The sequence below is a fragment of the Microcebus murinus genome, chromosome 12 (assembly GCF_040939455.1).
Source record: "Microcebus murinus isolate Inina chromosome 12, M.murinus_Inina_mat1.0, whole genome shotgun sequence".
Classification (NCBI taxonomy): domain Eukaryota; kingdom Metazoa; phylum Chordata; class Mammalia; order Primates; family Cheirogaleidae; genus Microcebus; species Microcebus murinus.
The window spans coordinates 26651937-26796115 of record NC_134115.1 but is presented as its reverse complement, the minus strand read 5'-3'; the positions used below and the strand labels follow the sequence as shown (position 1 = coordinate 26796115).

Genomic DNA, 144179 nt, shown 5'->3' with positions numbered 1-144179 from the left:
GATGGGAGCCCTAAACTTTATTTGCTCCATGTAAGCAGAACTCAACTCATCCCCGGAAGCAAACCGCCCACCCTTTTCTCGGAAATACCTCCAGGGGACATCAGACCACCGGTGCATCCTGCTATCTCTTGGCACAATTTGCTTCCTTGAGGCTCAAATACCATTGTCTTCATTTCCTCTACTGCTCAAGTAGGAGCTTAGCTTTTCCATTGCTTTCATTTCCTCTGCTGCCCAAGCGAGAGCTTAGTTTTTTCCCCATTGTCTCCAGAGTCATGATAGGCTTTTAGACTGTAGATATTCTGCTGTTTTGTGCCCGTATATCTTTCCACATACAATTCGGTATGCCTGGAAGTCCTCTCCTTACCTATATGATTCACTCTTTCCCACGTTAAGAACTTCTATTTAACCTCCAACACCCAGGTCCTTGGTAAAGAGCCTCCTCATGCCTACATTCTGCCAAGATTCAATCTAGGATATTAATTACTAGCTCCTGCATGCTACTAACAGCTCTCCTAAAACAGTGTTATTCCAACTGTGGTCCTTAGACCAGCTGCATTAGCAGTGCTTGGGAGATTATTAAAAATGAGCGTTCATAGGCCGTATTCCGGACCTACTGAATCATCACATCCAAAGGTGGAGTCTGAGAATATGGGTTTTAACAAGTTTACCAGTATTTGAGAGACCCTATTCCACAAATTGTTTAATCTCAGATAACCTTTGGCAATTGTGGACTTAACACTCTTGATGGATCAGAAGGATCATGACAAGTAGTTGTCATTCTACTAAACCAATTGGAATAAAACCCTGTAAAGGCCATTTAGTGCAAAAGAAGCTACATAAGAGCCCAGACTCTACATTTCGCTGAGATTGTTGCTCTTCGTTGTTTATTACGGACACATTTTGGAAGGAAATCATATGGCAAATTTGGAAATCCACAGATATCTCCCTTGAGAATGGCAAGAGTCAATGCTTTTGCCTTCTGCATGTTATTTTAGAACTATTCATTTGCATGTTTGCCTCCTATTAGCCACAAAGACTAGGCCCATCTCTCTTTCATCTCAGAATCTAAGGACTTAGCACATGCCTTGATACATAGTAATCACTTAATATGTTAACTGAAAAAAATGTCATGAATGAATGTCCACAACAGAGCATGTCTTTCTGAAAACTCACTGCCTATTTTAGACAATACAGCCATCAAACTTAGTTTGGGTTTGGTCTCCACAAAGAGTTTTGGCACCTGCTAACATTTCTTAAAGTGTGGACCCTGGACCACTGGACCAACAAACAGCATCAGCATTCACAGTGTATATCCTGTGCAGACCCTATGCTATTGAATCTAAATCTTTAGTTTTTGGCATCCAGGAATCCCAAGAGATTCTTACATAAACAAACTTAGAGAACCACTGAATTATGTGGTTACCCCAATTTGAGGCACTCTAAAATTGTTTACTAACCACAGAATAAGAAAAAAAAATCCTAACCAGAAGGCTTACTATCTAAATTCAGTAGGGGAGGAGTCCTAATGAGATAGGAAGAAAGCAAGGATCCCATGGAGAAATTTGATTATGCAAAGATGCCAGACAGTCCCGTGAGTTTTATTGTATGTTTAGATTGAGATCTGTACCTTTGTCAATAGTTGCTTTGGGAAGTGAAAAGTTTAAGAAGTTTCTTTTGCTAAGCTATTCCTTATATAAGAAACCAGTGAAATATACTCCCAGGAATTCAAATAGAGAGAAAGAAAGCAAATAGAGGAAGTAGGGGAGTTGTTGAAGGGGGAGGAGGAAAAAGAGCTAATATTCTTCCCAAGCACCTTCTCTCAAAAGACCCTGATGTACAGGCCCAGTAAACCCAAATTTACCCTGGTATAACTTCAAAGAGTTGAAAACGCAGTACCTGTTCCCTGAGGGTTCTTTAACTGGAGATGCTTTCTCCTGTCCTGCAATTTAAGATAACATCTACACTATAAATACCCTGCTAAGAAAAATACATTGATTTATTTTCAAAATATAATGTGGGAAGATGTTAGTAGAGGTGTGCAGTTTTTTAATCTCCCTAAATCACCACATAGAAACAGCCAGAGCCAAACCAAAAAACCATGGACAATATCTATAACACAATCAGGTAATAAATTGTCCTCATGAACCCCAGAATAGAAGTGGGTGGGGACAAATCCCCAAGCCTCATGTAGTCTCACCATATATAGTGGGAAGCCAAGGAAAGCAAGGGGTCATCTAACAGCCCTAAGAACAAGATAACTCCAAAACATATCAATTGGACAGCAAGGTCAGCCAATTTGAAGACAGCCAAATTGGAAGGGCTTTTGGGGATGGCAGTAAGGTTTAAGAGGCTGATTCAACCTTGGACTTAGGAACTATGGAAACAAATTTGCCCAAGTGCTTGTCCAGAAGAAAGCTCTGTGCCAAGGAACAACTGCTGGGAATTGGATCCCAATTGGCCAACAGGGGAAAAAAAGCAAGAAAAGGTCCAGAAAAAGTAGGGATGAGAAACAAAACCAGAAGATCTCCAAAAGTATGAGGCCATATTTTTTGAACAAAAGCAACCAATTAACCAAAAGTCAGAATTCTACAGCAATAAAGCTAGAGATGCTACCCTGACCCAGCCCTTTCTCCTGAAAGTTGAGAAAACTAATGTCATATAAAAATGAGCAACAGAATAGGATCATGGTTGAATTCTGGACAATGATTTTATAAGAAAGTAGAAAATGAGACACAGGAAAACATCCCTATGGATGCTGAAAGCAACCTAGAGTAATATCTACAGAACAGTTGAAAACTATAATCTAAAATCTTTTAAATGAACTAATAAAAAATGTTAGATGATAAACCATATGAAAGAACAACATACATTAGAATTAGAAAAACTCAGAAACGAGGTGGCAGAACTAAGGACAAAGTTAGAAATTTTTCTAAAGTCATTTGAAAATGTAACATGAATCACTTCACAAAAGAAGATGCCCAAATAGTTAATAAGAATGTGAAAAGGTACTCAATGTCACTGCTCTTCCGAAAGGCAATTTTAAACCACAGTGAGTTATCACTACTAGCTCAGTAGAATGGCTAAAATTGGAAAGACTGACAATACCAAGTGCAAGCAAGGAGGTGGAGCAACGAGAACTCTTACACACTGCTGGTGGGGAGGTAAAATGGTACAGCTACTGGAGAAAACTGCTTGGCAGTTTCTAATACAGGTAAAAATGCATCTACCCTGTGGTCCAACAATTTGGCTTCTAGATATTTTCCTAGAGAAATGAGCACATGTCCTCACAAAGATTTATGTAAGAATGTTCATCACCGCTATCATTCATAGTAGCCAAAACCCGGAAACAGCACAAATATCCATCAAGAGAAGAAAGAATAAATTGTGGCATATTTATGAGCCTCTGACATGCACTATAATGTGGGTGAATCTCAAAAAATATTATATCAAGTGAAAGAAGTCAGACACAAGAGTATATACTGTTATGACTCTATTGATTTGAAGTTCAAGAACAGATAAAACCAACCTATGGCAATGGAAGTCAGAATAATGGCTACCTCTTTTTTGAGGTAAGGGTATTTACTGAAAAGAAGCATAAAGGAACTTTCTAGAGTAATGGAAATATTCTACATCTTGATCTACATGGTGGTTACAAAAGTATATACTTACATGTGTTGACAGTCCACAAGACCACACCCCAGGTACAATGACTTGCCAGAAGGATACACAGGACTCAGCATATAGTAATAGTTGTTCTCATGGCTATGATTTATTACAGATAAAAAAAAAAAAAAAGATGAGTAGCAAAAGCAACAAAGACAAAAGGTGCACAGGGCCAAGTTTGGAGTATATCACGTGCAAGCTTTCAAGAGTCTTCTGCCAGCGAAGTCACCAGGTTTGTTGTTAATTCTTGCAGCAATGAATTCTAGCAACTCATGTAAAGTGTTGTCTCCCAGGGAAACTCATTAGAGACTCAGCGCCAGGTTTTTTTACTGGGAGCTAGTCACGTAAGCAGCCTCCGCCTAAAATGTACCAAAATTTCAGACTCCCAGAAGGAAAGCTAGTATTCACCATAAACTATATTTTTCACATAAACACACAATGAGTCATTCTTATCAGGGAATGGTGGGAACCTATAATTCAAGTTTCCAGATACCATCCAAGGGCCAACCTTCTAAGCAAGACTTTCTAAGGATACCAGTAAGACCTGCTATGTTATCTCTTTTCTCTACAATATATGAAACTTCATCAAACTGTACACTTAACATTTTGGTGTTCTACTGCATGTAGATTATATATCAATTTTAAAAATTTAAAAATATATTTCCTATGAACGATAGGTCCACAGATTCTCTTTGGTGAACAAATTGCCATAGGTAGTTAAACAAGAAGACCATAATGACATTGGAAGCCTACAAACACAGCAAAGCAAAGGGGCTCTACTTTCTTAACTTGCTGAGGGCTCAACCTTTGCAGGGCATAGTGGTTCCTGTGCTTAGGCAGCAAAATGTAATAGAGAGAGAACATGGACTTTGGCATCAGGCCAAACTAATTTTAAAATATGGCTCCATCATTTGCTAGCTGGACGGTAATAGTCAAGCTTTTTCACTTATCTGAGCTCCAGCAAGATGAGAATGGTAATACCTATCGCTGAAATGTAAGGATTAAATGAAATAACATATGCAGCATGCACTCAAAAAATGTCAAGTTCCTTACTAACAGAGCAAAAACTCCAGAAGAAAAGGCAAGATACACATATGAAAAATTATAAGATAAGAGAGAACTTGAAAAGTGCCATGGGGCTGGTCCGATGGTAGTGGGTTGTCAGAACTTAACATTAGTGTCACTAAAGTTGGTATTCAATTCCCCCACTGCTAAATTGACTGGCTTAAAAATAATAATAATAATAATGATAAAGTGCCATGGGAGTTGTTCAAAGGTCAAACATTTACAGGAGGCCAGAAAAAGAAGTTACTGGTGGCCTATAATTTAGCTTTATGAAAGAGGTGGCGTTTGAGCTGGTGATGGAAAGATTGTTAGGATTTTGAGATTCAGAGATAAAGAGCAGGGCATTTTAGGACCAGGGAAGGAAATGTGCAAGTTAGCAAGCTGGATTTGTCTCAGGCTTTTGCCAGCCCAAATTTTGCTGAGAGAAGTAGCATTTATGTAGCTACATGGCTTGACATGACCAGGCCATTTGGGGCATCAAACATCATGCCATGCTGAATGGGGTAACGCAGTGGGCTCTCCCACTCTGGAACTAAGGCAGATGCCATTTTTGCCTCTTGATTTGTAGCAGTACACAGCATGGGTGTGACCTCAATCAGGAACACGATGGGGCTGGGCGCGGTGGCTCATGCCTGTAATCCTAGCACTGTGGAAGGCCGAAGTGGGCGTATTGTTTGAGCTCAGGAGTTCGACACCAGCCTGAACAAGAGCCAGACCCTGTCTCTACTAAAAATAGAAAAAAGTTAATTGGCCAACTAAAAATATACATAGAAAAAATTAGCCGGGCATGGTGGCACATGCCTGTAGTCCCAGCTACTTGGGAGGCTGAGACAGAAGGATCGCTTGAGCCGAGGAGTTTGAGGTTGCTGTGAGCGAGGCTGACGCCACAGCACTCTAGCCCAGGCAACAGAGTGACACTCTGTCTCAAAAAACAAAAAAAAAAAAGGAACACAATGGAATCCAGGAGGCAAAATGATGGCTTCTAAGGAAATAGAGCATGCGCAATCATTACTTTGTTTGTTACAGTCAGATCAGAGGCTACCTTTTTTTTTCATTCATTTCAACAGACATTTGTTGAATAGTTATATAGCTAGAATCATACAGTATGCAGCCTTTTCAGACTGGCTTCTTTCACTTAATAATATGCATTTAAGTGTCCTCCATGTCTTGTTATGGCTGAATTTCTTTTTATGCCCATAAAATGTGGGAGTGGGAAGAGTAAAAACACATGACAGCTCATCAAGAGTTGGGCTCCAGTGTAGTGGTCCTTCTATGATAAGACTCCCGGCTAACACACCTTGGATCGTGATAGCCCACCAATCAACCTGGAAAGTTTCTACGTGCTAATTATCCTAAACTTGTTTTGCCATTGTTTTTCCACAGTGTGTAGTCTGGGCCAGGCACTGTGCTACACTCTAAGGATAAAATATAGGAGTCCCAGCCCCAAAGAGTTCACAGACTGGTCAGAAAGGCAAGTTAAATGCATGAATTACAGTAGAGAACTGAGCAGTTTTAAGGGAAAAATCAACAAAGGGCTTCAGGATTCCCCCAGGATAGGACTGAGCCCTAGTCTGGTACATCTGGTTTCCACTTTGTATGCTCACTGCTGAATATTGAACTGAAAGATGGATATGATAAACCAGCTACTTTCCAAAACTGGTCAAATGAAAAAACACTGGACTCTAGGTAAGGTCGGAGTGCCCTCTACTGAAACAGGAAGCTGGAGTTAGAACACAAACTAGTCTGAGTAGGAAAACATAAAGACATTCTTTGTACCCTTTTGTTTGTAGAAATGAATAAATATCCACCTCCCATAACAATAACCCATCTTAAGCCTCAATGGATTCTTGTGCTTATTGAGATGGAAAGCAAAGGAGGGCAGGAAAACATCAAACAGATGTGAACATCACAATGGCAAAACAGGTTTAGAATAACTAGCACGTAGAAACCTTCCAGGTTGATTGGTGGGCCATAAAAATCCAAGGTGTGTCAGCCCAGGTCATTATCATAGAAGGATCACAACACTGGAGCCCCAACGCTTGGTGAGCTGTCATGTGTTTTTACTCTTCCCACTCTCACATTTTATGGGTATAAAAAGAAATTCAGCCATAAAAAGACATGGAGGACACTTAAATGCATATTACTAAGTGAAAGAAGCCAGTCTGAAAAGGCTGCATACTGCATGAATCTAACCAAATATAATGAAAAAGGCAAAACTATGGGGACAGGAGAAAGAATGCTAGTTGCCAGGGATGAGAGAGGAGGGATGATTAGGCAGAGCACAGAGGATTTTTAGGGCAGTGAAACTATTCTATATGATACTACAATAATGAATACATGTCATTATAGATTTGTCCAAACCTCCAGAATGTACAATGCCAGGAGTGAACTCTAATGTAAACTATGGACTTTAGGCGATGGTTTGTCAATGTAGGTTTATTGATTGTAACAAACGTCCCCTTCTGGGATGGGATGTTGGCAGCAGGGGAGGCTGTGCATGTATCGGGGCAGGGAGCACATGGGAACTCCCTGAACTTATGCTCAGTTTTGTTGTGAACCTAAAACAGCACTGAAATAATAAAGTCCATTTTTTAAAAAAATTTTTTAAAGAAATTCAGGCTAAGTCCATCACAAGGGCAGGCCTCAGAAGGCAAAAGGAGACTATAAAAATGCAATTTGTCTTGCCATCCAAATTGACCCTAGATAGGAAGAGAGGATGTGTGTGTGATGGACTGCTGGTCGCATGAACTTCAGGGAAGGCCACTTTATTTCCTTCCTCTTGCCCAACCTCCCTATGAAGCAGCACGCTGCAGAGACAGTAACTGTTGTTCCATGTGCCAGAAAGTAATTAAATGCCGACTGATTTAGTGGAAATTAAAGCATCCACCCAAAAGTAGCAATAACTCTAATATTAACTAATCTCTTACTCAACATCGATCTTCAACTGTAGAACTCAAACTTTTCAGACCGAAGTATGACACCAAAGAGAGAAGTGACTTTCGATTTTTTTTTTTTTTTTTTTTTTTTGAGACAGAGTCTCGCTTTGTTGTCCAGGCTAGAGTGAGTGCCGTGGCGTCAGGCTAGCTCACAGCAACCTCAAACTCCTGGGCTCGAGCGATCCTTCTGCCTCAGCCTCCCGAGTAGCTGGGACTACAGGCATGCGCCACCATGCCTGGCTTATTTTTTTTATATACATATCAGTTGGCCAATTAATTTCTTTCTATTTATAGTAGAGACGGGGTCTCGCTCTTGCTCAGGCTGGTTTTGAACTCCTGACCTTGAGCAATCCGCCCGCCTCGGCCTCCCAAGAGCTAGGATTACAGGTGTGAGCCACCACGCCCGGCCCGATTTTTTTTTTCTTTCAGCTTTGCAGGGCAGACCAGAAAAGTGACTTTCTTTTTTTTTTTTTTTTTTTTTTTTTTGAGACAGAGTCTCACTTTGTTGCCCAGGCTAGAGTGAGTGCCGTGGCGTCAGCCTAGCTCACAGCAACCTCAAACTCCTGGGCTCAAGCAATCCTCCTGCCTCGGCCTCCCGAGTAGCTGGGACTACAGGCATGTGCCACCATGCCCAGCTAATTTTTTCTATATATATTAGTTGGCCAATTAATTTCTTTCCATTTATAGTAGAGACGGGGTCTCGCTCTTGCTCAGGCTGGTTTCGAACTCCTAACCTCGAGCAATCCGCCCGCCTCGGCCTCCCAGAGTGCTAGGATTACAGGCGTGAGCCACCTCGCCCGGCCAAAAGTGACTTTCTTAAAAACTCACCTCCAAAAGCCTGGGAGTGCCCTGCCCCACTGATAGGCAACGTGCTACGAATGCAGTGTTCATCGATTATATTTAACAGGAAAGACAGAGGCTTCTAAAAGTGGAGATTCTACATTAAGTGGCTCTTTAGCAAATGAGTTACTTTATAGCAGTAATTGGGACCGCTTTTTTTTTTTTTCAAATAAGGACACTATGCTAAATATCAATAATTGTCCTTTGGGTTGGATTATTTAATCTGAAATCCTTTTTTCACTTTGAATTTACTTCCAAAAATGGATCCCATATTTTGAAACAGTGTGGTTAATAAATCTTCAAAAATATCCCAAGAAGAGCACTATAGTCATTTATTTAACTGGCATTTAGAGTATAGTAATTAACGGTTTTAGAAATTTTCCTAGCCTCTTTAATTATCCAGCGAGGCCTAAATGTTTCATCACTCCTGCATGATTAACATGCTAGCACAGATGAAAAGGAAGGGGCAGGCCTCCGTAGAACAGGTGCTGAATGCCTTCCTTGCAATAAACATCCCCAGCCACCACAAGTTTGGACATCTGGTAGAGATTTTGTAGTGATGAACATCTGGAATTTAATTTGCTACATGTAGTAGAAACTCCCTCCATTAAAAAAAAAAAAATCTCTACTTTATTCAAAGCAATTTGCAGTCTTATAATCCACTCACACCCCCCACCTAGCCCTCTGGGGGTGAGGGGAAATGCCACAATGCCTATTGTGATAACCCTTGGAATTTCTGGGCTTTGCAAAACAGTAACTTAATGCATTTCAAGCAAGGTTATTCCATTCCCTTCTTCTGTGTTTCCATCCATTGATGAGCTCTGGCTTTATAATTGAAGTGACCTCGTATGATACTTCTTCGGCTTAATTAGTCAATGCTGTCATCTATTTCATGGCCTGTGGGTTCAATAGCATGTATGAAGGCACAGTAAGAGATGGGCGAAGAGAGCGAGCAGGGAGTTCATTTGTGTTTATTGAGTTCATTTGTGTTTATTGCGCACAGTGTCCTTTTCCTGTGCAAATGGGCTTTGGTGGCTGCTCTTTGCATAGTTCAGTAGATTGCTTGCCCCACTGCAAATGGCTGCTATCAATAAACACCCTTACTTTCATTCGTGAGACCCAGCTACCATTTCCTGGAGATAAAGACGGCTTAGGTTTCAGCACAATGAAAAAGACATTCCAGAACATTTCTTGGATGGAAAGTCAGGATATTTAAAGAAAACCCGATAGACAGGCCTTAGATAAGGTGGCTCTATTTCGTGTGTGTGTGTGTGTGTGTGTGTGTGTGTGTGTGTGTATATATATATATATATATATATATATTTTTTTTTTTTTTTTGCCATCCTTGGGTACAGGGTCAACCAGCCTCCAGAAAGCAAGAGGGGACCACTGGATAGTATCAATTTCTTCCTACTTTGGTCTCAGGGGTGGCAGAACTCCCTCTCCAAGAAAGCAGGTTTGGGGTTGAAAGTCATATACTAAAAAAAAAAAAAGAAAGAAAGAAAAAGAAAAAAAGCAGGTTGCCCACAGGGTGAAAGGCTAGAAGCTGACGTTCAGACTCTGGTTGTGCCTTTCGCAGCCCTTTCTAAACTTGGCCCATGGGCAGTTTCACCGGCAGCAACAAGCCAGTAAGTACTTCTCGGAATGATTTCCTCCTCCTTTGAAAGAGATCCTGAAAGGAAACGTTGACTCCGGCTCTTCCCTGAGTTACTCATATTCAGCATTTCCTACCATCACTAAGGCACATCCCATAAATGAAAACTGTCCTCAAACAGTTATGACTGCTACGAAAATTTTTTGTTCCTTCCTTTCATCTATTTCTCTTTATAACAAATTTTCCCGTTGGATCTAACATACTAGATTCAGCCTGCTAAAGCACTTACTATTTTACTGATAATTGAAACATGAATTTATTGCCTGTGAAAAACATGTTCAGCCCAGAAAAACACATCCTCGTAGATGGGACCTTTTGAAATGTAAAAGTTACATATGGGAAACATACAATATGGGAACAGTTTAAGTGGGTTTCTCTAAGTGATTACCAGATGACCTTCTAAGGCTCTAGCCTTAAGACAAATGAAACCTAACGTTGCCTGAGTAAAAGAGGATTTGTGGTGGTCAGCTTTGAATATATTAGATTGGGAACATATGTTTTTTAAGCAAAGGAAGCTTGATGCAGCAAAACCTTGTGACATGACAAAGGAAGGAAATTAATCTGAGTGGCTGTCCTTAACATGCCTTTTGCCACGATCAGAGTGTCCCTCATCCAACCCTGATCTCTGGTGTCCCTGTTTGTACCGGAGCCATTTCCTGCATGATAGTACGTTCCTGTTTGACACGCCATGCTTGGGAAAAGGCAGTATCACTTACCCCCACCCAGGCAGGCACAAGCTGTAAGACGTCATCAGAACCCTCTCTGTTTCCGTTGCTGGGCGTTGGTCATTCTGCAGGGTTTGCATCTTTCTCTATTTACTTCCTGCCCAGTTAAGGGAAATCTATAGAAGTGTACAAAAATTTGGTTTCAAGATGAATTGACAAAGCTCAGAGGAGGAGAAAATACATTTCAAGGGCTAAGGTTTATAATCAAAATTTTGAAGCCTATAGAATTTATCTGTTTCTCTCAAAGTATGGTCCATGGACCAACAGCATTGGAATCACATGGGAGCTTGTTACAAATGCAAAACCCCCGACCCCACCCAAGACCTAATAAATAAAAATCTGCATTTTAACAAGATACTCAAGCAACTTGTGTATACACTAAAGCTTAAGAAACATTAATCTAGTACAAGCCTTTTATTCACAGATAAAGAAACTGAGTCCCAAGTAAAAGGCTTATGCCAAAACACAAAGCTATACACATCAGAGGAGCTAGGACTGGAATGTTCCAGCTAGTTTTCTTTTTCTGTACATGGATGGAAGACATACAGCTCAAATGCCCTGGGGACAATATTCCCTCAAACTTGTCATCATCTTCAACCCACAGGTTGCATGGTTTCTCCTTATTCTTTGGAACCTCTTTACTTCTTTCTTCATCCATTTCAGATTCCATTACAATCCTCCTCCTGCAAATTCCCCAAATCCCCTTTGGCCCCTTTCTCTTTATGTCATACACTTTGGGCAAAGTGCCCACCATGAGTGAACTCAACCACCCACTTTCTCCTTATCTGCACCCAAACAGCTGAGCAATCTTCAGAAAAATCACTCAAGCTCACAGAGTGCTATCAATTTACATTTATAAACAGCAACTTCAACTGAGCCCTCACCAGTGCCCACTAGTCTGACTATATTTCTCTAGTAATAGCTTTTGTACACTTTTATACCTTCTCCAATTGCCTCAAAATTTCCATCACCCATTATCAAGTATGATTTGTCTCCAACTTCACTGAGATAATAAAATTTATTGGCTATTAAACCCCTCAACTTCCCACCATGGGTTCTAAATCTGCATACCCTCTTGCATCTGCCTGTTGCATCTTATTTTCCCCCTCTTCTTATAATAGATAAATCCAGCACCTCCTAACAAGCTAGTTTGCAATGGGTCCTGTGAAATCACCAACTATCCCCTTCTCAGGAAGGGTTCTTGCTCCATAGACTATCTCCTTTCCTTCCTGGATATGCCAAATGTATACATCCTCGCTTCTCAATCCATTTCATCAGCATTCAGTTACATTCTAGTGCTTCTCTTCTTAAACAAGAAGCAAGCAAGCAAAGCTTTGGAGAGGACCTCTTTAGTTTGAGTCTCTCTCAGTTCTCTCCTTCACAGTAGCTTCTTGGAAGATTTTGTTCTCTATACATGTAGTCTTTATTTTTTCTTCTTTCATTCATGGTTTTTTTTTTTTTACTTTATTGATTTTATAAAAGTAGTGCATGCTTCTTTTTTAAAAAATTTAAGCAGTAGAAAATGGATTAAAGAACTGTGGGGAAAAAGTTACCAGAACTCCCACAAGCCAGAAAGAGTCATCTCTTTTCTCTTTATAACATGTCTTTTCTATGATATATACCAACAAAAAAATGGATAGGTGGGGGGGGAATGTAAAATGGAATATTATTCTACATTATGTTTTAAGACATAAAATTTAATTGTACTTGAATTTAACAGAAGTTTAGAAAGTGAAATTAAAAGACTCTTTACTTTGAACAATAAGAAAATTAGTCTTTTACAATTGCTTTCACATTCTTAGTTTCATAGGTTATAATGCTATTTTAACTGTGTCAAAATTTTTAATACTTATAATCTGTCCTGTAATTATCATCCTTCAAGAATTCAATCCTAGTTCTCTATTTAAATATACCTAATCCTTGATGCTGATCATTTTTACCATAGGTTTTCCATTCCTGAGTATATTCAACAAATATATTTGGAGCATCTAAACACTGGAGGGAGATGAGAGTGGAAAAATGGGTAAGATCTCTGCTTTTGTGGAACTTAACGTTCAAGAGAGGGAAAGAGAAATTAAATAGGACAAACGAAATACCAATACAATTTTCAGATTGCGTATGGTAAGTACTTTGTACTGTATAAAATGACACAGGGTGAATAGGTAGGGAATAGGTTATTTTAGTCAAGAAAGACTTCTCTTAGGATGTGATATTTGAGCTGAGTCCTGAATGACTCAAAAGAGCCAGTCAAGAAAAGGTTTTGGGGCCGGGCGCTGTGGCTCACGCCTGTAATCCTAGCTCTTGGGAGGCCGAGGCGGGCGGATTGCTCAAGGTCAGGAGTTCAAAACCAGCCTGAGCAAGAGCGAGACCCCGTCTCTACTATAAATAGAAAGAAATTAATTGGCCAACTGATATATATATATATATAAAAAAATTAGCCGGGCATGGTGGCGCATGCCTGTAGTCCCAGCTACTCGGGAGGCTGAGGCAGAAGGATCACTCAAGCCCAGGAGTTTGAGGTTGCTGTGAGCTAGGCTGACGCCACGGCACTCACTCTAGCCTGGACAACAAAAGTGAGACTCTGTCTCAAAAAAAAAAAAAAAAAAAAAAAAGGTTTTGGAGGGGGAGGAGGGACATTCTACATAGAAGGAACAGAAAATGCTTACAGCAGAAATAAGCTTGGTATATTTGAGTAACAGAAAGAAGGCCCATGTGGCTAAAGCTTGGTGGGAGAGCAGGAGAGAAGAATGTACAGTTGGAGAGGGTAGACAGGAGTTATTTTGCACAGGGAATTTTAGACCAAGACATGAAGTTGCAACTTTTTTCAAAATGCAATGCAATGCAAAGCCTTTAGAAGGTATAAGCAAGAGGGGGAGAGAGGAATATGAAGTAAATTATGTTTTTAGAAGACCAGTGTGACTCCTGAATAGACAATAAATTGAAAAAGTAGACGGGGTGAAAAAGTAGAAGCAGGAAGTCCATTGGGGTTTATTGTAGTAATCCAGGCAAGAGATGATAATAGCTGGAACTAGTGGGAGAACAGCAAGGATATAGAAGAATAGCAAATTTAGGATATACATTATGAGTAGAGAGGATGGGACTTGCTAATAGATCGGAGGCGGAAGAATGAGAAAAATGGAACTAAGGACAAATTCTAGCATTTGTTTGGTTAGTTTTAGGGTTAGTTTCGGGTTAGGGTTAGGGGTTAGGGTTAGTGTTAGGATTGCTTTAGTTTTACTTGATCAACTGGGTTAAAATTGGTGCCACTTACAGAGTGGAGAAGGCTGGAGAAATTATAGGTTGGAATGGGAAAGATGTCCAGTAATGTCACATGGAAAATATCTATTAGAAATCCAGCAGAAGGAGTATCACTTATCGGATGTCGGCAGGGTGCGAGGGGGGAGGAAGAGATGGGTGTATACAACCACGAGTAAGATGTGCAACATTTGGGGGATGGACATGCTGGAAGCTCTTACTCAAGTGGGGAGGGCGGCATGGGCAATATAAGTAACCTTAACACTTGTACCCCCATAAAACGCTAAAATAAAAAAATAAAAAAGTAAAAATGAAATCCAGCAGAACAGAGGTGTCTATGTCTAGTCAAGAGTTCAGTGGAGGGAGAAATGTAGGAATGGTGAACATACACATGGAACTAACACCAAGGGAAATATTGAAATCACCCAGGGTGGATAAGTGACCTTCAGTCCTCACTGTGCAATGAAACTCCCTAGAAGCGTTAAGAAATACTTGTGCCCAGTTCCCAGCCCCCAAATAAATCAGCATGTGTGAGGATGGGATGTGGCATCAGTGTAGACAGAGAAGTAGACCAAGGACTGAGCCTTTGGGTACACCAACATTTAGAGGTTGGAAAGAAGAGAGTGTGGTAAAGGAGACCAAGGAGTAGCCAGGGAGAAAGAAGGAATATTGGGAGAGTGTGCTGTCCTAGAAGCCAAGAAAAGGAAATACTTCATGAAGGATGGAGAAGCCACTCTTCTGCTGAGACATTGAGAGAGATGAGGACCAGGTAAGGGCAGCACAGAGGAGGACATTAAACAAGTTACCATCTGCTTTTGTTTTATCAGTCATGTAAAGGGAAATCATCAGCCCAGACAGGGTAGCAACAGAGGGATGCTAAAGGCTGCAAAAGGGAAAGGAAATTGTGTAAATGTTATTTTGGAGAATCTGAGAATAAGGAGAACATTCTTAGAAGAGACTAGTCAGTCCATTTGTATTATAGTATGAATAGTTACCCCAACCCTATTCAGGTGCTCAAAGTAATCAGACAGCTGAGTTTAATCACAGTAGGATTTTTCTTTGGGGTTTTGTTTTCTTTTTTGTTTGTTAGTTTTGCCAAGTGAATATAATAAAGGGAGAAAGGGAGGCAAAGGAGTTAATTCAAACTCCTAATTTCCCAGGAGTTGATTACAGTGATGCATCACAAAATCAAAGCCTTCAACATGGGGGAATCCCTTGCTCTAAACCAAGCACCAGCCATACCAGAAAGGCCATTATTGTTTGGGGGGAATTTGCCAAAAACAAAGTTAAATTAAATTAAATTAAAGATATTATTCAGATTTTCAAGGAGTGTGTTTTCAAGTAAATGTAAGCTGGATAAGGAGAGAGTGCGGCTCCGAAGCTTGATGAATAATGAAAAATGATAGAGCCAGTAGACTGAGGATCCCAATAAAGAAGAAGGATTGGTCAGGTGTGGACCTAAAACTAAGCCCAGAGGGTCAGTAGTGGTGAAACTCTTCATTCCAATTACTTTCAACTCTTGCCTTTTCTCTCTGTGTTCGCTATGCATTTCTTTGGTGTTTCCTCCATATGAAAAATTTTATTTTCAGCTGTGTGTACTCTGTTCCCTGCCCTTTCTAATATACATATGTTTTGTGATAGCCTTGTTTTGTTTCTTAAGTTGTTCCCTTAGCTCTGAAATGTCTTTTTTCATTTTGTTGTGTAATTTGCCATTCTCTCCTTAAATTCATATTTTACAGATTGTTGTTCTTAATAAGGAATTCTCTCCATAATTCTTTCATGACCCAAGGGACCCATGGAAATAGAGAGTGAACTCTTCATTTGTTTTGTACTCTGTATTCCCTCTCTTCCCCTCCTTTGTTCCCTCCTTCCCATTCCTCTCTTCCTTCCTTCCCTTCCTCTGTTCCTTCTAGTCTGCCTCCTGTCCCTCCTTCTCCTGTCCCTTGCTTATTCCCTCCCTCCATCCCTTCCTCTTTCCCCTGACTTCCCTCTACCCTCTCCTTCCTCCCAGCCTCCTCTCCATCCTTTCTTCTTCCCTCTCTCCACCCCTCCTTTCTTTTCTTTCTTCCTTCTTTCCTTCCTTTTCTTTCTTCCTTCTTTCCTTCCTTATTCTCAATATATCTAGCACTATGGTTTTTTTCTTTTTTCCCACAAGCTTGAGGAAGACAGCTCTAACCAGAACTTTTCTTTCCTCTGATAGAATGTGAGTCAGGTTCCATTGACACCCTTTCAGCTCATCTGAGATGGTGTTGGTTTCTTCTCTGGGCTGCAAATTAAAGAGTAAATGTGTTAAATTCATCTTCCCAGGGTCTGTGGTGCAAGGAGACAGTAGAACATTCTGCTGGAGCTATCGGTAGCCTCAACTTGAAAACATGAGCCCTTTTATTTCTTCAGAGATTCTCTTAACCTTATGAGAGCACATCACCTAGTTGTGGGTGTTAGCCCCTCAAAATTATTCCCATGGAGCAAGGGTGCCCAGAGTCTTAAGATTAATGCCCAATGTCCTGGAAAGCCCCGGAAGGTGTGAAGCTCTGGAAGCCCTTCTTTTCTCTGCTTGAGACCCTGTGATGCTAATTAAGGTTTTCTTTTACTCTTTCCCTAGACTGCTTACTCACTTCTTCAGTCTGTTTCTCCACAAACTTGGGAATATTGATAAGAATTTTCAGGATTCTGTAGACCCCCATTTCTCCTTGCATCGTCTCTGGAAGGTGGGAGTGGGCTAGAAGCCATGCTAACCCCAGCCACCAAAGAGTCTTGTAATTCTTTCTTCAGCTACCAGGTTTTCACAGTTAGCGAAACTGTAGCCATTCCCTCATTGGATTGTGACTGGTGAGCTATGGCTGGCTGTTACTATATTTGTTGTTGAGGGGCAGAGATCAAGTGATCCTCTTTCATACTACTGTCTAGGTGATGAGCACCAAACATGGAGTCTGTGCCCACATGGCACTCATCATCTTGTGGAAGGAGACAGACCAGAAATATACAAATAAACAGAAAACTTTCAAAGAATTGCAACAGAAATAAAATGCAGGGAAAGTAACACTTCAGTTTTGATTTACTAATTGTATTTTTGTTACCCTATGGAACTATCATTTATAGGGATCTAGCCCTATAAAAGAGCACATGACGAGCAGTTCCTTTGGTCGGCTGCATTCAAGCTTTAAATGAGGCTGCTCTTAAGTGGGTTGTGATGTATCATTTGATAGAAATTGTGTTTTATGGCATAATCACGGAAGCAATAGCAAGTTAGACACACTAAACCAATCTTGCAAACTGGCCCTCAGAGGAGCCCTGATTTGTGGCATTTACAAATTTCTATGGTATACATACTTACACCATGCTGATTTCAAGCTACTAATGATTTGATAACCACCTCGAAAACTCCTGAATATTTAACAGTGGGCTCTTGTGAGTCAATACATGTCAGCAAAAGCCATCTTGCAGCCTGTAACCATTAGGAGTGCTGCTCCAGAACCCAAGCTCCAGTCCTCACTTTCAAAGTGGCCTTGAACTAGTTATTTAACCTCTCTTAGTCTCCATATTTTCATCTTTATAAAAGGATCAATAATATCTAATGATAGAAATTTGTGACGGTTTGATCAGGTCATGTTTAGTTCATAAAATCCCCCAAATTCATCAAGAACATATATGCTGTGGGAGTCTATTGTGAGCTCAGCTCTGAACTTGAGATTTTAAGGAGCCTCAAAATAAATGAAGAGGCCGGGTGCGGTGGCTCACGCCTGTAATCCTAGCACTCTGGGAGGCCAAGGCAGGTGGATTGCTCGAGGTCAGGAGTTCAAAACCAGCCTGAGCAAGAGCGAGACCCTGTCTCTTCTATAAATAGAAAGAAATTAATTGGCCAACTAATATATATAGAAAAAATTAGCCGGGCATGGTGGTGCATGCCTGTGGGCCCAGCTACTCAGGAGGCTGAGGCAGGAGGATCGCTTAAGCCCAGGAGTTTGAGGTTGCTGTGAGTTAGGCTGATGCCACGGCACTCACTCTAGCCTGGGCAATAAAGCAAGACTCTGTCTCAATAAATAAATAAATAAAGACAAGTTTCCTACACTCAAGGAGGGAAGACTGTTGCTATGGTTTCAATGCATGTATTCCTCCAGAATTTGTATATTGGAACTTATATCCCAGGGTGATAGGATTAAGAGGTAGGGATAGCCAGGCACAGCAGCCCAGGTCTATAATCCTAGCACTCTGCCAAGCTGAGGTGGGAGGATTGCTTGAGCTAAGGAGTTCGAGACCAGCCTGAGCAAGAGCAAGACCCCATCTCTACTAAAAATAGAAAGAAATTAGCTGGACAACGAAAAATATATAGAAAAGATTAGCTGGGCATGGTGGCTTAGGTCTATAATCCTAGCACTCTGCCAGGCTGAGGCAGAAGGATTGCTTGAGTCCAGGAGTTTGAGGTTGCTGTGAGCTAGGCTGATGCCACGGCACTCTAGTCCAGGCAACAGAGCAAGACTCTGTCTCAAAAAAAAAAAAAAAAAAAAAAGATTTAAGTCTCAGGTAAGGTACCACTTTTTACAGAAAAGTTTTTGCTACGTTTCTCCCGATCCTACCACTAACTGCTTTTACTTTTTGCTCTTAAACATAATTATAGCCCAACGCCCATGACATTATATTGAAGCAGCATTTACTCGTCTTCTCCTGACCCTAAGCCCTGGCCTATAAAACCCGCCAGGACAGGGTCTAACCTTTATGCATCTCTGCAACTCTAGCACCCAGGATGGTTTCTGACACATTGTATCTGATCCATCAATACATGTTTGTTAAACAAAATTGAAATCAAGGGAAGAAAGATATTCACGTAAGAGGAAATGATTGGCTCTATGAAGTTCTTCCAAAAAGCCAAGTCAAAATATTGTACTTAATAAAAACAAGACAGTCAATTGGCAATGTTCTTGGCAAGAGAACTTAGTAAACTAAGAGGGGCAGAAACCACACAGACATGGAGGTAGATTGAAACAGTGGGGAAATCAAAAGTATATTTCGCTTTTGGAAAGTTTATCAGTGAAGAGTTGGGTAGGTCAGAAAAGGATTTTCACCATAATAGCTCTTGAAATAGTATACCACTTTTGGGGCAATTCCTTCTGTTTTATTATAATAAAATTTTCACCTAAAACATACTGGAGAAATACTATATAAGAAATGATATTTTGGTATTCTAGCTCCAGGCAAAATCACACTCAGCAATTTACTCGACATAACGGTTTCTTGTCAGAGAATATTATGCAAAATAAGATTGAATTGCACTCATGTTTGTGTAAACCCAAATAATTTGCCTTGCATATGCCAAATGCAAAGCTAAGGAGATGGCACCATCTAGGATTCTTCAGTTTTTTTCACATGCACCAATTCCCATTTCTAAGCACTCTCTTGTCTAGGCTTTATTTTGTGCTGAGGGTGTGTTTCTCTGCTATAACTTTACCTTAGCTGCACTTTGAGTGAAAATACCACAAGCCCCCAAAAGGTTGAAAATTTGTTGAAGAAAATGATGCAAAGAGAAATATTCAGCTTAAGAAACTTTCACTATACCACATTTAATGCACAAATTCTTGACTTCCAAAATGTTTCTTGCTACTTATAAAAATTTGTTTTTATCATTCAATATATAGTCACTACCTATGGAAATTATCTGGGTATCATGGGTTCTGATAAAATTCATCATAATTTGTCCACTAAAATTAATGGAAATATTTTCTCGCTCTGTTGCCCAGGCTAGAGTACTGTGCCATCAGCCTCGCTCACAGCAACTTTAAACTCCTGGGCTCAAGAAATCCTACTGCCTCAGCCTCCCAAGTAGCTGGGACTACAAGCATGTGCCATCATGCCTGGCTATTTTTTTCTATATATTTGTAGTTGTCCAGCTAATTTCTTTCTATTTTGTAGTAGAGACAGGGTCTCATTCTTGCTCAGGCTGGTCTTGAACTCCTGACCTTGAGCGATCCTCCCACCTCGGCCTCCCATAGTGCTAGGATTACAGATGTGAGCCACCACACCTGGCTGGAAATATTTTCTTGATTTAATGACTTTTCATTTAGCAACAGAATTCTCAGGAATGAAGTAAAGTGATTAAGGAAGAGATTAGGGGTAGTGAAAATGAGAGGGTGATTGAGTGTTAAGAGGGATTACTTTTTTAAAGATGGAAGATAGTTTAGGACAATTATATATGAAAATGAAATAACATAAAGAAGAGAATAAAGATAAAGAAGTCAGAGGCATCATTGATAAAGTGATTTTTCTGAGAAAGGAAAAGGAAAAGGGACCCAGAACACAGATGGATGGATTCGTGTAGAATGAGGGCAGTTGTTCTCACAGAAACTGGGGGCAATGAAGGAAATAAAGACTGCAGATTCAGATCAGCAGGTCAGGAAGAAGACAGAGAGATGGCTTCATCTACATGCCAGGTTGACTAGGCTGTGTGCCCAGATATTTGGCAAACACCAATCTTAATACTGCTGTGAAGATATTTTTTAGATGTGATAAGCATTTAAATCAGTAGACCCCGAGTAAAGCAGATTACCCTCGGTATATGGGTGGGTTCATCCAGTCTGTTGAAGGCCTTAAGAGAAAAGACTGGGGTCCTCTGAAGAGGAAAGGATCCTGCCTCCAGACTGCCTGTGGGTTCCAGACTACCACATCTGCTCCTACTGCAACTTCCAGACTGCCATCCTGCCGAGTTCATTTTGGACTTGCCAGCCCCATAACTAATTGTGTATCAATTTCTTAAAATAAACTGAGAGAGAGAGACAGAAAGAGAGAGAGAAGAACATCATAAAATATATGTATATACTGTGTTTCCCCGAATATAAGACCTACCCATAAAATAAGCCCTAGCAGGATTTCTAACCATTTGTGCAATATAAGCCCTACCCTGAAAATAAGACCTAGTGATGGGCGTGGCTACGCAGCGTATCTGTACAACCCATGCATTTTGTTGTGGAGTGGTAAAGAAGAGGAGCAGCCCTTCTCATCTGCCCCATGGTGACAGCTACTATCCCAGAGGTGACCAGAAAGGTGCGGGCAGCCCCACCAACAAGGTTGGCTCCCCCTGTCAGGTCCCGGCCATCCTGTGCGTGCTGCAAGCTGAGGCTTTGAGGGGAAAATAAGACACCAAGGGTGTCTTCTTGAGGAAAAATAAATATCAGACCCTTTCTTGTTTTCAGGAAAACACGGTACATCTTATTGGTTCTGTTTTCCTGGAGAAGAAGTTCAGGAAAATTCAGGGAGAAATGCCTCCCACCCTCTATTTTCCTGATGAAATCCTGAATGGCAACACTGGTTGAGAGTTTGGGGTGTTGCTGAGAGCTCATTAGGAAACTGGTGAAGGTTTGTATAGTTATCATTGGCAAACAAGAGGTTGCTACCTGGAAGTGTGTAGAAAATACCAGAGCAATGTGGAGATGCTGCCGGCTCAATGCTGTAACAGGAGAGGTCCCCATCTCTGGCTCTATGAGGTCCCCGTCCCTGGCCTCATATATGGTGGCATCGCATCTGTATGAATATACAAGACCTGACTTCTGGTAGCACATTCTGCTATGTAGAATTGATTAGTAAGAATTTATAGATGTAAAAGTATATACATGAGAAAAGAATACATTTCTCACAAATTTATTTATCCATGTTTTATAATCCAAATAAAAATGCCTGTGAAGGCTTATCCTTTTAAAATTCATATTACATATATTATCATATTCATATTACATATACATATTACATATAATTCATTACATATAAATTCATATTACATATATTATCATATTACATATATTGCCCATGTCCCCCCTCCCCCCTCGAGTAAGAGCTTCAAGCGTGTCCAACTTATATACTGGTCATATTAATTGAAACATGAAGAAAAAGACTAACAGTTATTTTCTTAAGTAAAACACGCACACACACAATTCTCTATTACAAATACTTTAACAAATGTAGTTTTCTAAGACAAACATACATTGTCTCAAGTTTGTAAGTTAACAGTCTTGGGACAATAACTATTAAACAAACATGCATATAATAGGAAAGTGTTTTGCTCTTTTGAGTAAACAGTCTTAGATAGAGATAATTTCATGACAACAAAGACAGAAGAAGCATAGATAAATTTTAAAATCATGGTAACTGGAATATAAATATTCTCTAACCTCCTGCATTGTGTTTCTAATCTAAACAAAGAATAATGGCTAACCCAGTGTATGGAATTCTCAAAAGCACTATGCTAATAAATTCATGGAAGTTTCTTATTAAGTATGAGTAAAACATGTGGCTTATATAGTAATTTCAACCATATTTTAATGGAGGCTGATTCTAAGTATTTGGGGCAAATAACATTGTATAATATAGAACATTAAAGATTCTGTAGTAGAATCTATATCCACATAGCACCGGTTCATTTTAATTCTTTGCAGTATTCCATTCTTCATTTTAATTCTTTGTAGTATTCCATTCTATGGAGATTCTGCATTTTTATCTACTTCCTGGTGATAGGATTAGTTTATTTTCAGTTTTTCATTAACTCAAGGAAAACTGCAAGAACATTTGTGCACATGCTGTAACAGAGGGAATGGCCAGAAAAAATGACAAAAAGATTTTCTGTCTCTTTAAAACTTCCCCCACTCTTTTTGGGAACTTCAGCCTGGCCTGCATCCCTGGGACAGGGAGGCTTTTTTTGTTCTTTGAATTAAAGCCATTTGAGGCCAGCATTAGCCCCCTGGTGGGCCCAGGTGGGCTGAGATCACAGGCTTTATCTTTGGCAGAGATGGGAGATTAGAATCATTAACACAATAGCCGAAACCAGAGAACTCACCCTTTAAAAGCTCTGTATTTCTGCTTATTATTAGAACAATGACTTTTTGAGAAGACAGTCTGCCATTTTCCTCCTTTGCTGGCAAAGTAATAAACTTCTCTTTCCTTCCCTTTCCACTGTTCTTGTGTTCTTCTGATGGGGCCTCAAGGACAAGTGCCGAGCTTTCAGTAACACCGTCTCTGCACACACATGTGAGTCTCTCTAGGTTCCTCCTAAATGGATCTGCTGAGGTCCCTGGGTGAAGAGAATGTGCTTCTTTAACACAATACAAACATCCTGTCTTTACTAGAGACTGTCAAATTGTTCCTTGTTCCTTTTTTTTTTTTTTTTTTTTTTTGAGACAGAGTCTCTCACTCTGTTGCCAGGGCTAGAGTGCCGTGGTGTCAGCCTAGCTCACAGCAACCTCAAACTCCTGGCTCAAGCCATCCTCCTGCCTCAGTCTCCCAAGTAGCTGGGACTACAGGCATGCGCCACTATGCCCAGCAAATATTTTCTATATATTTTTAGTCGTCCAGCTAATTTCTTTCTAATTTTAGTAGAGATGGGGTCTCCTTCTTGCTCAGGCTGGTCTTGAACACCGGACCTTGAGTGATCCTCCCACCTCAGCCTCCCAGAGTGGTAGGATTACAGGCGTGAGCCACCGCACCCAGACTGTCAAATTGTTCTTGAAGGAGTTGTGTCAGTGTATTCTCTCACCACTCCTGTGAAAGATTTCTGTCTTGTTTCTCCATATTCCAACTCGCATTGGAATTATCAGGTTTTTAAGTTTTGACCAAATCCATGCCTTAATTGTATTTCCCCTGGTTACTAAGTGAGACCAAACACTTTCATATGCTTTCTGGCCATGCTGGTTTTCTTTTTTATGAACTGCTTGATCACATCCTTTGCAAATTTTCTCAGGGTTGTATCTTTTCTTTAAAGGTTTGTAGGAATTCTTGATGTAGTCTGGATACAAATCCTTTTTCACTTTTTACGTGTTGCAAAGACCACCTTCCAGTGTGTGGATTTAGTTCTACCATCTTAATTTGTGTTTACCATTCTCGTTCTCCTGCTTACTCTCTTACATTTGCTCATTTCTTGCCTTCTTTTTTACTTAAAACATGTGTGTGTGTGTGTGTATATATATATATATATATATATATATATATATATATATATATAATCTTCTGGTGTTTTAAAACTATACATAGTTTCTGTTATTTTAATGGTCACTCTTTTTTTTGACCTACAATAATTAGTTCTATTTTTCTAATAAAGTCTGGAGAAGCCGTTCTCAAAGCATATACCCCAGAGAAGCATTATTAGCATGACCTGGGAATTGTTCGAAATGCGGACCCTCAGGTCCCACCCCAGACCTAATGAACCAGAAACTCTGAGGGTGGGGTGCACAACCTGTGTGTACAAAGTGATTCCGAAGCATGCCAGAGTTTGAGAAACGCTGGTCTAGACTTAACATCTCTATTCACCTCCTAACCCAAAGCCTTCTTTTCCTACCCAATGCAAAGACCTCCAGTCCCACTCCAGCTTCTTCCTTGGTATTCTTGCCTAGAATTTTGCATTGTGTATGTGTATGTGTGTGTGGGTGTGTGTGTGTGGGGGGGTGTCGGTGTGATATCAATGGTTAATCAAATATAAAAACATTTTAAGAACATTTGTTTTTCTTGGGTTTTGTTTTTTTGTTTTTTTTTTTGTATCCTCCTCCTTGGATATCTGTTAATAGTTCTTTCATCAAGGATCTTACATGATAAATTTTCTTAATCCATGTTTGAAATTGTCTTTATATTGTCCTTATTTTTGAATCCTAGTTTATTTGGGTTTAGAATTCAAAGTTGGCTCTTATTTTCTATCAGCACCTTGAAAATATTACTCTGTTGTGATCTGGTATCGGTTGCAGATGAGAAGTCTGTTGTTCATCTAATAAGTGTTTGTTAGCAGGAATTCTTTCTCTCCTGTGGCTTTTAAAACTTCTCTTTTTATGCTTGTGGTTCTGCAATATTGCCATCTGTGTCTACATGTGCATTTATTCCTATTTATCCCTTTCATTATTCTTTGTGCTCTTTTAATTATAAGGATTTGTGAATTTTGTTAACTAAAAAAATCTTCAGTTGCTCTTTCTTTTAATATTGCTTCTCCCTATTCTTTTTTTCTTTCTTGTGAACTTCCTGTAGGTTTTATGCTGAAGACTCTTAATTTATCTTCCATGTTTCTATATTGTTTCATATTTTTTCTTTTTCTCTCTGTGCTATATTCTTACTGAATTTCTAATACAAGTGTTTGGAACAATATTCTCTTCTTTAACTGTATCAGCCTAGAGTTAATCCAATGTATTGTGTGTTTTATTTCAGTGTCCTGATTTTTCATGTAAAAGATATCTAGATCATTCTATTTCATATGTATTCATTCTTATTTCTTTTCTGCCTATTTTAGTTTGGTTATTTTGTTCTTTTTATGAAAGTTTTTCTTTCATTGACCACTCTGAGGATCCTAAACTTATGTATTTAAAACCTTTTCCATCATATTCTATTATTTTAATCGTACCTAATGTGAATTTATCTCAAATTGTTACACTGGGCACAGAGGCTTATGCCTATAATCCCAGCTCTTTGGGAGATTGAGGTGGGAGGATACCATGAGGCTAAGAGTTCAAGACCAGCCTGGGCAGCATAGCAAGACTTGTTCTCCACAAAAAAATAAGAAAAATTAGCAGGATGTGGTGGCGCATGCCTGTAGTCCTAGCTACGTGGGAGGCTGAGACAGGAGGATCACTTGAGCACAGGAGTTGGACGTTGCAGCAAGCTATGATAACACCATTGCAATCCAGTCTGAAAAACAGAGCAAGACCCTGTCCCAAAAAAAAGAAATAAAAATTGTTGGCTGTCCCTCTTAGACTAGATTTCTGCACATGTTTTGCAATGTGTACTTTAAGCTTATCTTAGGTAAACTCTCTCTCTCTTTTTACTTCCTTCCTTTTCATCCAGTCTCTCAGATTTGAGGTTGCTTCTACCTGGACAACCACAGTTCCCAACTTCTAGTAGTGACTCACAACTACCTGTATCCCAATACCCTGTGTAGTATTACAGAATTGATGATCCACCACTGTGCAGTGCTTGCCTAAGCTTTCTTTTTTATTTCAAAATATTAATTAAGGGGAACAAATGTTTCTATTACATGGATGCCTTGTATAATGCCTAAGTCAGGGCTCTTGGTGCCTGTCACCAGAATAGTGTTCATTATACCCAATAGGAAGGTTTTTATCCCACACCTTCCTGCCACCCTCCACCTTTGTTGGTTTCTCATGTCCTTTATATCTCCTTGTGCCCGTGTGTACCCATTGTTTAGCTCCCACTTATTAGTGAGAACATATGGTGTTTGGTTTTCCATTCCTGAGATACTTCACTTAGGGTAATGGTCTTCAGTTCCATCCAAGTTGCTGCAAATGGCGTTATTTCATTCCTTTTTATGGCTGAATAGTTCTCCATGATATATATACATCACATTTTCCTTATACATTTATGAATTGATGGACACTTCGGTTGATTCAACATCTTTGCAATTGTGAATTGTGCTGCAGTAAACATTCAAGTGCAGGTGTCTTTTTGATAAAAATGACTTATTTGCCTATGGGTAGATACCCAGCAGTGGGATTGCTGGATTGAATGGTAAGTCTACATTTATTTTTTTGAAGAATCTCCACACTGTTTTCCATAGAGGTTGTACTAATTTGCAGTCCTACCAATAGTGTGTAAGCGTTCCTTCCTCTCTGCATCCATGCTAGCATCTATTATTGACTTTTTATAATGTCCATTCTGATAGGGGTAAGGTGGTATCTCATTGCAGTTTTAATCTACATTTTCCTGATGATTGGTGATATTGACCATTTTTTCATATTGTTTGTTGGCCATTTGATTATCTTCTTTCAAAAAACTTCTATTCATGTCTTTTGCCCACTTTTTGATGGGGTGGTTTGTTTTTCTCTTGCTGATTTGTATGAGTTCTTTATAGATTCTGGATGTTAGTCCTTTATTGGATGTATAGTTTGCAAATATCTTCTCCCATTCTGTAGGTTGTCTATTCACTCTGGTGACTAATTCCTTTGCTGTACAGAACCTTTTAAATTTAATTAAGTACAGTTTATTTATTTTTGTTGTTGCTATATTTGCGTTTAGGGGTCTTATTCAGAAGAGTTTCCCTACGTTTTCTTCTAAGATGTTTATGGTTTCATGCCTTACATCAAATGCATCTTGAATTAATTTCTTGTATATGGTGAGAGATGGGGTTGTTCTGCCTAGGACTTCCAATACTACGTTGAATAGAAGTGGTGTTTTGTTCCAGGTCTTAGGGGAAATATAATAGTTTCAAATTTTCCCCATTCAGTATGATGTTGGCTACAGATTTGTCATATATGGCTTTTAGAATTTTGAGGAATGTTTCTTCTATGCCTAGTTTGTTGAGGGTTTTTATTATGAAAAGGTGCTGGATTTTATCAAGTCCTTTTTCTGTATCTATTGAGATGATAATATGGGCTTTGTTTTTGTTTCTGTTTATGTGATGAATTATGTTTATTGATTTGCATTTGTTGAACCATCCTTGCATCCCTGAGATGAAACTTACTTGATTATCTTTTTGATGTACTACTCAATTTAGTTTGTTAGTATTAATATTTTGTTGAGGAGTTTTGCATCTATGTTCATAAGGCATATTGGTCTGTAGTTTTGTTTTTCTGTTGTGTCCTTTTCTGGCTTTAATATCAGGGTAATAATACTAGCTTCATAGAATGAGTTAGGGAGAATTCCCTCCTTCTTGATGTTATGGAATAATTTCTGTAGAATAGGTACCAGTCTTTGTAGGTCTGGTAGAATTGGGCTATGACTCCATCTGGTCTAGGACATTTTATTGTTGTTGTTGGGGTATTTTTTATTACTGCTTTAATCTCACTGCTCATTACTTGTCTGTTCAGGATTTCCATTACTTCCTGATTCAAGCCTGGGAGGTTGTGTGTTTCCAAGAATTTTCCCATTTTCTCTAGGTCTTTTGTTTGCATAAAACTTTTTGTAGTATTCACTGATATTTTGATTTCTGCAGTATCAGTTGTAATGTCTCCTTTTTTATTTTTGATTGAGGTTATTTGAGCCCTTTCACTTCTATTTCTGGTTAATCTGGCTAGTGGTTGATTGATTTTGTTTATCTTTTCAAAGAACCAACTTTTTGTTTCCTTGATCCTTTGTGTTTTTTGTTTTTGTTTTTTCTTTTTTTGGTTTTCATTTCATTTAGTTCTGCTTTGAGCTTTGCTATTTCTTTTCTTCTGCTGGCTTTGAGTTTGGTTTGTTCTTTTTCTAGTTCCTCGAGGTGTAACATTAGGTTGTTTAATTTGTGATCTTTCTGTCATGTTGATGTAGGCATGTAAGGCTATAAACATTCCCCTTGAAACTGCATTTTCTGTATCTCATAAATTTTGAAAGCTTGTGTCCCTTTGTCGTTTTGTTTGAGAAATCTTTTGATTTCCATCTTAATTTCATCATTGACTCAAGGATCATTCAGTAGCAGGTCATTCAATTTCCATTGCTTTGTGTAGAATTGAGTGTTTCTCTTGGAATTGATTTCTAGTTTTATTCCACCATGGTCTGAAAAAATACATGGTATGATTTTGATTTTTTCTAATTTGCTGAGACTTGTTTTGTTGCCTAAAATATGATCAATCTTGGAGAATGTCCCATGTACTAATGATAAAAATGCATATTCAGTTGTTTATGAATGTCTGTTAGGTTCATTTGCTCTTGAGTCCTGTTTAAGTCCAGTGTTTCTTTATTCCTTTTCTGCTTCAATGATCTGTCCAGTTCTGTCAGTGGAGTGTTTAATTCCCCAGCAATGAAGATGCTACTATTTATTTCTTTGCTTAGATCCAGAAGAATTTGCCTTATGAAATTGGGAGCTCCTGTATTAAGTGCATATATATTTAGGATTGTTATGTTTTCTTCTTGTCCTTTTACCATTATATAATGACCATCTTTGTCTTTTTTTCCCATTGTTGATTTAAACTCTGTTTTATCTGATATGAGAATGGCTATATCTGCTTGCTTCTGGTTTCCATTGGCATGAAATATTTTTTCCAATCCCTTAACCATGAGTCTGTGTGAGTCCTTGTGGTATAGGTGCATTTATTGGAGACAGCAAATACTTGGGTTATGTTTTTTCATCCATTCAGCCAGTCTATGTATTTTAATTTGGCACTCAGATGGTTCATGTTGAGTGTTACTATTGATATGTGGGATACTGTTCTGTTCATCATGTTGGATGATACTTTATTGTTTTATTTTCCCCTTTGTGATATTTTTCTATTAGAGCTGTGAGCTATAACTTTTGGATGTTTTTACACTGGTAGGTATCAATTGTGCTGTTGCATTTATAACACACTTTTGAGCATTTCCTGTTTAGGTCTATTAGTGACAAATTCCCTTAATGTGTGCTTGTCTGAAAATATCTTTATTTCTTTGTCATTTGTGAAACTTAGTTTTTCAGGATAGAAAATTCTTGGATTGCAGTTGTTCTGTTTAAGAAGATTAAAAATGGGGCCCCAATGCCTTCTGGCCTATAAGGTCTCTGCTGAGAAGTCTGCTATTCACCAAATGGGTTTTTCTTTTTAGGTTCATTGTTGCTTTTGTCTTGCAGCTTATAGAATTTTCTCCTTTACTTTGACCTTGGCTATGTTGATGGCTGCATGTCTTGGAGATGTCCTATTTGCTATGAATCTTCCTAGTGTTCAATGACCATCTTGTATCTAGATATCTGAATTTCTAGAGATATCAGGAAAGTTTTCCTCAATAATCCCCTCAAATAGCTCTACCTGCTACCCCCAAAATAGGTTTTCCATACTTTTTGTATCTTGTTCTTCTCCCTCTGGGATACCTATAATTGGTGTATTGGCTCCTTTCACATAGTCCCATATTTCTCCACATGATTGCTCATTCTTCTTTATTCTTTTTTCTGCATCTTTGACTGACTAGGTTAGTTTGAAAGTCTTGTCTTCAAGCTCCAAGAATATTTCTTATATTAGGTCTAGCCTGTTGTTGAAGATTTCTGCTTTATTCTTTAATTCTCTAAATGACTCTCATTTCTCTAAGTTATATTAAATCCTTTCTTATGTTGTCTATCTATTAAGCAAGTTTTCCATTTTTTTCATTGAAGTCCTGAAACATTTATATGGCTTCTTTGTGCTGCCTTTCAACTTTCTCTTCACTGCCATTCATCTTGTTTGCCATCCATATTCTGAATTAAATTTCTGACATTTTGATAATTTCTCTTTTGGTTGGGATACATTGCTATGGATTATTGTGATCCTCTGGAGGTGTTAAATCTGCTTGCTTTTCATGTTTCCAGAACTTTTTTGCTGGTTTCTTCTCATTTGAAACCTCTTCTTTCAGCTCAGACTGATAGGTTTGCAGCTCACTTGTCCTCCTTTTCTGGGAACATGACTACTTAGTGAGAAGGATGAGAGGTTACTAGATAACACTGTTGTGTCCTGCTCCAGAGGATTTGCCTGGAAGGAAAGGAGCAGGTGCACTGACAGCATGGAACACAGCAGCTCTTCTCCTGCATCGTTTCAGTCCCCTCTGGTTGCCAAAATCCAAACTGATGCTGAGGGATATTCATCTGGATTGGTGTGTTGGTCCCCAGACTGCTGTTGGAAGCTCAGGCAGGGAGCTGCCCAAGTCCCTCTCTATGGAGTCAGGTGGCATGACCTTGGCCAGCATCTGGGTCTGCAGTGGCATGAGCCTTGGTGCAGCAGTACATGGGGCTGGGGGGCTTGTTCCACTGGTCAGCACATGGGACCATGGGGGCCGAGCTGTTGGATGGCTGGGTCTCTCTCCTCACACAGGTTCTGCTGGAGCTGCTCCTGTAGGACCTCTCAAGCTCCACTTGAGTTCTCTGGTGGGGAGGCACTTGGCTCCCAGTCACGAGCATGTGAGTGCATCTGCTGTCCTTGCTTCCTCCTTAGCCTGGCAAGGAGTGATGTTGGGGCAGCTGCAGTGAAGCTAATCCCTGTGTAGAGCAGGAGCTCCGGACGTGGGAGCTCTGAGTGGTGTCAGCTGTGGCAACACGGGAACAGAGGCCAGAAGGTCCCTGCTGAGCCTGCTCTTCAGTGAAACTTCACTACACAGTCTCCAAGCAGTCCCATGATCAGCATGGAGTCCTGTGGTGGTGGGGGCTCACAGCTCAGGTCACAGTGTCCACATGGGGAGCATGGGGCCCACCTTGGGGCTCTCTCCTTTACCAATTCCCCATGTGTAGGGCATTCCCCTGGGTACATTCCAATCTTGACAAATGGAATTCCCTGTCCTCATCTCCTTCATTCTGAGTGTTGCCCATCAGTTCTTTGATGATTTACAATGCACTCTCTAAGAGGGTCCATCTGTAGGTAAGTATCTACTTGCAGTTTTCGATCCTCTCCTAGAGAGCAGCATGTGCAGGCTGCTTTTAGTCCATCATCTTGGTGAAGAACTCCTGCCTAAGTTTTTGATTGTGAGCTTGTGCAGTTTCTTTCTTTCCTGGGTACAAAACTTTATAGAAGTAATAGCCCTAAGGAACTTTCCAGACTCCTTTTTAACCAAAGGAACCTCATTCAATTCCCTACTTTCAAGAAGCTCCTGCCTTTCAGACCAACAAGGCCCAGAATCAACACCAAATCACAGCTTTGTGGTTTTGTTGTTTTCTGATATACAGAAATGTTATTCTTTTTTATTGATATACCTAGGACTTTTATCTTCTCTTTTTATGCTGCTATACATTTGGACCAAAGGTGGTAACTCAAAGAATAAATATATAACGTCTTCCTGATGCACAGATATGACAAGAAATCTGCTTTGTTTTTAGGGGTCATGAAGATATGCAGAATAATGAAGACTTCCAGTTTCCAGTCTGACATGTAAGGAGCTTGGAAAACATCACACCATCCTAACAATAAATAAAAAGGTCGACAAAAATCAAAAATCGGCCAGGCGTGGTGGCTCACGCCTGTAATCCTAGCACTCTGGGAGGCCAAGGTGGGCGGATCGCTTGAGGTCAGGAGATTGAAACCAGCCTGAGCAAGAGCGAGACCCCGTCTCTACCAAAAATAGAAAGAAATTAATTGGCCAACTAAAAATATATAGAAAACATTAGCCGAGCATGGTGGCACATGCCTGTGGTCCCAGCTACTCAGGAGGCTGAGGCAGGAGGATTGCTTGAGCCCAGGAGATTGAGGTTGCTGTGAGCTAGGCTGATGCCACGGCACTCACTCCAGCCTGGGCAACAAAGTGAGACTGTCTCAAAAAAAAAAAAAAAAATTGAAAATCAACAACTCTTCTTAGATCCTTCCTAGAATTGAGATCATAAGACAAACTGCTGCCTCCAAAATTGAAGAGATAGACAAGTGGTTACAGAGAATAACAACTCACCAGAGAAAAATGCCATGAGCAGAAACCTCTGCAGGAAAGGGTAGAAAAACCTACACCGAGGTGCTGAATCCTTGGTGTGGATGAGTTTGAGAGTTAAAAACTCAAAGGGGTCCATTAATGGGGGGACCTCACACTTTTGTGAGTTTTGCCTCCTGGGTCTCAACCAAATTCTGACATTGAAGACCATAGAAAAATCCATGAGACTTCCTGCAGGGGGAGGGAAAAGGAAGCCATTTGGAAATATGCCAGAGCATTCTGTTCTCAAGAAGGTCTGCTCTCAAGATAAACTATTTTGCCAAATTTGAAAGTTTCTATTGACTCATCCTCAAGCTCAGAATTTCTTTCATTAGCTGTGCCCAGTCTAGTAATAAGCCCATCAAAGGCATTCTTCATTTCTGTTACAATGCTCTCCATCTCTAGAATTCTTTTGATTCTTAGAATAATCATCTCTCTGCTTACATTACCTATCTGTCTTTGCATGTTTTCCACATTTTTAATTAAAGCCCTTAACATATTGGAATATGTCAATGGAAACTTCCAAATCTGAAGAGTAAAGAAAACAAAAAGACTGAAAAAAAGGAAAAAGAATATCCAAGAACTATGAGACAACTATAAAAGATATAATATACATGTAACAAGAATGCCAGAGTAAAAATGAGGTATAGAATCAAGTTTGCATATATAATCAATTAAATCTCTTCTTCTAAGCAGTTCTCTTGGAAGATAAGACAATTTACCTTCACTGTAATTCTTTGGGAAGTTTCTTTATAAGCCACCAAAAAAAGCATCCTCAAAGTCACCCTTTCTCTGCAGCAATGTAGAGCCCATATAGACTATCATTGTAAAGTACTTTGAGTAAGACCTAAACAAGTGGTTGGCAAGTTCTTGGCACACATGCCATGGTTGATCTAGATAATTAATTTCTGTATTCTTTTCCACTGTACCTTGGCAGTACCTCATGACTCTTCTCAACACTATGCGCTAGGTAGTGACTTTTAATTTTCTGGAGTTAGAGTACAAAATAAATTCTGTTTACCAATATCTCCTAAGGTGTTTCTGTGGCAACTAACTTCTGCAACACTTGAGAAAGAAAAAAAAAGAATAATAGGGTCAAATGAATTTGAAAACACTGATTCAAAATTATACAATTTTTTTAACTATCAGACTTCATAATATACATTATAAATCTCTATTTTCTAAACTTCCTAAACCATCTTATACAGCAAGCATTCCCTGGAACATACTTTAAGAAATATTATTTTCTGGAATTTCATAGTAATTTCTTAAAAAAAAAAAAAAAAAAAAAAAAAAAAAAGAAATATTATTTTGGCCGGGCATGGTGGCTCATGCCTGTAATCCTAGCACTCTGGGAGGCCAAGGCGGGCAGATTGCTCGAGGTCAGGAGTTCGAAACCAGCCTGAGCAAGAGCGAGACCCCGTCTCTACTATAAATAGAAAGAAATTAATTGGCCAACTAATATATATAGAAAAAATTAGCCGGGCATGGTGGCATGTGCCTGTAGTCCCAGCAACTCGGGAAGCTGAACCAGAAGGATTGCTTGAGCCCAGGAGTCTGAGGTTGCTGTGAGCTAGGCTGACGCCACGGCACTCACTCTAGCCTAGGCAACAAAGTGAGACTCTGTCTCAAAAAAAAAGAAATATTATTTTAGAAATATTCATGTTTACCTTGTTTACAGGAAAGTAGAGACGTTTGAGGGAGTGCATGTAATGTTTTTAGGTGAATGCTATAGAACAGGGCTCTGAAAATTTTCTCCATCAAGGCCAGATGGTAAATATTTTGGGCTTTGCAAGCCATAAAGTCTCTCTCACAACTACTCATCTCTGTTGTTGTTGCCCAAAAGTAGCCATCATCAATACTGGGTGTGGCTGTGTTCCAAAAAAACTTTATTTATAAAAAGAGGCCTATGGGCTGTAGTTTGCCAACCCCTGCTATAAAGAATAATGATGATGCTTGGCCATAAAACATTTTCATTCAACAAACACTAATGGAGTAACTACTGTGTGTTTTTTGGTTCCATAAATATTATTGAATGCATGAATTCAGTAGTCCTCGTTTACCCCTGGGGGATACATTCCAAGACCCCCAGTGGATGCCTGAAACTGTGGATAGTGCTGAACCCTAAATATACCATGTATTTTCCATCTGATAACCAAGATGGCTACTAAATGACTAACAAGCAGGTAGCATATAGAGCATGGATATACTGGACAAAGGGATGAGTCACAGTCCCTGCAGGATGGATGACATCCTGTACAGGATGGAGCGGAGTGGTGTGAGATTTCATCATGCTACTCAAAATGACGTGCAATGTCAAACTTAGGAATTGTTTATTTCCGGAATTTTCCATTTAAATATTTTTGAACCAAGGGCAATCACGGGCAATTGAAACCACAGAAAGTGAAACAGAAGATAAAAGGGGGCTACTGTAGATAAATCCATGTGTGGGAAGGCCGTGGTGTTTAAGGCATAGACACTGTGCAAAGTCCTAGAACCTTTACAGTTTACATTTACTCATGGTTTTTCTCCTGAATTTTTGTAAAATTAGTGTATTTTGTGCCACCATTCCACAGGGGAGGAAACGGAGACTCGAACTTACTTTGGTGGCCGTGCCAGAAATAGCATCTAAGAATGGAGGATGCACAGGCACACTTCCAGTATGGCATTGCTAAGTCACTATTGCTCTGTGTATCAACATGACATTGCCCCAATGTACGGTGCAAGTCCTACAAATATTAAACCACAATGAAAGCATCAGGAAAATTTAACTAATTAATGGTAGCTAATCCAATTCTGCAGTGCTTATGTGTTTCAGGATGGGATAGATCCTCAAGTTGTTCCAAGAGACTGATTGTATCTTTTTCCACATCCAGCTCACTAGTCCTTTCACTGAACTTAAAACCTGGCCAGTAGCAAGGAAAGATAGAGACACCCTCTGGTTTTTTGGGGTTTTTTTTTTTTCAGTGTTTTGTTTTGAAACCCTAATGGAAAAGCTTTATTTAGATCTGGCTAGCCTTTATCCTGTGAAACTTTCCAAACAAAAGCTTCATGGCTTGGGGTTTTTCCAGGTCCTGTTGATTCTTGTAAACCAAGTTGACCCCAGGCATGTTTGGGCTTTGTTCAAATCAGCCTCCACTTGGTGCCTGTTTCCCATGCCAGCTGTTTACACTACAGCATTCTGATCTCTGCTACCCACGGATGGGCTCTTTCCTAGGAGAAGAGAACCCCAAGAGATGACAAGCATTTAGCGTGTGACAACCTGACAACCGCAGAGGCAGGGAAGAGAAAGCCATTGATAATGAAAGGGAGATTGCTGCCTGTGTTTACTTTCTCAAGATCTGTTCCGTCATCCTCTCTAATTGTAACCTTTTTGCATAAGCCCTAGCAGTTAGCCTGTTTCTGACAAAAGAAACCACTGAAGCCCCCCATAGCACAATATACCAAGCTGCTGATGTGAAACAATTAGCATTGTAGCCAGACATGAGGCTCTGATTCACAAAAAGGGCTGTGTTCCTTGGAATTCCTTGGGCTTGGCTGCCCTGCTGGCCGCAGACCCAACCACCGGAATGTTTAATAGAGCAAATGTTGCTCTCTGCTTAAACCATTTGTTTCTCTTCCTAGAATTCCTATGGAAATTTTCCTATGAAGCACATCTGAGAGCCAGTATGAACAAAGAGCCTCCTTTTAAACAATTGTCTTCCACTCCCCGACTCCCAGCCATCTCAGGCGAAAGCAAAAAAAAAGTTCTGGTATTGCGCAGGCAAAAGTTGGGTCTCATAAGGGCTTATAAGATCTGGAGATAATGGGGGGCCATGCTTCCATGGGTTCAAATGTCTGATCTAAATGAAAGCAAATTCCTGGGCTTCCCCTTCAGCTGGAATCATTCAGTAAAGCCGGTTCTCCAGCAAAAGTAGTGCTACAACGTCCCCAACAGGGATTGTCGCCGCTCACAAACATCTGTAGATTGAACTCACCCCAGAGCTCTGAAGAATGGGAAGTCCAGACATTCGTTACTTCTACAAAACACACCAACTTTGACCCAACAAGGGACAAAAACAAAGCAAAGCAAAATGAAATGAAAAGAGATAGGTGTGACTGATAGAAGGCAGAGTGCAGAGAGAGACAAGGAGAGGGTTTGTTCTTGGGAACGTGTAACGTCTAATAAAGAACACCTGACTGGCATTTAAAACCATGTCTTCTTCTAAGCACAATTTTTTGCCTCATAAAAACTCCAGTTTGTGGCTTAACCTGGGTTTGTTTTTTCCTTCCACATCAAAGAATAACAAGCTGAAGCGTAGCTCATTTTTCACATGTCACGTGCATGAATTAGTTGTTCAATATGTGAATGCAGCGTTCTGGAACGAGACATTTTCTGAGATCCTCTGGCACTGTAGTTTTACGAATGACTTTGAACTTCAGAATTTAAGAAAGTGGTATCTTTTCCCTTTCCTAAGAATTAAGGGAAAGATGCCAGGCGTGGTGGCTCAAACCTGTAATTCTAGCACTCTAAGAGGCCAAGGTGGGAAGATCACTCAAGATCAGGAGTTCAAGACCAGCGTGAGCAAGAGTGAGACCCCGTCTCTACTAAAAAATAGAAAGAAATTAGCTGGATAACTAAAAATATATAGAAAAAATTAGCTGAGCACATGGTGGCACATGCCTGTAGTCCCAGCTACTAGGGAGGCTGAGGCAGGAGGATTGCTTAAGCCCAGGAGTTTGAGGTTGCTGTGAGCTAGGCTGATGCCAGGGCACTCTAGCCCGGGCAGCAGAGCAAGACTCTGTCTCAAAAAAAAAACCAAAAAACAAGAATTAAGGAAAATAACTCATAGAAACTAAAGCAGACCCAGTTTCACCTATAAACAAAACATACCTACCATTGACTGATGATGATACATACACCAGTTTGAGTTATTTGCAGGCAAAATACACAAGCCTTTATTTTTCTCCCTTCACAGAGCACTGGGGTCTTGGTCATTTCACCCTTCCTTCAGGGGATAAGAAAGAATATAAGAATTCTTATAAGAATATAAGAAAAGTTAAAATGCAAATCAATACTAATACAGTATCTATTAATAACGCTAATTAGAAGTTTGGTAGCAAATAGTTTGGTTATAATTAAGGTTGAAGTTTATCTATAAATCACTGTTACTACATTTCTGTAAAATTTAATTTCCATATTTCAGCAATACTAAGACAATTTTTTTTTCACATTTAACATCTCTGAAATTGGAATGCCAATTTTATGATCCAGGGCGTTGCATTGTATAATGCCTATCATGAAGGCAGCATCATGATATAGTTGCCACTGCTGATGTATGCACTGCACTGGTCATGGCTGTTCAAAGGAATGTCGTCATCTCTGTTGGATTATTTACTACCCAGTTGCTATGGTTTCTCCAAAACTCAAGTTGAAACTTAATCCCCACTGTAGCAGTACTGACAGTTGGGGCCTTTAAGAGGTGACTGGACCATGAGGGCTCTGGCCTATGAATGGATCCATCCAGGGTGGGGAACCTGTGGCTTTAAGGCCACATGTGGCCTTTTAGGTCCTTAAGTGTGGCCTATTGACTGAATTCAAATTTTATAGAGCAAATCCTTTTATTTTTATTAATATATTTTTGTTCATATTTTATATTTTTATTTATTTTTTTTAATTTCAGCATATTATGGGGGTACAAATGTTAAGGGTACGTATAATGCCCTTGCCCTCCCTCCCCCCTCAAGTCAGAGCTTCAAGCATGACCATCCCCCAGATGGTGCACATCACACTCATTATGTAAGTATATACCCATCCCTCCTCCCCTCTCCCACCTGCCCGACACCTGATAAATGTTATTAGATGCTGATCATTTAATACCAATTTGCTGGTGACTACATGTGGTGATTGTTTTTCCATTCTTGGGATACTTCACTTAGTAGTATGGGTTCCAGCTCTATCCAGGAAAATACAAGGTGTGCTATATCATCATTGTTTCTTACAGCTGAATAGTACTCCATGGTACACATATACCACATTTTATTAATTCACTCATGCATTGATGGGCATTTGGGTTGTTTCCACAACTTCTCAATTGTGAATTGTGCTGCTATAAACATTCGAGTGCAGGTGTCTTTTTTGTAGAGTGTCATTAGTTCTTTTGAGTAGATGCCCAGTAGTGGGATTGCTGGATCAAATGGTAGATCTACTTATATCACTTTAAGGTGTCTCCAAATTGCTTTCCACAGAGGTTGAACTAGTTTGCAGTCCCACCAGCAGTGTAGGAGTGTCCCTATCTCTCCGCATCCATGCCAAAATTTATTGTTTTGGGGGTTTTTGATATGGCCATTCTTACTGGGATTAAGTGATATCTCACTGCAGTTTTGATTTGCATTTCTCCGATGATTAGAGATGTTGAGCATTTTTTCACAGGTTTGTTGGCCATTATTCTGTCTTCTTTTGAAGTTTCTGTTCATGTCCTTTGCCCACTTTTTGATAGGATTGTTTGATTTTTTTCTTGCTGATTTTCATGAGTCCTAAATAGATTCTAGTTATCAGCCCCTTATCAAATGTGTAGCATGTGAAAATTTTCTCCCATTTTGTAGGTTGTCTGTTTGCTCTGAGACTGTTTCTTTGGCTGTCCAGAAGCTTTTTAGTTTGATCAGATCCCATTTATTTATTAAAAATGAAATTATTTAAAATACCAAATAATAGTAAATACATATGGTGGGTTTTTTTCCATTCTTGAGATACAGAGGGAAGTAAAACTCAGTGGAAACCAACAGGAGGGAGGAGGAAGAGGGAAGAGGCAAAAACCTACTTAATGGGTACAATGAACAACTATTTTGGTGATGGGCACACCTATGGCTGGGACTTAAGCATTACAAAAGTGATCCATGTAACCTAGAACATTTGTACTCCCTTAATATTTTAAAATAGAAAAATAACAAAGAATAAAATAAGTTTCAATGAAATAATCCTCTCAGATTAACTGGCACAATTAGAACATTAGTAACCCATAATAGCTAAATCGATGGCTGCTATGCACATGGTTTAGTTCTAACTTCCCCAGCCTGACTGGCACCACTAGGCTGGTTGGTGAGAGTTTATGGGGGTCAAGTATGCCAGTCTTTTATCAGCTTTTGACAACACTGCACTGTTTCTGGTTGAAGTGGCACAACTCGACAGTATTTTTTAATTCTATCTGCTTAACAGCTCATCATGTCAAAGAAGATTAAGAGAACTCTGAAGGAAGAAAACAGATTTTTTAATGAGGTTGGGAATTGCAATATTATCTTGTTTCTGCTAAAGAGATGATTTGCTTGCTTTGTGATACTGCAATATTAACATTAAAGAAATTAAATGCTCATCAGCCTTATAATACTCATAAGGACCACAAATAATTTAAATTAGAAGGAGAGGCACAAACGGTTGTGTTGCAGAAATTAAAATATGAAAAGCAAAAGCAAAGCCAATTTTTTCAAGCAGCAATAAGACCTGGAAAATGCCACTGAAACAACTTATAAAGTAGCTTACATACTTAGGAAAAAAAGGGAAGCTATTCAGTGATGTAGAAATTGTGAAAGAATGCATTGTCAAAGTTGTAGGATGCTTAGATCCCAATAACGTTTCAAAGTACAAACAACTGCCTTTTCAAGGAGAAACATAACTAAACGGCAGCGTGAATTAGCCTTCAACTTAACAGAACAACTTCATGCCATACTTCAAAAGGAAAACATATATTATTCAATCGCTTTGGATGAGTCAACAAATACTACTGACTCAGCATAGATTTTATACTTCATTTGGGTCATTAGAGAAGGTTTTTTTGCTATGAAGAGTTACTTGCTTTGGGCACTCTTTCGAACAGAACACTGGGAATAGATATCTTCAACAACTTTCAAGATAAATGTCATGAAGTTGTACTGAATTTACTGAGTGTATGTACAGACACTGCACCTTCCATGACAGGAAAACATGATAGGTGTATTACACAGATAAAAGAAAGTATTAATAGATCCAGATGCTCTCATTTCTTTTCATTGTATCTTGCATCAGCAAAATCTCTGTGCTAACATTACTATTTTAAGTGACACTTTGCAACAAGTTTTAAGTATGGTTAACTATATTCGTGCAAATGCAACATGGCATCAACAGTTTGTAACATGGTAAAAGTAAACTATGAGGTATTCAGTGTGGATTTGCTGTATCATTCTAAAGTGCCTTGGCTATTGCAGGGACAAGTGTTAGCCAAAATTTTATCTCTGAGAGAACAGATAGTTAAATTTTATGAAGAACTGAATCAACAACGTGAATTATTGAAAGAAGATTTCTACAGGAATGCAGCATTTCTGTATGATACCATGTCAAATCAAAACGACTTAAACATTTCTTTGCAAGGTAAAACTAAATCAGGCCGGGCACAGTGGCTCACACCTGTAATCCTAACACTCTGGGAGGCCGAGGCGGGCGGATCACTCGAGGTCAGGAGTTCGAAACTAGCCTGAGTGAGACCCTGTCTCTACCAAAAATAGAAAGAAATTAATCAACCAACTAAAAATATATATATAAAAAATTAGCCAGACATGATGGCACATGCCTATAGTTCCAGCTACTTGGGAGGCTGAGGCAGTAGGATCTCTTGAGCCCAGGAAATTGAGGTTGCTGTGAGCTAGGCTGATGCCATGGCACTCACTCTAGCCTGGGTAACAAAGTGAGACTCTGTCTCAAAAAAAAACAAAAACTAAATCTATATATGATATGTGGCCCAAAATCCAAGCATTTCAGAAAAGCTATCTTTTTTGAAAACACTTCTTCAAAGGGAAATTTTGGATGAACATTTTCCCTAGTTAGAGAAGGTCATTGATGAGCGGGACGATATATGTGAATGATTTGAAGAATGCACAGCATAATAGCTGCAGACCTCCATGCTGCAACCATTCAAATGGTTTCCAACCAAAAGCAGACAACAAAGTCATTAAAAGTTTAGTTAACTATAAAATTAACAAATAATTGTCATTTCTTGAAATTATTAAGTGCATAATAGTTAAATTTCTACAAAATAATGTACCTTTTTAAGTATATCCAATTGAACTTTCTTAAATGCAGCCTTATTTGATTACAGGTAAATTCATGTGGCCTTTCAACATGAAAAGGTTCCCCACCCCTGGATTAATCCATTCATGGATTAATGGATTTCATGGGAGTAGAACTGGTGGCTTTATAAGAAGAGGAAGAGAGACCTGAGATAGCATGTTAGCACTCTCAGCCCTCCCACCATGTGATACCTTGCACCACCACAAGACTCTGCAGAGAGTTCCCAACAGACATAGCCCATCCACCTTGGGCTTCTCAGCCTTCATAACTGCAAGAAATAAATTCCTTTTCTTTATAAATTACCCAGTTTCAAGCACTCTGTTAGAAGCAACAGAACACAGATTGGTACACTGGTACCACAGAGTTGAATTTAACTGTTATTTAAATGTTTTCAAAAATATTTCACTATGATTTGACAAACCTGAGTGGAAAATACATGTTGTAGGAGGGGAAGAATGACTATGCTTCTACATTTGCTTATAAAGAAAGAGCCAGTACTTTATAGGAACTAAGAAATTAGATGTTCACAAGTAGATGGTGTCACACTTTGTTACTGAGGTGTGTACACAATGATTGCCTATGATAAACCAAGGAATGCAACTAAAGGTGAGACAAATTTCCAAATCCCTTGCAATAGCTGGAGACATTTCAAACCAGTAAGAGGTTGGTGTGACCAACTCATATGGAGTTGGCTTTTATTTTCCTTCTCTTTCTTAGTAGTACATAAAATAATGGTGAGTGTTGAAATTGATGGAATCTTAAGGTTGATGAACTATACTTGCTTTATCATGACTAACTGATTATCAAGTAGACCTTGATAAGAGTTTGAAGCAGGCTCGTGCCTATAATCCAAGAATTCTGGGAGGCTAAGTCGGGAAGATCACTTGAGCTCAGGAGTTCGAGACCAACCTGAGCAAGGGTGAGACCTAGTCTTTACAAAAAATAAAAAAATTAGTCAGGCACTGTGACACACACCTGTAGTCCCAGCTACTCAGGAGGCTGAGGCAAGAGGATCACATGAGTCCAGGAGTTCGAGGTTGCAGTGAGTTGTGATGATACGCCTACACTCTACCCAAGGCAACAGAGTGAGACCTTGTCCCAAAAAAAAAAAAGAGTTTGAAGTAATATGTGGTGTTGTACTCAAGAGTCACACACAAAAACTCATCCTCTTCATGACTTCTAGTCCTTCAAACCTTCCAGGTCAGAAAGACCACTTACTGCTAACTTCACATCCCAGCTAACTTCACATCCATCCCTGCTCAGCCTAGACCCCCAAAGTTAGTCATTTCACTGTGTTCTTACCAATACCTTAAAGACCAGTTCTTTTGCCATTATATCCTGTCTTGGTAAAAGGCTTCTTCATGTACCTAGTTACCCAATCTCAAAAAGAAAACCTTCTGGTTCATATTAGATGCTCAATAAATGCCTGTGTTTTTTTTTTAATCATATTCTTCTTCCCTGGATCCCCAATTCTCTCCTCTGCATCTACCCACCCTCAGCTTTTCCACAGAGCTCAGATACTCAGCTTTCCCAGCATCAATTACATTCCCAACGTTCCCTGTTTTCAAAACCTTTGCTTCCACCCTGACTTCCTCTCTGGCAATTTGGTAACAATTTCTGGAAGATACAATTCATATACTGCTTCTGTTCTCAACTCTTTACTCAAGCTGCCTTTTCTGTGAATAAATCACAAAGGTGAAAATCCATAATGGAATCCGAGCACCTCTCTTTAGTTCTAATTCTGCTGAATGTCTCCGCAACATTTGATACCAGTTAAAACTTCCTCCTTCCTGAAATTCTCTCCTTTCTGACTTCCGAAATGCCATTTTCTCTTGGTTTTCTTCTAATAGGTCTGAACATTTTCTTAATTGGCCTTTCTGGAATCTTTGCCTCTATTTAGTCCTTTAAAGTGTTCCACTCCATTTTCATTTCTGTGTTATTTCATCTCAAATCTATAATTCCAACTGTAGCCTGGTCTTCAAACAACATTTTGAATCATCTCCTAGAAATCCTCATCTAGACAACTTACAAAGACCTCAGTCTACTATATTCCAAACTAAAATAAACTCCTCTCTATTCTGACTGTTCTTCCACTCTGATACTCAGTTAAGATCACAATGATCTACACACCAATACAAGTGAGAAATCTCGGCTTCATCTTCCACTCTTCCCTCTTCTTCAACTCCAGCAGTAACTATCACCCAGTCCTATCACATCTAACCTTAGGGAGTCTCTTAATCTGAATCTGTTTTATTTTATTTTTTCAATTTTTATCCATTTCTACAAAGGTTTAATGAACACACTCTTTTGGGGATTGTTCTCTAAGGGGCCAATTATACTCCTTCCCTCCTTCTAAATTTAAAACTGAAAGGTATACCCATTCTTTGGATATATAGAAATAAGGGAATGTCACTTAGGTCTGCAACCCAAATGAGGCTCCCTACCACTATACACACAAAAACACACAGGCATGTGCACATGCACACCACACACAGACACACACAGCCCAACTGTGTCAATGACAAATCAGACAGTGTCTCAAAGTTTCTGCCCAGATATGGCACACATCACTTTCACTTATCATGTTTCCCTTACCACTTACCATGTTATTAGATGCTCAATAAATGCCTGTTTTTTTAATTCATATTCTTCTTCCCTGGCTCTTATATATAATATATATATAAATATATATATATAATAATAATAATAATGCCTTTTTTTTAATTCATATTCTTCTTCCCTGGCTCTTATATATAATATATATAAATATATATAATAATAATAATAATAATAATGCTTGTTTTTATAATTCATATTCTTCTTCCCTGGCTCTTATATATAATATATATAAATATATAATAATAATAATAATAATGCCTGTTTTTTTAATTCATATTCTTCTTTCTTGGCTCTTATATATTATATATATAATATATATATTTATATATAATATATATTTATATATTATATAATATAATAAATAATATATTTATTTATATAATAAATTTATTATATAAATTTATTTATATAATAAATATAATATATTTATATATAATATATAAGAGCCAGGGAAGAAGAATATGAATTTAAAAAATAGGCATTTATATTTATATATTATATATATATATAAAGACAGGGTCTTATATTTATTTTTCCTCAGGAAGACACCCTAGGGCTTATTTTCAGGGGATGTGTTATTTTCCCCTCAAAGCCTCAGCTTGCAGCATGCACAGGATGGCCAGGACCTGACAGGGGGAGCCGACCTTGTTGGTGGGGCTGCCAGCACCTTTCCTGTCACCTCTGGGATAGTAGCTGTCACAATGGGGCAGATGAGAAGGGCTGCTCATCTTCTTTACCAGCGACGAAATGCATGGGTTGTGCAGATACGCTGCGTAGCCACGCCCAGCACTACGTCTTATTCGGGGCAGGGCTTCTATTGCGCAAATGCTTAGAAATCCTGCTAGGGCTTATTTTATGGGTAGGTCTTATTTTCGGGGAAACACGGTATTAGCACTGGTTAAAGTCAGTCATGTGCAGCGGGTACAATGCACACTATCTGGGTGATGGACACACTTATAACTTTGACTCAAACTGTACAAAAGTAACTCATGTAACCAAAATGTTTGTACCCCTGTAATATGCTGAAATTTTTTTAAAAAGTCACATGACCATACTTAATTTCAAAGGCAGAGAAGTAGAATCCCAATATAGGCTTAGCTGTGTGAAGAACAGGAAATATTCAGTAGCTATCTCTAATAACTACCACCATCATGCTAATGTTTCAACGTCTCTAGTGGATATACCTTGCATGCAGATTAAAGTAGACACCTCTCAGCATCATGTTCCAGGCTCTATATGGTGATCCTGGTGTCCATTTTCACCTTCATTTCTCCCTTCTTCACGGTCACTAATGCTCCAGCTACACTAAATTTGACTGCTTCAAATTCTCCGCCATGCCATGCCCTCTGTAGCCTCCAGGCATTTGTTCACACCGTTCTCTCCCCTAGGAGCAACCTTTGCCCTTACTCATTTTCCATGTTTTTTCTTAAAAGTCATTCCCTCTCTGAAGCCTTTTTCTTAGGTAGGAATAATCCCTCCATCCATGATCAATTTTTTTTTTTTTTTTTTTTTTTAGACAGAGGCTCGCTTTGTTGCCCAGGCTAGTGAGTTCCGTGGCGTCAGCCTAGCTCACAGCAACCTCAAACTCCTGGGCTCAAGCCATCTTCCTGCCTCAGCCTCCCAAGTAGCTGGGACTACAGGCATGTGCCACCATGCCCGGCTAATTTTATATGTATATATTAGTTGGCCAATTAATTTCTTTCTATTTATAGTAGAGACGGGGTCTCGCTCTTGCTCAGGCTGGTTTCGAACTCCTGACCTCGAGCAATCTGCCCGCCTTGGCCTCCCAGAGTGCTGGGATTACAGGCGTGAGCCACCGCGCCCGGCCTTATGATCAAATTTTGTTCTTGCGTAACTCCTGCCTTCACCAATTTATTTCTTCAAGAAGCAAACCATGTGCCAGGCACTGTGCTGCAATAGAGAAAAGGGCATAGCTGTGGTCCTTGGAGCTTAATTGCCTAGTGGGGGAGAGAGAAATGTAACAGGCAATTATGGAAGTTCACATGCCACCAGGAGAGAAGCGTGGGGTGCTATTGCAGTCCAGTAGCCAAGAGGTGCAGGGTGGAGAGAGATCCAGATAGAGAAAGGCATGTTCGAAGGCGCAGAGAGAAGAGAACTTGTGATGAGTTTAGGGAACTGAAAATAGGTACTTAAATACAGGGGAACTATGTGGCATACGCCATAGAGCAAATTGAAGACTGAACCACATATCTCGAATTGGAGAACAAGACAGTCCTATTTCCTACTTTCATGATTCATCAGAATAACTGGTTCCTTAATTTGGCCTCCTTGATCTATCAGTTTCTGAGAGGAGTATTCCTCTTTGTCTTGGAATGCTGCCTCCTATTACTGTGTTGTCTTTTTCCCTATGTATTTTGTTGCTTAATATTCTATTAGCATTCTATTAATATTAGTATCTTTTAACATTGCCATATTAACTTCTTTGATTAACATATCATTTTTTTCTGCTTTTATTCTTAATCATTCCAGCATTTTGTTTAAGGTATGTTTATAAACAGCACATAATTATATTTTACTTTCTAATCCAAACAGAAATTATGGGATTCAATATTAGAAAAATGAGTTTAACCTGTATCTATTTTTTGTAATTAATGATATATTTGCATTGATTTCTACCATCTTACTTTATATTTTATTTTTGGCTATTCTTTCTTATTGTTTCTCCTTTTTGCTGTCTTTCATTAAATAAATCAATTTCTTAAACTTTTTTCTTTTTACTTCCCACTTTAGAAGTGATGCGTTTTGTGTTTAGTTTTAGCATACATTCTTACATTTATAATATGCTGACAAAGTAAAAGTTAATCAGTATTTCTTTTCTCTACTGAAAAAGACAAGGACCTTAGCACACAGTAATTTCCTCCAAACTTCCTCTGCATCATGACTTCCAAGTTATTGTGGGGTATTTTATTTCCAGCTTCATTTGAAATACAAAACACAAAGACAGTTATCCTTGTCATTTTATAGAAACTACTTTTTAAAATTTTGTTCTGTATTTTACTACTTCCTGTGTTTGTCATTGCTTCTTGTACTTTATACCTTCACTCTGGAATCATTTTTCTTCTTGCTGAAGTATATTCTCCATGGCTGTTTAACATACCATGCTCAGACTTGGGTACCTGGGGTCCCTGACTTGTAACTCAGGACTTTAGAAGTAGGGTCCTTCTTGCTCTCCATCCACATCGCCCATCCCTCAAAGCCAAGAAGACACACCCCCCTGGGCATGCACCTCTTGTCCTCTTCTGGACCATGTTCCAAAGATCCAGGGCCCTGGAACTTCCTGCCCAAATAACAAATGTTAGGGGCAGTCTTCCAGTGTAGATTTCTGGTCCACATGGAACTTTATTTCCTGTTCACTGATACTAGTTATTTTCTAATTTGCAACATGTACAAGTTTTCTTTTATTCATTTTGAGATCAGTTGTGTGTGGTAATATAAAAATATGGTATCTAATAATTCTTTATGTTTTGATTAGAAGTGTTGGGAGGAAGAGAGAGAGGTAGCTTTTGTATGTGCAAAATTGACTGCCTTAATCTTAATTTTACATGTAAATTAAAATTTAAGTGAAATGAAATTAATTGAATCACATTAATTTTAAAATTAAAATTAAATTAGAATTATTTAATTATGCATTAAATAAATCCTCTAACTGTGGCTCGATCATATTGTGGACTAGGTATGATTAGCTCTATGACCTGGGTCAAATCACTCTATTTTTCTGCATTCCAATTTCTCCTTTTGAAAAGGTAATTGGCGTGGGTTGCCCATATCAACTTCCTTCCAAAGAATACAGCATGGAAAAGTGGAGAGAGGTCAAAAGAGCAAATTTACAGTTGAGAAACCTCACAGATACTATCTCAAATAGGTGATCAAGTCATGTTAATAACATGTGAACTTGATACAATGTGATGAGAATGGTACTTTCTACAGTCTTCCTCATCAGAACCCAGTCTAAATATGAGAAAAATATCAGACAGACTCTAAGAAGGAGCATTCTGCAAAATACCTGACCAGTCTCTTCAAAACTGTCAAAGTCATCAAAAACAGAGGAAAGCCTGAGAAACAACTGCCACTTAGAAGTGCCTGAGAACACATGACTAATAAATTCAATGTGATATTCCAGATAAGATCAAAGAAGAGATAAAGGACATTTTTTAAAAACAGAAAAACTGAATAATGTATAAAGTTTAATTATTATATCAGCATTAGTTCATTAATTATTACAAATGAACCATACTAATGTAATATGTTAATAATAAAAACTAGGTATGGAGTATTTGGGAACTCTCTGTAGTATCTTCACAATTTTTCTATGAATTTAAAACAAAAGTCCATTAAAATTTTTGTTTAAAGGAAGCAATTGGAGGAGAAAATTTCTAGAAGCATTTTTAGTCCCAATGTTCTGAAATCTAAATATAATGAATCTGTAAGTATAGTAAGTATAGAAGCAAAATCTCTTCTTAGAAATAGGAAATTGGATCATGCAACCTCAACAGTGTGTATCCATAAATATCATGTTATCATTTCATATATATTAATAGTATTCATTTATAACTTGTCTACCCAGCGCTATATTTTCTAAATGTATTCATATGGATTGACAGAGACATAATTCATTCATTATAGCTAGATTATAGTAGTCCAATGTATGAGTACACTATGATGTATTTATGCAGTCCTGCAATGATAGATATTCATGATGTTTCTAATTTTTCACCAATATAAACATAGCAATGAATATCTCTGAACATGTTTACTGTACACATAATTTCACAGCTATATATATAATTCGTTTAGCACATATACAAAGCTTTTAGATACTGCCAATTTCACCAAATTACTTTCCAGCCAACGATGTTTCCCACAGTTTCATTTTTCCTACATATTCACTAAGCCTTTGAATGGTATCTCATTTTTAAATGCATTTCCCCCGACTGCTAACAAAGCTGAACATCTTTTCATGTGTGTATTTGCCATTCAGATTTTCTATCCTGTAAGTTGAATATGGTTATCATTTGCCCATTTTTCCCTTAGTTTGCTTTTATTTTCCTTAATGATTTATAGAACATCTTTATATATTCTTAATACTAATCCTCTGTTGGTTATACTTGTTACAAATATCTTATCCAAGTTTGTGGTTTGACTCTTGGCTTTGCTTATCATATCTTTTTGTCATACAAAAGTATTCAGTTGTGCTGTGGTCTGAATGTTTGTGTTTCCCCAAAATACACAGAGTGAAATCTAATCATCAATGTGATGGTGTTAGGAAGTGAGACCTTTGGGAGCTGAGGACACAGCAAGAAGTCTTTATCTATGAATCAGGAAACAGGCCCTCACCTGACAACAAATCTACAGCACCTTGGACTTCCCAGCCTCCAGAACTATGAGAAATAAATTTTGTTTACAAGCTACCCAGTCAATGGTAATTTTTTATAGCAGCCTATACATACGAAGACAAAAATTGGTAGCAAGAAGTGAGAATGTTGCTGTAACAAATACCTAAAAATGGGGACGTGGCTTTGGAACTGAGTAATGGGTAGAGGCTGGAAGAGTTTTGAGGTACATGGTAGGAAAAAAAGAAGTACATTGCCATGCATGTACCATAATGGATAATTCTGATGGGGGCTCCGAAGATGAGGAGAGCTGTAGAGAAAGCCTGAAACTTTTTAGAGAATACCCATGGACAGAATGTTGGTAGAAATATGGATAGTAAAGGCTATTCAGATGAGGTATCAGATGAAAATGAAGAACATGTTATTGGAAACTGGAGGAAAGGTGTCATAAAGTGGCAAAGAGGCCGGGCGCGGTGGCTCACGCCTGTAATACTAGCACTCTGGGAGGCCGATGCGGGCGGATTGCTCAAGGTCAGGAGTTCAAAACCAGCCTGAGCGAGACCCCGTCTCTACCATAAAAATAGAAAGAATTTAATTGGCCAACTAATATATATAATATAAAAATCAGCCGGGCATGGTGGCTCGTGCCTGTAGTCCCAGCTACTCGGGAGGCTGAGGCAGGAGGATTGCTTGAGCCCAGGAGTCTGAGGTTGCTGTGAGCTAGGCTGACGCCACGGCACTCACTCTAGCCTAGGCAAGAAAGCGAGACTCTGTCTCAAAAAAAAAAAAAAAAAAGTGGCAAAGAACTTGGCTGAATTGTGTTTATGGCCTAGTGTTTTTGTGGAAGATAGAATTTGTGAATAATGAAATGATATATTTGGCAGAAGAAATTTCCAAGCAAAGTGTTGAAGATCCAGCTTGAATTGTCTTGAATGCTTATAGTAAGATGTGAGAAGAGAGAAGTGATTTAAAGACAAAATTTTTAATCAATAGGAAAGCAAAACTTAAAATTTCTCAGCCTGTGCATATTATAAAAACTGAGAAAGTATGTTTGGGAGACAACACCAAGGGTGTGGCCAAGTGACCCTTTGATAAGGAAATTGGTATAGATTGGCTAGGTGCTATTCATCAAGACTAGAGAATGAATGACCCTGAAGGCACTTTGGGGATAATGGCTGATACTCCCATCACAGGCCCAAAGTGCAAGGGCCTGGAGGACATAGCAGTTTCAAAGGAGGAGTCACTGGTACCCAGGGGACCTTGGCACTCTCTGCCTGGCACTGCCGCAAGGTTTTGCTTCCTGTACTCTGTCACCACACTCCTTGGCCACTCCAGGGGTGGCGCTGGTGGCCCTGGTTCAATGTGCACACCACCCAGCAGAGCTGTAAGGGTGTGGCTCCCTCTACCTAAATTTCAAAAGGTGCCCTGGAGAACCTGCAGCCCAGGCAGAAAACAGCCGCGGAGCAAGGTTACTACAGACAGCCTGCACTAGCACAATGCCTAGGAGAGCCGTCGGGGCATGGCCACACCAGGACCAAGAGTTAGAGCGACTGGCATGCAATCCCAGCTGGGGAGTGCTGCAGGCTCAAGACACAGGCACAGAGCTACTGTGCAGGTAGGGCCACCAGAGAAATGGCATGGAGGTGGGGCTGCTCGAAGCCATGAGAATAGAGCCACCAGCCATGTGGGTCTAGAAAGTAGAAAGTCCACCCCACTGGGCCTGGAAAGCAGAGTTTTGAGTCTAAGAAAATTATTCTCAAGTCTTAAGGTTTTGCTGAGGCTCCATTAGCCCTTTCTTCTTTCCTATTTCTCCTTGTTGGAATGGGAATGTCTATCCTATTCCTGTCCCACCATTGTTTTCTGGAAGCACATAACATGTTTGATACCACAGGCTCACAGCTGGAGAGTCTTTTGTCCCAGAATGAGTCATACTTTCAGCCTCACCCATGTCTGATTGAGACTTTGGATTTAACTTTAAAGTTCATTCTGGAACAAGGTAAGACTTTGGGGGCTATTGAAATAAAATGAACGTATTTTTTTAAGTGAGGACATGAATTTTGGTGGGCCAGGGGAGGAATGATATGGTCTAGATGTTTGTGTCCCCCAAAATTCATATGTTGAAACCCAACGTGATGGTGTTAGGAGGTGGGGCCTTTGGCAGGTGATTAGGTGGTGATGATGGGGTCCTCATGAGTGGGATTAGTGCCCTTATAAAATTTGGGGCCCCAGAGAGCTGCTTTGTCCCTTCCATCATGTGAGGACACAGTGAGAAGGACCCATCTATGAACCAGAAGACAGGCGCCCACCAGACACTGAATCTTCCAGAGCCTTTATTGTGGGCTTCCCAATCTCTATTTTTTTTAATGGAATTCTTGTCACAAGGATTTCCCAATTTCTAAAACTGTGAGAAATAAATTTCTATTGTTTATAAACTACTCAATCTATTGTAATTTTGTCATGGCAGCCTGAATGGACTAAGACAAATTGTAATCTAGTAGAATTTTTCTATTTTCTCATTTTTTTTTTTGAGACAGAGTCTCACTCTGTTGCCTGGGCTAGAGTGAGTGCCGTGGCGTCATCCTAGCTCACAGCAACCTCAAACTCCTGTACTCAAGCAATCCTCCTGCCTCAGCCTCCAAGTAGCTGGGACTACAGGCATATGCCACCATGCCCGGCTCCTTTTTTCTATATATATTAGTTGGCCAATTAATTTCTTTCTATTTTTTAGTAGAGACAGGGGTCTCGCTCTTGCTCAGGCTGGTTTTGAACTCCTGACCTCGAGCAATCCGCCCGCCTCGGCCTCCCAGAGTGCTAGGATTACATGTGTGAGCCACCATGCCCGGCCCAAATTTTTCTATTTTCTTTATGATTTGTGTTTTTTAATGTATTGTAGATAACCTTCTCTATTTCAATGTCAAAATGATATATCCCTATATGTTTTCCTAAAAGTTTTATAGTTCTACTTTCCATGCTTAAATATGTAATCTATATAAAGTTTATTCTTCTTCATGATGTGGAGATAGGGATCTAGTCAAACATTTTTGTTTTTCCACGTGGAAAACCAATTATTCTCAAATTATTTATTGAATAGTTTATCCTTTACTCACTGATTTGTACTGCCACCTTTGTTGCTAGTCTATTTCTGGGTTTTGTGATTCATTCTTAATATTAATTCTTAATAAAAATTATTTCTTAATGTAATTCAATTTTAAATAAAGTTGCTTATTTAAATGCAGATTTATAGGTTTCAACCGAGATTCTAATGTAATCCATCTAGAATGGAGTCCATGAAACTGCAAAATCAACAGTAAACCCATGAGACTGATGGAAATGGCCCATAAACCTCACTTGGGGAAACATAGTCCTGGGCTTTGGTAGACAAGAGAGAATGCCAGAGTCCAGAAGATAATAATCTTTAATACAGGGATTCCTCTCCTTTATAACCTGTTCTCTTCCCACGTGGTATCTGAAAGTTTAACATCCACTATTCAACAGCCCATTTCAGCCCAGCTAGACTGGCAGAAGTCTAAACAAAGAGGCTAAACCCACAGTCCCTTTAAACTTAGAAACTCACACTAAACAGGTGGTATATCTAAGTAACCAACTTCCCTCTAGTAATTAATAGTAGACTTTACCCTTGAAGCAATACTCTTTCTACCATACACACTATGGTAAATTTATTTCTGTAGCCCTCAACAAGATAATATTAGAATGACAAAAACTCACACACAGACACGTAAATAACAAAGAGGGCAGAATTTGTTTAGAAAAGTATTCTCTTACTAAGCAAACTCAGAAATACAATGATTAGATAGAGTCTACCGACTCTGATGTGCTAATTTAAGGGTGGAAATAGTTAATAGCAAAAGTAAAAGAAAACAAGGGTAGAGCCATTCTTCTTTCTCCTCATTTTTTACCTCCCATGTCACTACTCTGTAAGTCTCTAATTGGCTACCTTTAGGCATCATATTAATCATTTGTCTTCTGTAAGCAGATAAAATAAAGTTAAAAACCAAATAAAATTAAGAGGGTCTTGTGTTATTTCAAATCAAGTAGCTAGCCATAATACAGGTGCTGAACTGATCATTAAGAAGTTGTCTATCCAAAATATCCAACAATTATACTTGTCAGTGGACTTTAAAGCCAATTATTTTAGATAATATTACAATAAAAAAATAAATAACTGAAATCAACAAATTAACTCATTTCAAGGAATTTGAAACAAAAGCCAGAAAATATAGATCATCAATATAACAAAATCACCCCTTCCCCCCACCAAAACAATTTTGTGCTTGTAACTGACCCTCTTCCTGTGACTAAACCTGCACAGGAAGCCCCTAATCTTATGATTCCTAATCTTGTTTATGTATCATCTATCCACTTGGGTCCTTGCTTAACCCTGCTGGCATGTGTTTTCAATATAGAGCTACAACAAAGAAAAGCTGTAATTACCAAATCTCTTTCTTTCAGCTATTGAAATAGGTGATTTACAGAAATGCAAGACACTACAAACAAAGAATCTTCCAGCGCTTACAGAGCACAGGTTCCAGGAAGATGTTGGGATAAATATGCTTTCTTGTGGCCAAGACCCTGGGCCTGGAATCCGAATGGATTACATGTTTCAGAGCCAGGTATTGTTACTCATTCAGTCTCTGTGTTCTGTGAACATTGCTTAAGCGAGAGGAAAATCACGGTATTATCCGTAACCTTCCTGAAGATGATCAGAAGAGATCCCCCCATTCAAATATAAGTACTCATATCCTGTAGATGGTATGGACTCCATCATCCAGGGACTGATTCCCTGGCATGTGAATTTTCCAGATTTGTAACTTCCTCTGCACATAGATGACATCAGCCTTATAGGTCAGTATGCTGGAGGGCAGATCTGATAAATAAACAAAAATTCTGGGTACACATTACTTTGAGCACTATAGGTACCATGGGCAGACATGAAAGTAGCATTACTGCCCAAGAGTAAATTTGCTCCAGATATAAGGACTGACCAATGTTGATTTAGTTTAGCAAGGGCTAGGGACCCTGAGGGTTGGACAGAGAACGTGCGAGCAGTGGTGGGGAGCGAGTTACAAAAGAGATCTGGGAATGTGGTCTCCCCAGTATGACAAGGGTCCCAACAGTGGACCTTGGGCAGCAAGGGGTGGGGGGCCGGGCGGAGGTGTCACTAGGAAGAAATGGGACAAAGAAACACAGGAAGGCTTGTTGCCAAAAAGGTGCTCATTTTCCAAGTCATTTGACTCAGCTTCGGCTTGTTATGTAAAGCTTAGCTTTGAACCATGTCACCCCATGTTAGCATTTTTCCTACTTGATGGGAAGGAAGAGAGACAATGTGGGTGGTTAAAAAACTGGGCAATAGTTAGAAATGAGCTGTTTCTATTGCCTGTAAGTTTATGGTAGGTAAAAAGGGATTGGAAGAGACACACTAGCAGCTGAACTGAAGTTTCCCTTTACAAGAATGAAGAGCAGAAAACTACACAGACCGGCTGCAGAACAGCCACATGTTTTCATTCCAGAGGGGTCTTTTTTTTCACGTTTCATAGCTGTAGTCCACACACAGCTGGTTTGCTGCGTTACAGTGCTAGCGCAATCACGGGCACAAATGCAAACCTCCTGCGGAGGCTCCAACCAATTCACCAAACAACCATTGCCTGGCCCGAGGTCCTGTTTTCCAGATACAAAAAAACTGAGTACAAGAGTATGTTAAAACTAAGGCAGGGTTTTTCATACGGTATTCTTAGTGGTTTCCAAACCTGGCATTAACTCAGAATTTTATTTAAAAATATATAGTTTCTCTAATCCTTAACCCTCAAAAAACTACTAAATTTGAATTCACATGTCTGGAAACCTAGGTTGTTGTTTTTTTCTTTTTCAAATAAGCCATCATCATAGTGTCCCATGCCAGAGCAAACTGTGGCCCCGAACCATTGCCTGGCCTGTGCCCGTAGGCTCCTGGCAATGAAGCAGGTTGCACAGTGGAAAAGAAAGAAAAAAAGGAAATAAATAAATAAGCTATCAGGTGATTCTGATAACCAGCTGTGTTTGGGAGTCATGGCTGTTCTTATTTAATCACCCCTATAATTTCACAAAAGTATTAATAGTCCCATTTTATAGATGAGAAAGCTGAGGATCAAAAGGAGTAAGAAGATGCTCAAGCAAGCCCACTAGTACTAAGTTGGAATCAAACCCAGGTTGGTCACCAAAAAACATCTACTGTACCTACAACAAATGACTGTATCAGGCGCTTCTCCTTGACTCCAATCCACTAACTGCTCACTAAGAACTATTTTCCTTAGAAAGCTGACCACAAGCATACTTTTGAAGGAGGCAACAAGTTTTGTCATGGCCATTCCCGTCAGAACGCTCTCCTCCTCCCACCCATATTGGGAGCTAATAATGCTCCAGGCTCCTTGCCCCCTGAAACGTGCGAATCCTTCATTCTCCCACGTTAGAAACCTACCTTCTCTCAGAAACTGGGTGTTGGTGATCAGTGTGGGCTGGTGAAAGGTGAACGTCCCTTGCTCAACTTCTTCTCTAGCAAGGCTCAATTTCATTATCCCTCAAGTCCACTCAACCACCTCCAACCCTCCATGAAGTTCATGTATTAAAAGGCTTTTGCTTACAAAGCAAACTACTTGTATGAAATAATTCATTCTACCTTTTAAAAAATATGCATCTACAATTACCAATCGGAGCTTGAATGAATATGAGTGAAATAACTAGAGTGGATACAGCTTCATCAAAAAGCAAAGAAACCTACGTTTTGTTAGTCTGTGCAGCCTGATTGTGGCCAAATGTATGTTTTTTCTTAAAGTCCTTAAAATAATAATATTAATAATAAAGAACTTGTAGAAAACAAAGAATGGCTGGGAATTTCAGAGTAGGAATGATTGTAGCCACAGGAATCACTGTAACAGTGAGACTTTTAGACATGATGGAGAACTCAATCACAGGCTCAAACCTCTGTCCCAGTAACAGCCACACCCTCTGCTGTGCACTAAATCTGCCCTACATTAGTGTTTTAAAGTTCTGAGGAAGACAACGTAGCTGGAATCATCAGGCTTAAAAAAAAACACACACACTTTAAATTTGTTCAGATGTGTTCTCTATTGAAGGGAGAGAAAGGGCTCCCTGCATGTTATGTGGGTTTCAAACTTTAGCGTTCATAAGAAACACCTGGAGAGCTTGTCCTACAATTATATTCCCAGCTCCAACTGCCGGAGATGCCAATTCTCCAAGTCTGAGCTGGGGCTTGGGATTCTGCGTTTTCTCCAAGCACCTCAGGTGATTCTGATGCAGGGTTTTTTCCATAACTTGCTATTTTACAAATTCTCAAAATGCGAGGAAGTTCCAAGAACAGGACAACGAGCACGGGGTACACCCATCACCGAGATCAAGGGCTGGTAAACTTTATTAATAAAGGGACTACAGTAAATAATTTCAGCTTTGCAGGCCTTAGAGTCTCCGTGGCAACCACCCAACTCTGCCACTATAGCCCATGAGCACCCATAGTTACTACATGTGAGTAAGTGCGCTTGGCTGTATGCCAACGAGATTTTTTTTTTTTATGGACACTGAAATTTAAATGTCATAAGACTTTTCACCTCATAAAATTATTCTTCTTTTAAATTTTTCCAATATATATTTAAAAATATAAAAACAACTGTTAGCTCCAAATTGTGGGCAGAGGGCCAATAGATCATAGTTTGTCAACCCCGATGGATCAGTCATAACCATGAAGCCAAAGCTTTTCTGAGGATGAACTTTAAACTTACCGCTTTTCATATGTCGACTAATCATTCTGTGCATCTTAGAAAAATTACAAAAACACATCTACGAAGATGTTTTTCTGACCCACCCTTTGTTGTATGTTCAGATAACACATTTTCACGGCTTGCTATGGCTGGTAATTTTGGATCCCTATGGGGCACAGTTCCTCATTTAGAAATCGCAGTTCAGCCACTCATTCTGTAATTGTACTACATAAAAAGCGTGTGTGCCCTTATCTGCATCACCCGGACCTAATTAAACATCCTTTTATCAGCTTCTCATATTGAGGATAAATAAGGGTAAAAAAAAAAAAAAACCTCTCTCTTCCAAAAGACTCAAATAGTGCAGCAAGAATTGAACAGCATTTTGTCATTTGTGAGTGAGGAAGCAGGAATGGTTTTACTTACACTTTTTTTTTCCCTCTCTGACCTTTTGTTGAAAATTAGCTCCAGCCCAGAGTGGCTGCTCACATTTCCAGCAGATTGGGTTATAACCAAGTAAGACTAACAACAGTAATAATACAAATCTGTTACCCTATGAAAGGTCTTCACCTCCTGGGGAATTTCTCAAGCCATTAAACATTGTTTAGTAAGTATCTGAAAGCGAAAACAAGAATTCTGGAGGTAAACGCCAACTCTGCATCACAAAAATCAACAAACATCGTGGGGGGAGGGAGGGGCAAGGGCATTATTTGAAACCTTAAAATTTGTACTCCCATAATATGCTGAAATTTTTTTTTAAATTACAAAAAAAAAAATCAACAAACATCATCATGATGGAATCTATGTACTGTGATCACCTACTAAGAGCAACAGAGAAAAAAAGAAAAAATCATTTGAATTAACTAAGTGCATTCCTTCCTATTGAAATGCCTTTCCACTGGACTCATCCAAACATTATCTCATCTCTGAAGGAATGAAAACCTACAGTCCTTGACTGAAGCATTCTGCCTCTATCCATCTCCTCATTGCCCTCCCTTCCACAAAACAAAGGAACCCACTTAATGGCAGAAGGATGCGTTCTCTCCCGTCAAAGTTACAGGAGTCATAAATCTCCCCTTCCCACCTCCCAGTCTAAACATCAGCTTAGTGGCTGCTTTTGAGTCACAGTCCGTGAGACCGTGCGAGTCTGCCTTTCATCTTCTCGCAAGCACTCTCTTCCAGCTTCTGGGGATAATATATGGCCATGCTGACTCAGGTGCGGACACAGGAGTCCCCCAGCAAAGACCTAAACCCCAGTCTGTTGACACACGAGAGCACTCTGGGTTTCTCATCAGCTGACTGATTTGTGGACGGCCACAGTTCTGGAGCTCAACCAATTGCCTCACCTGGTGGAAAATGCTTACAAACTTATAAATCACCTTTGAATATATTTTCTTGGTAGAAATAGAACAGACTGCTAGCTCCCAATTGCCTAAACTGTGTATACTGGCTTATGGGACGAATGGAATGATTAAAGACTAAAGTTCTACTAAAAAGAGACAATGGTGAAATGCTTTGTTTAGGGCTGGGAGTTCTGGGAGTAATCTAGGGATCTTAAATAAAAATAAATGCAATTTTGTTTTAGTCACAAAAAATTATAGACTGAAGTTGAACAGTAGGCCTATTATAGTAGCACAGTGGTTCTGAAACCTGGCACCATGTCAGAATCACCCAGGGAGCTTTAAAAAAATTCCAATACCCAGGCTGCACCCCGCACCAATTAAATCGGAATCTGGGGGGAAAGGGGGGTGAGGTCCGGGCTTCCATATTTTTTTAAAGCTCCCAGGTGATTCCAACGTGCAGCCAAGGTTGAGAACCTCCGCTTTGGAGAATATGGTCTCTGCCCTTTTGAAGCTCAGTCTTACAAAATCTACTTGGCGGACAAGTTTCTCTTCCTCATTTCTGCCAATAACTTCTTTACAGCTGGAACCTGCAATTTAAAAATTTATAGATAGAGATATAAACTCACATACACACATATATAAAATCCATGCACACATATTTTTATTTCTTTAACTTAGGCCCTGATTATTAGTATATAAAACAGAAAAACCAAGCGCCTTGGTAACTTACATATCCTCTCCAAATCTTTAAAGAATCAAACTCTAAAAAACACACATAAGAGATATTTAAGTCGTAAAACACACACACAAACAAACTTTAATCACCTTCAGGAACCATGATCCAATAATACATTTCATAGGTCAGATCTCATTCGTCAATATACAAAAAAAAAAAAAACCCAAAAAACCAAACTTTGATTAAGACACGTGCCCTGAGCAAGAGCACTTACAGTTAGAAAGGTTTATCATCGGTAGCACTTTGAGGTAGCATATTTGTAAAGTTAAAGAAGTCACAGAGCTGCTCTGCAGTTTCTCCCAAACACAAAGGTACAGGCCATCATCAGCCTTTGCCCTTAGCAGAGCAAAGTGGATTTGTCTACGCTCATTCCCAATGCCAGCCCAATCACACCCTACCACCTCCCCTAGGCCATCTCTCCACTACACTTCATGCATTGTGGGTTTAGAAAAACGTAAAGATATTTTGATGTTTCTTTCCTCTTGGTGTGGCAGCATTCCAGGACATGGAGGCCAATCTCCTTTTGTCACATGCGATTCTCACCAGCAGGAGACACGTGCCCAGAGGAAAGGGAAATTGGGCATCATGGCACCCTTTTTAATTGGCTTTAACAACTTAATTAACACTGATTCACTCCTTTAAGGCTACAAAGAGGTTCATGCTTGAACCTCAATGATTCTGGCCCTTAGAAGGCTCTCCTTTCTTCCTTCTCTGGGTACAATCTTTTTGGAGTATAATTAAGCTTTCTGGGATTTTCCTGGCAGGATGGTGAACAGAAAAGCTTAAAAAAATATCCACACACAAAAACAACAACAAAAACCCAGGTGCAAGAGCAACACCAAGAACAGACTTCCTTTGTGCAAGTTAAAACAACACAAGTGTACAGTTCAGGAAAATGGCCTGCTTCTTTTTTTAAGAGGAAAAAAAAAGTCAATTTTCAGCTCAGCTCTGCATTTGAAACACAAATATACAGTCCAAACAGGCTAAGGATTAAAGCTGCAAAAATGGTCCCAACAGCCCCAGACCTTTGGTGAAGGTCAACTTTTTGCCCAAAGGTCACGGATTAAAGGAATTTAATCCTAATTCCCTGTGTGCACTTTTGTCCCAATATACTTCCTGTCTGTAGGTTGAACCCTTAGAAGTAATCAATATACAAATGGATAAAAATAGCACATGTCCAGGCAAAAAAGGGCATGAGCTGGGCCTGAGGTGCCACTTAAAACTCTTGTCATTCAGTATCATAAAAAGTCTTCAAAGGCTGCCCAAAAACAGGGCCCCAGGTGTCACTGAACATGCCAGCCACCAAGTCAACTGCTGCACAACACAACTGAGCATTAGACTTCAAGTATCCAAGGCGCTACAATAGCTGGTCTTCTATAGACTTCAGGCTGACTGTCAGAAACCCCCACCCCAGCACGCCACATTACACAAACAGTAAAACACCGCTTATGGTCATTACAAAACACTGGGGTGGAAGGGGAGGAATAAGAGAACTGCTCTCTGAACGGGCCAGCCTTACAGATACAAATAATTTCTCTAACATTTTGTACAAACTAGAAGGTGCATGAGCTGGTATTCAAGCAATGACTTTATACTCTTTCTTTTCTCCCCTTTCTGTATCAAACAGGAAAATGGTTCCATTGGGTTAACAGTGTCATCTTAAAAATGCCATAAATTAAATAAGTTAGTTCACATTTTTTTTTTCTTCCCAGCACTTAAGTTACAGTTAGTCTCTAATGTGCTTTTGAAGCTAGCTTTAACAGTTCCAAGTCTCTTCTGCGAACGGTGCCTGCTCTGGGACAACCATATTCGTCCAGCTGCAAAGGTAGGAATTGTTCAAGCACCCCAAGGCCCTGTCCAGCAGGACTGGTAAATAGCTTAGTCCATGACAATTTCAAGGTTCCGCTGAATCCCACAAATATGGTACTCCCTAAAAAAATAATGCAGAGGTGAGCAAAACAAAGGCAGCTATTTTAAAAACCCTACACTTCCTTACATCAGCAAATGAACTCTTACCCACCCACCTCTTGCCCCAGATAACAAACCACATCCCAACACACTTCCTCTAACACTGTCCCTTTATTTAGAAATTGCCTTAAGGATACCAACTCCAGAAAAGCAAGGCCCTGAAAATGGTCTGATAGCTAAATTCCACCATAAAAAGGCATATCCTGTTGTCCCTCTAAGAACCTCATAGAATAATAATATAAATACAAACCTTTGTTATAAAGATGAGCTGGTTTGGCTAACCCCAGAAGTACCAATGAATCTGAAATGTTCAACTGTTTTATTTCTCCTCTCGTGCTCAACAGAACAATGGACCTGCATATTAAAGTTAGAAAATCAGTGCTAATTTCAATCATTCAGTACATATTTATTTGAGTACCTTTCTGAACTGAATACAGAAAAGAAACACGAGATAAAAGCAGAATTCAGAAAAAAGCTCACATGCTTTTTCATCTCTGCTAATGACAAAATCCCACTCTTCTGCCCCACATGGAACTTCTCGTGTTCTTATTACAAGGGAAACCAAAAAGTAAGGGAAACCAAGTCATTTAGGGTAAGTTTACCTAGTGGACAGCTTGGGACACTGCTCTTTTGGGGAACAGTCTGTTATAACATTGGAAGATAGTTTAACATTGGAAGGTATAATACTGGAAGATAGTTTTATTTTGTTTCAGATGCCCTATTTATCTATGTTCTATTATCTACTTATTAAATGAATGGACAGACACAATTCTAAGACAAAATAAAACAAAATCTGTTCTCCATGGTTTGGTTTAAATTGCCATCTTTACCATACAGCACATAAACACACATACCCAGATCTGTCTGCGGATTCTCTATTCTCTTTCTCTGATCCCTCTGCCTCTTCTATGCTGGCTTAATTACTATGACTTCACAGTTTATTTTAATATCTGATAAAACAAGCCTCTTGTATTATTGTGATTTGTTTTAAAATGTTTTACTACTCTCTAACGTTTGTTCTTCCAGATAAACTTCAGTGTCCACTGTCAAGTACAACAGAAAAGTAACCTATCGGTTACGTGTTAATGGAAATGTGTTAAATTTATAATTTAGGGAGAGTGACATCTTTACAATATCAATTTTTCCATCCAGAAACAGAGAGAATCTCTCCTTTTATTCCACTCTTGTTGTACATCCCTTAGTAAATGTATTTGTTTTATTAATGTGGGTCTTGACATTTCTTACGATTAAGAGCCTTAAGTTTTATATCAGTATGAGTTCTTTCTTGTGGTCTTTCTAAAGCACTGGTGGCTTAATTCAGAATCAGTGCAGAGGACTCAGGATAGCCACTCTGTAGATCGGACCTTCTTCGACAGGTCAGAATTAGCCATGAGATCGCTTACAGCTCACCCTCTGACCCACCCAACCCCTCCACACACACGTGCTCAGTGTCTCCCTAGAAGTCACTGCCAGTTGCCCCATAACTTCTTAACACTTTATTAAAATACAACATGCACAGTTGAATTTTTGCAAACTAAACGATATTTGTGTAACCAGCATCCAGATCACAAAATAGCATCACCAGCATCTCAAAAGCCTTTCTTGTGTCCCCTTTCTAGAAACCACCTCATGAACTTTTTAATGAGTTGGTTTTAACTCTTAAACCTCAAAGGTACTTTGCAGGACTATGATGTTGTCCTAAATACTTGTGGAGAGATTTATGCCCCGGATGGTTTTAGGGGAAGTGAATAAGTGCATATGTTTTCAACATTAAGAAAAAAAATCTTTAAATCCTTAAAGAACATTGAGGCCCCACAAGTGTTCTATCTTAAACAAGAAGATAGAACTAGACATGCATACTGAATATTATACCCAAATAATTTAATGATTTCATGGGACTTATTAGGATCTGGTTGTTTAATGTATAAAGTGCATAAGTGATCGGAAAATGATTCTAAAGCTAGACAGGCTTTTAATTTCTGGGAAGCTTATGTTCTTCCCTAATGACTTCACTAAAGGAAGGCCTGTGTATAAATCAACATCTGGGGCAAAGCCAAAGGGCAGAAAAGACCCTGAATTCATCTCCTTGCCTCCAGGCAGGGTCTGGCCAGCCCTGAAAAAGGAAGGTTTCTCCCCTGCGCACCTTTCTTTAGAGACCAACAACGAGAAGCAATCAGATTAGCACTCTTAAAAGACAGACCAGACATTCAACCACTTAAAAATCAATTTGCTCTTTTCTAGCCATTTCCAAATGACCCAGGTGATGATGTCCTCTATCACAGTCATGGTACAATGCTGTCCGAGAGTCCATCAGTGGGACAGTTGGCTGCAAAGGTAAACTGCCTGGGAAATCACTTCAAAAATGGAAAATAAGCCTCTGAGCAAGCTGGGTACAAAGTAGATTAATTTAATACTAAAAAGTGGGATAGTAATGTTCCAAATAATGAGCTTTTTCTCCTGCTAGGAACCCTCCTACCATTTGCAAAAATGTTCAAATATCCAAGTTCTGCCATTAAGCAACAGCTTGTCAAGGATAAGCAACTCAGACCACATGGGCATCAATCTGAGGTAGGAAAGGAATGAAATACCTTTCACAGAGCCCTGAATGCCCACAGAGTAAAAGATCTGGCAAACAAAATGTAAAATATGAACCAAACCTCAGAGCTAGCCAAATGTTATCTGTTTAGAGCACTCCATGTCTTTTAGGTGGTTTGCTCCCATTACAGAACACGTTTTACCTACCTTGGAGGGATGCCTGTTTTTAAATACTCTTCCAAGTGACTGACATCAACAAGAGGGAAAAACTTTTTTTCTGTCAACCGGAATGGAACGCTGCATGCATCTACAATGAGCAGGAGGACACCTGCGCTTCGGAAGGTAAAGTCGGTGCCGTTGACCTGAGAATACAAAAATGTCTTCTGCTAGCATCACCATTTCAAGAACCTCTCCGGGATGACTCATCTTTCCAGCTCCTTGCCTCTGTCTTCTAAACCCATAATTCAAATTCTATTTCCAGAATTCAAATTGCATATTTTACTTACTCTTTCCCCACCAACGTTTGAAATTGTGCCTGTGTTCTATAGACTGTGCCTTAATTGATCTTTGCTGCCTGGAGAAGATGCTCTGAAGAAGCTGCATGGTGGCCCCCACACAGCGAAGCTGGCTGACTCGCTCTGCAGTGCTCAAGGCCTTCATTCTCACACACACTCTCTCAATGGACTCAAAGTTTTGATAGTCAGTAATCAAGTGGTAGCCTCTGTACTGCAGCTCAGATAGCTCACTTACTATCAACTTAGTTTGAGGGGGGGGAAATATATATATATTTTTTTTTCATGCCTTGACCCACAGAAATTCCCCATTAGAGCTTAGGTTTACAATATCACAGAAGTCCAACTGCTTTATCTCCTTCACTATAAATAAAGCTCTTCCCTGAAATCAAAATGGCAAAGTAGTCATTTTACTGGGATTTAAGCTACAAGGTACTACTATATTTGGTCTCACAATTATTATGAGCTGTGGTTCCATAGTTGTCCTCTTTAAATGAATGGTTTGTGACCTTTTCAAGAAAGAGGAACTCCAGACATTTCCAAATATCATTAATTCTTCAGCCAAAAAGGAAAAAACCAATGACTAGAACTAAACACTAAACCCATAGGCACTGATTTTTTTTATTAGGTATAAAATTATAAACGATGCTAAAGGCTAACAAAGAACAAATGTTCTCACCACTGCACCTGTCCTTGCTTGGGGAAATTAAGATATTTAAATTTTACTTCTAATCACTATTGATCTCACTGGAATTCAAAATTGCCTTTTAGCTATGTTTAAATTGTGCTAATCTAGTAAATCATTCTGGACGTGCTTAAGGTAAGCTTTATATGCAGGAAGACTAGATGGTATTCTTTTTACTTTTTAAAGTCTCGATACTTAAAATTGAGGCCCTTTTAAGAAAAAATTATGTAACAATCCTCAACACACTCAAACTGTCCTCATGAAAAGTACCCCCCAAAAATCTGTGGCTTAAAAGAAACAGAAAGCTTTCCATAAAAATTAGAGCAAAGCCTGGCGTGGTGGCATAGTCCCAGCTACCTGGGAGGATCGCTTGGGCCCAGGAGCACAAGGACAGCTTGGGCAACAGAGCAACAGAGCAAGACCCCATCTCAAAAAAACAAAAACGATACCCACTAAAGCAATGCTGGGTCCTAGGAAAGAATGTTCAGGTGACACGTTTGAAAACATATTAGAGATATGTATGACAAAACACAGTACTCTATGATTTTCTAGGGTCCCAGGGACCCGATGTGCAGCAATGGAGTCAAACAATGTCTTCAGACCCTGGGGCGTAGCATGCCTGAATTTTTTTTTTTTTTTTTTTGGCAAAACAATCTATCAATCTATCTATCCATATACCTATTATCTAGTGATCTATCTATCTATAATATCTATCTATCTAATATCTAGTGAGCTACCAGAGCAGCGAGATCCAGTACCCACCTGCTTCTCCCATGCAACCCCCACCAGATACCAGGCTAGCAGGGTGAGATCAGGTTCCTCACGTGGCCGACTACATTCAGATGCTGAGTTAACAGATTTTATGCCAATAAAATTACATCATGGGCCAGGCGCAGTAGCTCATGCCTGTAATCCTAGCACTCTGGGAGGCCAAGACAGGTGGATTGTTTGAGCTCAGGAGTTCAAGACCAGTCTGAGCAAGAGCGAGAACCCATCTCTACTAAAAATAGAAAAACATTAGCTGAACTACTAAAAATATAGATAGAAAAAATTAGCCTGGCCTGGTGGCGCATGCCTGTAGTCCCAGCTACTCGGGAGGCTGAGGCAGGAGGATTGCTTCAGCCCAGGAATTTGAGGTTGCTGTGAGCTAGGCTGACGCCATGGCACTCTAGCCTGGGCAACAGAGTGAGACTCTGTCTCAAAAAAAAAAAAAAATTACATCATGTGCATATTACAAAATGCAGGACTACTGACAGAGGGGAAAAGGTTTAAATACAGACTTGAGGAATCTTTGAGCAACATTTAAGTAGAGATAGTCTTAAGAGTAAAAAATTCAGCCAGGCGCGGTGGCTCACGCCTATAATCCTAGTACTCTGGGAGGCCGAGGCGGGCGGATCGCTCGAGGTCAGGAGTTCGAAACCAGCCTGAGTGAGACCCCCCCCCCCGTCTCTACTAAAAAAAAATAGAAAGAAATTAATTGAGCAACTAAAAATATATATACAAAAAATTAGCCTGGCACGATAGTGCATGCCTATAGTCCCAGCTACTTGGGAGGCTGAGGCAGCAGGATTGCTTGAGCCCAGGAGTTTGAGGTTGCTGTGAGCTAGGCTGATGCCACGGCACTCACTCTACCCTGGGCAACAAAGTGAGACTCTGTCTCAAAAAAAAAAAAAAAAAAGAAAGAAAGAGTAAAAAATTCTGGAGCTGAGTGTTGATGATGGTTACACAACAATATGAATGTACTTCATGCCACTGAACTACACACTTAAAGAATGATTAAAATGGCAAATTTTATGTTGTATTTTACTATGATAAAAAATTTGATAAAGTGAAATTTAATTTTGTCCACATATATTTGGATTTATGACTTACGTTGCCCACCACTGAAAAAAGCTAAGTTCCTAAAAAGACCACGTGAGACTGGGCGCAGGCCCTGGCTGGGTACCAGTCAGAAAGCTAGACGCCTGTCACTCAAAGAGCTCTTCATATGAGGGCACCCAGATCAACTGGATTTGGGACAGGCCATATGATGAGACCTGTTCCCAGTGGCTAACTTGGCTCTAAATTCCAGTGTTAATACTGAGACTCACAGCTATTCTTTCATTAACCCACTAAAAGACAACTAACACTTTGCATCTTCACTTTCCTCATCTGAAAAAACTGGGGAAAGACAAACTTAAAAGGCCAGAGATTTTAAAATCATTATTTCCCATATCTTAAACAAATTACAGTTTTCTATATCTCAATTGCCTATGGCAACTATCTTTTAATCAAGGATTGAAAAATAAGATTTCTTCCTTGATCCTACTGCTGGAAAAAAAAATAATAAAAAATAAAAAAATAAAAAATAAGTAAAAAATAAGATTTCTTTTTTCTTTTTTTTTTTTTTTTTTTTTTTGAGACAGAGTCTCGCTTTGTTGCCCAGGCTAGAGTGAGTGCCGTGGCGTCAGCCTAGCTCACAGCAACCTCAAACTCCTGGGCTCAAGGGATCCTCCTGCCTCAGCCTCCCGAGTAGCTGGGACTACAGGCATGCGCCACCATGCCCGGTTAATTTTTTCTATATATATATCAGTTGGCCAATTAATTTCTTTCTATTTATAGTAGAGACGGGGTCTCGCTCTTGCTCAGGCTGGTTTTGAACTCCTGACCTTGAGCAATCCGCCCGCCTCGGCCTCCCAAGAGCTAGGATTACAGGCGTGAGCCACAGCGCCCGGCCTCTTTTTTCTTATAGAAATAAAATCTAAGTCACTGGTAACGTTCTTAGGGAGTAAAAGTATTGTGAACAAATTTTAATATCAGCTTCAAAGTAATCAGTAAACATAATGTACTCAGAAAAAAAAAAACCTTTAATAAAAACACTTATTTGAAACCACAAGGGTTTAGGAAGTATTTATACCTCTATTGTATTGCTTGTCACCAATAATCAAAATGTGATTCCAAACCAGTGACTATTGCCAGAGATAATTCATGTCAGTGGGCTGAAAGATAAAATCAAGAAGCCACAGCAGTGTACACACCTGGTATGAATGTTTGTGTCCCCCCTAAATGTATATATTGAAATCCTCAGCCACAAGGTGACAGTATCAGGAGGTGGCATCTTTGGGAGGTGATTAGGACATGAGGGTGGAGCCCTCAGGAACAGGATTAGTGCCCTTATAAAAGAGACCTCGCGACCCTTGAGGATGCAGCAAGAAGGCACCATCCCACCAGGAGGCGGGCCCTCACCAGACACTGCACCTGCTGGAATCTTGACCCTGTACTGTCCAGTCTCCACAACTGTGAGAAATAAATTTCTGTTATTTATAAGCCACCTAATTTACAGTATTTTGTTATAGCAGCCAGAACAGACTAAGACCAAACGGTACTTACAGAAATAACAGACGGGTCTCCACGCTGAGTTTCCACTTTACTGGGTGACTGGAATTGCACAGGGAGGTAGCTTTTATGAGGATCACTAGTAAACACCACCTAGACAGGAAAGAAGCTCCATATTTATGGCAACTGTATTTTCCCCCCAAAGGTCCCCTCAATATAAACTCAATTATAATCAAAGCCGATGGCTGCATTTCTTTTTCTGAACGTTTTGTACATATCTCATGACCTAGAATTATATCTTGATATGCTTAACACAGTTAAGTACATGTTCCTCATTTGCTGGAACAATCCTAGTTTCAAATAAGTGTAATCTTGTTAATCAAATCAATTCAATAAATGACTAAATAGGCTGGGCACGGTGGCTCACATCTATAATCCTAGCGTTTTGGGAAGCCAATGTGGGAGGATCACTTGAGGCCAAGAGTTTCAGAGATCAGCTTGAGCAAGAGCAAGACCTTATCTCTGCAAAAAATAGAAAACATTAGCTGGGCATAGTGGTGCCCACCTATAGTCCCAGCTACTTGGGAGGCTGAAGCAGGAGGATCACTTGAGCCCAGGAGTTTGAGGTTGCTGTGAGCTATGATGATACCACTCACTGCACTCTAGCCCAGGAAAAAGAGACCTTGTCTCAAAAATAAACAAACAGATTGATAAATGTGCTTTACATTTAAATCTTTGTAAAAATTTCATTGAAAAAACAGGCACAAATCTTTTTAAAAGTCCTTTTCAGAGAAATTATCCCACACTGGGGCTCAGTCACTCTGTAACTAAGAAAAGAAGTATAGGTAACAAGGACTACCCCCTGTTGAGAAACTTTTAGTGGCTTTGTACATGACTGAGTCTCAACTCCTCTCTGTGACCTGCAAAGTATTCCATGAATGGAGCCATGTCTTATACCCAGGCCACATGTGTCTCTATTATATGCAACAAGGCCATCTCCTCACTTTCCCACAAGCACTGCACCTTCTTTGCTGCCACTCTGGCTTTGCCTATGCTGTTCCCTCCCTAAGAATGCCCTTCCCTTTTCCCTCCTCTGTTTTTCCAAATTACTTCTGGTCTCCAAAACTCACCTCCTCCCACCTCCCTCCAGGCTCTCTTCTCATTCAAACATGTTTAACCCTCACACAATTTAGCACTTAAAAGTACACTGTCCTTATAACTCAATGTTAGCAACTTCACTGCAAGAACAAATGATTATAATGAGACTAAGCAGCATTCAGAAGCTGGACATTTCTTTGTTATCTCAAGCTTGGGGTCAAAAACTCATGCGAGGCCGGGCGTGGTGGCTCACGCCTTAATTCTAGCACTCTGGGAGGCCGAGGTGGGTGGATCGCTCAAGGTCAGGAGTTCGAAACCAGCCTGAGCAAGAGCGAGACCCCGTCTCTATTATAAATAGAAAGAAATTAATTGGCCAACTAAAACAATAGAGAGAAACAATTAGCCGGGCATGATGGTGCATGCCTGTAGTCCCAGCTACTCCAGAGGCTGAGGGAGAAGGATTGCTTGAGCCCAGGATTGTTTGAGGTTGCTGTGAGCTAGGCTGATGCCATGGCACTCTAGCCCAGGCCACAGAGTGAGACTCTGTTTCAAAAAAAAAAAAAAAAATCATGCGAATTTTCTTACTAATGCCTCATAGACATGTGTTTGGTTTTGAAATTCAATATAAAAATCCCCTTGAATTTCCAAGCCATCCAGGGTAAACTGATGTATCATGGGGGAAAGTAGTTTTGTTATAAATTTGAACTAGTTTGCTTCTTGTGGGCATTACATTCTAGCATTGGTCAAAATTCAGGAGACACCATGGAGTGTTTCTAAATTGGCAAAACAGATGTGTCAAAGAAAAGATGTCCTACTGCAAAGAAATGCTTTGACTTTTTCTCCCAGGCTACACGACCCACTTTTGTTCCTTGTTTACCTGCCGGGTCCCACAGCCTTTACAGAGGCCAGTGAGCATGGACGGCATCTGGGTGACCGCTGAGGGCTTTCTGTAATACCGTGGGTACGCTTTGGCCATGCAGTTACTGATGTCTTTTGAGTCTGTTGCTGCCTGGATCTTGACTCTTTCGCATCCCTGAGATGAACAGTAACTATTGCCGTCCCTGTGGCTTTTGGCTTTGAGATACAAAAACAATAACCTGCACAAAACAGAAATCAATCCATTAGTTAGACTCACTGTCCAAATCTTACAAAATTCCTCAGATCAACTCATGGCCAAAAGGGATATTCCTCCAGTAAAGTAAATTTTCCTTAAAAGAAAAACAAATTACAAAACTAATAAAAGTTGTTTCTGTTTTCTTCCTATCCTCCCAGGGTCCTAAGTCAAATGCAATACCACTTTAGAAAATATTTTGATACCCTGGTTCAGTCATTCTGGAAGATATCAAATTTGATTTCTAGTTTGAATTAGTTCCATAGGTATTTTGGGAGGGTGGAATTTGGTTTGGCTCAAAAAAAATCCTTGGAAAACTTTACACTTGTGTTGAGTTTAGGATTTGGTAAATTGATGTAGTTCTTTTTTTGTTGTTGTTGTTCATAAACCATTTTGGTTTAAAGCACAAGACTGGAATAATAAAAACAGCAACTCTGACTTGTTTGGCTAAAGCCAAGCTATAGTCTCAAATCAATTTCTGTGATATTTACCAAGAGCAGATAGGTCTGCAGTCCCTTCTGTCTATATTCAGGCCAAAATCAGGCAAAATGAACAGTTCTACCCATTTCTGAATAATCCTCTTACTGCCAATATGAAAAGTCTAACTTCTAGGTAGCACTTCAACGTCTGTCAGAAAACCCAGTCCTTCTAAACCAAAGGAAGTGAAGATTCTAAAGGACTTGATCAAATGTGATTGATTACCAGAGACGAAGAATTCACATTTTAAGATGAGGTCAGTGAACAAGGCAAAGTTGTAATTATGAAGCAAAAATCAGCCACTGTCACAACATCCAGTAATTTTAACACATACACATAACAAATGACAGGGACTTTTAGGCATGAGCTTTTTGATATATAATTAAAATCATCAAAATGAATAGAATTAAGAATTAGAACCTCAGAGGCTGAGGGATTCTTGAAATACCCAGACCAGAAAATATTCCCTAATCATTTTTATACATTTAATCATTAATTTGTGGCCACCAGACAGTCCTTATAAATTTGGGTATTCTGTGTACTTTTTTAGAAAGTCAGCTGGGAATGTGGAAGTTCTGACATCTACAGAATAAAAGGCCAGGTAGGTTAAGTCTAATTAGAAATTGAAAATCAGAGACAATTATGATAAGAAAACTTTTTTAAGCTGATTGCACTGGCTGCTGGGAGACCTGGAGAGCAAGTGAGTTGCATCTCAGTCAAAGGACAACCAGGCACTTAAGGAGGACTGAGCCCCAACTTCATTTCCCCAATCAATCTCACCACCCTTCTCCCCACTCTAAATTTTCTGCCTTTCCCCAAACATGCCATGCCACATTCTTCCATGCCTCCATGCATTTATGTACACTATCCTTTCTTTCTGCCTGGGACAGCTCACCCATCTCTTTTCCCATCTCCTCCTAATTGTCCTCAAGAGTCAGCTCCAGGGTCACCCTCTTGGGATATCACTGGTTACTCTCAGCTGAACTTCTGAGTTACCCAAAAGGGCACACTGAACATCCCACTAGGCCAGGCGCAGTGGCTCCCACCAGTAATCCTAGCACTCTGGGAGGCCGAGGCGGGTGGATCACTCAAGGTCAGGAGTTCAAAAAACAGCCTGAGAAAGAGTGAGACCCCGTCTCTACTAAACATAGAAACAAATTAACTGGCCAACTACAAATATATAGAAAGAATTAGCCGGGCATGGTGGTGCACGTCTGTAGTCCCAGCTACTCAGGAGGCTGAGGCAGGATCGCTTGAACCCAGGAGTTTGAGGTTGCTGTGAGCTAAACTGATGCCACAACATTCTAGGCCATGCCACAGAGTGAGACTCTGTTTCAAAAAAAAAAAAAAAGAAAAAAACATCCCACTTACAGGACTTAAAGCATTTAAACCTTTCATTCTCTGATTACTTGCTATGCAAGTCCACATCCTTCAATGGACCGTGAATTTATAGAAGAAATGTGTCTTCTTCACATTGCTGTCTTTACAGTGCCCAGATGATGGTATACAGTGGGAAGGGTGGCAGGAGGAGGGAGGCTGATGGAACATGCTACCTGCTGGAAGAGTACAGGAGAGGAAGCCTACCATAGCCCACAGGCTGACAGATGTAACGGGATAAAAGCAGACAAAGCCAACAGGACCCCCGGAGAACAGGATTACATAAAAAATGCAAAGATGCAGCCTAGAGAAAGTTGAAAGCAAATATGCCACAATTACACAGGGATTTTTTTTTTTTTTTAACTCAAGGTCAACTTGAAAGATAGCCTTAAGTGAGCAGGAAGAGACAAATGAGCTTTTCACTAAAATATGAACTATATAACTCATGTAAATAACCATCTAAAGCATTGTTATAGAAAAAAATTATTTTAATTTTCAATTGGGCCTACCGGTTCTTCATGGACAAGGACGATTTCTCTCTATAACTGCCTTAATAAGTAGATGGCAAACATCTTCACCCGGTTCCCACTGCCAACCATAATTACCAGTCATTCTAGTTTCCCTCTCAACCCCTAACAGCAATATGCAGGGAATTACCCACACATCGGCTGCTTTCCCAAACAGCCACTATGCTGAAGACTAGCAATTTTACCATTAAAGCAAAGTAGCAATAATTCTCATTCCCTGGTTCCACTGAATTACCCTGTGCCGGAGTCAAAATAGAATTTCCTCTCAGACTGCTTCCTCTGCAGTTCTTCCAGTGAATGCACAGGCTCATACTCTTCCATTTTGGATAATGAACCATTCTGCCGCTGCAAAAAGCCAAAGGTAACCTGAAAACTTGTGTTTGATGGATAGCAGAGGCCAACCCGAATCCAGTCATTCCTTTAAAGGAGAGACAATAAAAAAATTAATTCACACTTGAGCCACTCTCTTTGGAGTATGATAGCACATGAAAATTTTAGCCATGGTTTTTTTTTTTTCCTCCTTAAATTTCTGCTGTGTGTTGCGTCACTAACAATGGAAGCCCTGAACCCCGGCATAGTAACAAATCATCCACTTTTATGTTACGTTTTTACCCTTTCTATCTTTTTTTTTTTTTTTTGAGACAGAGTCTCACTTTGTTGCCCAGGCTAGAGTGAGTGCCATGGCGGCAGCCTAGCTCACAGCAACCTCACACTCCTGGGCTCAAGCGATCCTACTGCCTCAGCCTCCCGAGTAGCTGGGACTACAGGCATGCGCCACCATGCCCAGCTAATTTTTTCTGTATGTATTAGTTGGCCAATTAATTTTCTTTCTATTTTATAGTAGAGACGGGGTCTCGCTCTTGTTCAGGCTGGTTTTGAACTCCTGACCTCGAGCAATCCACCCGCCTAGGCCTCCCAGAGTGCTAGGATTACAGGCGTGAGCCACCGCGCCCGGCCTACCCTTTCTATCTTAAGCAGTTCTCATATCAAGTATTTCACACCAATGTATTTATAATAATACTATGGCCCACAAAAAATTCTTGATTTCAACAGAATTTCAGGGAATATGAATAAAAGTTGGATAAAACATTCTTAAGCACTCGAAACTGATAAGAAATTAAGTGAGATGGTTGGGTATGGACATACTAAGATGGAAATACTATTAATAATAGCCTGAGAGTAGAAGTGTACATTGGTACACTTCTAAAGAAAACATTCTAAAGAATTTTTTTGTTCATAAATATATTTTTATCTTTTGTAATTATATTAGGATAAATTCCTAATAGCAAAATTGCTGGATATAAAGGTATATGACTTTTTAAAGCTTTTGAGGCATATCGTCAAATTGTCATAGTATTTTTTTCTTAATTTCCTTAAATATAAAATAAATCCTTTTTAAAAACCATTAAAAAATGTTTTCCCCTTTCTAGCATTTTCTTTTTTTTTTTTTTTTTTACCTTTTCTTATTGTGGCAAAATATACATACCATAAAATTTACCATTTTAACCATTTTTAGCTAAATAGTTCAGTGGTGTTAAATATATTCTCAAAGTGGTGCAAATATCATCACTATCTATTTCCAGAACTTTTTATCATTCTAAAAAATGTTTAACCAATATATAACAAGGCCTTCAAATTGTTTGCACAGGTTGTACCCAATAATCCCACTAAAGAATAATTAGAAATTCAGAAAAAAGATATAAAAGAAAATACAGTCTGTAAGATATTATTTATAGTAACAACAACCAAAAAAAAGCTGGAGAAAAACAACCTAAATGTTCATGGGAGAAGTGGGTAATTTAAAAAATTATGATACATCTATATGCTCAGAAAACATTGAGGGGAAAGAGAGGAGAATACTAAAAATGTGTTTATAATGCCTCACTCTGAGTAGGAAGATTATAGATTATTTCATTTTTCTTTTTATGTTTTTCTGTACTTTCCCTATTTTGTTTGATGAATAAGTACAGCTTTTATAACTTTTAAAGTGTTATTTTCAGACATGGCACTATGACAAAATCTATGACCTCCCTATAATTATATTAAATTCAGGGGAAAAAATTGTCCATCTCTTCAGCTTGCCTCTGCCCATTATGTAATTTTTATACTAATTAAACAAGTATGACTAAATTTCAAGTCCATGCAGATTTTTGAAATTTCTAGGCTCAGCCTTTCTCACTTTCAAATGTTTTTACTTGCTCAGTATTTGATGAAAAGTTATGCAGAGCACTTCTACAGAGCTCTGCAGATCTTTTCATTGTAATATCTCATATAACTTTGAGTACTGTCCCATATCACTTTTGAGTACTGATCGTCCTCTGACATCTCTTCTTCTCAACCTGACAATCATTTGTTTCTTTAATTGACTTGTCTACAACTCACGGATACTATCAGATTGGGCTTTCAGAAACTTCTCTCTGGACACAGTGTGGATTAAAGATGTGGAAGCTGTTGCTCAGATCCAGGAAAGATCTGAAGATGGCTTCAGCTCAGCCACCAGCCGGGGGGGTGCAAAGAAGCAGGGAGGTTTGAATGACATTAAGGAGCTAGAATCAACAGGGCTCGGCTACTGATAAGATGAAGAGATGGGAAAAGGAAGCGTTAGGAGTGAGTACTGGCTTTTTGCCTTGGTTGACCACGTAGTGGAGGCACAGAAAACAGCAGCAAGTGGTAGAGGAAAACAGTAGTGGTTCAGCTCAGAGCATGTGCCAGAGCCTAACTATCTCAGAACAAGGGCGTGTGCCTCGATGTCTACCCACCCTTGGAAGTGACCTGCTGAGAGCTGCATTCCCGTGTGTTCCAGTCCTTCTCTGCTCATTTCAACTGGGTGTTTACAAGTCAGAGCTTTATGCCCAGTCAGGTAAACAAGTAAACAAGCCATTTCAATTTTTCAGTTTCATGAAGTCTCATCCCTCCTTTCTGTTTTCACCTTCTGTCACCTCCTCTGATCCACCCTACGTCCCCATCACACTAAAGCCATCATTCCCCAAGGAGAATGGGCCCTTTCCCAACTCTGTGCTTTTGTAACCAGACTGATCACTTCATCAGTACCACTTCCCTCACTGTAGCCTGGCCCAGCTCCTGTAGACAGAAAATCAGCTGCTCTATCCTTTGTTCACTAAAAAAATAGCTTTGGTGTATCTATTTACTTGAGTTTTTTTATTTTTTTTTTCTCCCTGTCTCCTGTGAGATCCAAGAGAGGAAATACTTTTCTCATTTATCTTTATACCAACTGACACACAGTGAGCACTTGAATAAATTAATGCAAAAACAGAGCCTTGGATTCAAAGTGATTGCAGGGCAAACAGCTAAAAAATGAAGAAGGGACAAAACAATACTTTCAGGTGGAAGTGACAAATACCTGGCCTTCATACCTTGACTTTTCTACCTCTTGTCCAGAGCAGATATTACTAATCAATCTCACCACTTTCTTCTGTCAAGTCTAACTCAGCCTCAGAAATCTTTGAATTTTCCAGATAACCAAGTGTTCAGTTGGAACACCATGTAAAACCCCTTCCCATCCCAGCACAGGGTATTAAAGCATTCAGCAGACTGTATTAAAACCTACTGTTGTATGGCTTTCTGCACACAATAACTGGACCATAGAGAAAAAGAGATGCTCTTGAAATGACAGAATTCCATTTGTGTAATCACCTAATTCCCTCAACACAAAATACACAGCCTCCCACAAAAGGAGCAAAGTACAGGAAACTGACATTCTTAACTTGCTACCGGGGAAACATTAATTGATTCTTTTTCTCCACTAAATGACTATCTGCTCAACTGTTGGAAATGACAGTAACAAATACATACTTGTTGAAGTTGACGAGGTATAGAAAAGTGGTGCGCGGCGCCGGCCCGTTCCAGTGGATGGTATAGCCCTTCTGCAGCATGACCACGGGCTGGTACTGCGGAAAGGCGGCCTTCTGGTTAATTCCCCGCAGCACCATAGGGTGGGAAGGGTACTCATCTCGAGTGATGGTCATAGAAAGATTCTGGGTGCTCCACGTCTGTACGTAGACCTTAAAAAAATAGTAAAATTAAGGAATTAAAGGGAAGCAAATGACAAGTTGAAATAGCGAAGCAGACATTTCCAGCACAAAGTCCAGTGACTTTCAAAAGAGAGACCCTGTGATCTGTGCCAGATTAAATGAGCAGTGGCCAACTGTATCCTGAGCCACGCTCACAGCGCGGCCTGCTTAAACTAGAAATGGTAAAAACAGATCACAAGTCCTGCTAGCCAAGAGCTTCATCAGCTCTTCCAGCACCAGAGGCCAGCTTATTCATCGGAATATAAAACTTCTGGGGCTTATAGAGCTTGTCAAAGAAATCTCTCAATCTGAAGAATGCACAGACAAAAAAATTAGTAAACTAATATCCTCCGGTCAAATCTAAGAGATTTTCCTCTAAACCAAGAGATGGAAAATTTATGTATCTTTGAGCTTTGGCTTTCAATTTTCCATGACCTACATCAGCCCAAGAAGTCATTTTTCACCCATTCAAAAATTTAAAAAAAGTTATAAAGCGCTTTGCAGCAACTGGAAAAACATATTAAACTGGGACAAATTGAAAGCCCTCAATTTATTCCAGTGGCATCTGAGCCACTTTCCATGCCAAAACAAAACCATCCCCAAATGCATCCTCCAAAAAAGACAAACCTCAGAACAATTTCTTAAAACAAATCAGTATCTGTAATCAAATTCTCCAGAAGCATTTGCAGGATATTGGCATTTAATCTACAATACTTCGGTATTTTTCTCTGTCATTTCTACAATCTTGTCCACATTGCTTCCTCAATTTTATGTCCTTTGGCCCAGAAAGTCATCTTAATTCTCATTCATGTTTAACTCCTTCGATTTAATACTCTTCTCTACTGATACCACTTAAAGATTTAAAATAAACATATGAAACATGTTTTTAAGACCACTGATTATCTTCACTTAAACATATATTTAACATATAATTTAATATACATTATATATGTTTAAATATATATTTATATCTAATATATATTTAATCATTCATACATATACACACATATATAAAAGGACATACATATATCTGTCCCCCACTTTCTTCCCGAGGATAATATAAGGTGCCACATGTAACCCTAATTCTCCCTATGTTACTATCTTTCTCCCTGAGTACCTTCTTCCCTCAGGTCAGAAAAGTATAGATATTCCAATAAAAAATATTTACAAATAGTTAAATAATGATTATTCTATCTTGAGATTCAGTTGCTTCCATTTTTTGTCTACAACTGTATACAGCACAGTAACAAGCAATGGCTGCAGATCTGGGCTTCTGGTCCAAATTTCAAATTCTCAAGAGAAAACTTCCTACTGTGGTCCTACCATTCCCAGGGCCTCCTGGGAAGTATTAGATGACTTATTTCTCTCTTTATCTCTAAATAAAAATAGAATTACTACTCTGCTTTATGAGGTAGAGGATAAGATTCATACTCTAAATACATTAGAAATCCAAAGAATCAAATACTTTACTGAGTGAATGTTGAATAAAAGAAAAATATGGGCCGGGCGCTGTGGCTCACGCCTGTAATCCTAGCTCTTGGGAGGCCGAGGCGGGCGGATTGCTCAAAGTCAGGAGTTCAAAACCAGCCTGAGCAAGAGCGAGACCCCGTCTCTACTATAAATAGAAAGAAATTAATTGGCCAACTGATATATATATATATTAAAAAAAAAAAAAAATTAGCTGGGCATGGTGGCGCATGCCTGTAGTCCCAGCTACCCGGGAGGCTGAGGCAGAAGGATCACTCGAGCCCAGGAGTTTGAGGTTGCTGTGAGCTAGGCTGACGCCACGGCACTCACTCTAGCCTGGGCAACAAAGTGAGACTCTGTCTCAAAAAAAAAAAAAAAGAAAAAAAAAAAAAGAAAAATATGTAACACTGATAGTAATAACTCTAATGTATAAAAAACCAAGAGCTACCAAAACCATGTATTTTATATATTTATAATCATTTTTAAAATATAAAGTTTTCATTAGTGAGTACCTACCACTTTAAGACAGACAGACAGACAGACACACACACACACACACACGGCTAGCAAGAAATTTAATCAAAACTCTAGCTACAAAAAGACTGAAAGCTTTTTATTTGTTTTATTTTAATTCTAGAATTTCTATAGATTCCTAGATATTGATGGGTAAAGTCAATTTGGGGAAGGCAATTCCGATTAAGAATAAAACAAATAGAAAAAAGGAATCAACATTTTAAACCATGTTCTTTTCTTCTTTGTTCTTTATTCTTCTCCATCCCTTCCTTGTCCCTTAGGCAAGTATTACGTCTAATTTTTTTTTTTTTTTTGCTCATGGGAATGAGAAATCCCACAACCAAGAAGCTAATATCCCCATTAAACAAACCAGAAACTCTCTCCAGTCTTTATCCCTCTCTTAAGCCCTTTGTCTAATCTACAGATAAGAATCTGAACTTTATTAAAAAAAAGTTTTTAAATTTCAGAGTAATGTTCTTTATTTTTTTTTTTTTTTTTGAGAAAGAGGCCACATATGTAAGTAATGTTCTTTAATAGTCATAATTCAAAGTCAGAAAAAAGAACAATGAAGGATTCTGATTTAAGAAACTCCACCTGCAGAAAGCTAAGGTGGTAGAAACCACATAAAACTCTAGGGTGCAGGGAAGAGACAAGCAGGAGGTCATGCACACACCCTGGACAGGGCTCAGCAGAAGGGAAACAACATAGGCCTGGTCTTCCCCAGGAAGAACACACACTACAAATAAGGGCATCTAGCAGCAAATCAATGAAAGGAGCTTCTTTCTTGCCTTTGGGGCTATCAGAACCCAATGCCATTTGGAAAATCCCTCGCTCCTCCTTTAATTCTCCTCTCCATGTTCTGATCATCCCTTTCCTTTATTCTTTTATCTCCCTTGACAGTCTATTATTAAATCCTACCCTTTAATTGTCTAAAACACGGGGAAAAAACCCACTCCCTTCAAAATTCTGGGAAACTGGTACCTCCTCCATTCTACAGTCTCTCCCACTCATCCAAATATCACTATTAAAATCACCTTTGCAATTTAGAGCCTTGCTCCTCAAATAATACTAACAGGAACAGGCACTATGCTTCGTGCCAGGCCATATGCTAAATGCTTTCCACGTATTCATGCATTTTATCCTCACAATAGCCTCATAGAAGAGCAACTACTACTATTCCCACTGTGCACAGGCACAGAGTAGTTAATTAACTTGCTCAACACATATTTCAGGAAATAACAAAGCCAGGATTCAAACCCAGGCAATCCGGCTCCAGGAACTATGCTCTTAACCATATATACTACTACCGTGCACATTAGCGCATCCTCTTACACTGCACGTGGAAGTTAATAAATACACATTAGCTTAATGTTGTCAAAGAGGTGTGTTTCCCAAACTATATCATCTCCTTCATTTTTTCATGGACATTATTTCATGATATAATGAGAAGAATGTCCTTGGATTCCTTCCTTGTCCACTCATTCCTAATTCCCGGCTCTATCCTTAGAAACATCTTGCTTTCCATGTAACCTATTGATATTCTGCCTTCAAAGTCAGATTCCCTAATTAAATAGAGATTATGACCCTGAAAGCAAAGGATAAAACTCCCTTGTGGGGGACATGGCGGTAGCACAGCAAGAAAACCTGAGTCAGTGAGTTCTCGTCCCAGCAATATTCCAACGAAGGGTAAATCATCTCACCTCCCTGGGACTCATGTTTTTGCTTGTTAAATTTTTGGGGGAAGGAGAGAGCTTTAAGTACAATTCTAGGAGTCCATGAATTTTCTTTTTCTTTTCAATGAAATAATCATGCTTCAGGAAGCATCAATCACACTGAAAAGCTGAAGAGTACTCCCCACCAAAGCAGTGCTGTGTCACGTGCTAGTAGGGACACAGGCACAAGATGCTTTCTGGGCCTACCTGGGCATAGGTCCCACTGCAGACCACGGCATTCCACTTGCTAACGTTTACACAGCTTGGATGGCGGATCAGGTAGTTGTCCATTCTTCCCACGTAAGTGTCCTTGTATCCTGTCACAGAGCCATCAACGTCATGGAATATGGAGTTCTTATCACCATCCAGCTCACAATCTTCAAACCAGGGGCCGGGCTTTCCAAAGAAGACATTCAGAGACACCTGACCACAGTGAGAAACAAGGACATCACAAAATGAGGACTCTGATCATCTTAGCGTCATCACCTACAACGACCCCACTGCACATCCTCACAACCACTTCAAGGTGAAAGCAGTTTTAAGCTACAGTCCATGGTTATTAACTCTGGCACACAGTCAGTCAGAGTTGTCTACTCAATTAATATGGTTAGAAGGGGGAAAAGTTCCCTAACCCTTATGGAGTCTAATTGGCAAATGTTAAACTTCATCTTCGTTTTTATTCTTTTTTTTCACTTAAAAACTAGTCCCTGCCCCCCAGACAAAATGACTATGTGGTAAGAGAAACCAGAAGAGTTGTGGGAAGAGGACTATGCAGCCATATACATTTGCCAAAAATTATAAACTGAACACATAAGATCTATCCATCTCTGTATGTGATTTATACCTCAATTAAATAAACTTTTAAGTTTAGCCTCAGAGCCAATTAATCGTTTTATTTCATTCCAAATGTTTTTGTTACTTGTTCACATGATTCCCCCCACCACAAAAATGAGTACGGGTCAAAACTGAAAGACAGTTTAAGGATTGGCTTAGTATGGCTAGGTTATTGTTGAACTCACTAGAATCCAAAATACCAGGCAAGACCCAAATCTCTTAGCAGAGATGGGCTACCCCACCAGTATATTATGTTGAACTTCCCAAAATCATACATCTTCTTGTTTCTGTGAAACTATACAACTCCCATGTTATCACTTGAAGTCATTTTCCCTTTTAAGACATGACCTGAATGTCAGAAATACCCCAGGGTCACATGGGTCTTCTGTTCTTAACGTGAACTCAACAGGACAGAGTGCATGGAACTAGGAGTTCCTTTTGTCTATGTTTCTCTTTCTAGTCATAAAGAGCCAGTATTTCTGAGAATGAGCCATCCCTCCTCTGACCATAGTCACTATGTAGGAATTTTAAAAAGATACTTACTTGTGGACCAAACTTTACGAGGGAGATATTATTCCTGGGAGTTATCTGCCAGGAATTCTTCATGAGGAAGCCAACTGCACTGCTGTACCTATCTGGAGTTGGCACATATTTTTTGAAAGTGCTTCTAGTGAGATGAATGGGCCCATCATAAATCTGAAAGCCTCTAATTGGAAACGTCCTGTTGAAAGACAAGGTTTTGTTTAATGCACACAGGCCTGTCTCCTTAATAGCACTTTACTTACTTCTTCTATAAATACTGCTGAGTAGCTCATAGGCACTAAGCAAAATTCTAGGATACAGGATTCTAATATCCCCAACTGAATAAAACATATACTGTAGTGGGAAAGACAAACAGAAAAGCAAAGGATAGTTTCAGATAATAAGCACTATGGAGACAAGAAAACACTGTAACATAATAGTTTGGGTGGGGAGAGAGAGTCTATTTTGGATAAAATGAGGTCTCTTTGTAGAGGTGACTCTTTTCCTTGAATCAACTCAGTTCAGATCTTTTAAGTGGTAACTCATATACTTTAGTTTTAGTTCTAAAACCTCTAGCCATGAGAAAAAAAAGACAAATCTGTACTTAAGCAGAGAAAACCTCCTCTCCAGCCACTAAATGATAATAAAAAGGTGAAATGATATACTTAAAAGTATGAAAGCATAAGTCCTCAAGGCTTACTGTGTCAAAAAGGTTGGCCAGATTGAGAACTGCATTTTATTCATTTTCCTTTCTGTTCAAACACAAACTCCTTAGCCTACTAATCATAAGTCATTAACCATAATGAATGTACAAAACCTATAACATTCTCAATTCCTTAGGTTTCTCTCCTATTAAATTCTTTAATGGCATTGCAGGGGATTTCTACAGCAACTAATTAGTTTAAAACTTGACAGTGTTTTATAACAGAAGCATATATGCTAGTGAGAAAAACAAATAACCTGCTTAAAAAATCTATGCATCATGACATATTTCTAAGAATATATCTCAAAATGGTTCTCACATAGAAAAGGTTGTAAAGATATAGTAAAATTTAAAAAGTGGTTCCATTCATCAATGAGAAATTTTGGGTTTAGACAACCCTCCTTAACAAAGCAATAAGCCTTTTGAAATAAAACTGGAGGTCAACATAAAATAAAATGAGTGGAATTGATTTGGCCATCATCATACTGAGCCCATATACCAACCAATACAGCTTTTTTTTTTTTAAATCCACATATCAGGAGAGGCAATTACATCTTCATCGTGAAGAGCACAGCACTGAAGCCAACCTAACTTGGTTTGACCCTACTTTAGTAAGATACTCATTTGTAAAACAGCTTGATGACAGTTCCTACTTCATTGGCCTTTAGAGGATTAATTGAATGGAAAGTATTTAGCACAAGGCCTCATACATCATAAGCATTTTTAAAATTTTTAATTATTATGGGTACATAATAGTTATACCTCTTTATAGTATACGTGTGATATTTGGATAAAGGCATACAATGTGAATGAACCAAATCAAGGTATTGGGGTATGTTAACTATTTAAAAAAAAAATCCATGAAGTAGTTTTCCCAGTGTCATCCCTGGTCTAACAAGATGAATTCTATAAAGAGTGTAGAATATAATGGTGCTCAATATTCCACGATGATAAGCACAGAGGGAGAGAAGCCAGGCAGAGGTGATCCTTTACCAAAAACTAGTAAAGCTCTGTCCCCAGCCCTCCCTCTCCACATTCCCCACTAAAAACCTAACAGTCTGTTTGTCCCATTCCCCTGCCTAATCCCAGCCCAATGCCCAGAGATGGCATTTCTGCAAGGGAGTTAATTCGTGATAAATTTTGGCCCAGGCTCACAGCTGAGGCCTTTGAACACTATTTAGTTTTCCTCTACCTGATTTCCTCACAAGCAAAAATGAGGACAACTCCAAAATGTGTCTCAGAACTGAGGAATGGTTTAATTAGTTAATAGTTCCCTCAAAGCTTTGAAGAAGTGCTAAGTACTATTTTAATGACTCTGTGATTACGATGACAGAAAACATGCCAACAGTCTACCCCCGTCCCCCTCCAGCATCGAAAATACTGCTGATTATACAGCCGTGGTTAGGCTTGGAGTCAACTTTGCCATCAATCAACTCTCATTTCCTAGGACTCATTTCAGTAGGTCATTTCCTTTTTCCAGTGGCTATTTCTGAAAACCACCACCACAAATTGAGGAAAGACTGACCTAATGTCATAGTTTATGGTTTGGCAACTTTCTGTAACTCAAGAAAGAACAACCAAAAATCCGCCAGCTTACATAAGGTCTTATATAAGGAATGAAAATAAAATAGGTTTCTTTGTACTAAACTGGTAATGAAATCGATGAAATATTTCATAATTAATGTTCCCAAATTCCAGGAGGAAAATATACACAATAATAACGAACAGTGGTAGTAGTGGCAGTAATAAGACAGGAAAAAAGTCACAGTAGGAACCAGTCTGTCCAAGATTATTACATAAGTTTCCTTGAAGGTTAGATCTTCTGTTATTGCTTAAGTTTAACACGCTACTTTTAAAGTAATGCTTACCTGTTCCTAGGTAACGTCCGAGGTTTCTGGTCTATTCCTCCAATGCCTACATACTTGTTCTGACCACCCTGAAAGCCATAATTCCTGCTCTCCCCCACAAAGAGAGATTCTGATACCTCCTGGCTGGACCCTTCATCACTTGGGAAGCTTCCATCACTGTTAAAATAAGAACAACCCTTAGCCACACTTCTCTAGAAAATTTAAACTTATTCCCAAATGAAGGCAAGCTAGAACATAAAAGCTAAAAATTTTAAAGGCAGCCCATAGCTTTTTCTAATACATATTATTAAGTCTTCAGAAATTGCTTTTAAACCGTGAAAATACTTCAGGTAAATTAATAAATGGCTTGCAAATTATATACAGACACATAAATGTAATTTTGCAACACCAACTAATTGCTGCAAGCTCAAACAATAGTGCAAACAAACTTGCTCTGAATACAACTAAATAACCAGCACACTTAACATGATAACTAGAATGACTATTATCTAGAGAAAACAATGTAACACAACAAGTTTAGTTCTTGAAGACCATTGCCAAGTTAGAGCAGCTTCTAAGAAAGGAAAGATTAGTTTTTATTCTTCTTCCTACTTTTATTCCATTCTTTTTCCTCTACTTAAGAACTTTAGTCTAAATCTCAAGTATTTTCTTCTAAGCAAAAATTATGAGGCCAGGCGCGGTGGCTCACACCTGTAATCCTAGCTCTCTGGGAGGCCAAGGCGGGCGGATTGCTCGAGGTCAGGAGTTCGAAACCAGCCTGAGCAAGAGCGAGACCCTGTCTCTACTATAAATAGAAAGAAATTAATTGGCCAACTAATATGTATAGAAAAATTAGCCGGGCATGGTGGCACATGCCTGTAGTCCCAGCTACTTGGGAGGCTGAGGCAGCAGGATTGCCTGAGCCCAGGAGTTTGAGGTTGCTGTGAGCTAGGCTAACGCCACGGCACTCACTCTAGCCTAGGCAACAAAGCGAGACTCTGTCTCAAAAAAAAAAAAAAAAAAAACAAATTATGATGGGCATCCTTCTGTGGAATACCAGCTATATTAACCTATTACTTTGGTATAAATTCAATTCATTAAGAAAAATGTATTTTTGGCCCTCTAGTGGTATCAGGAAGAGGATGCTGTTTTTTTAAATGCTAATAAATGATAAAACATTCCTGTGAGTTATAGCCCCAACCGAAAGAAAGAAAGAAAGAAAGAAAGAAAGAAAGAAAGAAAGAAAGAAAGAAAGAAAGAAAGAAAGAAAGAAAGAAAGAAAGAAAGAAAGAAAGAAAGAAAGAAAGAAAGAAAGAAAGAAAAGAAAGAAAAGAAAAGAAAAGAAAATCAAGGGTTATTTTTAAATCCCATAGATTCAAATAATCAAATAAGTATTATTAAGCAATGACAAACCTTGCAAAGGTCAGTCCTATTCCATTATCTGAAAATCTAAAAGAGAAAAGAGAATGTGAGAAGATTTTAATTTATCATATCATGTAAGATGAGGTAATTCTCTCAATATTTAATTATCATGAAATCCAAGAGATCTCAAGATTCACTTTCTCCAAGGCCACACAAAAGTTGTACCTCACAGTAACGAAGAGCCACAGTGAGGGTTCCTGGTTCAAATCTTGGCTTTGCCAATTCTTAGCTGTGTCACTTTGAGTAAGTTACTCAACCCCAGTCTCCCTCAGTTTTCTCATCTATAAATTGAAATAATAATAGAACCTTCTTCACAGGATTCTTGAGAGTCTTAAACATACTAAACATACTAAATAATTTCAAGGGTCTGAAACCAGTGCCTGTAGGCACATAGTAAGCAGGCTAAGTGTTAGCTAGAATTATTACTTTTATAATTATTTTTTTAAAAACAATTAGATCGTCGGCCGGGCGCTGTGGCTCACGCCTGTAATCCTAGCTCTTGGGAGGCCGAGGCGGGCGGATTGCTCAAGGTCAGGAGTTCAAAACCAGCCTGAGCAAGAGCGAGACCCCGTCTCTACTATAAATAGAAAGAAATTAATTGGCCAACTGATATATATATAAAAAATTAGCCGGGCATGGTGGCACATGCCTGTAGTCCCAGCTACTCGGGAGGCTGAGGCAGAAGGATCACTCAAGCCCAGGAGTTTGAGGTTGCTGTGAGCTAGGCTGACGCCACGGCACTCACTCTAGCCTGGACAACAAAGTGAGACTCTGTCTCAAAAAAAAAAAAAAAAAAAAAAAAAAAACAATTAGATCGTGATATTCTTTTCAAAACCTTTCAACAAGACACTCAAGCTATTTCTACAGATTCAATATATCACTTTTTCTGGATGATAAAAGTCAGAGATGATGGTGAAATGCCAGGAAGCTAATGTCCAGTGCCAGGGAGAAAAAAAACACATTTTTCTAAATTACTAAAATATTGAACACCAAATCTTAGCTCAACATGCATCAGACCTCTCCTAAAATTATACAAATGGAAAAAAAAAAGTGAGATGCTTATTGCCACAAGTCATGTTAAGATGTAAGTCAACAAACTTATTAAGGTGGAGTTATACAGCTTTTGTTTTGAATGGCAATGGAAAGAAAACTTTAAGGAGTTTCCAAGAGGAAGGAAAAAAACCCAGGTAGTTTGAAAATCTTTATTTAGCTCTCTGACATAGACCATGCTTGTTATATGAAGTTAAATTCCCAGTTTCTGTTCAATCTCATCAAAAACTCTCATGTCACCAGACAGGTTCAGTTCCAATAAAAGCACCCAAATGAGACGATTCCAAACATTTGCAGTCTGTTAACTCTAGCATACTTCTTCAGAGCATGTCCTGTCTGTTATTAATAATAATAATACGATTCCAGGAACCACCACTGAACTTTCATTCTACTGGCTTTTTTAAAAAAAATCCCTAAAAATAAATACAGCAGTGTCAATATATAATGAATACCCACGCTGAATTTTGAACAATAATGTCTCCTCCTCTGACCCAAGCTCCGTTATCATTATTTTTAAAAGCAATGAGCCTGTCAATTATAGCAGCAACACGTGGCTTTTCAGGGTCTGCATCCTGATGAGGCCGAAATCTGGGATTTAAATAATAAAAGAACAGATTCTTTTTAAGTAATGAAAAGGCAACAGAAATTTGCTATTTATAATTGTAAGTTTAAGTGTCAAGAAATAGGATTTACATTTGACCAAAACAAACAAACAAAAAGCTTAAGCTATAACTTATTTATATTTCAAATATTTTTTAAATTACATTTATTTGCACACAAGTTTCCAGAGAACTGCTGTCATATCTTAGTTATTTTTTTAAATCAACTTATAGAATGGACACTGTAGAACATTATAAGCATGAAAATCACTTTCAAACAAAAAAAAAAACTCAGATCAGACAATCTGGCATGTCTTCAGAAATTCTTAAACTACATGTTACTAATAAACTTATTCAGAAATTCTTAAACTACATGTCACTAATAAACTTCTTCTATAAATTAATTATGTATTTCAAAATACATACATTGTGAACTCAAGTACAATTTGAGTCGTATGCTAGTTAAATGTTTTAGACAGACAAAACTGAGTTCAATATCTTAAAATTGCCTACATTTAAAACAGACTGTATTTAATTGACTCATTGATTATAAAGAGTGAACTTTACCTTTTCTTTCTCTTCTCTCTAAAACATATATAAGGACCTTAATGAAAAGGTCAAAAGAATTGGTATCAAAAACTATCCACTATAACAACTCAAATAACCCCATAAGGTCATCTATTTAAAAAATATATAAAGATCATTTCTATCTTAATTTTACAAAGCTGGGGAAGACAAAAAACTACACAGCATTCCTACTACCACAGTTGTAGGCACGCAGTAGGTGCTCACTAAATGTATATGATGGGAAAAGCAGCTATGCACAGAGAAAAGCAGCTATGCACAGCAAGTGCAAATGTCCTTAGGCATGAGTGAGCTTAGCATGTTCAGCAACAACAAGCAAGTTGGCTGGAGAGTAAGGAGCAAGGGAGATGGGATAGAGAGGTGGGTAAGTCCCAGCTAAGGATATGGTCTTCAGTGGAAATGTGATGGAAAGTCGATGTAAGTGTGGAATCAGGGAAGTGATGTGATCAAATCTCTCTTTTTTTTTTCCTTTTAATAAATCACTGGCTGCTATTTGGAAAATAGATTCTAGAGAATGGACTGTAAGGAGACCAGTCTGGAGGTTCTTTATGTATTTCAGACAAGATGGTGGAGGTTGTGGACTGGCGCAGTAGCAGTAGAGATAAAAAGTGTCACATTCATCCTTAGATTATATGAACCAAGTCACCTTACTGTAACTAGCTCTGACCTAAGGTAAAAAGGCTGACTCCAAGCCAACATCTACTCTTCTGGCATTGTAGTTACTGCCAAATAGCTTTCCAGTCACTGCCAAATAGCTTTGTAGTTCTTACATAACATCAAGCAGATGGAAGAGGTCTGGAAAGGAAACTATATAATGCTCTAAAAGAAAGCCAAAAAAAAAAAAAAATACTATGAAGCAACTTCTGATTCTCTGCTATAGCCCTCTCATCTTTTCTGAACTTCTAGTGCACATAAATCAATCATTGATCTCTTGCTTTGATATCCTTTATTTTCATCTTCTTTTCTACTTGGTATATATAGAAAATACAGCTAATTTTCCCCATTTTTTTATCATCATCAATCAGCTTTCAGCACACTTCCCTACCCTCCCTTAATTGTTTTCCACTCTAAAGTACTAATTGGTTCTCATGTTCTTTCACTTCTCTAAATGAAATTTTCCAATTTCAAGCCAAGGGCTTTCTTGTTAAAATTTCCCATCTTTGGATTCCTGTAATTTCACATCTTTAAGAAACAAGGAAAGACTTATCTGATTAATTATTGAGTCAACTTCCTCTTTGAAGAACAGACTAAATATCTTCTAGATCCCCTGAGCCTGATGTTAAATTCATGGGCTGATTTATTACTCATTAATATTAGTTTTATCATTATGTTAGTTTTTTAGTAATGTCTGAATTGGATGAATACATGTGGGCATATTCTACACACTAGTTTATACAAAATCAAATGTATAAACAAGCTGCCAAATGTCTGGTTACTTTTCTTCTGCAATCAGTTCTTTTCAGTAACAACTTACAAATGGAGTCTAGTTCCTTTATCAATATATGTATTTATAAACTGTTAGAGAAATAAATAATGGAGAAGGGAGGAAAGATTACCATTTCCTTTTTTTCCTCTCCCCTCCCCCCAACCCCAGATTATCATTTTCAGCATATCACATACACATGTCTGGCAAAGAACTTCTTAAGCCATTGTGTGTAAACTGTTTTATTGTCAAGTCTAATTAAAATATCAATGGACTCAAATATATTTACTCCTTCATTCATATATATATATATATATATATACACACACACACACATACCCATTGTTATAATTATGTACAAATATATATATACATATATAATTTTTCCAGTAAGAGAAGAAAGCAGGGTGTTTATATTTAAGGACTTTTCTGGCAATACTAAGCAAAGTACACATTACTAGTTGTACCAATCATAATAAACTCTTTAAAACTACAAAAGCAGCCGTGACATTTTAGCATATATTTCTTTACTTTGCCTGCTAATATTCTCTTCTTTATTCACAATTTGTTGTCATCTATATACTCTTTTTTCTTCTTAAATTTATCTCCTCTATTTTTCCACTTCATATGCTAGTCAGCTATTAGGTACCCAGTACCTTGTATTTTATTTAAATAATGTCCACCCTTTCTGGGTTTTCAAATGCTATCTGATCATTGCTTTAAATATTTTAGGTTCAACTTGACCTTTGAGGAATCCTGATGAGTAATTTTACCCACTGCACTTTTCCCAGATTTCTCCTGACCTCAAGCCTTTTTAATGTGTCGTAAGAATCCTGCCTTGCACTTAAATCAGAGTCACCAACCTACAGTGTGGTCCCTCCTTTATTCTTTTATGAACCGTTGGGTCTGGTATTCTTTTCTTAAGTATCTATTGACAAAGCCTATTAAATCTTACACCTTAACAACTCCATAAAGTGGCCAATCAGCTTGAAGTATAGAAAGGTAATACGTACAGCTTCCACTGAATGTGACTTTAAGTTGCCATCTTTTCCAGAAAAGTTTATTTTCATTTGAGACATTTTATTTATTTTGGCTCACATACAGCATGGAGGAGAGCTCTGCTGAAATGCTGATCCATATCCCAACCACATTTTATGGTTATGAAACAGTAACCTAAAGCCTGGCTATGAACTGAATCTGAGGCCACGAATGACTGAACCAGAACCAGCTTGATCATCACATCGGAATAGGTCCCTTTGAAATAAGTTCAGCGCAATGTTCCATTTTGACCACTAAGAATAAATTTTATAGGGTTTGGTTTTCAGAGATTAGACTAAACATCTTAGTTCAACTTGTTTTTCCATGAATCATACTCCATGCCAAATTTGGAACCTTTTTCAACATATCTCTCTACTTTGTCTTTCTCTTTCTACAACTCTAACATCAATTTATAGCAGTGAAAAAGGAGAAAAGCATCAACTTCTTTCGAATTTCAAAGAGAAAAAAAGCATAGCCGTAGTACCAGGAACCACAGAATAAATGTTTTTTCCAAGACTCTTCTACAAACTTTTAAAACTTCATTTTAAATGTGTTACCAGAGAAAAGAACACAGTGTGCTTGAGTCGAAGAGTTTTGCTTTGGCAAGATATGCCTTGAGTGTGATTGCAATGAACCAGCTCTACCTTGCACTGTTATCCAAACAGAGGTATTCCCTTGGATCAGAAGCACTAGAGTTGGTTGTTTTGATGCCTTTGTCAATGAATAAGCCAGCCTGAAAAATACAACAATGGACTCCACTGAATATGAATCCCAAGATACAGTTACATATATAATGATTCATAAAAATAAGTTTCAGCTTATCACTTTTACCAAAAAAGGAGGGGAGAGAGGAATACACAGCATTGGTATTGTGAAAAACAGCTCTTTTCCTGGATTTCCTTTTTGTCATTTTAGTTATTCAACAAACACTTATTTAGTGGCTACATTGTGGTAGGCACCAAGCATTACATATCAATTAACAAGAAAAATATGATCCTTGCTGTTACTGGCACAAAAACTAGCAGGAAGACATAGAATTAAATTTTAAAATTACGGTCCTATTTGATAAGCATACGATAAAGGATATAGATGATGCTTTGGCAGAAAAGAAGGGCACCAAATAAGGTCTTTTCACAGAACATAAGAAGATTCAGGGAATGTCTCCTAAACGAAGTGACCTCCTAAAGCTGCAACTGGAAGGATGGAGAGGAATCACTCAAGCGGAAGAATGGGTGGGGGGCACAGGGCAGGGGGGCAGGGAGTAGGAGGAAGCAGCTGATGAGCCAGAGAAAAGTGCTCAAGGGAATAGTTTGTACAAAAGTCTGGAGATGAGGGAGAGCATGGGACATCCGAGAAAAAAAAAATCCTGGGTGGACTAACAAGCACGCATGGTGGGAGGAAAGGTAAGGAAAAAGGCCACAGAGGAGCCAATGTCAGATTATCCAGGGATAATATGCTCTAAGGTTACCAGAAATTCAACAATGGCATCATAACCAAACTGCATTTTAAGAAGAAAAACACTATTAGCTACAAGATGGGTAATGGATTGAAAGGGAGCAGGGAGCAACAAAAAAAAGAAAGAGAGAAGAAATGAGATAGGAGATGATTTCAGTAATCTGGAAGAAAAAGATGACCTAGACTAGTAGTAACAGAGGAAAATGGACAGAGTGAGAATTCTTTACCGGGTAGAACTAATATCATTTAGTAATTGATAAAAATGCCCAGGAATAAGGAAAAGAGCAATAAAAACATACATTTTTGGTTTGGGCAACTAGGTGACTAGTGGTTCCATTTGCTAAAACAGACATACAGGAATATGTCTAGACCTAAAAATAAGGATTTTAGTTTTGAACATGTTTTATGTATGTGTCCATGAGACATTCAAAGGGTAGTCAGTAAAAAGCAGGACAAATGTGACCAATCTGGACTAGATGCAGATTCAAGAATTGAAGCCATAGGGGCCAGGAAGTGTGAGCGTGTGTGTGTGTGTATGTGCATGTGTGTGTGTGTATTTATGAGAAATCTCAAGACAAAACAGCAGGTTGCTTTTGGAAAATCCCAGCATTCAATTTCCTTTGAAATTCAATTTCCTTTGGCCATAAAGTACTGTCCTGGATAGTCATCCCCAAATATTCAATAAATTAAAACCTAATTATCAACTCATATTATTTAGATTTAATGTTCTTATAATTAATAGAGTTGATTACTACATATCATCATGGTATATGACATCAAAAATTAGAATGAGATGCTTTTTATACCCTTACAATTAAGAAAATTGGAGAATTTGTACTTTGAAATGCTACTTTCAATAATTACTAGCCTTAATCAACTATTCAGCTTACAAAAATCATAGTTCTGTATAAAGCTTTTTCCTTAAGTCTTCATCAAATTATGCTAAACTCTTCAGATTATAACACGCTTAGGTTTTTAAAGGATCTTCTGAGTATCACAAATGGAAAGTATTGATTGAACTTTGGCGTGGGTCACCTCGGGACAAAGGATCTGGGCATTATATCCATAAAATAAAAATATTAAAGTGTCTTATGAGCATAAATGAACCAAATGTATTTATCACCAGGAGTAGAAGGTAAGTACCAAATATCATGGAAACTGGAGATCCCAAATGGCCTTTTAGTTACCTGATCTGTATTATCTTCAATGAGCTCAAATATTTTTAAGCAATATCTCACTATTAACATAATTAGTATTAAATGCCTAACAGGACACTCAATCAGCCACTGTGAATGAAGAGTAGAGAAGAATTATACTTATTATCCCCAGAAGCGTATTATCTAATGGGTACATCCCTAGAAAAACATAATCATATTAAAGGTTGGAAAAGTAAGAAGGAGGGAGGGAAGGAAGGAAAGAGAGAGAGGATGGAGACACATGGATCAAGTGCATTATCAAGTCTGTTATGTAATTATTCAGATTATATGTGCATGTATGTGTTGTGCATACCTGTATATGACTAAATGGAACATTATATAATATACACATCCTGAACATGGAAGGGTTAGGTGTCTGCTTTTTTAAATCACAAATTACTTTCTCTGATGATGAGTTCTACCAAAATCTGACATTTCTCAGCTATAAGCTGCTATGGTTTGAGGGTGTCCCCAACATGGAGACGTAATCCCCAGTGCAAAAGTACTGGGAGGTAAGACCTAATGGGAGGTGTGTAGGTACTAAGGGCTCATTCTCATGATTAGATCAATACTGATTATAAAAGGGCTTGGGGCTATGAGCTTGGTCTCTCGCCATCTCTCACTCCCCCTCTGTTCTTCTTCCTCGGGAGGACACAGTAAGAAGGCCATCGCCAGATATGGCCCCTCCATCTTGGACTTCCCAGACTCCAGAACTGTGAGTCCAATAAACTTCTGTTCATTATAATTTACCAGTCTGTAGCATTCTGTTATAGCAGCACAAAATGTACTAAGATATAAAGTGTAGTTCATGCTTTACCCAGTATATCATATGTACTGTTTGTTAAAACTGAGGAACCTACCTTAAAATTTGAATGGACCCTGTTGTTATAAAATATACCCAATGGAGTGAGTTCTGGTTTTGCCAACAACTGCAATCCACTGGATTCCCCGGTAGGTTCCTTGTGAAATAAATACCATATTCCAGCATCCTATAAATGAAAGGGCAAGATCATTAAAAGCCTTAGCTTATAAAGCCACTCTAAGAAACAGCCTCAGAAACTGCTTCGCAAGAAAGTTTAACCTTTTTCACACAAATTTTTCATTGTCTCAGGTTCAGAAGTGGCTATGAAAAATGTGTACATAGTTCAGGATGGGTAGCTTAAAAATTTTTTGCATACATCTAGCACCCTGAAAGCAATTTACATCATTTTTTTTTAAAGAAAATTTAATTTTGCTTGCAGGATTAGACAAAAGGTAGAAATAATTGTCTAACACCAAAATTTACATTCAAAACAACTTTCCCATCATTATCTACTTTAAAAAGTTATGCAGCATTAAAATCAAATAAGCTTTCTATGTGCCCAGGACAGCATGGCCTTTAAGCAATATGGTTTTCTTCTGTTTACCTCCAAACTTGATCAATAGATGAGTCACTCCTATTAAACAACTGTCCGCCAACATGCAGGACTCACTGACTTCTTTCAAACAACTCCAATGCCCTTCCTGTCCCGAGGCAAATTTTTGCCAAAGGAAAAAAAAGAAAAAAACCACCACATGTATGAATCGGGATGCTGTCTCCGTCTGGGCCCTGTCTGTTCAATTTCAGTATTACTGACCAAAACAGGAACAGAACAGCTTCAAATTTTTTTTTTTTCATTTTTTTTTTTTTCTTTATTTACTAGGAACAAAGGCTTGGAAGCTTCAAATTTTTTGACACTCAAAATGAGACATGAAAATGGAAATAAATGTTCATAATTCTCGTGGCGATTTTTTTTTTATTTTACAGTTGAATTACAAATCAGCCCAATGTGAAGGCCAACTTCAGATTATGGAACTTGGGATTAAAAAGCTTGTTAAAACTGAAACAGTGTAAAAGGAGATGCACCGTAAGACTATTCTCAAACATTCCTAGTCTAATGGGAAATGCAAAGATAACTAAAATAGAACATATGTACTAAGTACCATATTAGTTGAGACAAAGTGTTGGGAGCATAGAAGAGAGATGTGGATTGTGGAAAGCTTATATACCTACACACCAAAATAATGCAATATTTAACATCTTTCCATGATAAAAGTTTACAAAGGGGTATTAATAAAAACAAACTACTCTGGAAAATGTTTGCCACCCTCAACTCTTTTGGGCACAAAACACACAACTCAATGGAATAAGATTTAGAGTGTCAGCAAGAAGACTTGATACTATAACCTGCAAGCTGAGGGTGGAGCCCCCCTCCTAGGACACAGAGGAGTTTGGGGATATGGGGCTTGGGGAGGGTGCCAATAAGAGGGTAGCAGTTGCTTCCTGTTAAACACTGTGGTGTCTAAAGGTAAAAGGACCTTTGTAAAAGGCAGTGGAAAGGTACAATGAAAAAAACGGTTTGATTTACTTTGGGAGGAAAAACCCTGCCCAAATTTGCTTTACTGGAATAGTTTTTCTAGAGAGAAAAGAAATAGCTCCCAGAATGAAAACAAAGAAGAACATGCACAAAATACTTTCTTCTTTTCTTCCATGAGCCACAGTGAGGGTACCTGGCAACCTCATTGTACATTTTTCAGACTCTGCAATTGCTTTCATCTTCAACCCCTGACTTTTAGAAAGAGCTGAAAGGAATCTTTGCCCTCCCTGTTGACTTATAAGGTAACATAGATCAGACAGTGACAATGGGTAAGGCTGCATAGCAACCTCTCGGTCATCTTCAATCAAAAACTTACTTTCTAATTAGACACTCTCAGCACAAACCCCACACACAGGCTCAACACGTATTTTGTGGAAAATGAATAAATGAAAACCTGAAATGATCAAATGCCCAGGTCTCTGCCCTGTCAAATAAGATCTTCAACTGACAGGGGCCCCCAGGTTATGTTTTATGTTTTTAAGGAAAATAACACATATGAGCTCAACCATCACCCAGTGATGCCTAGATTCTTCTCATCTCAAAGAAATACTCTCTTCAATTAATCTTTTACTGCATCCTAGGGAAACAATGCAAGGATTGTTTTGAATATTCTTTTGAATATTCTAAATGCCACACTGTACAAATATGAATATTATTTCTGTAGTTTTCAGCACAGTTACAATCTTAATAGTATAATGTCTTGAAAGATCCTTTTAAACTATAAATTAGCTTTAAGTCACAATTATAAATGTCAATTTCTCCAAGCTTCTCTGGGAGACATTTCTACCATCCAAAAAGGATTCATTTATCTCTCAAAAATTATTCTTGTGTGTAGCTTAAATAATTCACAGCGCTTATTTGAGTTTAGCTGCTTTATCAAGGAGATGAAATTCCCACGTGTATATAAATCTTTGCATTTAATGAAAGGATGTGCCCCTTGACCAAAGTGACAACTGACACAGTATTCTACAGAATGATCTGTTCCCACAGAGAAAAGCTAAGGCTTTCTTTGTTCATCAACACTAGAAACAAATGATCATTTATTCGGCCACATGTGACTTAAATATGAGAAGCCAGAAAGATTGTACACAATACACCAAAAATGCGCTCTAGCGATGCCATAACTCAACAGACTGGCCCACCCCTTTTCCTCCCTTTGGCACCTGTCTTATTACACTCATAGATACTAACTGGCACAAAGGATTCAAAGAAATAGAATAACAATCTCAACCATATCCTGCTGTCAACTAAGCAAGTAGTAGCAGAGAACAGTGTCATGCTTGGGTTACATTGACACACATGACATTACATCCATATAAACCCGGAGGATTTATAATCAGGAATAATACAAAAGATCTGAAAACACTTTAACATTATTTACCTGTGAGCCTGCAGCTGCATTGTTAATCAGATTATTGTTGGGATGAGCAATCCAGAAAGTTGAAACAGCCCTGCAAGGCATTTTTGAAAGTGATTTAAACATTCTTCATGAAAAATCCTGCCCATGAAAAACTTCCCCCAGAATATCTTCCCCAGAAGTCAAAGGCCTTGACCATCACACATGAGTCTTTCTCTCTGCCAGTTACTCACATACAGTCAGTGGAAGGCACGGGGACATAATTTCCAAACACTTTATCACGGATGGCGATACACATGGAGTTGTTCCTATCAGTGGGGAGGAGAGTGCCCGGCTTGGTGAGGAGTCCCAGATTGTGGAACAAAGTATTTCTCTGTTCAACACCATCTTCCAAAAAGAAACAATGCCCCAGTGTGTCAAATCCAATGGTGTCTTTTATCTGCAGAAATACAAGTGTATAATGTCATTGGTAACAAGATTGATCGTGATTTAAGTAACAAGTGCTATTCACTGTAGCATGTTCAGTACCAAGGCAAAAAGAGGTTTTAATCTTAGCGGAAGGGGCAAAATCAAATGCCGGGCTTTATTTATTTCTAAAGAGGATAATGTGCTTAGATCCCACAGGGAACAAATAAAATAAAATTTAAAAAGAGGAGAATTTGGATGTTAAAAAAGTAAGCCTCCTTTAGACAGAACAATCAGAATTCTCAGTAAGAACAGGACAGAGTAAAAGCATGTGGCTAAATAGTTTACTTATATTAGATTGAGAAGTCGTGAGAATTAAGGAGCATTAACTGTTTCATTAACATGCACCGACACAATGTCAGGCCACTTACTAGCAAGCCGTTTGTCCCATGCACAGTGATGCACCTTGAGAAGCTGTGATGGATAGACAGGCCGTCCACAAACGTTGCGTGTCTGTACCCTCCTTTATAATCCACGTCTCCACACAGATGAAAATGAAGAGGATACCGCCCCAGCTGCTGCTGACCCATGTGTCTCAACTCCACATAAGAAAGATGAACTGAAGTAAAATTTTTCTTTATCTGCAAGACAAGGAACCAAACTCGAACTGATACTTTTCAGAACCGGAAAGTGGCAAAACATACAGTTTTAATAAGAAAACATCAGAATACATATCAAAACATTTATTTTCTTTTGCAACCTATTTTCCTGGATTGCCAATTAATAATTTAGCAAATACTTCTTCACATAAGCAAATGCTTCCAAGAGCCCTTTAAAATAGCCTTTAATTAGCAATAAAGACAAATCAGGAGAGCTGCAAAAATGATCTCTGAATAAGTGTTTTGTTCAAATATTTTAGGGCCAGGCAGGGTGGCTCACACCTGTAATCCCAGCACTTTAGGAGGCCAAGGCAGGAAGACTCAGGCCAGGAGTTCAATATCACCCTGGGCAACATAGCAAGACCCTATCTCTACAAAAAATGAAAATATCAGCCAGATACCTGTAGTCCCAGCTATTTAAGAGGCTGAGGCAGGAGAGTTGCTTGAGCCCAAGAATTTGAGATTACAGTGAACACACCACTGCACTTTAGTCTGGACAACAGAATGAGACCCTGTCTCTCTCTCTCTCTGTCTCTCTCTCTCTCTCTCACACACACACACACACACAAATTTTTTGGTTGTTCCAAAATAACAAGTCTCATCTTGTTATTTCATTTCTACAATCTCCAACATAATTTGACAGTTATTTCTTTCTTTCTTTTTTTTTTTATCAATTGGCCAATTAATTTCTTTCTGTTATTAGTTGAGACGGGGTCTTGCTCTTGCTCAGGCTGGTTTCAAACTCCTGACCTTAAGTGATCCTCCTGCCTCAACCTCCCAGAGTGCTAGGATTATAGGCATGAGCCACCACGCCCGGCCTAATTTGACAGTTATCTATTTCCGAATCCTCACCAATCTTTTAGTTAGCACATAATATTGTTTGCTTAAGTTCATTTTTAAAATTCCTCTGTGATCCAAAGTTTGAGCACTCTCAATATTTTTAAATGCTGGAGTTTTGATCATATAACTAAAAGCAAAGAAATAATGCTGATCAACATTTCGGAAATCATTGCAACAGAAACGTTGCTAACAACAACACGGACTACTCAGTGCACAAAAAGTGATTTTAAAGCATGCAGGCCGGGTGTGGTACAGCTCACACCTGTAATCCTAACACTCTTTGGGAGGCCGAGGCAGAAGGATCGCTTGCGGTCAGGAGTTCAAGACCGCCCTCAGCAAGAGCAAGACCTCATCTCTACTAAAAATAGAAAGAAATTAGCTGGACAACTAAAAGTAGAAAAAATTAGTTGGGCGTGGTGGTGCTGTAGTCCCAGCTACTTGGGAGGCTAAGGCAGGAAGATTGCTTGAGCCCAGGAATTTGAAGTTTCTGTGAGCTAGGCTGACACCATGGCACTTCTAGACTGGGCAAGAGAGTGAGACTCTGTCTCAAAAATAAAATAAAACAAAAATAAATTAAATTAAAACACACATAACCTTTCTTTTCCAGAAATACTAGGCAATTAAAAATAAATAAAATAAAACATACATAATCAAAATGCAGCCTAAAAGTCCAGTAGATTAGTATATAGAATACCGCTTCCATATAGTAAGTACTCCATATTTTTACAAAATCAAAATCAAAAAATATTACAGAAACATATTTTGTACATGCATGCTACTACTGTTTACCCTTTAGTAATATCATGTTTTTAAAAGAATCAATTGATTTTTTAAGAAATTGCATGCATGGATACTAAGATCCTTCATTTTTATCTCTGTGTAATTTGTTCTTCCCAATATTTTAATTTAACTCTTTATAGCACAATTCTTGACTGGTTTAACTATGGGTCCAGGTCAACCAAATGAAGGTATAATTTTTTCTTTTAATTATCTAAAACCTGCTCATTGTCAATTGAGAGAAGTGAAATATGATTTCTTTTTAATATCTATATATATCTCGTTCTATAACTAGAAAGCTTTTTTTAAACATGCATTTAGCAATCAGAAGTTCAAACAAATCATCAAATCCATTTACCTACCATAACATGTCCCCCAAAGGTATCATAATCAAAAAATTGGCACTGATTTTCTGCATAGCAGGAGTCCTCCATTTCTCCTTGGATTACAACATTCCGGGTGAGAATTCCAACCTCAGCTCTCATGTCTACACCATCTATGATCTCGCCCATGTGCAGGAACTGAGGGGTTTCTGGTTGATGTGGGTAAGGAAAAAAAGAATTTGAGAACAAAGAAAACATAAAATTTACTTCAAAAAGACAGTCTTCAGTCTCTAACCCCAAGATATTATTATTACTTACTGTCCACTTCTATTCTCTAAATCTCAGAACCACAGAATCCCAGGATGCAGGGATTTTAAAGATTACCTAGTCCATCTCCCCCTACCCAATGCCTGAACCCTCACTACCAACTCTTCTGCCAATTCTCGAACTGGCGCACTGCAGGCAGCTTGCCCCTCCATGAAGTAGCTCAATCCTCCCTTGAACAGCACTAATAACCTGCAATCTGCCTAATGATCCATAATCTTTCTCTCTAGTTCCTGCCCAATGCTCTTGGCCCATTCCCCGGGGGGCATATGAAGAACCAAATGAATAGCGAGTCCATAAAACAAATAGTTTTATAGATGTTAATATCAGGGTGTCAAGTGTTCATGCTTCTACTTGAAAGCTAAAGAAATCTGCATCTGGACATTAATAATACAGAAATTACCATCTTTTCTTTCCCATTTCTTACTTTAATATTACTAAGCATTCTTGTAAATTCCCTCCTTTACTGGAAGTTTAGAAGAATTTTAATAATGAGCTTTTCTCTGATGCTCTTATATAAATTCAGGAAGGAAAAATACACATAAATCATGGGAGGTGAGTTCATGAAGACTCATCATGGAGACTTGTTGACAAGAGTGGGAATTTCCAAAACGATGCATGCCAGATGGTATCATAGTTATGGGGGTTTTTTGTTATTTTTTTTGTTTGTTTTGCTTATGTCCTGTGTTATCAACAAGGAAAAGTACAACACTGAATGAAGCACAGAGAAAGAGTGCCAATTGAGCCAATCACTTTTTTTCTTAAAGCAGAAAATTTGTCCTTAAACTTTCAAAACTCTAAATTACCTATTACTCTAAATTACTAAAAAACTGAATGAGTGAGTACTAATGGAAACTTTTGTTTTATACTATAAATGTATAATCTTTTTTTTTTTTTTTTTTTGAGACAGAGTCTCACTTTGTTGCCCAGGCTAGAGTGAGTGCTGTGGCATCAGCCTAGCTCACAGCAACCTCAATCTCCTGGGCTCAAGCGATCCTGCTGCCTCAGCCTCCCGAGTAGCTGGGACTACAGGCATGTGCCACCATGCCCAGCTCATTTTTTATGTATGTTTTTAGTTGGCCAATTAATTTCTTTCTATTTATGGTAGAGATGGGGTCTCGCTCTTGCTCAGGCTGGTTTCAAACTCCTGACCTCGAGCAATCCACCCGCCTCGGCCTCCCAGAGTGCTAGGATTACAGGTTTGAGCCACCACGACCAACCTAAATGTATAATCTTGAGTACAGAAGCAAAGAAAGCAATATGATGAGTGAAATGTACAATGAATTCCATAAATAAACCAATGTGCAAAGGAGCTTTGCCTAGTGGCAGGCACAAAATAAGTATCTGGTAAATGTCAGGCATTCGTCCTACACACAACTTACAATGAGAGTCTTTCTGTGTGTTGTTCTCCTTCGAAAATGCGTTATTCAAGATTATGATAGGAAATACAGTCTTAGGAAAATATCTATTTACTTCCATCTTAAATATCAGTGAGATTTACTTTTTGCCAAGCACGTAGGCAGGCACTGGAAAACCATGGGATTTTTTTTTAATTAAGAAAGACTTCTTAGGCTGGGCGCAGTGGCTCACGCCTGTAATCCTAGCACTCTAGGAGGCCGAGGCGGGTAGATAGCTCGAAGTCAGGAGTTCGAAACCAGCCTGAGCAAGAGCGAGACCCGTCTCTACTATAAATAGAAAGAAATTAATTGGCCAACTAATATATATAGAAAAAATTATCCGGGCATGGTGGCGCATGCCTGTAGTCCCAGCTACTCGGGAGGCTGAGGCAGGAGGATTGCTTGAGCCCAAAAGTTTGAGGTTGCTGTGAGCTAGGCTGATGCCACGGCACTCACTCTAGCCTGGGCAACAAAGTGAGACTCTGTCTCAAAAAAAAAAAAAAGAAAAAGAAAAAAGAAAGAAAGACTTCTTGGCTCTTGGTAAAATGAGTAATTACCAATTATAATACAAACTTAAAAATAAAATCAAGAAAGACTTCTACTAAAAAATGGATGTAGTTGATAGCTGCATTTACTATTATCTGATAATAGAAAAATATGGAAAAAACTGGAAAAGTGTTTGGAAAATCAATCTGTCTGGTCCACATCTTTTTTCTTAACAAAGAAACTGAAGCAAAAAAACACTGATGTGGCCTGCCATGTATCATTAACAGCAAATATATTGCTCAATAACTCTGGAATCTAGTGGTCAACACAGGCCACTGCTACAATCTTCTATATTAATGATGGTGGTGATGGTGGTAACTGGAAAGAAAAAGGGTTCCAGGAATCAAATCCCCAAAAAAGAATGTATTTCCCAAGAAGCGCTCTGAGCAGTGTGATACCTTTGACTTTGACCTGAAAACAGCTGCACTCAGGACATGGAAGAAGAGTGAACTCCTCTGCTTGGTACATAGAATAGTCTGTGCTTGCAACCACAATCTGGTCTCCGGGTTTCCAGCTACTAACATCATCCAGCAAATGAAGCTTCACTCCATCCACAACCTCTACCCGGAAACCTGAAAGAGAAACGCCTAAACAAAAAAAAAAAAAAAAAAAAAGTGATGCATTAACAGTAACTTTTTCCTTCTAAATTCAACCCTCTCACCAATTCACAAATTAAAAGATAAGATAACCACAATTCAGCAAATTTTTATTAATGCCAATTGTGTGTCAGCCACTCTGCAGATACAAATGATAAAAATATGAAAATATAGATTCCTGCCCTCAAGGGGAAGAATGCCCCATACATCTCTAGCCTAGCCATGATGGGACATATGATGTCACTTTAGGAAACCGTTCTTTTATAATTTTGAAGAAGGCTCTCAATCCCCAGATCTCTTACTATATTTCAACTCAGTGCTAAGACTGTTTTGCTGTCCTCAAACCATCTTAATTTGTGATGAGAATATACTCAGGTAGAAGTCGCCAAGCACAGAATAGGTATGTAATAAATAGCAGTGCTTCCATTTGATCCAAGCACAGAACAAGAGACAGGGTATTAGTGCACAATCTTAATATTAAGAATAAAAGTTTATCTCAGAAAATCCTTCATTTCTGTGCCCTTGTGCATGCTTTATTCTTTACCTAGAATGTCCCTCCTTTCTTCTTTACCAACTAAGATACCTTTTTATAAAGTTCAGGTGAATCTTCAAAGACATCCTAAATTTCCTTGCTGGAAGCAACCTCTCTCTCTGGTATTCTCACGGTATTCTCTCTGCTGTTGCTCATACCTTCTTAATGAGAGACTAGCTCATCTCCTTAGAAGTTGCAGAAGGGAAGGTAGCTTAGTGCAACCATTTATGTATTCACTACTCTGTCTGTAGTACAGTTCCATGGATATCTGCTGCCTGGGTGAGTACAGTCAGTATGCTGTGTCACCTAAGGTCACATGACAGTGCCCCTATCCAACTCAGCTCCTTTCCTAGGATGATGTAAATTATGCAATCTAAGAACTACTAATGACTGATTTCTCCTAATATCTCCTTTGAAACTCAAAGTTGGTTCCCAATTAGGCAGACAAGAACTGAAAGGAAAGCTGATCTAACTTCTCTGTAACTTATATTTCTTTTACTAATACATGCAACCAGTGTCGAAATATTTCCTGCTTCTCTAACATCCATGATATAATGTCACAAGCCAAAGGCTGATTTAACGGAAACATGTACAGAAGAGATGGAAGCTACTTCATAACATCGATGGGGGAGGAAAAATACCACATTTCAAAAATAACTGTTTAATAAATATCTGTACTTCTCTAACATCCTTTTAATCAATGGCATACTACTCTGGGGCCACTTTAAGATGCTGGCTCTAAAGGATCATGATATGAATGAAAGAACACATTTACTTAGGAGAATCAAAAGGAAGGGAATGTAGTCAAGGAACAAGGAATAGTATATATATTCTTACAGTCTTGAGCCCACTATCCAGATAAAACCTAACATGGGCAAAGTCTTAGACTCTGTTCCTTTTAGACTCTGATCCACCCTGTTTTACTATTTCTACAAAGCACAAAAATAAGTATCTAAAATATTCTAAAGTATTTTTATATGTTTCTTCTATCCAGATACTACAGTCTATAATGAGATTTTATCCAAATAATAATATTAATTATTAACAATAACAACAGCTAACAGTCCTTGGGGCGCTACATGCACAACCTTTCATCAAAACAATTGTGAGAGATACCAATTATTATATTCATTAGAGATAAAGAAACCACAGGCCTCCCAGTTAAATAACTAAAATTTGGTAGAGCCCAGAACTGAATGCCAGTATAATTCCAGAGACCAGTTTCTTAACCTCTACATTATACTGCCTTCCTAAGAAGCGAAACGAGTAGATTAAGAACAAAGATAAATGGCTGGGCACGGTGGCTCACACCTCTAATCCTAGCACTCAGGGAGACAGAGGCGGGAGGATCGCTCAAGGTCAGGAGTTCGAAACCAGCCTGAGCAAGAGCGAGACCCCGTCTCTACTAAAAATAGAAAGAAATGAATTGGCCAACTAAAAACATAAATAGAAAAAATTAGCCGGGCATGGTGGCGTGTGCCTCTACTCCCAGCTACTCAGGAGGCTGAGGCAGAAGGACTGCTTGAGCCCAGGAGTTTGAGGTTGCTGTGAGCAAGGCTGACACCACAGCACTCTACCTAGGGCAACAGAGGGAGACTCTGTCTCAAAAAAAAAAAAAAAGAACAAAAATAATAAAAAATTCATGGTGGCAATGACAATCACTACCACAAATTTCAGATTTTTACCAAAAATGAAAAATACTTCCCCCAAAAAAGAGCAGCTTAGAAACATTCACTTTCTTCACATAAAATTTCAGTAACGCTTCTACTAGATAAATGTTTTGACTTGAAAGATCATTAGAATTTGTTTTTTTTTCTGGCTTTAAAAAAAAAAAAGCCAGAAAACTAGATAGGGAAGATTTGTGCTATTCAATAATTCCTCACTTTTTCCTCATTTGAAAAGAAAATCCTTCCACTCACTACTGGCCTGGGAGTCCCTGCCCCTCAAGGGGCCCAGGCTGCGGGGCCTGGGGGAGGGTAGTAAAAAAGAAAAGAAAAAAGAAAATCCTGCCTAAGATTATCTCCAATTAGCACCACTGAATTGGAAGCATGAAAGGAAGTAAGTTTATTCTCCCTGCTTCCTGGAGAGAAGTTCCACCTCTTCCAGAAAGTAAGAGTCACTGAGAACAGGAGACACAAACAATATCCCATGAGAGACAGCTAGAATGTACCCTCTTCCAGAGAAACCAGTAGTTGTCAGTACTGTGGAAATGAAGACAACATTTCCTACAAAGGAAATATTGACTCAAGGTCTGTCAGCAATTATCCTCTATCTAGAACCTTACCAAAGGCATTACCACTAATCTCCACTTACAGGACCAAATTCCGGATGAGAAATGCTTCCCATCCGCCTATGATTTTGGCAGAGGCAAAGCAGCAACAGTCATCTTGGAGGCAGAAAGCTGGGGCTAAATTCCAGCTTCCTCATCCCTAATAGATACCACCTCCTCAGCACAAACCCAGAAGGTTGCTTTCTAGACTAGAATGATCTATCTATTCTAGTTTGGAGACATCCTTCCCCCAACTCAACTTTGTTCTAAAAGACTAAGCACAGTGGGGAAACTATAAGTTTCAATTTCAACCTAGTTGAGAAATCTAACCAGACAGACTGTCATTTGAACACAATACTGCTTTTTTAAAAATCTGTCACAATACTTACCAATGTCTTACAAGAATATAAACTGTACCTGCCTACCTTCAATCCACTCACTGTAAGCTGTCACAGAGAACTTCTGCCCATCGATGGTATAAAATTCTCTTTGGGCAAGAGCCTTCCCGCCACTACTATGATTTTCATAGTTTCTCACAGATTCATTGCAAGAAGTACTTCCACCGTCAATGACACCAACTAAAGCCCAAGCTTGCCTAGAAAGAGAAAAAGCATGTGCTTTTGATTACTTGTCATGGTACTGACCCAAATCCTTGACACAGATGTTATGTGACCCGGTGCTGTTTGATTCTCGCTCGCATTTCATTTTTACCAATCCCTAAGCCTTTTTGCACAAGCTTGCCATTCCAAACCTTAACTAAAGTAAGCAATGTCATAGAAGGAAATACACCTGGTTTTTAAATACTTGTTTGTCTAGTTCTGTAACAGGTGAAACACTGATGACCGTGGCTTCAATTAATCACTGACTTCCTTCCTCAATACACACCCATCTTACTCATTCTGGCCCCAAATCCATTTATTTGCTATCATTTAAAAGGATTTATCACCTGCTTTCTTTTAAACTATCCTCTCCACAATGTTCTCAAAAATCTAACTGCATAATAGAATCAACCTGGGAAGCTTGAGAAATATATCAAGATATATATCAATATGCTCAGACACCATCCCAAATGAAGGCAATTGTAATAGCCAAAGGCTGGGCGCCCAGCATTTGCATGGTTTTAAAGCTCCCAGGTGATTTGAATGTACAGCTGGCCTTGAGAACCACTGACTTTGAGCAGTGGTTCCCAACCTTTACCAAACATCAGAATCACCTGGAAATGAGATTGCTGGGCCCCACCCTCCGAGTGTCTGAGATAGGACTAGAGAATTTGCATTACTAGCAGGTTCCTACCTGATGCTGCCGATCAGGGCACCATACTTTGAGAACTCCTAAATTATAGATTAGAAGTTATGGCAGTAATTATCAACTTTCAGTCGCCTGGGGGGGTCCTATCCTTCTCCCTGATATAGTGATCTAAGCTGAGCCCCAGGCTGGTATTTTTTAAAGTCTCCAGGTGTGCAAGCAAGGTTGTGAACCACTGAGTTAGAGGTTTCCTAACATTCTTAAATCCAAGCTGTAGAATCACTATCCAACACATTTTTAAACCTTACATACTATATGTCTATTTGTTGAAAGCAATATATTTGAAAATGCCATTCTTTCTGATACTAAATATCCGAGAAACTTGCTCAAGCTTGTGGCCAAAGGCAATCAAAGAAAAAGGACGATTTTTTTAAAAAAGCCAGAAAATTGGCCTTAAGACTCCTGGTGCAAAACATGAAAAGAAAAATGTCAACTTCCTACTCTAGGAAAAAATGCCAAATGTAATCTGCGCCAGACAGATGGCTGGATAGTCACAGATAAAAATTAACTAAAGCATGCCTACACCCTTATAAATTCCACAGCCGCCAGTTTGGATTAACTAACTACTCTTTGGATGACAATGCTTTGTAGCTCTATTTATATCCCTGGATACAGCAGAAAGAATCAAATAAAGAATGTCTCAATTTATTATTTCCCATTTGAGAGGGAAGGAGAGGAAGAATATCAGAGGCTTCCTTTATTTACCAGAACTGCCTAGGCAATTAGAAAACAATGTTCTCTTTTATCGCCATTATCTCCAAAACACTCCTACTTCCCTCCTCCACTTGAGGAAAATTTCAGCACTAGAACATTATCTTCAAAGGCTTATGTGTTTATGTACATTGGAGATAATGTCCTTGCAATGGAATGGTTGGCAGAGGATCACAACTTTCCTTCCTCTGCCAACTGGGGGCATTATTTAAAGGGAATTTAGAAACTGGTAGGCAGTGAAACCAAAGAAAGTCAAAATATTCACAGCCAATGGTCACACAAATTTAGAAACAACAATGGCATGAAGAAAGAGAAGAGCACTCTGGGAGGCCGAGGCGGGCAGATCACTCAAGGTCAGGCGTTCGAAACGAGCCTGAGCAAGAGAGAGACCCTGTCTCTACTATAAATAGAAAGAAATTAATTGGCCAACTAAAAATATATAGAGAAAAAATTAGCCGGGCATAGTGGGGCAGAGGCACTTGGGAGTCTGAGGCAGAAGGATTGCTTGAACCCAGAAGTTTGAGGCTGCTGTGAGCTAGGCTGATGCTATGGCACTCTAGCGTGAGCAACAGAATGAAACTCTGTCTCAAAAAAAAAAAAAAAAAGAGAGAGAAGTTGTAATCCCTGGCATTATGCATAATGAAACAAAGTAGGTCTTTAACTTTAAAAAGACCATGCTTCTACTCCAAGGTCTATAAATTATAGAAATATATGCACATGTACATCCAGAGATGGGTAAAGGCACATTTTAGAGAAGCATTTTTTTTTCACAATAGGTCCTAACTGGAAAGCCATGCAGACGTCCACCTGTAAATAAATTGTAGTATATCAATCCAACGGAAAACAAACATCATTGAAAATGAGCTGATACTTCATGCAATGTGAATGACATTTAATAATATAACACTGCACAAAGAAGCCAGAAACAAAGTATGATATATTGTCTGCTTCCATTTATATGAAGTTCAAAAACAGGCAGACCTAAACGTTAGTGGACCTCACAAATTCAGGAGGCTGATTACCACTGGTGGGGAGATTGGGGCATAGCAGGGGTTAGGAAGGAGCTTCTGGGCTGCTGGCAATGTCCTCATCTTGACCTGGGTGGTATTTACACAGGTATCACGTTGGGACAGATCATTAACATTCTTGTTTTTAACATTTTTCTGTGTGTGTACTGTTTTTTTTTTAAAGCCCTCTGAGGTTTTGCACATGGTATTCCCTCTATCTAGAAAGTCTTCCTTCTCCACTGTCTACACAGCACACTCCTAAACTTCCTTCACACGTCTTGCCTTAGGAAAGCCTGCGCCAATTCTGTAGGCCAATTAATTTGGGGGTTCTTTCTGCTTAGGCTCTCATCACATCCTTAATTGCAGCAATTGTTTCATTGTATGATCATCTATTTAGGTCTCTGTTTATTCACTACATTAAACCAAAGCTCTAAGATAGTGTCCTTTCCTCCAACCTTCGATGGATATCAAGCATTTAGCATCTCCCGAGTGAATAAAAAGCATTTCTAAAGTGTTACAGACCCTTTTTCTTCACTAGTTTTTGTATTCTTAACCTTCTCTAGAATTGTAGATAACATTTCCTTCCAATAACCTACCATCAAAGGAAAAGGATAATAACTAGATCATTTATTTCAGCATGTGGGTTTTGAGGTCTTCTTTCTTTTTACACTGCAGATAGTCCCCAACTTTTCTAAGAACACTCAGCAGAATTAAAACTTCTGTTTTTTGGGTTTTTTTTTAATTAAATGTTAAGCCAGATACTTCTCCCCAACTCAGAACTGCATTAGGAAATCATGGTTAATTAGACTATGGCACAAGAACCATAAATAGTAGAAATGGATTCTACCATCCAGATGAATTTCCTAGCCCTCTAACTTTTTTCTTCCTCACATATGCCAGGGCTCCCTGGACCTGCGCCAATCAAATAAGCAGATTCAAATTAGCATGCAAAGGATTCCAAAAACAGAAAGGAAAAGAAAACCCTGCATGCTCTCCCCACCTTGGGCTTTTAAGATAGATTTTATACCTTAGCATGATGAAATTGTGCCCTAACCTTTCAACTCATAAGTTGCCCCAATTAGCCCGAGTTTCATATTAGGTTCAGAAGCTAGTGAAAGGAGGAAGTACCCTCTGAGGCAAATTGTCCTTCAACCACTTGGTTGTTTTTCAGTACCATCTTTCATATATATATATATATATATATATATATTATATTTTTCAATTTCTTTTGTTCTTTTCTTACCATGGAAAGGATATATCCTGATAGTACCACCTTTCTGTTCTGAACTTTTCACAAGCCTGACACTGCAGTTCACAAAGGGCTTCTTTTTTTTTTTTTTTTTTTTTTTTTCGGCATATTATGGGGGTACAGATTTTAAGGTTTCAATAAATGCCCTTTCCCCCCTCCCCTCACAAGTCTGATTTTCCAGCATGACCATCCCTCAGATGGTGCACATGTCACTCACTATGTATGTATGTACCCGCCCCCCTCTTCCCTCCCCCCTCCCCAATACCCTATTACTGTAGTACCTATGTGTCCACTTAGGTGCTACTCAGTTAATACCAGTTTGCTGGTGAGTATATGTGGTGCTTGTTTTTCCATTCTTGGGATACTTCACTTAGTAGTACAGGTTCCAGCTCTAACCAGGAAAATATAAGATGTGCTATATCACCATTGTTTCTTAGAGCTGAAACAAAGGGCTTCTTAAACCAAAGCCAAGAGAAGAGCTTTTGTATCCCATGTTCCGTCCCCCAGTCCCACGTTTCCGAGCTGTCTTTGCTCCAAACGGTGGCAGCCATTCTGTCACCTGAGTTCAGGCTGTGGTGAACCTTTCCCCACCCTCACTCTGCTCTCAGCAAGACTCACACTGGAACACAGAGCCGGGAAGGAAAGAACAAAGTTGTCTGCCTACCTGTAGCCCAGTGCTTGGATCAGTTTACTCCCCAACCGGTCCTGGATCATCTCGATCGTTCCCTGTAAGAGGCTTTTGGCTGCTGAATCTCCCACGGCTATGGCAACAATCCGACCTGGGTCCTGCAATCTCAGAAACCCCTGAAGCCGCCGACTCTCATTGTGGTATTCGTGGGTATCAAACCTGTCACTCTCCAAAATTTTGGCCGTGTCTTGGTCAATGACCCTCACATTGAGGCCCCGGGAAAAGTTCTTTTCAAAGGTGTAGGACCCAAAGGGCAAGCCTGAGGAATGCAGGGTCCGCGCCAGCAGCGTCCACGATGTCGTCCGTGCCCCGTGTAACTCCAGTGTCCCGCCAGCCTCCACACCGATAAACTTTTTGCCAAATGTTGGCATACTTTCACCTTCATCTGACTTGCCATACAAGGCAATTGTCGCTTTGGATTTATAGCGGCATTTTTCTGCTCCAATATGAAGCGCCCCACCATCCTGGATAAGGATGTAACGAGTCCTTAAAGTAATATTTCTGGATCCATCTTTATCGTCCCCAAATACAAGCAGTCCTGCAGGGAACAACGGTACCGTAAGCCAACATCTAAAACATCTTTCTGATATACAAGGAAATAGATTCCACCTTAAAGGGGGGAAAAATACACTTCCACAATTAAATTGGAAATAAGAATTTACTAAGAGTCTGCTTAGAAAATTAAACTGGTTTTCAAAACATAGTAAAGGGAAAAGTGAAGTGTTTATATCTTAACACACTAAAAATGCCCATGAGTATGAATTTTAATGCATTCACTTCAGAGGTAAATCATTTCTAGAAAAATCAGTCTACAAATCTGAACCTCATTTTAATATATACAACTCAAGTTACCTCTCTCATTACTCTCCATCACTTGTAACAAAGATTTAGCTCCGAGAGATCACTTCTCTGGAACTACTTCCTTGTCTATAAATCAAGGGTCTTGATGTGAGTGATGTCTAAGATCCTTACAGCTCTTGAGTTCTATGGTTCTACCTTAGGAACTTTTCATAATTCCATGGCTAGAGTGACACCACATCCTTAAGGGCTATTCTGGGTAAGAACAGTTTTCTACCTAAGGAAAATCAAATCTACCCCACATTATACAACAACCTTTCAGTTCCCATAGGCAGAGACCATTACCTACCTCCATCCTGAATGGTTATAGAATTCACTGTGACATCTGAGGTCAGACGGAACATATCTCCCTCCTTGATAACAACTTGTTTTGCAGAATCTTGTCCTGGATCCCAGTTCCTGAGACGGGGATTTTGATCTGGGCAATTCTCTATTAAGAAAAAAAAAAAACAAAAAAACACCACAACATGGATATTCCATCCAACCCAACAAAAATGCAAGAATATCATTAGCTAAATCCAAGCACTACCATCATTTAATATAGATCTGCAAGAAATGTGCCAACATACTTTGATTTCCTGCCATTAAGATAGAAATCCCACTTCTCACCAAGCAGAGAACGTCATATCCTTTAATTTTTCAACTCATTAAAAAAAAAAGTGTCACCACAAAATAAGTTGTTAGCATCTGCTTCAGGTGAAACGTCACAAGGTAAAAATGGAGTTCACCTGAATCAACTACTCTGGAAATAAACCAATAGTAAGAGAAAAAAATTTTTTAAATTGTCTTGGGACTCACACTAGAAAGCTGTTTTAGGAAAGAAAATATGTTCACGACATACTAGTAAATCAAAAATGGAAACTGATAAATAATATGTCTATTTGTTCTTCGTAAGTTCCTTCCTATGCACAGGGAATCAAAGTAGGTGATAATAGCACCTCTTTCCAGGGCCAAGGCTTAGAAATATTACTGTCTTCAGCCATGTACACCTGCTGATAAAACTGCAAGAGGCAAGTGACCAAAGACATGACTTCTTATTTTCAGAGATGAGGAAATTAAAGGTTAGAGAAGCCAAAACCGAGTGACATGGAAGTTCCCCCTTTCAGAAATGAGTTTTGTTTTTTTTTTTTATTTTTTACCTTTACTAGAATTAGAACTTGCCTCTTAAATAGGTGATAATGAAAACATAAAAGTGTTCTACATTGCCACAGCTAGTTAATGTATGAAATCTTTAGCATCTGCCATAATTTGGAAGAGGGAAAAAATAAAAATCACACCTTCAATTTTGATCAACTAAGCCTTTGTTGAGCATTAATTTGTTCACTCTGTACCAGATACTATAATATTTATAAAGCACAGAATGAATTCACATTTTCTAAGAGTTCATAATTGAGCTTGGGAGGAAAAGCTACCACGTACAAAACAATAAAATGCTGAACAATGTGGTAGTAATTCAGATACAAACAATCTCAGGCAAAGGAGGAATGGTCTGGAATAACTGCGGCAGCTTCATGGAATAGGTGACACTAGACCTGGATCCCAGATTATGTAGAATATTTATATAAGAGGAGCATGAGGGGGAGAAAACACTAGCAACTCAGGTATCCAATGCTATCAAAGTCCATTAGGTTGCTTAGTTAAAAAACCAAGGTGTCTGTCACCTACATTTAAGCAAAAGTAGGAATAGACGAGATACGCTTGGGAACCACATGAAGAAATTCTTTTTGTTAAGGTGGATGGTGTACAATATGAAAAAAAGCAGAGACTGGGTGCAGAACAAAGAGATCCATTTTATATACAAAAAAATTCTGATTCATCATTTTGAACTTGCATAATACTAATGCAAACATCTTCCTGTTTCTAAGCTCATATATTGCCCTAGGCGTATGTTTTCTCTTTGAGGTGACAGTAACAACAGTTAAAATTAGTCTGGCTGGTTAAGTCCTTGGCAATTATTTCATGGAATTAAATTTTCTCACAGCAGTTTCATAATCATTGATATTTAATTCTTCTGATAAATTAATGATCATCACTATTATACTAAAAACAATCTTTAAACTTTCCTTGCCATCAAAGAAACAAGAAATCTCTTAGACTGGTTCTGACTTAATACTGAGGATTTCTTGAACTCGTTTTCCACTTCCCTGTTCCCATAAAACATCTAGCTGGAATTCTCCATAGTGTAATAACAAAGATTGTACCCAGCTACAGAGAAGGAAATCCAATCTTTTGAGATCTGGAGCCTACTTCAGTAGTTATATAATTCCTCTTAATTGTTCATAATTATTCCCCAGAACAGTATGCTCCATTAGAACCTTCAACAAAAATTCCAGTCTGTTTGCTCCCAGTAAAATACACTTAATGAGAAAATGTGTGGTCTGTACAGAGCACTGAAAAACAGCTCAGCCAGCCACAACTTCCCAGTTACCCACTTGCAGAGCAGTGAGTGCATTATCAAAGTTATGTAATAGCAACAACCGCAGTGAGGCTGACCCTGAAATACTTTGGCATACCAGATCTTTCCACTGATGATCTGCACTTATACTGCCAAAATGTAAAACTAAAAAATGTTGATTCAAGGAACCACATCAGCAATTCAATGGAATACAAAAAACACCAATGAAAGCCACAGATCTGCAGCTCTGATTTCCCACTAGTCTAGCATTCCTTTACTGTAGATTAGTTGGGGAAGTATGAATCAGCAGCAATAAACCTGGTTACTCTGCTGGGAAAATGAAAGAGGAAGTCCATACTGCATACAATAGAAATCAATGTTATAATGTGGTCTATTAGCTTGGTTAATAAAGATATTGACATGAACATCTCTCTTACTTCAGGTCTATTCTCTTAAAAGTATTAAAACCACTTCCCCAGGACCTTAAAAATCTATAAAATCTCTAAAGCACCCATAAAAACTAAATAAAATAATATTTGTAAGTTCTATAAATAGTAAAATGCTTCTTAACTATTACATTCATCTAAGGAGATGTCTGAATGTCATTTGAGAGAGAAATGAAATATGATTTCTTTTTACTATCTATATATATCTCATTCTAAAACTTGAAAGTTTTTTTAAATATGTATTTAGCAACCAGGATTTCAAACAAATCATCAAATGCCTTTGCCTACCATAGGCATTTCCAAAAGAGATGCTCCAGGAATTCTTTAAGCACAAAGTGACAAAATGGATAGAAAGAGCAATCATTTAATTTTATAATTTCCAATGCTGTCCTTGAACAATTGCTCTCGTTCATAAGTTACACATCATATTACCTGTGTATTAGTTAGCTAGAGCCAACTTAAGATAATGAAAGTTTTTAAAAAATCATTCTACTATTTCCTCTTCTCCTAGAATATGTTCTATGTGTGCACATAGACACACTTACCATCTGGAGCATATTTTGAAGATATTCCTAAAATGACTGCAAGTGCAACAAAAAATGAGAAACTAGTAATAGCAAAGCAAATGAAAGTATTTTTGTGTCTCTTCTGTTTTCGGCTTTCTCTCTGGGTTTGCTGTTCTTCAGGTGAGAAGGCAAAGGTTGCCCGGGCTTCTTGTTGGATGGAGGTAAATTTGGCTGAAGCTTGGCTCTTTGGAGGAGGAGGAGGGCGCCGTGGGACAACTTTCCCTGGAACATAACCAGATGAGCGATGGCTGTTTCCATTCTGAGGCTGGTGGAAAGCAGGGGAGTGTCCCCTGGAATCAGTGGCATACATGATACACTGTCACTGTGAAAAGAAAAAAAATTAGGGTTCAGAATATGTGAATTATAAATGGCTTTTTTAAGTACTTTTTTTTAATGTGGTAAATCTATATAACATAATACCATTTTAACTCTTGTAAGGATATAGTTCAGTGGCATTAAATATTTTCACAAAATTGTGCAACCATCACCACTACCAAATTTCCAGAACTTTTTCACCATCCCAAACAGAAACTCTATAACCGTTAAGTAATTCCCCCTTTTCCCCCAGCCCCTGGTAACCACCAGAATGACCTTTTGAAAATATCAAGTCAACTGACATCCCTGATATAATAAACGAAGTCAACAATCACCCTCATTAATTGTGTTTGAATGCCACTGCTTCTCAACCCTGGCTACAAATTATAATCACCTACTAACACAAATGCCCAGTGCTGCACCCCAAAACAATTAAGTCAGGATTGCTGTGCCTGGGATCCAACTATCTGCATCTTTTAAATGCTTCCCAAGAGATTCTAATGAACATCTAGGTTGAGAGCCACTGTTCTATACCATCTGTTCTCCATTCTCAGTGTGTACAAGAATCATCAAGGAAGCTTATTAAAAATGTAGATTCCCAGCGCTTTTCCCTGTAATTCTGGCTCAGCTGGTGCAAGGAGGACCCTTAAGTTTGCAGTTTTAAAAAATACATACTGATGACCCTGAAGCAGGTGATCACAGTTTGAATATCATTATTCTAAGCTCTTAAAATGGAAGTTGAAAGTCTATGTCATATGAGGACCACAAGGTAGCCCTAAAAAGTTCCGACAGGCATTCATGTTTGGGTGTTTAATTCCCCCCACTAGATTCATCTTGTGGTTAAGCAATTAAGTAATTCTATCTGTGTTATCACTTAACTATAGACTCTGAATTCCTTTAGTGAGAAAGTCTTACATTTATCTTACCTCTTTAAATCCTCAAATTTTGTTTAAAAAACAGTAAACATTCGAATATTATGGATAAAATGATACCAAAAAAAATAGCTAACACACTTAGTGCCAAGCGGTGTTCTAACCACTGTAACGTGTAGTGACTCATTTAACATATTTAATAAAACAAATCTATGAGCAAGTGCCATAACTCCAACTTTAAACATGAGAAAAACTAGAAAGGTTAATTAACTTCCCCAAAGGTTACACAGCTAATATAGAGGAGAACCAGGACTCAAACCCAGGTATTTTGACTCTAAAATTCAGGCTTTTACCATACATTACTGTGTCTTTTCAAACAACTGAGAGGCAACCACGTCAAAGGGTATATAACTAGAACTGTGCTGAGTCTGAAAGGGCATATTAACCTTCTTAGGAATTCTTCATGCAGAAGGTTGCTACATGATACATGATTCCTTTTTATCTAACAGAAATACACACGTAAAAAAGGGAAGTCCTTTTGCATTTTTAATGTTTTTTATAATGAGCACTTACAAGTGTTTGAGTGAAAGAATAAGTTTTTTTTTTTTTTTTTTTTTTTTTTTTTTTTTGAGACAGAGTCTCGCTTTCTTGCCTAGGCTAGAGTGAGTGCCGTGGCATCAGCCTAGCTCACAGCAACCTCAAACTCCTGGGCTCAAGCGATCCTCCTGCCTCAGCCTCCCGAGTAGCTGGGACTACAGGCACAAGCCACCATGCCCGGCTGATTTTTTTTTATATTATATATATTAGTTGGCCAATTAATTTCTTTCTATTTTTATGGTAGAGACGGGGTCTCGCTCAGGCTGGTTTTGAACTCCTGACCTTGAGCAATCCGCCCGCCTCGGCCTCCCAGAGTGCTAGGATTACAGGCGTGAGCCACCGCGCCCGGCCAAAGAATAAGTTTTGAATGAAACTTTAATTTGCCAAGAGAAAGGAAGGAAAAAAAGGAAGGAAGGGGGGAAGGAGGGAGGGAAGACAGGAGAAAAGGAAGGCCAGGGGGAGGAAACTAGCTATACCACATAATGTTCTTATTGCAATGACTGTGGAAAAATAAGATGTGCTCAATGGCTTCAGAAACATGGTGTTTAACCTCTTCAGTTACATCCCTTCCTTAACAACTAGAGCATCTCAGGGTCACCTGACTTCATTCAATACCCTTACAATGAATCCCCTTCATCTTCTGCCAAAGGATACGATCCTAGTCACAAGGGTACCTCTAAATTGCTCTAAACTATCAGCAAACCCATTGAACACAAAATGGTCATTAGGGAAGCCACAAATAAGCATTCCCAGGACCCAAACGACCTGGAAATTAATGGGATCAGAAAGGAAATCTAATCAGGAATGGATGCTGATTTTACGCCAAGCAAAGAAAGTTCTCAGAGTCAGTGTGCCTGTCAAAACCACTTGGTTTGTGGGGTTTGATTTCTAAACAAAAGTAATTATTTAGATGAAGCTTAAACTTCATAACAAAGGAAAAACAACGCCATTCAAGGTGCCATTGAGGGAATTGCTGCATGTGCCTAGCAGCAGACCAAAATAATGGTGACATCCCGCTGGAACAAATGAAAGAGTATAACAAAGATCCTTTTATGATCCTGTATTAACAAAGAAAGGCCTAAAGTAGATATTCTGGAGTGCTGGCTCACCAGGGTGGGTGGGGAATGAGACCCTAATCTGCTCTGAAAGGGAGTGGGAATCTTTTGTTTCCAAGGCTGCAATCATTGGATACTTTATTGTTTCAGGGTGAGAAAGGTTGTTATTACTTAACAGGCTGAGGGGATGGGGGTGTTGGTGGGAGATAATGGGTCTCCAGATGTACCAACAATAAAACAAAAGCCACTAGAGGCTAAATGAAGTCACCAGCCCACTGGGAATAATTTGTGCCTTCACAGTCACAAAATGGTATCCTCACATGAAAATTCAGATGGCAGCCACCACAAACTAAGCAGGTCACTAAATCCAAAATAATCACAGTTGTATTTTTTTCTATAACCATTCTGCAAAACATATATATGTGTGTGTATGTGTGTGTACACATTGAGTCCATTAGCTCTATTTTATTGAAAAACATGTAAATGCATAAGCAACAAATATCATTCTTTTCCTAAGCAATGCATTGTTGCAACCATATCTTAGAATAAAATAACACAAAAAAATCGTAATTTAAGCAGATTTCCTCAACTTATTAAGATTTTTAAAAATATAAGATACAAATATATTGCTTTAGGATTTCATTTTACTTTAGACATAATATTATATGTCAATTACTTAAAAATATATAGATTGCTAGTTATAGATCTAAACTACTCATGGGGGAAACATGTCATTGCAATCACTCAGTAAGCATTTGTGAGATCTTGCTGTCATAAAAGGACTGTGGTAGGAACTCCTGGGGGAGGGAGGATAGGAACTATAAACAAAAGATTTAGTGTCCCAAAGAAATACAATTAATAAATTCAACTTTAAATCACTTGTGTGGAAGGCAGAGAGAAATTGGCCAAGAAAATACTGTTAAAATAGTGGTCAGGGTCCCAGGCTATCTCAATAAGGTTGTTAGAACTTGTAGCATTTGTTTGAGTTTGGAGTCCTGAGAACAAGGGAGGGACCTACCAGAGGAAAGACAATGAAAGAGTTTCCTCTGGCTTGCAAAGCTTCAAAGCAAGCATTAGGTAACATTTTGATAATTGTACTACACATCACTATTTCACTTTAATACACTGTTTGTATTACCTGTCATTTGGTAAGGGTTGTATTTCTGGGGAAAAGCACATACTATCTAGAAGGTGCACCTCTGTGTTTTATGATACATTTTAAGGACTACTACAGCCTGTGATAGCCCCTAAAATAAAGAGGTAATCCAAAATGGGGGATATTCTAAGCCATTACTCCACAAAGTTTTAAAAACATAACCAATTTCTGGTATTGAGATGTTCCTCGACAGAATTATTTTGTATTTATTTACTGGATGATAAAAAGTGGTAGCCCAAAAGGCTTGGTTATAAACCAAGCAAGTAAGCAAGCAATTAAAAATCTGCACAGGCAGTTTAGGCAGATATTTAAAGTATATACTTTTAAAAATTACTGAGACTATGAAAACATCGTATCAACTCAAAAGATATAAACACGAATGCTGGGAAAAAAACATTCAGAAAGTACCTAGTGTATTTGTCTAGTTCGCAGTTGCCCCCACAAAAAGATACTTAAAAATCTCACTGTTATTTTAAATAAAATCCTTTTCTTGGGGAAAAAAAGAGTATATTACCTCAAACAGTAGTTCAAGATTGGAGGAACTTACACAGTTAGTAAGAGCATTCAAGTAATTTATTTGGTAATAAATTATAGTAGGTAACAAATTACATTAACTAATCATAAAAAGCATTTTGAAATCTCAAAAACATTAAAGGAAATCATGCTTTTTTTTACCCACTAAAAGACATGATTTTAAGAAAACAGAGCTATTCTCATTTAAAGTTTCAAACAGGGCCCCATGTCATCAGTGAAGCCTTCTCAAGATTCTGTAAGTTTCCATTGTTGTTTTTTTTGTTTTTTGAGACAGTGACTCGCTTTGTTGCCCAAGCTAGAGTGAGTGCCGTGGCATCAGCCTAGCTCACAGCAACCTCAATCTCCTGGGCTCAAGCAATCCTACTGCCTCAGCCTCCCAAGTAGCTGGGACTACAGGCATGTGCCACCATGCCTGGCTAATTTTTTCTATATATATATTAGTTGGCCAATTAATTTCTTTCTATTTATAGTAGAGACAGGGTCTCACTCTTCCTCAGGCTGGTTTTGAACTCCTGACCTCGAGCAACCCATCCGCCTCGGTCTCCCAGAGTGCTAGGATTACAGGCGTGAGCCACCGCACCCGGCCATTTCCCATTGTTTTTCCCTATACTTTGTTTCAAGCTCTTATAGGATCATCTTGCTTTTTGCCTTATGTTCATTTAGTTAACAGGTACTTGACCACCTCTAGTGGTAGACTATAAGCCTCTCAAGACCAAAGGTGACATCTTACTCATCCTGGTGTTCTCAGAAAAGCTTACAAACAGTAGGTACTCAATAAGTGATGATGGTTGAACTTAGATCACAAATTCCTGCAGAAGAATTCAGCATAAATGCTAGGTCATATATATAGCTGTTTGGAAGAAAACAAACAGATGGCTAAAAAAAATTAATTCCACTTTCATTCAGAGATCTGTTTGATTATTTTTTGTAAGCATACTTTCAAAGAATCAGTTGAACTACAGATCTCTCTCTCTCTCTCTCTCTCCCTCTCTCTCTCTTTCTCTCTCACTCACACACACACAGACTGGGATTTCCCATTTACTTTTTCTTTGACATCCTTGAGGCTGTGGGAGATTTGACTAATATCAGTTTCTCTGATTTGGGAGAAATTGGGAACATTAACTTCTTAAGCAAAAAAAAAAAAAATCAATGCATTAATTTTTACAAAATACAATCCTAGTATGAAATTGAATGAATGACTAAAAGGTATTATTAACAACTGCAGATAGGCATTCAAAAGATAAAAAGCAGCACACTAGCTAGAAAAACTCAACCTTTCATAATATTTTGTAATAGTTTTAACTACACACTATGAAATGCTGTAGGCATATATGAAAAAATGAAAATGTTCCATTCCACTTTATATTATTATGCTGACAGCCAATAAATGCTGCTATTAAAGAGAAAGTCGTCTCAATACAGAGATATGAGAAACTAGTAAGAGCTCTTTAAAAGGACTGGTTTTAATGTTCTTTCTACTGCTGAGATGCTAATAGTAAAGACAAAGTTACCATTACACAATGCTTATCATTTACAGGGTGGTTCAGGACACTTGTACCCTAGGCCATATCATTAGTCCCCCAAATCATCCAGCCCTTGCAACTCAATGAAGGGGGGATCCCACAGCTAAGTGTCAAGACATGCATATTGGCCCCATAATGTTGAACATCTAATGAAAACGTAATCCTTCTGACTCATTTAACACATGACTGCCATGTGAGTTGTATTTAACTCATGCCAGTGTTGAGCTCAGGGTCTCATGAAGCATATGTAACTCACACGTCTCTTCACCTTGGGAGCCGCGTGGTGCGCGGGCAACTCACGCTGCCATATTGTAGCATACACGTTTCAGCAGTCCCCAACCTTTTTGGCACCAGGGACTGTTTCATAGAAGATAATTTTTCCATGGGGTGGGGGAGCTTGAGGGGATAGGGGGGCAGTCCCCTAACAAGTCGCTGGGGGTGGGAGTATTACAGTAATCGATGGCTCCCTGGGCAAAACCCTGCAGTTGGTTTGTGAAAATCTTACCTGTTGATGTTCTTGTTATAATTAAGATTGACAATTTAATTCTAAAAATATGAATTAAATGAATAGAAGTAAATACATTTTGTTTTTCTAGTTATGTTTACCTTTGAATTATACTTAATCTGACAAGTCAAGAAAAACACTTTACCCTTATGAACTATTTTTCAAGTCACATTAACTTTTTTTTTTGAGACACAGTCTTGCTCTGTTGCCCAGGCTAGAGTGCTGTGGCATCAGCCTAGCTCACAGCAACCTCAAACTCCTGGGCTCAACCAATCCTTCTGCCTCAGCCTCCCGAGTAGCTGGGACTACAGACATGTGCCACCATGCCCAGCTCATTTTTTCTCTATATATATTATTTTTAGTTGGCCAATTAATTTCTTTCTATTTATAGTAGAGATAAGGTCTCGCTCTTGCTCAGGCTGGTTTCGAACTCCTGACTTTGAGTGATCCTCCCGCCTAGGCCTCCCAGAGTGCTAAGATTACAGGTGTGAGCCACCGCACCCAGCCTCATATTACTTTTTTATTGAAAAAAAACACAGAAAATAAGAAAATAACAAATTTTTCATTCAATTAGAAAGGATCGTTTTGTTTTTGAAGTTTTTATTCTATTTTTATAATAAAACATCATGGCCCCAAGGAAAAAGAGTTTTCTCTAGTGTGGCAGTCAATGTGTTAAGCTCTTTCAAATCCTGCCTATACTTTTTATGATAACTTATTTTTGAATGGAAAATTCAGGCTTATAGGAACAGCCAAGAAGCTGGCATGATCTAATCAAGTTTGTTCTTATTTTGATTGAGGATATAATTTCTGAAACAATATCCAACCTAAGACTCAATTCCACAAATTATAATCTTTGCTTTCCAAGAGGTTCAGTACAACTGGCCAAAATTTGGCTAAGAAAATTCTTCCTTCTATTAAGATCTTGGAAGATCTTTATAATATATTGACTGGTATGCCCAAAAAGTAAAAACATGCAACAAAAAGCAAAACAGGTCAGAAAAGAAAGCTGTGCAAGAATTATCATGAAAACAAATCACAGATTTTACTATAATTATTGGTACTTCTGAGCTAACAAAATCTTTAACCAGTTCCTAACTGCCATGAATTTTCAATTAATGCTTCCATATTCCCAACATCTTACTTGTAAAAGAAAGATAGAACAAAGAATAACAAAGATGATTTTCAGATTTTTGTCTTGTTTTGTTTGAGAAGGGTGGACTGTTTCATTTAGTTTTGTTTTAGAGTCAGGTTATGCCTGATGAGAAACAGTGAGCTCCATACCTTCATCAGACAAAACTGTTCAGTAAGAAATAAACTTAGCAAAGTTGACTTTTTAGGCTAATTTCCCAAATTGTCAAGTAAACATTTAAATGTGATCAATATTCTTACGAAGATTGTGTACTTAAATACATACTATAATGATTTTCAAAAACAAAGTTTCAGTGGAGAGAAATCTTTTTATACATAGTTCAGAGGAATATAATGTATTCTATATTCTATTACCAGAGCACAGGATAAAGCACATTTTTCTAAAACAACCACTGCAAGGAATTCAGTATAAATGCTAGGTCTATACATATACCTAGGTAGGAGAAAATAGACAGATGGTTTATTTCTGTTATATATATATAAATATTTTTTTCTTTTTCTTTTCCTTTTTTTTTTTTTCAACTTTTGAGTGAAAAAGATAGACAGATGGTTTAAAAAATTAAGTCCACTGGCCAGGCACAGTGGCTCACGCCTGTAATCCTAGCACTCTAGGAGGCCGAGGCAGGCGGATCGCTCAACGTCAGGAGTTCAAAACCAACCTGAGCAAGAGGGAGACCCTGTCTCTACTATAAATAGAAAGAAATTAATTGGCCAACTAAAAATACATATAGAAAAAATTAGCCGGGCATAGTGGCGCATGCCTCTAGTCCCTGCTACTTGGGAGGCTGAGGCAGAAGAATCACTTGAGCCCAGGAGTGGTTTGAGGTTGCTGTGAGCTAGGCTGACACCACAGCACTCTAGCCCAGGCAACAAAGTGAGACTCTGTCTCAAAAAAAAAAAAAAAAAAAAAAAAAAAATAAGTCCACTTTCCTTCAGAAAGCTGCTTGATTGTGTTATCAGCATACTCCCAAAGAACTGAACACCTTGAAACCTCTAACCAGGATAGCACCTTCACACTGTTGCACGAGGCAGTCTCCACTAATTACTTTCTACTTGTCATGCCCTTTTGCCTTTTTCCATTAACTCTCAAAATCAGTATGAGTCACAAACACCTGCAATTGTCTGGCATGTTCCCAAGAAATAAGACACTTTGCATATTAGTTTACTTACACTGATTCTTGTTTCCTTTTATTAAGCTGATAGCACTCAAGCCCATGTTCAGAAGTAGGAGAAGAATGTACCAATTCTTAATTACAAACCTCCCCCTAGAAGTAAAGGGATAAGTGACTGAGAAATTTTAATTATATTGCCTGAACTGCTTTCTCCACTTGATCAATCTAGACACATATGATGAATGATATTCCCAAAAGTTAAGCTACTATTGTAATAAACATCTGTATACACAAGACTTCTAGCTTGACACCATGTATTATCCAGATCATCTCCTTCCTCAAAATGAAAAACTCCCCCTCCAAAACACACTAATGCTATTCAAATATAATAGAGAGAAGTTATAAGGACAATTTCAAACATACAGTCCTAAAAAGACTAAATTTACTAAAAACAAAAAAATTGCCACTAAGCATTTGACCTAAAATAAGTATTATTTAAAGTTGAAAGACATTTGTTTTTCCTGCTTAGAAATTCACTTTTCTGTTAAGTTATACACTTTTTGCTAGAAAACTACTAAAATACTATCGTCAGGATAATAGAAAATCCCTTGAAAACAAAAATTAACTAAAAATAGTAAGAGTTTGCTTACTTGAAAAATAGCAAAACAATAAATTCTTATGGTCTGTATTTAAGGAATTTAGCAAATTAGCTGCAATTTCACTAAAGTGGATATCTCTTTGGCAAATCATACTGGAATCTCCTATTAAAATACGGATCCCTCAAAACAAAGAGCTTTTATTTATAACATCTACTGTCAAATATTTTTGTATTGACAATCAAGTGAACACTTTGCAATTTTAAAGTTAAATAAGTGACTTTTAAGAAACATTTTTAATTCATTCTTATATACACAAGTTTACGGAGGCAGATGTCTGATTTTTCTGACACCAAATATACTAATGAATCACATATTTTTCCAACAATGTTAAGCATGTCCAAGAGAAGCAATGCTTGACCCTACAGCCAATGTGGCTGATATGAGATCAAAAGGCAAAAGCACATTATTATGGCCAACAAAAGAGAAGCATAAAAGGAAAAAATACAGATCTACTACACACCAAGACAGGAGAAAGGTAACAATTAAGAATGTTTAACACCTCCTGACCAATCAAAAATAAAAGTAAAAAGATGAGCCGACTACTAGGCCTCTGGGTGGAAGTAAAGAACTAAGAAACTGCAGGTCACACGGAAGTGGAAACCTAATGTCAAAGAATAAAAAAAATAAGAAAATAAAAATTAAATTAAAAAATTGTTAAAAAAAAAGAAACTGCAGGAAGATTGTTCTTCAAACTGGAAAATTAGAGAAAAGAGAAGAGAGTCATTTTACCTACCAGTCCTTCTCTGCTCTTCACTTCTGTTCCTTCTTTTCTATTATTATTTCTCAGATTTCTTTCTCTCCTTAATTCTTTCTGTTGAAAAGCTGTTGTTCTCTTTTCTCCCCTCCCTCCCAATGTTCCCAAGACCCTCTCCCTTTGCCCTTGTTCTCAGCTGGCTGGGAAGACACAAGAGAGGCTTCCAACCTGCTGGCAGTGATGGATGGCTGTGCAGAGGCACACAATGGCCGGTGCAGGCTTGTCACCAGCCTTGCAGCCGACCTTCCAAAGAAAGAACCAAGCCGAAGTCTGACCTCAGGGAGGCTGATTTAATTAAGGTTACAGCAAAGGGTGGAACTGCCTGTGAGCTGCATTCTCTCTGCAAAGGGACAGTGACAAAACTTTAAAATACTTGTCAAGAAGAAAGAGCCAAGAAACGTATGTTGGTAGAATGTTCAAAGGCTGGGGGAAAAAAGAAAAGGCAACAGAGATGTGTTTGATAAACAAGCATAGACACACCCGAAGTTCATGTTCCAGTCATATGCCAACGTCAAAATGCAATGACAATAGGAAACATATAATGAGTATGTTTTGACATGCCTTTCATGTCAAAACTAAGAAATATTCCAGGTGAATAATGATACACCCAGACTGAAATGATCCAGGGCTACTCAATCCAACATCAAAGCAAAGTTTCTATCAGTGGTAGGGTCTGTACCAGAACCCAAGTGCACTATTTCTTTTAACTATAATACATAGCCTATTTTTAATATACCTTTAACCACTGAGAACAAAGCCTTGCCAAACAGGGAACAATTTTAGTTTTGAGTATCTCTTATGAGACAAGGACTCTGCTAGACAATGAAGACCCAGCAGTGCAAAAAATAAACACAGTTCCCACCTTTGAGAAGCTCAAGCTCAAAGCCCAGCATTTGGTGAGTGGGAGGGGTAGAGAATTGGCACAAGTAAACAAACTGCATGCTGGGGCAAAGAAACTGGGCTGGTGGGTCTGAAGAGGGGATTGCTTGAATGAATGGAACAGAGTTTAAATTTTCTAAAAGCCCTGGCAAATTTACTTACCCAAATGTGCACCAAGAGACAAACTACTGATAACTTCCTTACTTTGTGTGTATAAACTAAAAGCTACTACTGAACTTTGCCACTAAAGGGACACACACTGTCCAACAATAACCAGTATAGAGGTGCAGGTGGGTTACAACAGGCTAAAAAGTCTTTCACGTTCTTTGTGAGGCTAGTAGGCAAAGTGTCACCTGCAGGTGAGTTCAAGGCCAAAATACAAAACAGTCATACTCCTCTCCTACAATGGAATGTGAAACCTAGGCCAAATATTCATCAAGCATGGGTTACTGGGAGTCAAAAAGCAGGACCTCCAATGAAAAAGCAATTAGTCTACACTAGAATAGTGGTTGGACTTTTCATAGCTAAATGGGGATATAGTAGTCCCAGCTATTTGGGAGGCTGAGGCAGAAGGATCACTTGAGGCCTGGAGTTCCAGGCAAGGCTTGGGAATAACCAATGCACTCCAGCCTTGGCAACATAGTGAGACTGTCTCTAAAAAATACACACATACACATACATACACACATGCACATATACACACATGGCTAGCAGCACCAGGACAGGGACTGTGTGACAAGCTCAAGTGTCACAAGTACAAACAGGAAGAAATGCTTGAAGGTTAAAGCCAAGCCTAGACAACATCATAACCAGACTGCTAGGATGTTATCTATTAGCTGACCCCACATGGGAAAGGGTAGCCATATGGTAAGGACAGGCAGTGCCTAAATCACCACAGGCACTTGGGAAAGCAGCAATTGTCAGTAGCCAAAAGATGCCATTATGCTAGAAAGACTATTCTTCTCTCCTTTGGCCTTCTGAGCTATCTCTCCACCCACATTGTATTTCCCATCACATTGTCACATAGCCAGCTTCTTAGTGTTAGTAGCACTTTATGTTTGGACAAGCCATACGGTGGCTGGGGAATGGCTATCAATAAGTACCTCCTGAGCAATTAAAGCCATGTCTTTTTCATTAATGAAGTATAGTATTTTTTAAAGCCTCATATAAAGTTAATTTTATAGTGGTGGCACTGGTGCATAAAAAAAAATAAATAAATAAGGTTTTTTAACCCCAATCTTTTAAAACCCCAATAATTCATTTTTCTCATTCCTTCTGAAACAGGAATCAGGCATTTGTCCTTGTGTTAAACTAAATCTTTCCAATTCCCTAAAATGTTAATTAATTTTCCAACTTCACTGTATGTGAAAAAACTATTCATTCTTCAGGGAAGTGAGTTACCATATTAGCAGACACCATTATGACAATGGAGGGCTTGCAGTCTCCAAAGTGCATGCCAACAATTAGGTAAGGACCCCTACATCGATAATAATTTCACTGTGGAGACTTAGTAATCAGACCTGGCCAGGACATCAAGTTTGTGGTAGATATTGTATGTTTTAAGATACTTACATGAAACTCAAGAGTCAATGAGGTCAATTGTTTTCTTACCAGCTCAACATGGATTGCCTTAAATTTCAACTCTTTCAGGCAACAATGTACCAATCCTACTTCTACCCAGTGGTAAAGTCATTTTTTAATATATTAAAGCTAAGAAAGCCACACTCTCTCATAGGCAATCTTTTCATAATATAAAATTATTATCAAATACTGCTGAACTTTTACTTATTTCTCAGAATATGATGGACCCCCAATACAACAAATGTAAAAGGTTTTTTTTATCACTAATCACCATATAACAAAAATAAATGTCTGGTTACAAATCAGGTTATAAGGTTAATCTAATAATAACAATTTCAAAGCAGATTTGCCTGACAGATCAAAGGACTGATTTGCCGGGAGACAGTGATTCTGTGTTTTAAGACATACCCAGCTTCTGAATCTGTTTCACTATTTCAAAAAGTTATTTTAATAAAGATCCTAGGCTTCATTTATCTTTTATTGCTCGCAGCAACCAGCACGGTGCCTTGCACATCCTAGGAATGCAATAAAACATCTGCTGAACATAGTTCCCGACAATCGACATTAAAGGCTTCCCAAAGCGAGTACTGGGAAAACAAAAGAACATACATATTTCTCATATATTTTTATCCTACAATTCACACTACAAATCTGAATAGTGTTTCCAGGAACTTGCGTCTTTTAAAAAATGCACACTTCTACAGAACTTGAAATTTACATCCTGGTTATAGAAAATGCAAGTAAAGCTAACATTATTTTTATACTTAGTTCCTTATTGGACAGAAATTTATTACAAGTAACATCACCCCACTCTCATGTGTAATCACTAGGAAATGAAAAAGAAGATACGGTGTCTGCGCAAACTTAAGTGTAATGAGTTTTGAAGCCCAAATGCAAATTCCTTGACCATTAAAATAACTAGATTGTTAACAAAACCAAACAGGAATAAATAAGAATATATTAGAAAGGAAAAACGCACTGACTGGAGATAGGAACAAAAGAGTTCTTGTCCCTGCTTGGTCGTTAATTTACTATATGACCATACCTGATTATTTAGCCTCTTTGGGCCCCAATTTCCATATTTTACTATTATTTTTAAGGTCCCTTCAAACTGCAGGCTAAGATTCAACATCTGTAGCACTGTCTGATTTACATTCAGATCCCCTCCCCCCAAAATAGGCACATTTAACTTGATAGTTTTAAATATCTGAGTTTGGATTTCTATCAAGGGCAATTTATTAAAATGTCACATGAGCTTAAGTCCACTTCAAGTGGAGAACTAAAGGGTATTGCTTACAGATTCAAATTTCACCTAGACAGCAGCTGCTGCTATTGAGAATAGATTTTCTTTAACAATCTAGTTGAAAATTACACCTCTTTACAAATGCTGAAAACCAGTAAGGGTGATTTTCATGGTCTCAAGAATGCAGAGGCATAGCTTTTCTTTTTTTCCTTTTCCAAATTCATCATGTTGGGAGAAAGGAATGTAGAAGGGCCAGTTTGGCTTGGGAAGCAGAGTATAGATGCTACAGTACAAACCCAGACAAGCCCCTCTCAATTGATGTACTGTACTAGACAGCCCATTCTTCTAATTAATGCTCACGACTCAACTGAAATGAAAAGATTTCTTGTGGCTGGGATGGGAAGAAGCCTGGACAAGTGAGGAATACCATCTGACAATAGCTAGTCTAAAGACTCATTCTCAAGATGGGATTCAAATCATTCTGGAAAAAGCCAATAAAATGAAAATCTGTGGCTGAGACCAGTTTGATTAAGCTGTGATTTGTATATTCCTATTTATAGCTTTTTTAAAAAACATACATTTTCAAAGTACCTTTTGCTACACACACTATTTACTTGTATAGTACATTATATACATAGCAAATTTAATCAAACTTAATCCTCAACACATTCCAGAAAGCATTTTAAACTCATTTTACAGATGAAGAAACAATATAAGAGGGATCAGGGATTTGCCCAAAAGCAAATGTTTAGCAATTGTCAGAGCCTGTCTCAAACCCAAGTCTGACTTCAAGTCTTCCACTATTTGTATTTTAAAATGGTAGGGCACAGTGGCTCATGCCTGTAATCCTAGCACTCTGGGAGGCTGAGGCAGGGGATCACTCAAGGTCTCAGGAGTTGGAAACCAGCCTGAGCAAGAGCGAGACCCTGTCTCTACTAAAAATAGAAAGAAATTAATTGACCAACTAAAAACATATATACAAAAAATGAGCCAGGCATGGTGGCGCATGCCTGTAGTCCCAGCTACTCAGGAGGCTGAGGCAGGAGGATTGCTTGAGCCCAGGAGATTGAGGTTGCTGTGAGCTAGGCTGATGCCAGGGCACTCACTCTAGCCTGGGAAACAAAGCGAGACTCTGTCTCAAAAAAAATAAAAATAAAAATAATAAAATAAAATAAAATGGTACCTCTTGAGTCCCTACTATTTTGTCTGATTTAATAAATTTTATTACTCACAAAATCCCCCCCCATCTGTTCCTCCTCTGGCTTCTTAAAGCATCCTATGCATAATTCCCCCCAAACACTTACACACTTACTGGACTTTCTAATTGCTAACTTTCTGTGTCCCTGGTTAAACTCATTTCTCCAATGGCAGAACTGTGTCTTACTCTTTATAGATGAAAACCACCACACAAGTATCTTCACTCCCTGTGGTCTCCCAGCTGCACTCATTCCATCCATCTCCCTCTGCCTACCAACAAGAACCCGCCACAAAGCAGGGTGTTGAAATTGCTTCCAGGGAGTCTAGAACACAATAAGTGATTAATAAGTGTTAGTTGAGTGGATAGTGAGTGGGTAGATGATACAATACTCAAATATTTTACAGCACTTTACAATGCACATATTTACATTTTTCATTCCATGCCAGTCTAAAACTGTGAATTTGATAGTAATGATTAAGTTTTCTCTTTCTGAAATGTGGTTTTTCTTTCTCGATTTCAGAAATGTGCCCAGAGGCATGTAGCTAGCTAGTACCCTCCCTTTCAACCTCAGACAGAAATGGCTCTTTCTGTCTGGTACTTTGCTTTATTTTCTAGGTTGCTGTTTGAGTACAAACTAGATTAGGTCTATTAGAACACGACTGCGGTGTTGTCCCATTCTGATTTTCTGCTTTGAATCTGACACTTCTGAAAATTCACAGATGGCAGGCTAGATCAAGGAAGGAGATTACTCAATTAACCATAACACAGGATATCCAGACAAGCACCAAGTAAGAATTAGATTCCACTTCCCTGTCCGCTCAAGGGCCAGTCCTAGGCTTACTCATTCACAGGATGACAAAGTGCAACAGGTGATGACTCAGAATTCTTTTCTGACCTAAGTTTTCTGAGCCTTTAAGGACACAATCATCAGATAAAAACAGCATCAGGTGGACTGAACTTATTAAAGCCAGTCAACAGGCCTCCAGCTCCACTCACCCAGACTGATCCTCTAGTGCACGTAAACAGAAAGCTGGAGGGAATCATTTCAATGTAAAGAACAAAGCAGCCTAAAGTGCTACCCAATATTTACTAAGCAAAGGACAAGCCTATTTATTGCACGTTCTTCTGCTTTGCTCAGAAATGCAAACTAAGATACTCCCAGCACATTGGGAGGCTAAGGCAGGAGGATCACTTGAGCCCAGGAGTTCAAGACCAGCCTTGGGCAACACAGAGAGACCCCTCCACCCCCTTCTACAAAAAATAAATTTTTTAAAGAAATGCAAATTTAAAAAAACCCTCTGATTAGGTAACAAAAGATATACAACCAGAGTATGATACCCAGACCAATTCTGAAAAGAGCAAGCTTCCTTCTAGAGTCAAATAAACATTAATAGCTCCAATTCTAGAGATCCATAAGACTATTATTAAATGTGTTTGTCTTTAACACAGAGGCATTTCCAACAGATGTGCCTGGCTGCCCTGTCAGGCCTCCTCCAGCTCAGGTGAAGCCTCTCCCTCCCTCCCCCTTTGTCTAAACTGTCACTCTTTACTAGGAAGAGCTCACAGGAGGACATCTGCACACCCTCGGTAAGTGTAACTGCGCATCATGTTGTCACACGTGGAACAAGGGGAGTGAGTGGCTCATGTGGGTAATGAAAGTTCTTAAAATTATTAGGCACTCCATCCTTAACCCCAGCTGCTGATGAAAGGAGACATATATCAAAGTCTGTTTTCCTAACCTTATGAGGAGAATTTAAGTGAGCTGTTTCCGCTCCAGGGAGAGGGTCTGGTGACACACATCAACGCTCAGCAACAAGCATCCAGGGAAGTCAGGACCTTGGTTTTATTGCCAAGGGTGCAGTAACTAGCATTAACTGCAGCACTCCAGATCTTCACAGAGTGCCCCCCCCCACTCTGTCAGGAACTCGGAACTCTGCAGAGAAAAGCTGGGAGTGGGGTCCAGTCCTAAGGCTACTCCCCAGCTTCAAAGAAAGCTGCACGTGATTTTAAGAGCTCGCCTCACCTTAACTAACAGAAAGAGGGTGGGGGCGGAGGGCTCAGCAGCTCGCAGGGAGAGTGGGCAGACAAAGATGACCCCAAATGCGTAAGCGCGCGCTGAAGCCGAGACAGCAGTGCACATTCCATCAACCTTTCACTGCAGCCGGCTTCCTGTGGGGTTTATTCCCCCACCGCTGCCCTCTCCAGAAAGTTTGAGGCTGTTCTCTTCGCCTTTGAAAGGTCCATTGTTCCCTTCCCCGTAAACGCAAAGAAAAGAGAGAGGGAGAGAAAGAAATCGAGACCCGGTTCCCAAGGACCCTTTCCTGCGGAGAGGACTGACTCCGGAAGAGTCTGCTTACTCCTAAGCCAGAAGAGACCGGGAACGGAGGCGCACCGGGGAAGGGCGGGAGGTCGTTTTCCACTTCGGCAGAAATGCCCAACGCTGCAGCGGGCCGGGCCGTCGGGCGCAGGGAAGGTGTGGGGGACCCGGGTCCGAGCGCTCGCTGCGGCCCCCGGGGCAGAAAGGGAGGTGGGGCGGGGGGCGAGTGACTCCGTCGCTTCTTACCTTCCCCTCCCCCGCTTAGCGTCAGTGAACTCAGGTGCCTACACTGCGGTCCAGAGAGACGGAGCGGGGCTCCCGGCGACCTCGGGTCCGGATCTGCTCTCCATGGCCAGCGAGGCCCTGGAGCCCGCCGCCGCCGCCGGTTCGCAAGTGGCAGCCGCAGCCTCTGCCCGGAGGTGAAATACTCTCCTCCGGGGAGTGACGCGCACTTCCCCCCGCCTCTGCCTCCTCCTCCAGCCGCGAGCCGCGGGGCAGGGACCTCGGCTCGCTCTCTCCCGGAGCAGCCGCTCTCCTTTCTCCGCTCCTTCCCCCCCGGGAGGAAGAGGAGGAGGATCGCGGCCCGGGCGGCGCGGGCCCAGGCGTCCCCGCGACGATCGGGGAGGAGGCGGGGGCGCGGGGCAGAGCGGGGTCCCTGGAGTCGCGCTTGTCCCTGGTCGGCGGGCGCCGCGGCTCGATGGGGACGCGCTCAGCCTCCGCCGGCCAGACAAGCGGCCCGGCTCTGCGGGGCCGGCGACTGCGGATTGGGTGGGCGGGCGGGCGCCCGCGAGGGAGGAGGAGGGAGAGGAGGAGCCTGCGGCCCGAGGAGGCGGCGGCCTGGCCCGGCTCCTCCCGCCGCCCGGGCTGGCGGCGCTCTGTGGACGCCGACTGCAAGCGCGCAGGAAAGGCGCCCGAGCTCGCGGCCGGCGGCACAGGGTCCCCAGCCAGTGCCCCGGGCTGCGGCTGCAGGCTCCTTACCCGTGCCGGGCACGCACCTGGCCTGGCAGAGCCCGAGCCCCGGCCGTCGTCGCCCCCAGCCAAGCCTGGTACGTACTGAGCCTCTGTCACACCCTAGCTGAACGTGACACTACGCCTCCATCGTGCCCCAGCTGAGCGCGACCCGGTGCCCCTGTCACTCCACAGCTCAGCGTGGCCCTGCGCCCCCAACACGCCACGGCTGAGCCAGACTCTGAGCTCCACCGTCCCCAAAGGAACTTCCACACTCCCGCAAATTTTCTGAGCGGCTGGTCGCCGCACCACGGCCGCCCCCACCTGGCCAGCCACGGGCACTGGGTTCTCAGCTCTCCGCGAAGAACCAGCCTGCTCTGGGACTCGGGACAGCTCCTCTGGTAGCCTGGAGCAGCCCCGGCGCCCCGCTCTCGGGCCGGAATAAGTACACCCACGTCTCCCCACGCCCCCTGCCCGCGCCACTCTGGAGTGGCTGCCGCTGGCCGGGCTGGCGCTGAAAGCCACTCCCCGGCCCACCCCGGTGCCGAGGTACCTCTCTGTGGACACACGCGCTGGGGCAGGACGGCCAGCCGGGCGGCCACCACCCCTCCCCCTGGCTGGAGCTGCTCCCGCAGAGGAAGAGCCCCGGCTCCCGCGGAGGGCGCGGCCCGGGCCGGATCAGTCAGACCCACGAGGTCCCCAGCTAGTGACAGCTGCGGGACTGCCAAACGTGGGCCGTCGTCATCTTCTGTTTAATTCGGAATTGGAAGTTTTCCTGCTAGGGAACGCTCAGTAAATACTCTACAGGTAGGATTGTTCAGTTTTCAGGGTTGCCCTTTTTCCTTGCCCCGCCACCCTCTTAATAAAACCTCAGTCGTGTCGCCATGACGCGCTCAGCAGTTGGGGGCTGGGGGGCGGGGACTCCCCTATTTAGGACTTTGTGGAAGGAATGAGTGTTTCCAAACACTTCTTATCGTTCTGGACGACGATAAGAATCCCCTGGGGCACTTTGAAAATATTGGCTTCCCAGACGGCACCCGATCTAGAGGTTAATCAGAGGTGTCTGGAATCTGTAAGTTTGGGAAACAGTGCTGGAAGGCACCCTCAAATTAATTAAAGCCTTGGCAAGAGGCCTCCAAAACAGCAGCATGGTTTAGTATTGAGATCTTACAGAAACCTTACCCAGCTGCCTTTGGGAGCCACTGTCTCTTCCTGGAGAGGGAGGGAGGAAAAGTTTTTAAAACCAGGCAGATGGTTTTGCAGGACAAACTGGAAGGGTCAAAGGCTATTTTAGTGGTCCAAAAGTGAAATGTTTAGGACCATGCCTTATGAAGACAGGACAGGAACAGTGTCACCCTGTAGTAGAATGATACCAGATTCTAATCGGTGGAACCTGTAAATATTTCCTTGTATAAAAACAGGGTCTTTGCAGATGTGATTAAATTTAAGGGTCTTCAGGTGGGCAGATTACTCTGGGTTATGGGGTGGACCCTAACTGCAATCACATGTACCCTTATTAAGAGGAAGGCGGAGGGAGATTTAACCCTCAGAGTTGAGGGGAAGACAATGTGCCCATACAGGCAGAGATTGGAGTGATGCTGCCACAAGTGGAGAAATGCCAGCTGCCACCAAATGCTAGAGACTGGAAGAGGCAAGAAGGGACTCTCTCCTAGAACCTCTATGGGGGAGGAGTGGGGATCTCCTCTGACACCTTGATGTTGGCCCAGTGAAACTGAGTGCAGTCTTCTGGCTTCCAGAAGTGTGAAAGAATGAACTTTTATTGTTTTAGGCCACCAAGTTTGTGGTAACGTGTCACAGCAGCCATAGAAAGCTAACATGCCCTGCGTCCCGTGCTGTGCTGACTTTATAGGAAAATGCCCATTTTCCAAACCCTCATTAAGAGCCAGCAGGCACTTTGCTTGGAGTTAGGATACGTTTATCTAATTAAATCCTCTCAATAATGATTATTTGAATTTTAAAGATGGGACACTGGAACCTAAACCTAAATAGTCTGCCTAAGGCCACACAGCAAGAACCTATTGAAAGCAAGTCTGCCAACCACTCAAATGTTATAAACAGCAATTAAAAATTTGTATCAACTATTTTAGTACAATTTTCAGTACTTCCTCGGTCTATATATATTGCCAAAACCAAGGGAAGTGACTGTCGATAGTGGGAGATGCTGAGGGGAGGGGTCTATGGGGAAAGTCTATTAACAAAAAAAAAAAAGAAAAGGAGGATTGACTCTTTGTATAGCCTCTCTTTGAGAATTTTATAAACTTTTGTTTTTCAATATTTATCTGGAACACGCAAAACCAAAGGAAACTAATGTGAAAGGAAGTTATGAAGGAGACCCACAAAGTGAGAGGACAAAGAACTTCCGTGGTCAGTGGAATTGAGGTCACAGATCGGGTTCCCAGGGGAGTGGGCTCCGAGACAGAGTGGCAGGATGTTCACTGAGGAGTGCCCGTGGGATCGACACCTGTGTCGTGGGGGCAGGAAGCAGGATGGGCAGAGGGAGAAGCTGAGCTGCAGTGGACACCCAGCAGCCTCCTCCGGCCGAGGCCCCACTGGGGGCTCTGGAGCATGGTCCTTTGGAGTTATTGGGCCTAAATGACTGAACCTTTAGATCCCCTCCTGAGTCAGTCATTGAATGTGGTCCATCCTGGGAAGTGGCATGACCTCAGGCAAGGAGACTCTGTATCGGCCTCCTGCCTGCGGGCAGCACTCAGAGCTGGGCACCAAGTCCTCATTTGCAGGCAGATCTGGGCCATGTATCTCCGTGTCACCCGCCTGCATGGTATGTGACATCCTCGCCATTGTGCTCTTTATTCCAAGTGAGGAGACAAAGCCCCAGGGTGAATGGGATGCTTACCTTACACATTTTTTCCTGTTCGTGACCATTCAGTCACACAAGATAGCACGCTGGCTAAGACTTGAGACCCTTCAGTCCGATTGTCTGTGTTAGAACCAGGCTCGCTAGTAGTGTAGCTCACTAGTATAATAAGATGCTCAGCCTCTCTGTGCCTCAGGGGTTTTTTTTTTGTTTTTTGTTTTTTCATTTTAAAGTAGGAATAATAGCCAGGCACAGTGGCTCAGGCCTGTAGTCTCAGCACTTTAGGGGGAGGCCGAGGCGGGAGGATTGCTTGAGGCCAGTACTGTGAGTCCAGCCTGGGCAACATAGCAAGATTCTGTCTCTAAAAACAACAACAACAATAATAATAATAATAATTAGCTGGGCATGGTGGTGCCCTCCTATAGTCCCAGCTACTCAGGAGGCAGAAGCAGGAGGATCATTCCAGCACAGGAGTTTGAGGTTGCAGTGAGCTATGATGAAGCATTGCACTCCAGCCTGGGCAACAGAGTGAGATCCTGTCTCAAAAAACTTAATAAATGAAAGGGGAATAATAATAGTACTTAGACCATGGAGTCATTCTGAGAATAAAATACAGCAATGCTGTAAGGGGCTCAGCTTAGCTGCATATCTTATAAGTGCTCAGTAAATTGTGTTATTGGTGCCTCTGGTCATCTCTTCTTTACCCTCCATGATTGGCTAAATTGGAATTTCATAGCAGGTTATACTCACAATGAGTTTTAGGTGGGAATGGGAAACTGAGTGCTCTTGGGATCCAGGTCATAGGTGAAGGCCATGAGATAAATATAATATATATCCCCTAAAGGAAGCTGGAACCTTCTTTGTAACGGTGAGAAGCAGCATCCACACTCCAAACGCACCTTGTTCTTTCAAGCCTCTCTGCCTCTGTAGGCCACCCGCCATCTCTCCGAAATGCCAGTGCTCTCTTTTCTACCCTGGTGACATCTACCCTTCACCACACTTGCCATTTTATTTCCTGAGGACTATAGCAAATGTCACCCTCGCTGTGGGCTCCCCTCAGCTCCGGGGGCTCTGTACACACACACCTGCTGCAACCCCGACCATACTGCACTGCCGTCTGTGCCCACTCCCACCGCCCACTGCCCCGCAGCCAGGAGACCGGGCACCTGAAGAGTCCCAGATGCAAGATGGAACCTTATTCATTTTTAAATCCTTGGCAGGGCTTGGCACAGTGTTTGCTGAGTGGATGACAAAGGAGTTGGCAGAAGCCTCTGGGAGAGGGGAAAGGACCAAACACCACAATATGGAAAGACCTTGTGCGCCTCTGTGTTCAGCATTTCCAGCCTCTGCTGGCCTTGCATTTTCCAGCTCGCTTTGAGAATAGAAAAGAGTTTGACTATCATCCCCTCTTCCCCTTTCTGTTTTCCCCCAGGCTGTTAGAAATTCATTCCTTCAAACTGTGTTTCCTTCCATGAGGGTGGGAACAGATCGTTTTTGAATCGTGTTTTTTCTGTCCATACTTGTTCCTCCTACAGCTGGTGTCTGGAAAGGATCCTCCAGGTGACTAATGCCCCTCCAGGAAGGTGTTGATGTGCTGTTTGCCATCCTCGCCTTAATTAAAAGTGTTAGAAGAAATGTTACCCCATTGGCCCCGGGGAACAACATTACCGAATGCTAGCGTGACCTTTGCCGTGGTCCAGCTGCGTGTGTACAAAACCATCTTTTCTTTCTTGGTTTCCTTCCATCTAACCAACCTCATTCTCACACTTCATTAGCTCACCATGAAGGCTGCATATTTCCTGTCAGACTCTCTGGACACTTGCTTTAAATTATGATGTAAGCACCTCTGATACAGTATAGCTGAAACTCTGCCACAGTCCTTTCAGAGAAAGAAAAAACATTATTTTAAACCTCTAAATTTTATTCAATCCAGTAGGAATTAAACCTCTTTGTTTTTCTCTCTCTCTCTCATTCAAAAACATGACTTTCAGCCAGGAACAGTGGCTCACACCTGTAAAACCAGCACTTTGGGAGGTTGAAGTAGGAGGATTGTTTGAGGTCAGGAGTTCAAGACCAGCCTGGGCAACACAGCAAGACCCAGTCTCTGCAATAAATAGGAAAAATTAGCCAGATGTGGTGGCGTGCACCTGTAGTCCCTGGTATTCCAGAGGCTGAGGCAGAGGATCTCTTAAGCCCAGGAATTTGTGGTTGCAGTGAGCTGTGATCGTGCCACTGCACTCCAGCCTGGGTGACATAGCGAGACCTTGTCTCAAAAACAAAAACCAGGACCAGGTGCGGTGGCTCACTCCTGTAATCCTAGCACTCTGGGAGGCCTAGGTGGCCAGATCGCTCTAGGTCAGGAGTTCGAAACCAGCCTGAGCAAGAGCAAGACCCCATCTCTACTATAAATAGAAAGAAATTAATTGGCCAACTAATATTTATATAGAAAAATTAGCCAGGCATGGTGGCACATGCCTGTAGTCCCAGCTACTTGGGAGGCTGAGGGAGGAGAATTGCTTGAACCCAGGAGTTTGAGGTTGCTGTGAGCTAGGCTGATGCCACGGCACTCACTCTAGCCTGGGCAACAAAGCGACACTCTGTCTCAAAAAAAAAAAGAAAAACCAACAATACCAACAAAATCCATAACTTTGTACTCTGAAAAAAAGTGCTATCCCATCCTGATTCCCATCTAATATCTTCAAAATTTCCACAGTACCCTTTTAAGTTATATATTCTTGGTATGTTTCTTCATGTAAGGGGTTTTGCTATCTTTACCTAAGTGGTTTTCCCTTGCTGCTGGCACCCACAACAAAGAACTGGACGAAGCATTTTCTCAGTTCTCAGTTCACAGTTGAGGACACTGTCCCTGAGAAGGGAAACGAGTTGCCTGCGGCCACTCGGCTAGAATGAAATTGCTTCTGGAACTTAAGAAGTTGAGATTGAGATTTTCTTAAAGCCAAGATATTTGCAGTCTTGCCACTACTACGGTATCTTACAAATTTACTGTATGAGGATTATATGATCTATATAAACCAAAGTGGATGTGTATCAAAAGATTTTAAATGAGTTTGCATAATAATTGAGAAGGCAATTTATGTATATAGATTTTAATTTGAAATGCTATCAATATCCCAAAATTATGCATTATCTCCGGGGTTTTATCCCTTCCTTCCTGTTCCTCCCTTCCAGGCAACCAGCAAAGAAGTATAAACACACTCTACCTAGAAAGATTAAGAATCCTGTGAACTTTTCAAAGGAGCATAATTAGAAAGGAAAAGCAAGATTAGGAGTACCTTACTTGTATAAATGCATAGCTGTCAAAATATCTCCAAAGTATATTATATAAAAACACTCTAAATTTTGCATGCTTATTATCAAAAGCTTACTAAAGTGCAAAAAATAAATAAATTCCCGCAAAGCATCTGGGCGACAAAAGAGCTCTCCAGGAAACTTGAGCTTACCATTGATTTGAAAATCCACAGTTAACAACTTGTCAGAAGTTATCAGTCCAGCTCAATTCCACAAATCTCTATTTTAACATTTCTACACTTCTCTCTAAAGAAATGAACATGAGGGCCAGGCAAGGTGGCTCATGCCTATAATCGTAGCACTCTGGGAGGCTGAGGCAGGAGGATAGCCTGAGCAAAAGCAGGACCCTGTTTCTAATAAAAATAGAAAAATTATCAGAGCATCATGGCACATGCCTGTATTCCCAGCTACTTGGAAGGCTGAGGCAAAAGGATTGCTCCACCCAGAAGTTTAGAGTTGCAATGAGCTATGATGATGCCACTGCACTGTAGCCTGGAAGACAGAGCAAGAACTTGTCTCCAAAAAAACAAAAGAATGAAAAAAAAAAAAGAAAGAAAGAAATGAATGAATATGAGACTATTTTGAAAGATAAGATTACTGGATTACTATGTGTGATAATATATGGATTAATTTGATTATGATAATCATTATACAATGTTTACATATATCAAATCATCATGTTGTACTCTTTGAATATATACAACTTTGATTTGTCAGTTATACCTCTATAAAGGTAGAAAAAAATATTTGAAATAATACTAACAAACTAACAAAAATCATATTTTCTGTTTCTAAGAAAACAATGAGAAAATGCCATTCATGACAAAAGTAGAAAAATCTGATTTCATAGTCCACCTGGGTATAAGAATTTTCCACATGATTAAACTGAGGCATTGTTTTCAGAAAACCACTATTAAAATATACAAGGTGCTTTAAAAGGGAGGAAGGAATTTCAACCTTCTCCATGGTCATGTTAACACAGGGTCTTTTGTAGATGAGCTAAACACAGCTTAGAAAACTCAGAGCTCAGATGTTTATTCAATAAATATTTGTTACTGGCCTACATGCCAAACACTGCTAGACTCCTGAGGGTGAATAAGAAAACAAAGCCCCTACACTCTAGTTGGGGTTCCTCCCCCTAAAAAAAGGAAATTGACAAACCCATAAGCAAATGATAATATAGACTATGTTAAACTTTCTAAAGGAAATAAAATTATGAATATTGAATGGGATAGAAGTTACATCGATGGCCTTCTATAAACCACACTTCTCAATATTCACATTCTTGTGAGCTTCCTCCCCCACTGACTCTGGACTTGGCCATGTGACTTACTTTGGCCAATGCAACAGTGGAAGAGAGATGGAAGCAGAGACTTCAAAAGCACTTGCCCTAGGAGTTGGGAGAGGGGGAGGGGTGTTTAATGTGATCAGGAAAACATTTCTAAAGAATTGATAGTTAAGCTAAGGTTTAGAGAATGTTAACCCTTAGAACAGAAATTTGAGGAGGAAGGTGAGTTATAATGATGAAAAAGGAAGGATCAGACCAGGTTAAGGCTTAAGGACCTTGTTCAATCCAGGCTTGAAACATTGTGGAGCAGGGAGAGGCCAATGGCAAACTTTTTTGCATAATTTCTGCTTGGATTGCCCTTATCCAGATATGACAATAAATCAAAAGAAGTCATAAGGTCCAATAATGTTTTTGGACATATTCTTCATATAGAAATGTAGAGTCATTGCTTAGTTGAAAATCAGCAACAGGCCGGGCGCGGTGGCTCACGCCTGTAATCCTAGCTCTCTGGGAGGCCGAGGCGGGTGGATTGCTCGAGGTCGGGAGTTCGAAACCAGCCTGAGCAAGAGCGAGACCTCGTCTCTACTATAAATAGAAAGAAACTAATTGGCCAACTAATATACATAGAAAAAATTAGCCGGGTATGGTGGCTCATGCCTGTAGTCCCAGCTACTTGGGAGGCTGAGACAGAAGGATCGCTTGAGCCCAGGAGTTTGAGGTTGCTGTGAGCTAGGCTGACGCCATGGCACTCACTCTAGCCTAGGCAACAAAGCGAGACACTGTCTCAAAAAAAAAAAAAAAAAAAAGAAAATCAGCAACAATTTTAAGAAGGCCAGGCAGCTTTCATTTTCCTGCCCTTGGAAGCCCTGGGTTGCCACATGAAAACCTAGCTAACCTGCTGGGAAGACCACATAGACACAGTGTTGCTCCTTTACTTTGTCACTATCCTGAGAGGCCATGTGTGGAGAAAGAGGACCAGAGACAGAGAGAGAAGACCCAGTTATCTCAATATCCCAGCTGAGTCTAGCCCCCTCAACCCACCAAGTAAACGCAGCCATTTGGGTAACCACTGGCAAGAACAGCAGAGGATGTGCCTAGCTGCGCCCAATGCAGAGTTCAGAATAGTGAACACATAAAATAGTTGCTACTTTAAACCACTAAGTTTGGGGTGGTTGTTATGTAGCAATAAAAAACCTCAACCAGTCTTCTTAAATGGAGGTGATTTTGTCCCCCAGAGGCTATTTAGCAACATCTGGAGGCAATTTTGATTGTCACACGCAGGAGGAAGGGTGCTACTAGTATTTAGTGCACAGAGGCCAGGCATACTGCTAAACGTCCTGCAATGCACAGGATGAAAAAATGTGTGGCCCAAAATGTTAATGGTGCTAAGGTTTAGAGACTTTGACCTAAACAAAGGTTTATGATTTTGAAGGTAATATTTAAAGAATTTTCCACAGGAGGCTATGCCAGTGTATGTTTGCCCAAGAACAACATTTAAGAATACTTCTTTTTCTACCTCCTCACAAGCAGTATATATCACCAGGTATATAGATATATATAATAGAAATAACTATAGACATACATATAGACATATACCTATTTTTGCCATAGGAAAAAAGTGATATCATAACTTAAACATGTATTAATATTTCTCCAAAAATAATTTAGGGTGAGTCTCTTTTCACATATGTAAGAGCCATTTGTGGCCGGGCATGGTGGCTCATGCCTGTAATCCTAGCACTCTGGGAGGCTGAGGCGGGTGGATTGCTCAAGGTCAGGAATTCAAAACCAGCCTGAGCAAGAACGAGACCCTGTCTCTATTAAAAATAGAAAGAAATTAATTGGCCAACTAAAAATATATATAGAAAACTTAGCCGGGCATGGTGGCGCATGCCTGTAGTCCCAGCTACTCGGGAGGCTGAGGCAGGAGGATTGCTTGAGCCCAGGAGTTTGAAGTTGCTGTGAGCCTTGCTGACGCCACAGCATTCTAGCCCGGGCAACAAAGTGAGACTCTGTCTCAAAAAAAAAAAAAAAGAGCCATTTGTAGCACCTTTTCTGTGACCTATCTATTCATATCCTTTGCTCATTTTTCTACATAGCTGTCGTTCTTTTTCTCATCGATTTGTAAAAGCCTTCTTTGTATTAAGGAAATTATCCCTTTGTTTATGATTTGAGTTGAAACTGTGCCTTCCCTGTTTAGCAGACAAATTTAGAGTGATAAATAGCTAGAAACAAAACTATACCAAGGAAACCACATTTAAGTGAAAACGAAGTTTCTAAGCTGCCACTTGAACCAGTGAAAGAAACTAACAGATGATGCGTTGAGAAAAAAATCCTAATATTCTGGGGTCCCCAACCACCAGTGATGGCCGAGTACCATAGGAACTGTGGCTCCTAACAGGGAAAAAATAATTTCACAAGGTTATAACACCCTGTATGCAAAAATCTACCATGGTACCCAGTACACTTTTGGCACAACCTTTCCTCCCCTCCCCCTCCAATCATAAAATATAAGGAGCCGCATAAGATAGTTGGAATTGACCAAAGATTAAATGGCTTACTTCTTGAACTAGGGAGTTCTCTATCCCTAGAGGTGTTTAAGAAAAAGCTAGACAGCTACAAGTAAATAGTAACACTTATATAATGGATACTGTGAGCCAGGCACTGTTGTGTGTGCTTTATAGATAGATATCCATTCTGCTGATCCACATAACAACCTATGAGGTAGGTATTAACATTATCCGCATTTTTTTTTTTGAGATAGAGTCTCACTTTGTTGCCCAGGCTAGAGTGCTGTGGCGTCAGCCTAGCTCACAGCAACCTCAAACTCCCGGGCTCAAGCAATTCTTCTGCCTCAGCCTCCTGAGTAGCTGGGCCTACAGGCATGTGCCACCACGCACTGCTAATTTTTTCTTTATATTTTTAGTTGGCCAATTAGTTTCTTTCTATTTTTAGTAGAGACGGGGTCTCGCTCTTGCTCAGTCTGGTTTCAAACTCCTGACCTTGAGCGATCTGCCCACCCCGGCCTCCCAGAGTGCTAGGATTACAGGCGTGAGCCACCGCGCCCGGCCTAATATTATCCACATTTTACAGCCGAGAGAACTAAGACAGAGCAGCCAAGTAACTGGTATGAGATAATACAGCTAGTAGGTGCCAGAAATTTGAACCCAGGAAATCTTGCTCTTAACCACTGCAGCAACTGCATGTAAGCAGTAGAGCAGAGGACAGGTGACTGTTGCTGGGTGGGTGCCCATGTCAATGATTCTGATGTTCCTTCCAGCACAGAGATCCCACAGGCCCTTAATCTCAGTAAGGTGCGAACAGCCAAAGGGATTCAACCATGACAGACTGAGAAACAAGTTTCAAATGGGAAGTAAGAGATGCCCACGCCTGGTGTGGCTAAAGGAGCAGAAT

General features: G+C 39.6%; 1 protein-coding gene and 1 pseudogene across 2 annotated transcripts; one reads left to right on the top strand and one right to left on the bottom strand.

The window, feature by feature from the left end:
• Positions 1-55291: 55291 nt before the first annotated feature.
• LOC142874727 (uncharacterized) lies at positions 55292-55435 on the top strand (annotated as a pseudogene).
• Positions 55436-56548: 1113 nt separating this feature from the next.
• CEMIP2 (cell migration inducing hyaluronidase 2) lies at positions 56549-133744 on the bottom strand. 2 transcript variants are annotated; one of them, XM_012770904.3, is made up of 24 exons: positions 133657-133744; positions 114915-115257; positions 111818-111958; positions 110647-111208; positions 106136-106305; positions 102712-102900; positions 100086-100255; positions 97879-98088; positions 97276-97481; positions 97067-97136; positions 94150-94278; positions 91283-91371; positions 87450-87581; positions 85935-85970; positions 84543-84698; positions 81993-82170; positions 80823-81038; positions 76706-76914; positions 73128-73310; positions 70278-70497; positions 68357-68455; positions 63998-64152; positions 61506-61609; positions 56549-61217 (listed from the first exon to the last, which is right to left on the bottom strand). In XM_012770904.3, the coding sequence occupies exons 2-24, from the start codon at positions 115243-115245 to the stop codon at positions 61021-61023; spliced, it is 4152 nt and encodes a 1383-aa protein (XP_012626358.2). In that variant the 5' UTR covers positions 115246-115257; positions 133657-133744; the 3' UTR covers positions 56549-61020. The 2 variants fall into 2 exon arrangements, with proteins under 2 accessions (XP_012626358.2, XP_012626357.2); XM_012770903.2 differs by lacking the exon at positions 133657-133744 and adding an exon at positions 132631-133125.
• Between the last annotated feature and the right edge of the window lie 10435 nt (positions 133745-144179).

Coding starts and splice junctions, on each gene's coding strand:
- CEMIP2 (XM_012770904.3), bottom strand. CDS start 115,245: ATGTATGCCACTGATTCCAGGGGACACTCCCCTGCTTTCCACCAGCCT. Junction 91,372..94,149: donor GGGTCCATTCAAATTTTAAG/GTAGGTTCCTCA, acceptor TGTATTTTTCAG/GCTGGCTTATTCATTGACAA. Junction 64,153..68,356: donor GAGACCCGTCTGTTATTTCT/GTAAGTACCGTT, acceptor TTGTATTCTCAG/GTCAACGGCACCGACTTTAC.